General features: G+C 37.8%; 3 protein-coding genes, 1 long non-coding RNA gene, 1 other non-coding gene and 1 pseudogene across 6 annotated transcripts; 3 read left to right on the top strand and 3 right to left on the bottom strand.

Moving 5' to 3' along the window:
* The first annotated feature begins 1,085 nt into the window (after nucleotides 1–1,085).
* Nucleotides 1,086–5,846, top strand: C12H9orf57 (chromosome 12 C9orf57 homolog). Its single transcript, XM_016206664.2, has 3 exons — nucleotides 1,086–1,137; nucleotides 3,056–3,178; nucleotides 5,722–5,846. Exons 1-3 carry the CDS (start codon nucleotides 1,086–1,088, stop codon nucleotides 5,844–5,846), a joined length of 300 nt encoding a protein of 99 aa, XP_016062150.2.
* Nucleotides 5,847–32,593: 26,747 nt separating this feature from the next.
* On the bottom strand, nucleotides 32,594–34,276 carry LOC107532328 (uncharacterized). The gene is made up of 2 exons (XR_001602721.2): nucleotides 33,292–34,276; nucleotides 32,594–33,182 (listed from the first exon to the last, which is right to left on the bottom strand). It is a non-coding gene; the product is annotated as an uncharacterized LOC107532328 (long non-coding RNA).
* Nucleotides 34,277–42,239: 7,963 nt separating this feature from the next.
* On the bottom strand, nucleotides 42,240–91,942 carry C12H9orf85 (chromosome 12 C9orf85 homolog). Its single transcript, XM_016206673.2, has 4 exons — nucleotides 91,786–91,942; nucleotides 62,599–62,705; nucleotides 46,583–46,696; nucleotides 42,240–46,099 (listed from the first exon to the last, which is right to left on the bottom strand). The coding sequence occupies exons 1-4, from the start codon at nucleotides 91,885–91,887 to the stop codon at nucleotides 45,946–45,948; spliced, it is 477 nt and encodes a 158-aa protein (XP_016062159.1). The 5' UTR covers nucleotides 91,888–91,942; the 3' UTR covers nucleotides 42,240–45,945.
* On the bottom strand, nucleotides 60,635–60,744 carry LOC148091820 (U6 spliceosomal RNA). The gene has a single exon (XR_015715471.1). It is a non-coding gene; the product is annotated as a U6 spliceosomal RNA (small nuclear RNA).
* A 731-nt stretch (nucleotides 91,943–92,673) lies between the features above and the next one.
* ABHD17B (abhydrolase domain containing 17B, depalmitoylase) lies at nucleotides 92,674–129,522 on the top strand. Of its 2 annotated transcripts, XM_016206671.2 has the most exons (5): nucleotides 92,674–92,991; nucleotides 120,243–120,317; nucleotides 121,879–122,348; nucleotides 125,458–125,637; nucleotides 128,000–129,522. In XM_016206671.2, the coding sequence occupies exons 3-5, from the start codon at nucleotides 121,882–121,884 to the stop codon at nucleotides 128,217–128,219; spliced, it is 867 nt and encodes a 288-aa protein (XP_016062157.1). In that variant the 5' UTR covers nucleotides 92,674–92,991; nucleotides 120,243–120,317; nucleotides 121,879–121,881; the 3' UTR covers nucleotides 128,220–129,522. The 2 variants fall into 2 exon arrangements, with proteins under 2 accessions (XP_016062157.1, XP_016062158.1); XM_016206672.2 differs by lacking the exon at nucleotides 120,243–120,317.
* On the top strand, nucleotides 107,840–110,108 carry LOC107532326 (small ribosomal subunit protein eS8 pseudogene; annotated as a pseudogene).
* Nucleotides 129,523–144,179: the final 14,657 nt, after the last annotated feature.

Below are 144,179 nucleotides of genomic sequence, written 5' to 3'. Positions count from 1 at the left end.
TGTTTCTATGTCACTGAATCTATTTTGTTCATCAGTTTATTATGTTCTTTAGATTCCGCATATAAGTGAGATCATGTGATGATTGTCTTTCTCTCCCTGGCTTATTTCACTTAGCGTAATACTCTCCAGGTCCTTCCATACTGTCCCAAAGGGTACAAGATTCTTCTTCTTTACAGCTGCGTAGTATTCCAAGATGTAAATGTGCCACAGCTTTTTTATCCACTCATCTACTGAGGGGCACTTGGGCTGTTTCCAGATCTTAGCTATTGTAAATTGCACTGCTGTGAACGTAGGGGTGCATGTATTCTTTCTGATTAGTGTTTCAAGATTCTTAGGATATATTCCTGGAAGTGGGATCAATGGGTCAAAAGGCAGTTGCATTTTTAATTTCTTGAAAAAACTCCATACTGTTTTCCACAGTGGCTGCACCAGTCTGCATTTCCACCAGCAGTGTACCAGGGTTTCCAGAAGCATTAGTTTATAAAGAAGCATAAATAAATATTTTCCTTTGGGCTAATAGTTAAAAGGATTTTTACCATGATATCAATCTAGAAACATCATCTATCTCACTTCATATTTTTGCATTAAATAATTGCCATTCAGGAAAACAAGGGAGGGAATGATGCTTGATAATGAGAAGACACTTAAACTTAAAATGTTCTTTGGAATGAGGAGAGGTTTCATGGTGCATTTTTAAAAATATATCTTTATTGATTTCAGAGAGAGGAAAGGAGAGAGAGAGATAAAAACATCAATGATGAGAGAGTCGTCATTGGTTGGCTGCCTCCCGCACGCCCCCTACTGGGGATCAAGCCCGCAACCCGGGCATGTGCCCTGACCGGGAATCGAACCACGATCTCCTGGATCCTAGGTCGATGCTCAACCGCTGAGCAGGTACATTATTTTTCTTCCTTCACAGAATAAATTTATTTATACTTTATTAATGAAATAAATGAAACTTAGCCAGTCATTTCCCTTTTTTATAATAGCTAAAATAAATATGTAACTTCATTATTTCCCCAGGAAAGATTTAACGGCAGGACTTATCTTTCCTCCCATCTTCTTTTCCATCTAGAAAACTAAGAATGAGAAGGATTGCCTTCAGTGGTGTTTTTGTCTTATTCTGCCTCTTAGGTGGTAAGTCATTAAGGAAGCATAAATCAAAGCAAGGGAAAATTATCTAAGAAATTGCAGAATTACAATATAAGTGGTGTGTATCTTAACCAAGGTAACTAAGGTGCTTCCAACAAGGCCCGAGTAAGCACTTATATAATATAATATGAGCTAACAAGTAAAATTATAAAATAGAATAGCATACTTCAGAATTAATCATGTAAAGAAATTATTTATTTTACATATAAATCTAAAGCATTAAATTTAATTGTTAAATCAAAATATATCGTGTGCTAAAAACCAATAATACATTTTAAGACAAAAAGAGACTAACAGGAAGTGAATGGGATTTGAGAACATAGGTATCAATATTCAGGCAATGAAAAAATTACAATCAGCACAAAGGCCTGCAAGTTAAGGCATCTTCTTGGGTCAAAGTAAAGAATGTGAGAGGCGAGGTTTGAAGGAGAAGGTTGTGGATATCGGGTGTGGAATCAGAGAAAGGAGGGGCCACCTGAGAGGGAGAGAAAGAAGACAGGGACGTCAGAAGGCGCCGTAGCTCCTGTGACCTGGTGTGGTTACTAAGAACAAGGGTTTGGGATTCCAACTGACCTTTTTAAACTGTCTCTGCCACTCGGGCAAACTGCTTAAAATCTTGAGGCATCCGTTTTCTTTTATGTGAAATGTGGCAACTACAACACCTGCTGGAAAGGTTTATTATGGGAAATAATTAGACTAATGCATGTAAATGGCTTATCAATCGGCATAAGTTTAGTTCCTAAAAGGTATTTGTTGATTGATGCTTGATTATGGATTGAAAGTTTGTCTGTCATGCTTAGTGAGAAAACCAATGTGAAGTTTCCAAAATGTCTTTAGTTGAGGTTGACACTGGGTAGAAGAGTCCAGAGGTTAATTAGCCTCATCAGCCAGACTCTTCTATTAAAACCAATCTCTTCTAACCCCAACATGACATATAAATGGCATTGCACAAAATGTCTAGTACACTCTTCTTTGAAGTTATCAAGGGATAGGAGTGACATGGCAATGGTCTTCATATATTAAGAAACGGGAACTACAAACACTAAGACAAATTTCCGCTGAATTTCAGAAGAATCTTTTAATAATCTGAACTGGTTTTAATTGTGATGAGCTCTCCATCACTTGCCAAGACTGCCTGCAGGAGTTGTCATAACAGAGATTCCTGAATTCAGTAGAACCAGTGGTTCTCAAAGCCTGGTCCTGATATCTATATCTAAATCACATGACTTCTGCTGTTCCTGCAAGTCTAAAATACAGATTCCCAGGCCCCACCTCCTCTGGGGCCAAGGGCTTTCCTCTGGGAATCTGTGCTTATTTTAACTGCTTAAGTAAATCTAATTCAAAGTCAAATTTGGAAACAGATCTTCTAGATGATATTTTCCATCCTTTTGGAAATGAAAATGTTGACCACGCTTAAGAATTTCAGGGCTATTTCTACATAACCAAAATGAATAACATTTTTTAACCACTGCATTTGAGAATGGAAGATAATCGATATATAAACATGAATCAAGCAATAAATATTCACAGAGAACTTACCATGTATAATGTGCTGCTTTAGACATTGGAAGGAAGGTCTCATAGTGGCTATATGGCTCAAATTAATTTTCCTGGCTAAATAACTTTGAATGAACTTAATTAGGCACTGAGGAACTGAATAGATTTTAACCAACTAAGTTATTTAGACCACCTGGCCTCATTTTTAATTAGTATCAGCTCAGAGTACTTCCAATTCATGGGTGTAACATATGTAAAATCAAAATTTTAAAATATTGCTTACTTTTTAAAGTTGAAAATCACTGCTTTATTTTTGGATCTCTCTTTCTCCCCCCACCCCCTTTTCCCCCCTCTCTCTGGTCTTCGTCTCTATTTTCCCCGTGTATTTTCTTTCCTGTGTTTGGAGATGTTGGAGGTCTGGTTTGCAGGTCATGCAACCTTTCAATCCCCTTCCATGGATGTCTTTTAGACTTTGGAACCTGCACAGCAAAACCTGATCAGTACTGTTTTAAAGAGGTCCACAGTAAACGTAAGTCTTGACACCTAAAAAAACCCCACTTATTTAAAATGAGCACATTCGCTGAGCATTTACCTGAATTATATTACACCAAGGAAACAATACAATGATATAAGCTGGATCTTGTCACTATCCCCATTTTTTAAACATGAGAAATCTGAGAAATAGATTTAAAAATTTGCACAATGTTACACAGCTAATGAATGTTGGAGCCACGATTCAAATGCAAGTACTTTGACTTCTGAGTGCACATCCTCAGTGAATCTATACACTGCTCGCTCACATCACCCCATCCTCACAAACAATTAACCCGTAATTTGCTGGCCCTTCTAAGCACAGCGCTATGCAACTGCGCAGGCTGCAGGCCCAGGAAGCCAGCCTCGTCTGTGTACAGTACAGAGCTAAAGGTAAAAACCCAAATGGAGAAAACGTTAGAAGAAACTACTGGAGAACATATTTTAAGCTTGAAAGAGAGGAGGCTTCCTTAACATCCAAAAGACAAAAGTACACAAAATGGTAGATAAATTTGAATATATCAATATTTAAAATTGAAAAGGTAAGGAATAAACTGGATGAAAGTATTTGAGATATAAGTAACAGAAAATAATATTACTATCTAACCAGAATAAAGAAGTTCAAAAAAAATTTTTTTTTAAATACCAACAATCAGGAAAAAAAAAAATTATTTAACTTGTTAAGGGAAATTTAAAGGCAATTTTCCAAGGGGGGAATATAAGCGACCTGACCTGAAAACATAAAAATCTGCACAACTCATCAGTGAATAGCAAAGAAATGCAAGTTACAGAAATAATATCTTTCTTTATGAGACTGGTAAAAATTATAAAAGTTTTATAATATCAAGTTGTAGTGACAGTGTGGGGAAATAGGAACTCATACATTTCCAATGACAGTTTAGATTGGTTTAACATTTCAGGTAACCTCCTTAAAATTTTAAATGAGCACAAACTTGTTTTTATTTCTTGTTATCTACTTCAGAGAAATAGTTACACGTAACACCAAAAGGCATGTATTAAGGTTATCACTGCAAATTTATATTTAATAGTAAAGTAATGGGAATAACCTACATGTCTGCCTATAGGTGTTATTAAAACTATGACACATCCACACCATGAAATACTAGGCAACACTTAGATTGAACTAGATCCCTTTGTTAACACAGGAAAATCTCTAAAACATTGTTGAGAAGGATAAAAGTCGCAAAACAGTATGTATAGTAGGCCACTTATGAATAGACATCTCCACAAAGCAAAACTAAATCTCTCCATGGAATTGGGGAAAAAGAATAAAAATTAGAAGAGATCAAAGTTGGGAGAAAGGAATAGAGTTTGGGGGTCATATCTGCTGGAGTTTGGGGATTAAGAAGATTTCTTGAGGATTTCTCAACCTGTCCAGCCGAGGTCCCTTCTCTGCACTCCGAGTTCCCTGTGACTGGCACCTTTGCCAGTCAGGGCCCCTTCCTCTTGAGGGAGAAAGGTGCCCAGGCTCCCTGGAGCCCCCTCCCTTCCTGAGTGTGGACAAACAGTCATCTCGTAAGCTTGACCTCAAAACAAGTCTTAAAGGACTCTGTACGTAAGAACCTGGAGGCTTTCATAGCACAATATTGATAACAGTTCTGAGTGGGTCAAGGACCTAATGATTACAACGTTGTGAGGTTTCCTAACTTGGAAATGTTGCCATGTCACAACGATGTGAAACAAATAGAGCTGGCATTCACCCTTTGGACGGTTTTACCAATAGGGTTTCTCATCTTTGATACTGTTGACACTGGCAGGATAATTCTTTGATATGCAGGGCTCTCTTGTGTATTGTAGGGAGCGTATTTAGCACACCCTGGCCTCTGCCCACTACATGCCAGTAACATCTTCAAGCTGAAACGACAAAACTACCTCTGTCCTGTGGGTGGGGGAGCAAAACCACCCCTAGTTGAGAGGCTACTGTTTGCTCAAGTTTCCAACCATCGCACCTTCTGCCGTCTTTGGTGGAATTGCCCTTCTGCGTTCTCTCATCTGAAACGGGGTGCTAAGGTACAGGATACTACTGACACTTACTTGGCACTTTTGTGTATTTTTCACATTTTTTTGCAGTGAGCATGCATTACTTCTATAATAAGGGGGAAATTAAGTGAGGTCAAGGACACACCTCATTTTTGGGATACATATATCGAAATGATCCTTCTGAAGATTCAGGCCTTTGAGTAATGCATGACCTGGGTTAAACTGGGGGATGACATGAGGAAGCTTCCAAACAGCTAACAATTCAACAATTCTACACAGTCGATGGCAATTGCATGGCTTTTATCTTCTAAGTTTGAAAGCTATTCTGTTTTACAGTTTCAATGCTTTCGAATTGCAATGTACCCAACTAGAATGCTTTTAGGTGGGAGTTCTTAAAGGCAAGATGACTGTATTGTGATAAACCTCGGTTTTTGCTTTGTGTTTGTTATTGTTGTGTGTGTGTTCTTCATCTGTTTTCTGAGGTCAGGTGGGTTGTACCTCGTAAGAAATTCTCTGCCTCTGCCTCTTTGTTTCCCTCAGGTGGAATTCGCTGGTTTTCAGTTAAAAGCTGCTCAGAGTCCAAATTGGATTGCTTCAAGAGAATTGTGAAAAATTATGAAGTTATTTCTACTCACTGCTGCCGTCGTCCGTTGTGCAATTTCTGAGCCAGCGGCCCTTCTCCACTGGCTGATGGGTCAATCTCAGAGTCTGACCTGGTCATCACAAGACGACAGCTACCATCCATCAGCCCTCTGCGAAGAACCTCAGACCTTTGCAGGTTGTAGGGAGTTATGGTCTGAAACCAATTTTGTCTTTCGAGGTGCCCAGCTTCTTCCCCCACCAACTCCAACTAGTCTCAGAAACATCCTTTCCAACACCATCTCTCTCCTCCCCTCTTTTTGCTTAATTCTCTTTCCGAAGAATTTAGGACTACAAAGAATTAAAAACGTGAGTGATTCCCTGAGTCAAATTATGTACATCGTCTCTAGTTTACTAATTCTCCTAATTATTTCCATAGTCCGTAATATAGTTACAAGTGAACTGCGTAGCAAGATACCAAATGACCTGGGAATGTTCATTTGGTTTCCAAAGGAAATTGCCTTGCTCTTTGGGGGAATTTATGGTATGGAAGGAACTGATTTAACAAATACCGTAGGAAAAATAAGTCATAAATCAGCAAACTAGGCCTGAGAGAACTATGACCCCAAATGGCAGGGGGCTCAAGCAGGTGCAAAATCTGATACTTATTTCTCCCATTTGCATCAGGATTTGTCCAAATTCTGGATTTCCATACCTTAGCCACGCCTAAATTCGCTGGCTTGTCTAATTTCTGCAGATTAAGCAATTCCTCTTGAGCAGGAGGATAGGTTCCCATCCACAAGGAATTAAAAAAAATTTTAACCGCACTTCACATTTTTAACATATTCAGTTATTCCTATTCAATACCCTACTTATGTAACTTCGAAATTGTTGTCTTTTAAATTTTAAAGTTGTTTTTTTCTGTATTTTTAGAAGCTTGAGAAATTCACATGGTAAATAATCAATCTCAATAAAACCTTCTGCTGGCCTTTGCTCAGAACCTCAGATTCTCACACACGGAGGGCCCCCAAGGAAACGAGACATTTTCCCCCACACTCATTTCAACTATATTTCTTAGACCATTTTTCTGAACTCACTTAAAAAAAAAAAAAAGCCTCTTCATCTTGAGATGTAAATGCATTTACCATTATTTTGTCACTTTCTGCATCAGCCACATCGGTAAACTGTGGTTATCCCAAATCTGGGAACTTCATGGGGAGTTTAGTTTTATTTTTATTGTTTTTTAAATGTACCCTTATTTACCAATATAGTGGGGATCAGATGATGAGTCACTGACTCCATGAGCTTCCCAAACTTAATTTGCAATCCCAGGGACATAAGGAGAGATTTAGGAAGCGGGTGCTCGTTTTTTCCCTTCACCTGCTTCCCCTCACAGAGGAGATGGAAAGGACTGGATCACAAGGTCTCAGGGCTCCCTTCAGATCCTGACGTTTTATGACTCCGCGTTGACTAACACCTCTTTGCGGTTGTTTCCTTACATTTAAGAATAAGACTTGGTGCTGCCTACAGCCCATTACATAGGCCCTGGCTGTTGTGATTAATGCCCCACCCGGCTCTGTGCGATGCCGGCGGGTGCAGGAGAAGAGCCAGCCCCAGCGGGCCCGCCCGGAGCAGGTGTGTGCAGCCAGTGTCACACAGAAGTCGCCATGGGAACAAGAGGCGACGTTTGCATCCTTGCTGTAGTAGGCTGGCTGATGCCCTCCCCCTCCAAAGATGTTCGTGTTCTAATTCCTGGAAACTGCAGACACGTTGCTTTACGAGGGATTTTGCAGATGTGTTTAAGTTCAGGATTTTGAGATGAGATTTTCCTGAATTACCCCAGTGGGCCCAATGTGACCATAAGAGTCTTTATAAGAGGGAAGCAGGAGGGTCAACGGGAAGATGCTAAGCGATCGGTTTTGTAGGTGGGGGGAAAGGCTTCACAAGCCAAGGAATCTGGAAAACCCCCAGAAGCTGGAAGAGTCAAGGAAATGGGGTCTCCCCTGGAGCCTCTAGGAAAAACACAGCCCTGCAGGCACATTTTAGACTTGTGGCATCCAGCATGTGACATAATAGATCTGTGGGTTTTTAATTTAGGTATAATTGACATGTAGCATTATATGAGTTTCACATGTCTGACATGACTATTTGGTATTTGTATATATTATGAAATGATTACCACAGCAAGTCTAGGTAACATCCATCGCTATATATAGTTACAACAAAAATTTGCTTTCTTAGGCAGACGGGGGTGAAGAGGGGGAATGGGGGACATCTGTAATACTGTCAAAGATAAAAATGTATATATTTTTAAAATTGCTTTCTTTTAACATGGCGATTTGCTCTTGTAGGCATGGGAAACAAATACACTTGATCATTCCGGGGAGGGGACAGTGAGGCATTTCCTCTGTCTCCAAGGTGGACACACCCAGCACTTGGTTTACATGGGATCTGATTTCAAGAGAGGCACCTCAGTGCCTCATATTGTCTTCTTTTCCTTGTAACAATTTCTCAGTCATAATTTCCCTAGAAATACACAAATGGTCTACAGACCTGCGATCACATCTTATTAGTTTACACCTCCCACGCAAGCCCCTATCCATTTAAAATGTCTCTGGCTAACAAGTTTATTCTTTCCCTGTCCCTCACGCCCAAAGACAAAGTGATACCTGACATATCTAAAAGGCATCAGACTGAAGGGCTCATGGATCTGGGGACCTGCCTTGATCCTCTGAATACCAGGTTGGCTTCCTTGTTGATTAATTTTTTTCTTTTCTGCAACTGAAATAGAATCCTCAGTGGTTCATGCCCCTTAATTCATTTAAAAGACAAGTCTTTGCAATCAATAAGTGGGGGCATCTGGAGGATGTGGCAGGGAAAAGACTGAAATGATTCTATTAGCAAAGGAGGGTTGGAACATTTTGCCTGCTAGCACTCAGTGATGAGGTTTCCTGAAGTCGCAGAGAGCACACATTTTATAATTGCTGCGGCCCTTGCTGCTTTCCCCACTCTACGGACGGACCAGGAGGCTAAGCCCCGCAGCTGATAGATGGTGGACTGGGAACTGCTGGTGACATACCACGTGATCTCTACTCCACCACAAATGCCAGCCCTTTGGAGAACCACGTGGGTGGGCAAGGAGCTGCGGGTGGTGCCACCCTGACTCTTGTGAGCCTGGCAAGGACTTTGGGAAGAAAGAAATATTCAGTTAGATAATGATGGAGAAAAGTCTGGAGCCCTGAATGCTACAGATCACATTGGCAGGAAACCATCTTTAATTTTATTTTCTGCACTGAAGAATTTCATGTGCTAATAACTTTATGACTAAAACTGCAGGCCAACGTACTATGTTGGAGACATGGTAAAATACCCGCCTCTTTGCCGGGATCTGAGGCCATCTCAGTACTGTCTGTCCAGGGTAGTTCACATTTTCTCTCCCTGTAGCTGACCCATATGGCTGCAAATCCTGCAAGTGAAAGCATTAGAGGTGGCTGTACCTGCTGGTGGATACATTTCCCTTGTCTTGCATATTTCCTTGATCTCTGTAGATCACTGCTGGTGAGTAATCCCTCTTTAGGCTAAACCTCAAATCTTGATGGCTGCAATCTATCCTTCCCATAACTTACTAGTGTGAGTATATTTTCTACTCTCTCATCCGCACACATACTGAATAAAGTTAATAGATCTGCCATCAGAAATTATTGTGTAGAATGGAACTTCCAGGCAGAGCTGTAACTAGCAATTTTGGTGCCAGGGCAAGCATGAAACATGCCCTCAAATTAACTTTGTAATTCATGTCTTGGCTCACGTATGGCTGTTATTGATGATACTTACCATCTGGTAGCTTCCTATTTTAACTAACTATTCTTGCTAACTAAGCGTTAAGCTTAGTGATACTATGCACATGTGCTGTTGAATTAATTGCACAATTATTTAAAAAGCTGGCACACTGTGAATTTCAGAGACCTGGGGCAAAAGCGTAATGGCCAGGCCCAGACACGGCTCTGATTATGGAGAGGAAAGAGAGAGAAAGGAGTCGTCGATGACAGTAGACATTTGAAGCACATTGAACCCATTAATTCAAATCTTTATTGAGCAATTCTCACATGTCAGGGATAGAGGAGGTGATGCGGGTACAATAGTGAATAATTTATGGTGCAAGGGAAGCCTAAACAATCATTTTATATTCTCTCTCTTGGTTCTGGGGCTGACCAGGCTCCACTAGGTAGTTCTCGCTTGAGGTTTCTCATGGAATTAGAGTCAGAGGCTAGCTGGGGCTGAAGTCACCCATTAACAGGGCTAGCTGGGGGCTGGAACAGGGCGGGCGAGGGGGCTCGTCCAGCATCTCTGTGTCTGCGTGACCGTCCCACGTGGTGTCTCTAACTTGGCAGCTTCACGGTAGCCTGACTTCTTACATGGCAGCTCCGGGTCCAGGGAGAGAAGACAGAGACGAGGCCAGACAGGAACTATCCTGACTTTTATTACTTATCTTCAAAAGTCACACATGTCACTCCCACTGGACTATGAGTTGAGGCGGTCACAGAGGCCCACACAGGTTCATGGGGAGAGCGTAGAGACGCCACCTCTTTTTTAAAATTTGATTTTAGAGAGAAAGGAAGGGGAGAGGGAAAGAGAGACACATCGATGTGAGAGAAAAACATCAGCCGGTTGCCTCCAGTCGGGGATCCAACCCAAAACCTGGGCGTGTGCCCTGGCCGGGAGTCAGATTCCGTGTGCAGGGCCGCACTCCAGCCGACCGAGCCACGCTGGCAACACCACCTCTTGACGGGGAAGTACTAAGTTCCTGGAAAAAGATGAGACCCAAAATGGAGTTGAGGACATTTTTATAAAATACAGTCTACCACAGGGTCCATGAATTTCACCAGCCTGTCAAGTGGGTCCATCGTGTAAAAAATAAAAATAAAAATAAAGAAGCCCCTTCCAGAACCTTTCATAACTGAAGTTCACTCACATTACGTGCCTCACCCTGACATGCTAGCCCCCACTTCTGCATCCTGCCTTGCGGTCGCATCCAGCCTGGTCCCTAGTTTCTCTGTTCATCTTCTAGTTTGACTTCATTGCTCTGAAAGGACCCTTTTGAAGGACCCCCACCTCCAGAACACACACACATAAGCAAGCGCTCCTCTGGATTTCATTTTCCTGGTAGAAATCTGTCAGAACCTAAGTGATGCTGTTTGAAACTCACCAGCGACATCCTGTTCTCTGCCTGTTGGATTACATTTGCCTGAACAATTGGTGCTCCCGGGAGAACGCCGCTACCAAAGCCACGTGCCGTGGGCGCTCGGGCCCAGGGGAGCCTCGCCTGTGACCTGGGCCTCCTGGCCGCGCTGCCCTGAGTGCCTCTGCCATCTGGTGGCCACAAGTGGTAACTGCACTCTGCGGTCTAACCCAATGGCTGCCCTTGCGCGGCCCTTTGCTGGGCCCATGGAGCCAGGATGCTCTACTTAGTTATTCCCTCTTGAGGTCCCAGGGTCCTGCACCAAATGATGCAGAAGCAACAGCCTTGAGTTACTAAAACGTATGCCAAGTGGTCTCTGTGGCAAGTCAAGGAATCAAAACCTATGCCTGTGGAGGTGGTTTGACATCTGATAGAAAAAAAAGTAAAAAATATAAGATGATCAAAAAAAAAGAGGGAAAGTAATTCTTGGGGTATAGTAAATCCAGTTGACCCAGTGGATTTAAAAAACAAGTTTAAAAAACAAAGGAGACTCTTGTATGCATTGTTGGTAACATCTGGATTCTATCCTAGATGCACAACTAACCAGCTGTGGGCAAGTTACTTAACTTCTCTGGTTCTTGGTGTTCTCATAAACACGTTGTGATTATAATATTTACCCTGTGCAGTTGTTCTGAAAAGCAAATAGAATACCTTATGGAAAACACCTAAGCCAGTGACTAACAAGCAGGAAGTTCTCAGTCATTGGCTGCTTTAATTAATGTTACTATAGAGATGGTTCAAAATGTCAGAATCCTTTAAAATATAAGATAAACTCTATTTCACCCATGTGCTTCTGGGAAGAGCAATGCTAGACATTTAGAGGGGTGTAGATATGCAAGGGAACCTGAAGGAAAAGCTGGGACTGGGACTTTTTTATTTTATTTACATAAGCCCTTTAAAATCCACTTAAGCTTTTTTTTTTTTTTTAATATATCTTTATTGATTTCAGAGAGAGGAAGGGAGAGGGAGAGAGAGACAGAAACATCAATGATGAGAGAGTCATTGATCGGCTGCAGCCCGCAACCGGGGCATGTGCCTTGACCGGGAATCGAACCCCGATCACCCGGATCCTAGGTCGACGCTCAGCTGCTGAGCCACGCCCGGCAGGGCTCCACTTAGGCTTTTTAAAGGCTCTTCCACTGTCCTGTTTCTTATCTTCTAAAGGACGAACAAGAGGGAGGTCTGGGTGGGTGGAGGGGGGCAAAAAGGAAGGAGGAATGGATGAAATCGGTAATATTGTCAACAATAAAAATAAAGTATAATTTTAAAAAAAGAACCAGAGCAAATGAGTCCAAATGGTTTGCCGGTAATTATGCTTAAACCAAAAATACCTCAAGGGAATTTATGTATCTTCTTTATGTTTTTCATATCAAAAGCATATCTGCCCTCAAACAGAATAAATTCCCAGATATAAATTGACATATGATCTGAATTGCCGCCTCCAAGGTGGAAGAGGCCTGGTGTAATCAATCTGCCGCCGAGCAGCTGGCCGATGCCCTCCACTGAGGCTTCAGTGTCATTCCCCGATACTAACCTGTTGGACATCCCACAGCAGCAGCAGCCAGTAGCCAGCAGGTCATCCTTGCCGAGAGGCAGTTCATTCTGTTGGTCAAATGCAGTCTCCACCCCTGCCAGTATGGCTGCTCTACTTACAGGCCCATTGCTTAAGCGTTGGATGGACAGGGAAAGGAGCTGCTCACTGTGGGCTGGGCATCGTCATTGTCACTGAATCATAAGGAGCTGCCACAATCCTGTGCGATGAAGAATGGTCATCAGAATCGGGCCCAAGCAAGTCCAGAGGGCGGAGCCAGTGCCCCTTCCCCGGTTCATGTGCATGGCCTCACAGCAGCTCCCAGATGAGCCAATGGTGGAACTCTGGGCCTGGTCACAGGCGGGCTTGGTCAGTACACAGTGGGAAAATAAACTGGACAGTTGTCACATTATAGCCATTCACTATTGACCGTTAAGGACAGAGTGAAGGGAAATTCTTTCAGTGGACAAAGCTGCACCCAGTACACTTGGTAGTTCACTTTGTAGGGGAGGAAAAGTGGCCAGAAACAGACTCAGGGCAGAGGAAAATGGTGTGGTTGGTTGGTCCGGGGCATGAAATCAGCAAGACTGGAAGATTAGAGACATGAGTGCATCGAAGTAGGCATAGTATGAGAGAGCATCCATTCCAGAGGAGACGCCCAGTAACCAGGCGCACAGGATGGCTTACCGAGTGAATATCAGCCGTTAGCATTTATAAATGGACCATATAAAGGCTGCAAGACGTCGAAATGATCAAGGCTCTTGGAGACTATTTTATTTCAGAGATCAGGAGAGTCAACATAGCCTTGGTCCTAGTCGGTGAATGTGCATTGTTTTTTCCACATTAATGTGAACCCTTGATTTTCTTTACTTACAGAATTGGAGGTGGAGAGCCTTCTCGAGACCAATAGCCATATACCAAGGGCCAGATCTGTAACACAAGATACCCCATATAGTGCAGCAGCTATAAATGAAACCTATAGTGCACTTTTATTGCAACAGTCCAACTGGTTTTTGCAAAGGTCACACAGTTGAATTAAACAGGGACATAATGAAGACCCTTTAAGATTTCGAGCTCAGACCCTGTGTCTATATGGGCAGGGCCCACACAGAACCTTCCGCAGTGAAAAGTTCTTTTAGGGGAAGAACTGTATGAACATGTGTTGCATACACTTGCTGGTGAGCTGCAGAAGCCTACCTCCTGGGGCCCACCCTCCCCTTCAGGTGATGGGCTTTGGGTCTAAGAACTACTTAGAATATGTGCAACTTAAATAGCATATCCATGCTCTCGCTCTTGTCATCAACCTCACTTAAAACTCAGCTAGTGCCCAGAGAGCAATGCTGGACTTGGGAGTGTAAAGATCCACATTTCAGGCTCTGCTCAGCCCGTGCTGGGTGAACTTTGGATCCACCACATAACTTCTCTGTACCTCCCTTTCTCTGTAACTATTAATTTCTTCACTATCTGCTGAGGGGATTAAATGATAAGTTGTACACCTGTAAGTCAAATTGGGTCACACCGGTTTGCTAGCCCTCCTTTGACCTTAGAATAAAAATCTAAACTCCGTATCCTGACCTTTGCCAGGCAGACCTCACCCCTCCCTTCCCCTCCCTCTGCTCTAAGTACATCGGCTTCTATTATTCAAACACACAGCGCGTACTCATAGCTCAGCAATTTTGTCCTTGTGGTTTACCTGCCTGTAAAGTTCTTCCTCCACATCTTTTTTTTTTTAAATTCTATTTTTGTTTGAAATATTACAGATGTCCCTTTTTCTCCCCCATGACCCGTTCCACCCCTTCTCTTCCCCCTCCCCAGTCCCTCTCCCCACCACTGTCTGTGTCCTTGGGTTGTGTATATATGCATATAAATTCTTTGGTTACTCTCTCCCCCTCCACCCACCCTTCTCCACCCCTCTGACATTCCTCACTCTGATCTATGCTTCCATGTCATTCAATCTATTCTGTTCATCAGTTTATTAAGTTCTTTAGATTCCACGTATAAGCCAGATCATATGATGTTTGTCTTTCGCTGCCTGGCTTATTTCTCTTAGCATAATATTTTCCAGGTCCATCCATACTGTCCCAAAGGGTACGAGATTCTTCTTCTTTACAGCTGCGTAGTATTCCACGGTGTAAATGTCCCACAGCTTTTTTATCCACTCACCTACTGATGGGCACTTGGGCTGTTTCCAGATCTTAGCTATTGTAAACTGTGCTGCTATGAACATCGGGGCGCATATATCCTTTCTGATGAATGTTTCAGGATTCTTAGGGTACATTCCTAGGAGTGGAACTTCCTCCACATCTTTTCAAGACTGGTCTGTCTGTCTCTTTGTTCAAATATTTGTGCTCCAGGAGGCGCCCCTCACCTGCCTATCTAAGCGACACGGCCCCAGTTGCTCTCTGTCACCTCTTTTCTCATTGCATTCGCCATCATCTGAAATGATTTTATTCACTTATTCCTTTAACAGGGCTAGGACTGTGTCTGTTTGGTTGGCCGCTCTCCCCTCTGTCTAGACAGCGCCTGGCCTGTGGGAGGTGCTCCTTGGGCATTTGTATAAGCGGATGTGGACACGCCCCAGGGGAATGTAAGGACCGGGTGTCTGGAGGCTGTGTTGCAGCTTTTGGCTGTAGCCTCTCTGCTAGAGCTGTGGCCAGGGGAGGACGCGCGCTGCAGGTCCCCAAGGCCTTCTTCCTCAGAGATGCTCTGAAAGAAGCATCACTTTAGACAAAAGAAGATAAGCAGCAGGAGGTAGGGAAATCCGTTTGAAGAGAGGTGCTATGAGCCCCAAACAAGGGAGGGAGCTCCCCCTAGCACCTATATAAAGGCAGCCATCACTCAAGAGGGAACTGAGGCCCAGGAGAGGCCATCCGGAGGACATCAAGCGTGTGGTCAAAGAGGAAGGAACAAGAAGGCATCACAAAGGCATGGTTTCTTTCAATGTCATTTCATTATAACATTGATAAGCAAAAAACAATCGATTCCCAGCCAGGGCCACTGTCTATGTGGAGTTGGTGTGTTCTCCCCAGTCTGCCTGGGGTTCCTCTGGGTACTCCAGTTTCCCCCACACCCCAAAGATAAGCACATGAGGGGAGCATGCTTAGACTGTCCCAGTCCGAGTGTGCACTGTAGGTATGAGTGTGCCCTGCCCAGGAAGGGCACCCTGGCCAGGGTGGGTTCCCCCAGTATGTCCTGAGTTGCCAGGAGAGGTTCCAGCTGCCCAGGCCCAGAACTGGAATAAGAGGGTTGGAAAAGAATTATCTCCCCTGTTTTTCTTAATCTCTCTTAAATGTATATATAGCACACATTTATTTCAATGTTTAATATCAGAAGTGTTTCAAGTCTTTGTTTAGAAGTTTGGTGATGTTTTTGTGACCAGAAATATGTCATAGGAACTTAACTCATCTATATCAATTTGTGCCTGTGGCAAAATTGGTTTTGCTATATGTCATCTTGCTTAAAACAGCAGTTTCCAGGAATCTATCCACAACGCCAAGTGAGGACTTACTGTACATTGTATCCTGTCATTGTAATTGGAGCATTAGTGAGAATGTGGTTTGATTTTTATAAAATTACTCTGACAAGGCAACAAAGTCAGGAGACATCTGGCAGGCAGAACCCAGCTGGTATGATGCCTTTGAAAAGAAGGTCCTTCCTGCATTGTTACATACTTACCCGAGTTTTAGAAATTGGTGTTGATGATATCATTTAATGATGGTGCTTGCTTATGCCCCACACTCAGCTACAAATTTGATTCATTTTCAGGTACTGAGAATACTGTGACTATTGAGAGCAGCAATAGAATCTGCTTTCAACTCAGACCTTCTTATGCAGGATAATTGACTATGTGCTTTCCTTCAAGTTCTGGGCCAGTCACAACCTGGTGTTGGTTCCCACTCTTACAGAACCTATGACTGGCAAACTTGACCCAGGGTCAATTCCGCTTAGCGGTTTATGGTTGCTGGTTCCTCCTCCAGTTTTCCTAACCTCAGGGCCTTTGCACTTCCTTCCCTTTGCTTGGACCAGGCTCTTCCCAAATCTTCATATGCCCACTCCTTCTAATCATCCAGGGCTTGGCCCAAATGTTATCTCCTCAAAAAGGCTCTTCCACTGGGAAGTAAATTCCCTAACAATGAGGATCTTCCCTGTTATTCAGCCTCAATATCCTCTCATCACTAGAGCAATGTCTGCCCCATAGTAGGTGCTCAATAAATAATGATTTATTCATTGAAATGTACAGGAGTCTAGGTTTTTTGCTGGTCTGTTTAGAATCATTTTTCTCCATCACCAAGGCCTCCAATATCTATATACTTTGCCAGTGATCTATTTAGATTCAAGTTAAGAGCGTTGACTTTGGAGTTAAGCAGACCTGGGCTTTAATCTTGGCTTTGACTACAGCTATATGGCCAATTTAAGAATTAACATAGTAATGTATGTAAAAGGCTTTGTACAAGGCTTGAGACGTGTAATAAGAACTCAATCAATATAACCCATTAATATTACAGATTAATGTTATTGTTATTATTCGTGCTAATTTTATCTTGGATGCACTCTGTCCTGGGGACAGTGCGACTTGGTAACGCGCTCGCCCGCTGCTGGCTCTGCCTGATCGAGGGCACACTCCGTACTCTACAGCTCACCGGCCGGGGTCACTGAGTGAATCTGAAGGGTGGGTGGGATTCTGAGAGGCTAGCGATGGGTGTGGGAGGACGTTTTACGTTGAAAGGAACCGCATGAAGGACAGTTAGGGAGTTCCATGGACAGCTACTAACTAGTTCCTCACAACTAGGCTGCCAGTTAGACTCGCCCATTTACTCACTCGGAAACCATTCTCCAGTCACCGGCTGTTAACCAGGCGCTGCACAAATGCTGGGGAGAAAAAGGAATAGAACGTGGTCCCTGTCCTCAAGGAGCTCAGCCTGGCGAGGGGACACAACTGTAAACTGACGCCTCGTGAGAGCTCCCGTTGTAGCAGGAGTTACACGAGCATGGAAAAGAGAAACAACATTTTTCCCACGTGGGGGAGAAGTGAGGGTGGGCCTGAGGGCAGGACCGGCCGCTGCAGGGGCACTGGGGACAGGGCTGTTCAATGGAGAGGCAGTGAAGGGTTTAGAAGAAGGGGGTGGTGCGAAGACCAGAAAGGGGAAAAGTGAGCAGAACACTCATTTGAGAATTCACCCATGTTTACTCATCTTGAGAGCCTGGACTGTTAGAAAGAGAACAGCAGTATCCTTTAATTACAGCAATCCAGAGCCTCTCTGTGTGGGAAGGGACAGGTCCCCCCTGGATTCAGCTCCTTTGTCATGGTGTCTGTGACCACGTGGCCACCAGAGGACGCTGTTCCCCTTCAATTCTCAAGGTCAAAGAGCAGTTCTCCACAGAGAGCCAGCCCCAGGATTTCCTGGAAAGCTGGTCAACACGCGCTGGCCCTCACCCCCAAGTTCCCGAGGTGGGACCCAATAATCTGCATGGCTAATGAGTTCCCAGGCCCGCGCCGATGCCGCTGGTCCCAGAACCGCGCGTCCAGAACCACTGGTCATAAGAGCCTGGAAAAGCACAGGTGGAGCAAGACCAGAACCTTGCAAGGAGGCTTTACTAAAGGCTCAGGAGGAAAACAATCTACAAAAAACAAACAAACTAACAAAAACAGAGCTGGACAGCCAGATCCCGTGGCTTACATCTCGGGGCCCTGAGTGCAGAGGCCTCTGGGCTCCTGCTTCCCGCCTGAGGTCGGCTCCGTCTTCCCCAGCCCCTTTCTCCAGGGCAGATGCACATGCCCTGCAGAGAGTTAGAGGTTTCACCCCACGGCTAGGCAGGGACAAAACCAATAAGAACAGCGCACAGATAAGCCAGTAAGTACAACAGCAAAACTGTATACTCCGAATGCGTGAGCACACATAAAATAGCTTGAACTCTTCATTTCCTTAACAGAAGAGTGTCTTTAAAATTTTTTTTTTAAAGGTATACAAGGTCTACTGTAGAACCCTTTTTAAAATTTTGTTTTGTTTTATTTTATTATTGATTTTAGAGAGAGAGGAAGGGAGAGGGGGAGAGAGAGAAACATCGATGTGAGAGAGAAACGTCCATCAGCTGCTTCCCACACACGCCCCGACCAGGGATGGAACCCAAAACCTGGGTATGGACCCTGACTGGGAACCGAACCTGGGACCTCTTGGTGCACCAGACAACACTCAACCCACTGAGCCACACCGATCAGAACACAGTAGTGTCTTATTCATTCTGTAGTTCTCTCCAATCCCTAGAGCAGAGCTTTGTCCCAGGTGTGTAGCTAATAAATATGTGAAGTGAACTGAGATATGGCTTATAATCCTATCTCTTTAAGCATAGAAGCACAATTTACTTAACCAGTGTTACTCACTTGTTCTTATCCAGCTATATTTATCCAAAGGTCTTTGAATCATTTATTATTTTTAACATTGCCAGAGCTTTCCAGATAGTATACAGGCTCAACAAATGATTTATTGTTCCCTATCTCTATAGTGTGCCTTCCTTGGATCACTGTCTTAGAAACCTATGTTTAATTACTAGTCTTGAATTTATTTCAGTGTCCTGGCTTGTCATGGCTATGGGTTCCCTTTGAAGAAAAATATACATAAAAGTTCCCCCTTAAAGCCAATCAATGACTAGTTACCCTTCAATGCCGTCTATGATCCTCTTGGGAACTAAAATTAAACTTCCCCACTATCTTTCCTTCTTATCTGTGTGTGTTTGTGTGTGTGTGTGTGTGTGTTTAAATGCCTTCCATGTTGCAATCACCTATTTTTATTTATTTATTTTTAATTTAAAAAATTTTTTCCATTACAGTTGATATTCAATATCATATTAGTTTCAGGTGTACAGCATAGTGGTTAGACATTTTTTTATCTATTTTTTTTGTAATTGTGCGCCCCTTACAGATAGAGGACTGGGAAAGTTTCTTCATGTTTTCTTACACAAAAATATTTCCAAAGACCTAAGAGTCTTCAAAACATAGACTAAGGCAGGAGTAGGAGGGAATGAGGAGTGAGAGATGACCACAGCATTTACACCCCCATTAAAGCTTCTCTGCGGGCATCATTGGGTCCAAATAAAGGGCAGAATAAAGAATGGAAGAGTAACTGACGGCTGCAGATGAACCTCCACCAGCGGTAGCCATAGGCACAGCAGTGCTCTTCCCTCCCTGGTCGTGTCATGTCTCAGGCTAGATTCTTTTACATGGATGCTAGCAAGAATAAAGGCATCACCTGGGGAAAGGACTTGCTGATGGAGTATTTGGAGAATCCCTAGAATACATTCCTGGGACAAAAATGATCTTCATTAGCACTGAGAAGAGTGCAGAAAGGGCAGACTTGATAGCTTATCTCAAAAAAGCTACTAATGAGTAATAGTTGGCCACTGCCTTATTTATGACAAAACAGAAATGTCTCGTGACTTTTTAATGTGTACCATATTTAAATTGATTTCTGTTCCAGAATTCAGATCATGAATGGCTGAAAGAACATTTTAGTTTTTTTAATATATTTTTTTTCTTATTGAATTTATTGGGGTTACATTAGCCAATAAAATTATATAGGTTGCAAGTGTGCAATTCTACAGTACATCATCTGCACATTGTATTGTGTGCTCACCACAGAGTACAGAACATTTCTTTTCAGCAGTCCTGATTTAAACAAGATTGGCTTGTGGTTAAATGAATGATCAGCTTTTTGAACTTTTGTTATTGGTGGGGAGTTGTCCCCATCTGTGGGCTTCTTGAGGTGCCACAGGAACAAGAATATCCTGAGGCCCCCACAAGAGGATGAGGTATTGTGGAAAACTTTATTGATGAGGCAACATTAAGGGAGTTTCCCTCCCCCTGGGTCCCATTTCCCTCTGTTCCGCCACGGAAAAATTCCCATTTTGTCTTTAGTAGGGTTCAGATCAAAGTGAGTGCCCAGAGTTTCCACTCCGTGTTAAATCACAGTCCAGTCCAGTATCTGGCTAGTTCAGATGGTGTTCCCAGCTGTAGTCTATTGCATGTGGGGTCCACATCGTGGGCTAGTGTGGGCCATAGAACAAGCGAGTACAAGGAAACAGGAGCAAAACAAAGGAATTCTTTGCCTCTGGGGATTGTGTGTTCCCAAGTTTTCCCAGGTTTGCATTGGGAAACTTTCCTACTCCATGATCTTTGTTCCCAGATTAGACCGACAGGCAGGCATCTTCCCCACGTCACCTCATCTTCACTGCGCATGCATCCATTTCCCTTTTGTTGGACCCCTTCCCCCAGTGATTTGCATGGAATGGACTGGTGGTTCCCTGAGGAGTGTAAAGTTGCAGCTTCCTGGTGAAGCTGCCCAGATGACCATGCCTATAATGTTTGGCTTTCCCTTTGTTTCTTCCCTATTATTAATATTAATAACTAGTTAGTTATGACAGTAACACTTTGATGGTAACTTCAGTTCAGCAAGTGCTATCAGTTTTCCCCTTCTAAAAACATGATAGGACTTGATTTGTAATGTTCAGCTTTTCACAGAGAGGGCGAATACCATCTCGAAACCTGTAGGAGATTCGTTTCACATTTAGATTTGTATAACTGGTTATATTAATATGTTTAAGTACTGAGGAAATCCCTTCACTGTCTCTTAGAACAGCAAGGCTCACTTGTGTTCATTAGCTTCTTAAAAGGCAAGGGCTGAAGAAAAGCTGGCAGTATCCATTTTATCTTTTTGGTTCTAACTATGCCAATTTAATTAAAATTCCCTGTATCTAAATGGTAATCTTTTACTTAATAAAAGGCATTTTAGTGTTGTGTAGGTACAATATCAAATAAAGAATATTTAACCACTTCTCACCTTTTATAGATGATCTATAAGGACAGATGCTTTTCAAATTCAGCATGACAAGATATAGTAGCAAACTTTCCTTGTGAATTCTTTAAGTCAGACTAAGTTATAATTCAGGATTGTCTCAAACAGCTATTAAAAACACAAATGTAGAATTACTGTATATGTATGATTGGTAATGGTGCCAACTCACTAGAAGGATTAAAGTAGAGAACAGACCATCAGCACAAAATTATGTGATCATAAGCCTTAAGATAATTAAAAACAAAACCACAGATTAAAAAAAAAACAAAACAAAAGACATAGAGACAGAGATGCAGAGACTCTTCTAGAAGAATTAATCACTCTTCCTACCAAGCTACACACACTCCCAAAACCACGTCAGGAGTCCCTCAACCTGGAAGTCCAAGCCTCCACAGGCTGAGTCACTACCCAAGCCCTAAATAAACTGCTTGACCTAGTTCTGGGGAGGATTGCTTTTAGCCTTAGTCACTAATGGATTAGTCCTTTATACTTTCAGTGGCCACCCGTCTTATCCGCCCAAGGTAATTAATGGACAAAAGTCATTTTTCTGACATTAAATTAGTGACATCAACTTCATGTAGCCATGTTTGTGTTTAGAAAACCATTCAGAGGCTGAATAAAATACAACCAGGCCTCGGGAATCTCATCCAGATTCAAACAATTGAAACAAGGCCAAGTTAGAAAAGCAAAAACAAAGAAAAGAAAATGTGGCAGCTGTAGGCCAACCGTCAGCCAAAAGTTAATCTTTTCTGAAAGAATAACACCTTGGTGAGCAAGTGTCATGCCTGCAGATCTTTGTGGAACAGAGGGATTTTAAAACCTTTAAAGTGATGATTTATGGGTAAAGGCAAATGGTTTGTCACATTTGATCCCCAGTGAGGGAAACAGATTTCATTTTACACATGAGGAAAATGAGGTTCACAGAAGGAAAGTGGTACAACAGTGATCACACAGCAAGTATCGGGAAGTAGAACCCAGTCCTCCTAACTCATGGGCTAGTGTTCTTAAAAGCATGCATGGGCCAAATGTTGGCAATCAACACATATATCTCTTAAAGTCAATACTATTAAAAATCCCACACAAGCCCTGGCCAGGTACTCAGTGGGTTAGAGCGTCATCCCAATATGCCAAGGTTGCGAGTTTGATCCCCCATCAGGGCACATACAAGAAGCAACCAATGAATGCATAAATAAGTGGAACAACAAATTGATGTTTCTCTCTCTCCCCCCGTCTAAAAAAAAAAAAAAATCAATTAAAAAAAAAGTTTGCCTTTAAAAAAAAATTCCAAAGTTATGCCTAAATTTACTGTTACTCATAGAAAACAGTCTTATTATATATATATTTTAAAAAGTCAAGGTTATTTGTGTTTTTCCCCTACAAAGACAATAATATGTAAAGTTGAGAGAAAAATGACAGTCAAGAATAAGATGCTTGGTTGAAAAACAAGGCATGTTCTTTATCCTTTAATTTCCTCTCAACCTCCCTTCATAGAACATTTTGTCATACAACAAGAATAGCCGGACTTTTGTTGAAAACTTCAAGTAGAAAAAAATAGAGGCCCAAAGCAAATACACTAAAAGGAACCCAGAATACACAAGTATAGTGTACAAAGCAGAATAATACATTTTATTAAACTGTCACTGCTTTCAGTGAGATAAGAGCAGATATTTCACCCATAAAAAACCAAACAAGGTGCTATGAAAAAATAAATCAAAAATTCTTTAAAAAGTTCTTGGCCTTGGCCAGGTAGCTCAATCAGATAGAGCATTGTCCCAATAAACTAAGGTTGCAGGTTTGATCCCCAGTCAGGGCATATAAAAAATCAACCAATGAATGCATAACTAAGTGGAACAGCAAATCAATGTTTCCCTGTCTGTCTCTCTCTCATGCTATCCCTTCCTCTCTCTAAAATCAATCAATAAAAACATTGTTTTAAAGTTGTTGCAAACTCAGAGTATGACCAACAAAATTAAAAACTTAGTAGAAGTGTTGGAGTATAAGAATTAAGTAAATCTTTCAGAATGTAGAACTCTAAAAGATAAAGAGATAGAAATAAGAAACAAAAGACAATAGACTAAGAAGAGAAATCAAAGATACCTATCAAGTGACTAATAGCAGTTGCAGGAAAAAAAAAATAGTAGTTCCAATAAAATGGGAAGAGTAAAATTATCAAAGACTAATATTTTGAAAATCCAAATACAACAACATAAGCCTCCAACTTGAAAAGAGCTCACCAAATGCCTGATTTAAATAAATAAAAAAGATCTACATCCCAGCATATCAGAATAAAATTTTGGAGGAACAAAGTAAAAATGCTAACCACTTTCAGAGAGGGGAGAAACAAAAGGATGGAAAATCAAAGAACATTGAATTCTCAACAGCAACACTGAAAGGTGTTAGGACAATTACTTCAAAATATTTTAGGAACCATGCCTGCCAAATCTTGTATCAAATTACAAATCACATGTGTGAAGGTAGAATAAAGATATTTATAGATAAGCAAGGGCTCAAAAACTTTACCTCACATGCCCCTTTTTTAAAGAAGCCACTGTAGAGTGTGCTTCAGCAAAATCAAGGAGTTATAATGACAACAGCAAACTAGGCAGAAAACGGGGACTACAAAAGGAAGTCACAGGACTGAGCGGCTGGAGACCATCACTTCACAATAGACCAGAGGACAAAGGACAGTAACCATCAACCTAGACCCTCAACTCAGTAAAACTCTTTTCCTTCTTGGAAAAACAAAGGCTAAGATTGTTTACCACCAAAGACTCTCACTAGAGAAATGTTGAAAGACATTCCTGAAAGTGGAAAATGATCACAGAAGAGGAAAAAGGGGGAGGTGATAAAAAGAAAATGGGCTAACATGCTGGTAAATATAAACAAATAGAGGCCAACTGTATAAATCAGTAATAATGAAGTCTAATTTGGGGAGAAAGACAAAAGAAGATAGGCTTAAAACTCTGATAAAAATAGTGGGTAAGACAAATTCCAAGGTCCTGAATTTAAGGATAAGAGTGGAGATATTGATTAACTTTGACTTTGTTAAGTATGTATATTAAGATTTTGAGGGTTAAAAGGAAATAATTAAACCTTCATACTGTCTTGAACTAAGCACTATAATTAAGAGTAATCCAACAGCCTTAGTCAGAAAGAAAGCTCTTTCTTATCAAAGAGTTTCAGCTAATACATGTAAAAGGAATAAAGAATTAGAAAGTCACCATTTTATAGCTCTTAACAGAAAAAAAGGTTTTCCAATGAATGCTAAAGTTAACATGTGAAAACTGATGGGGAACAGAATATTCGTAAAGTGACAAGGTATCACTCCACAGGTTACTTCTGAGTCACAAGGGGAAAACCAAACATGACAACGAAGGCATCAGACTTACCCCATCTGAACCCAGTGATAAATATCCACATCACTATTAAATGGAATGAGACATTATGTGCTTCCTGACTGATGTAATGGGAAATAAACAACATTGTCTACGATGCATTCTTGCCAAAAATATTTAATCTGAATATAATCAAGACTTTAGCTCTCTCTTCTCGCTTATAGAAAATGCAGGGGCTAAAGGAACCAGTTAAACAATACTATGAGGAAGCAATCAGACAAATCCAGAAATGGGGACATTCTACAAGATAATGAACTCGTCTTTTTAACCAAACAACATCATAAAAAGAAAAGCTGTGTGTGGGGGGGGAGAAGTGAGGGGAGTAGCCTACATTCAAAGAAGTGTAAGAGACATAAAAACATAATGACCAGCCATGGCCAGATAGCTCAGTTGGTTAGAGACTCATCCCAATACACCAAGGTTGTGGGTTCGATCCCTGGTGAGGGCACTTACAAAAAGCATATAAAAGTTGTATCTATCTCAGTCAAAAACACACACACCAGCATTGTGCTTAATGGGGAAACATTAGAAGCATTGCCACTATAATCAGTAAGAGACAAGTAAATGCTCATTATTACTACTTTCATTGGACATTGTAGCAGAGGTATTACTAACACATTTGGAGAATAACAACATATAAAAGTTAGAAAGAATGGGTATAACATTCACTAGTTGTAAATAACATGTTTTCTATACTAGATAATCAAAGGAATCAACTGAAAAATACTATAAATAAAAATAGAATTCTGCAAACTAGTATAGTATGAAAACATATACACAATAGTTTTCACTTAAATAATCAACAATATGGTAGATATGATTGACTAAAATCCCCAATTATAACATAAGCCTAACAAGAAATATGTGAGGTCTGTACGCATAATATTTTAAAACATAATTGACAGGCAGAAAGGAGGACTTGAGTTACGTGCAAGGACATACAATGTTCATGAATAAGAAGACAAGATGACAACATCAAAATATATTAATTTCCTCCCACATAAACTTATAAATTTAATGTGACCTCTGTACAAACCAAGATGGCTTTTTGTTTGTTTTTGGTGTTTGTTTGCTTGTTTAGAACTAGACTAATAAATCTAAAGTCAATATTAAGAATGATGGAAACACTTTAAAAAGGAAGAGCAGTACTCGGGGACTAATCCTATGGGATATTAAAACGTACCAAAAACCTCAATGATTAAAACAGTATGATGGACAGACCAGTGGAACAGAACAGAAAGTTCATAAGTAGATCTAAATTCATGGCAGGTTTTTACTGCAGTAAGTGATACAGCTCATCTGTGGGGGGAAATGCTTACTCATCAAATAATGTAGAATAAATGGTTAAAATCAGGGGGGAAAAATAAGATGGAAACATACCTTACACCTTACTTCAAGAAAATTCCAACTAGATCAAAGATTTAAAAGATGAAGGCATACAAGTTCTAAAAAGAAAACATAAAGAAATTCTTTTAAAACTTCAAATCATGAAAACCTTACTATGTTTAGTAGCCATTTAAAAAAATGGTTAATTGCTAAATTCCACTACATAAAAAAAAGCAAAGAAAGCTTCTACGTGTGGGGGGAAATCACAAATAAAGCCAAAATGAAATGACACCCAGGAAAAATCTTTACAATTAATATCACAGAAAAAGAGCTAATCTCCCTAATATGTAAAAGAGCTCCTAGAAATCAAAGAAACACCAATAAACTGGTAGAAGAAAAGGGCAAAGAATGAACAAACTGTTCACAGAAAAGGAAGCACAAGTGACTAAAGTTATTAAGAGCTGTTTAACCTCACTCATAATGAAATAATTTAAATTAAAGCTATCCTGAGATACCATTTCTCCTCTATTAGATGGGCAAAAATGCCAAAGAGTAACAAACGCATCCTGTTGGCAAGGCTATGGGAAGAGGGACACTTTACTTAGATTGCTGGTAGGACTTTAAATGGACTCAACCCCAGTGGAGAGCCCCTTATCACTATCAAAATTGCTAATGCAGATTCCTTTAATGTAGCAATTCCATTTCTGGGAATCTATCCTGGATCTATAAGTGCACACTTTTAAAATGGCATATGTATGCAGAGTTACTCATTGTATTATTGTGACAGCAAAAGATTGGACCCAAACATCAATACTAGGGGACTGGTTAGATACATATAATGATAGTTATGATGCAAATAACTGCTTATAATGGAAGACTATGCAGCTGCAAAAATCAATGAGGAATTATTCTTGAAGCAATTTGAAAATATCTCTAAGATATGGTGACTGGGGGAGGGCATTTTGCAGAGCAGTGTGTATGTTACCTTGTATTTGTAAAAGGGAAAAATAAGAATCTACCTTTGCAGCAAAAAGAAAAAAACCTCTAGAAGAATACTATACTGAATATTCTAGATTTTCAGAATATTTTTCAGCTCCAGCTTTCAACCTTCCCCCTTACTCTTCCCCCATACAGCAGGCTGAATGGTATGCTTTACGAGTGCCCTCTTATTGCAGGTTGGATTTAGCAAATGGGAGGTAAAGCAGGAATCTGGAGGGCAGGAGTGTTATAGGTGGTATTTCTTTTCCAGCCACATCTATGGGTGGGCTGCACTCTCCTAAAACTCTCTAGTTCCAGTAACTGTTCCCTCCCTTTGCACCCTGAGCCCTAGCAACGTTTCCCCCACCATTCTGCTTTTGTGATCTTTGGCATGCTTAGTTGGTTTTCCTGGATCATGAACAAAACTTTGTAAATAGTCCCTCCATTAAAATTGTCCTTTAGCTACCCCGCTTGAGCTTGTCCTCTATTTCATGCTGGGTTCTTGACTGACATGGATATTGAGCTGATGGATTTTAGGGATAAAATGCAAAGGTTTTCATTGTACACTGCTTTATATGTTTTGATTTCTGATGCATGTGAGTTTACTGTATATTTTAAATTGTTAATATATGCTTGTTTTAACTTTAAAAAAAATAATTATAGATTCACAGCAACTTGCAAAAATAGTACAGACAGGCCTCCTGTAGCTTTCATTCAGTCTTCCCAATGGTTACATCTTATGTAACTATAATCCAATATCAAAATCAGGAAACTGGCATTGGTACAATGTGGGTGCATGGTTCTATGCCATTTTATCACGTTGTAGACTCATGTAACCCCACAGCATTCAGGATAAAAAATTATCCCAACACCACAAAGATCTCCCTTGTGCTACTTCTTTATAGTCATACCCACCCTCCCACCCCCAACATCCCTAACCCTTGGCAATTATTAATCTGTTTTCCATCTCTATAATTTTGTCTTTTTGAGACTGCCATATCAATGGAATTATACAGTATTGTGGCTTTTTAAAAGTGACTTGTTTTCACTTAGCGCAGTGCCCTTGGATTTATCTAAGCTGTATCAATAGTTTGTTCCTTTTCATTACTGAGTAGTATTTTGTGGTATCAGTGTCACAGTTTGTTTAGTCATTCACTTATCAAGGGCATGTTGATTAGAGTTTGAGGCTATTACTAATGAAGCTTCTATGAACATTACTGTACAGATTGTTGCGTGGACATAAATTGTCATTTCTCTGGGATAAATGCTCAAGAGTGTGACTAAAAGTCATATGTTAAGTGTGTGTTTAGTATTTTAAGAAACTGCCAAAGGATTTTCTAGAGAGGCTGTATCATTAGACTGTCCCACCAGAGATGCAAATGCCGTCCCTCTCCTTGCCAGCATTTGGTATTGTCACTGCTTTTTATTTCAGCTGTTACAATAGGTATAGTGATATCAGAGTGTGGTTTTCATTTGCATTTCGCCAATGGCTAGTGATGCTGAATGTCTTTTCATGTTTTTATTTGCAATCCCTGTATCTCCTTCAGTGAAATGTCTCTTCACGTCCTTTGCCCATTTTCTAATTGGATTGCTTGAACATATACTCATAGAAAGTCTATGGATTTACTTTGGAAATACAAGTTTCTTTTGGAAGCGTGAAGGACCTAGAGCAAGGCTACTTGATGGTATTATGGATATTTAGATGTAGGTGCAGGAGATAGAATAACAGTGTCAAGATATGAACATAAAAAGCAAGAAGAAAGGAAAAAGGAGGAGGGGAGAGAGGAGAAGTGGCTAGAATAAGAAAGGGAGACAGAAGAGAGGAAATAGAGAGTGCAGGGGCAGACAGAGGACATAGTGCAGGGGCAGAGAGAGATGGGAGCAGGCAAAACAGAAAGAATGGGGAAGGGGAGAAGATACATAGTGGTTCCAAGGAGAATGGACTATGCCAAGGCTAAGTACACACTAGGAACAAGGGCCTTGACCGGGGCCTAGGAGATATCTCCAGGATGAAGGAGCAGGGGGGAGATCAAGGCTTGTCCATAGAGATGTTTTTGGTATTTTAAAATCGAATTGAAGCCTGCAGAGTGGTGAAGACATTGACTTCCTTTAAACTAAATCTAAGCTGGCTGCTAGGGTGGAGTTGAAAAAGAATTGGAATCAAGGGATATGGTCATTGATCCCAGTTCTACCAGAGACCTCTGACAAGCTCTTTCATCTGCAGACTGGGAAATCAAATCATCTGTCTCTCCTATCTCTTGGGGGTGTTATGTCTTATAAGGCACTTACTAGAAAACACTTATCTATAAGGAGTTCTACAGGTAAAAATTGTGATTGCTAATATTATTATGACTTTGCGCTCTTTGCATTAGAGTTAAGTTCAAATGCTCTGAAAATGATGCTGTAATCTCTGTAAGTGAACAGACCCCAGGGAACGCGGTGGGGCAAAGGAAACATGAGAGAGGCGAGAGTTAATGGTACAGGAGGATGTGACCCAGCACAGCCTTTGGTGAGAACCACCTTTCAACTCTTGCTTCCTGTCATGGCACTAAGAGGAAACATGGATCATCCAGCAGGTGGTGAAATGGGAAATTCCTGAGGTGGTTTCCCATAGTCACCCTCTCTTCCCAGTCCAATTAGACACCAGTTCAAAGACCCGCTCCTCTTCCAAAAGCCACCACCTGATCAAAGTTCTGATCACTTCATACCAAAGCTTCTGCAACAGCCTCCAACTCAGCAAAGCACCAGTATTTCCCCTAAACAAGCTTTTCTTGATTTCGCCATCTCAGTCAATGACATACTTAGGCTTTTGGTTTAACCTTTTCAGTTTCCAAATTTTGAAGTTGTTCCTGAATCCTCCCTACATGCCTGCCCAGGGCCACATTATGATTTTTGTGGACTTTTGCCTTTGTGGGCCCCTTCCTCCATTAAAACAATTTTTTTCTATCATCTATCTATATCTATCTATCTATCATCTATCTATCTATCATCTATCTATCTATCTATCTATCTATCTATCTATCTATCATCTATCATCTATCTATCTATCTATCATCATCTATCTATCATCTATCTATCATCATCTATATCTATCTATCTATCTATCTATCATCTATCTATCTATCTATCTATCTATCTATCTATCATCTATCTATATCATCTATCTATCTATCTATCTATCTATCTATCTATCTATCTATCATCTATCTATCTATCTATCTATCTATCTATCTATCTATCATCTATCTATATCATCTATCTATCTATCTATCTATCTATCTATCTATCTATCTATCTATCTATCATCTATCATCTATCTAATCTATCATCTATCTGTCACAACTGCATGGTCATACAGGTGACTATAATCCACACTGGACTTATTTTATATATTCATTGACTTTTTTCATTTTGAGAAAATTTAAAAATCAAACGTTTCTGTGGGCTCCTGAATGTACCATAAGATCCTAGGCACTGTGAATCCTGCCTAATGAGTCAGTCAGTCCTGCTATTCACTGAGATCCACAGTCTATGGGACCAAACCTTAGCTTTCTATCCTGGACTTCAGGGCCTCCATAAATCTGACTGCTTTCTAAGTCCAAAGTTCTGCCCATAGGGAAGATTCCCTTTTACCATGGTCATTCAGGACCACCCTTGATGCCAGCATATTGGAAGCTCCTTCAGTAAACCAGGCCCACACTCCTCCATCAAGAGGCCATAGAAATCTTCTCATGAAGACATGTGGATGAGGCGAGGTGAGCAGTGAAACAGGGAACCTGGCAATGTAAGAGGCTGAGCCACCTGCTTGGAAGTTCACTGGACTCTTGGATCTGCATGAGACTGACCACACATAACCTGTTTCCATTTATAATGGAATGTGGCTGCACATACGCAGTTCTATGGTTCAGTGGAGATGCCCATTCATGTCTGGGAGTTTTGGGCCACACAGATAGATGCTAGCCCATGGTCAGGCTTTCAGGCTCTACCAGGCCACAGGAGCAAGCCAGAGCTGCTTTCAAATCGTCATAATTGCCAGCAGGTCATGAGCCTCCTTCTAGAGATTGCCAGAGGTTCCATAAGACATTCTGTTGGTCACAGACACTTGGGGTATCACTGGGTCTGTTGGGTTCTGAGGCTCAAGTGGCAGGGCAACTTGCACCACAGCCTGCACCTGCTTCAGAACACTTCCTTGTTCTGGATCACACTCAAAACTGCCAGCTTCACAGCCTGCCAGGTAGACGGGTTGGAACAGCAGCATGCTCAAATGTGGCAAATGTTGCCTCCAAAATTCCAAGAGATCCAACAGACGCTGTGCCTTTTTGTGGTGGTCCATGCAAGGTGCAGCCACTCGCTTCTCACTTTAGAGACATGTCTCCAGCCGCTGCACCCCTCAAAACATCACACATGTGGCAGGTCCTTGCACTTTCATGGACTTTATCTCCCACTTTCTGGCATAAATGGAACTTACTGAGGCATCTAGAATACTCGCCCCTCCTGTTCCTCAGTTCCAATTAGCATGATGTCATCTTTGTAGTGGATTAGACTGGTCTAAGCAGACTATCAAGGTGATCGAAGTCTCTTTAGACTCTTTTGTAACAGAGTTCTCATGGCCAAGGACATATCAGTAAAGGTGTATTGTTGCCCTTCCTTGATAAGGCAATCTGCTTCAAAATGCTTCTGACTTTTATTAATGATAAAGATTTTTTTTAAAAAGCATTTGCCAGATCCACAGCTGTGAATGGACACATAGGGCTGTACTGATTTTTTCAGTAATGATACTGCATCCCGGTCATGGTTATGATGGGCATCACCATCTGTTTAACTTTTCAGTAATATATAATCATCTCCACAACCCATCTGACTTTTACACTAGTCAGACAAGCAAGTCAAACGGGGACGTGAAAGAATCACACCACTGCCTCTTTCGAGCGCTTGGTGGCGACACCAACCTCTGCAGTTGCCCTGGGGATGGGGAATCGCTTCTGGCTTCCTATCTTGAGGGGGCAGTTGTGCAGTTCCAGAGTTTTCACTTGACCCTTTTTATAATAGTAATCACAATGTCATCTGCTCTGTGACTACAGGGGATGCTGCCAATCTTCCAAAGCTGCCACGCAGGCTTTCTGATTATCCACTTACGATTTGGAAACTCAGTTTCATTTCTCCTTTATCCTTTGTACACTCTCTAGGACTGTCAAAGGAAGCCAGGTGGCTCCATGATCTATACAATCATTATTAGCACCATAATGTCAATGCCACAGGTAATGCCTTGCCCTCTTTCTGTGCTTCATCTTGTGCCCACACAGTAACGATATTTCTGAATAATCATGGCACTGCCATATACCAGAGATGATGTGTCCTCTCTCACACTGGCAAATACCTTATCTTTAGGATCTTCAAATAGATGGGTAACCCAAATCCAGAATCCCATCCTGAGTATCTATTTCCTTGGGCAATGTATGATAGCAATTTTTATGTCAGTCAAGTTCCCAGAAAGAAACAGAGGACACACTAAAATTGGTTCATTTAAAGAGAGTTTTTATTTTATTTATAGTATGTCTTTATCGATTTCAGAGAGAGGAAGGGAGAGGGGAGAGGGAGAAACATCAATGATGAGAGGGTCATTGATCGGCTGCCTCCCGCACCCCCCCATACTGGGGATCGAGCCTGAAACCCGGGCATGTGCCCTGACTGGGAATCAAACCGCGATCTCCTGGATCCTAGGTCGACGCTCAACCGCTGAGCTACGCCAGGTGGGCTAAAGAGAGTTTTCAAAAGCAACTGTTTACAAGGATGTGAGTGGGGTTTAGGGGATCCTGAAGCTAGGAACAGCATGGCACCGTTACCACCCCTAGACCTGAAAGAGCAATGAAAACATCCTTCTGGAACGGGAAGACAGAGACCTCTGTGTGTAGAGAACCAGACCGTCTCTGTACTTTCTTCCAGCCTGCCCCTGGTAACCCCACAGGAAGGGAGCCAGGGGCATAACCTGCACTCTTCTTTGGGGAAGTCCCATCGAATGAATCCAGTTGGAAGCCAAAGGGCAAGGACATCCATGAATGTGACTTGTAAGGTCAGCCTCCCAGGGTGCAACAGGATGGAAAGTGAATCTAGGGACAAACAGAATATATCTTGTGATTTTTAAAAATTAACTTTTGTGTGTTTATGTCCAGTCCCCTCAAGTAAATTATAAACCCTTTGGGGCAGAGACTGTCTCACCTTTCCATGGATCCTTCCATAGCACCGGGGATAGTTCATCATGAGTAAATGAATGAAAGTACTTCAGTGTTCAAAGCTATGCCATTACCTGTCCACAGACCAAATTACAAAGCATGATAAAAAAAATATATATCTAAAGAAATAATCTGCCCTATGTATTCCTCCCAATTTTAACAGAAGGACATCAAAGTGATTGGAACATAATGGGACAGAGCACAGCAGTTCAAAATGACTGGATCAGGTAAAACTGACAGCATTTACCACACTCCCAGCAGAACAATGATTTCGACTCTCCTTGAGTGATTTCATAGGTCCAGCCCCTGCTTTTGATTAGCAGGGCTTACGATGGAATCAGATCGCCCAGGCTGTGGCTTTAGAGTGATAGCTGAGTAATGGATGTAATTTCCCATCCCTGTAGGATAAGGGTCCCTTTCCAACGGGTGTTTGTGCATTCTGCTAAGTGACTTTGATTTTCATTTCCTCAACACATTTTTCTTCCCTGAATGCCCTTCTAATATGCCTTGTTTTTTTGACAATCCTTGGCTTAGTACAATTTGCAAGGATTTGTTTCTCTCTGCTACAGATCTATTCTTATCTCGCCTTGATTTGTTAGGATGCATTTAACCTCCTATCACTGACAAGAGGGGCCGTGAGGTCTTTTTCTGCAGATAATAAAAAACAGGCAGTTTCACTTCTTAGATTCTATTACAAGATTTGGAGAATAAGAGGCAGCAGAGGGTTGCTGGAAGAGAATTAATCACTCAAGTGTACTGCTGCAGAGTGTGCGCCCTGGACACATATAAACATTCAAGACCAACAAGGGCTTTACATACAGACCATGCCATTACCTTCTCAGCTTGGGGCCACATAGATTGATATATACATTTTAACTTAATATCAACATAAAATCAAAGTGCTATGTTCAACTCTGGTGACCACAGATGGCACAAATAAAACAACCTACTGTCTGGCCAGTGTTGCTCAGTGGTTGAGCATTGATCCATCACCAAGAGGTCACTGGTTTGATTCCTGGCTAGGGCACATGCCGGGTTTTGGGCTGAATTGCCAGTAGGGGGCGTACAGGAGGCAGCTGATTGATGTTTCTCTCTCATCGATGTTTCTATCTTTCTCTCCCTTCCTCTCTCTCTAAAACTCAATAAAGACATATTTTTTTAAAAATCTACTGAATGATAATGGGCTGGTGGGTCAATTACTCCCCCTGAGAATTATATTTCAATTTTTGTAAGCTTTTAATATTGAGAAATAACATACAAATGTAAAGTTCACAAATCTTAAGAGTACAGCTCAATATACAGATGTGTACAGTGTATATGTATGTATATGTCCATGTGTATATGTGTGTATGTAACTATCACTAGATCAGGAAGCAGGACATTTCCAGTACTCTAGAAGGTTCCTCCATGCTCTTTTAGTTATTACCAACCTATCCCAAGGGTAACCACTATTCTGACCTCTATCAACATAGATTAATTTTGTCTGACTTTTTAAAATATACATATATTTTTTAGTGATTTCAGAGAGAGGAAGGGAGAGAAGAAAGAAAGAAAGAAAGAAAGAGAGAGAGAGAGAGAGAGAGAGAGAAAGAAAGGAAGGAGAGGAAGGAGAGGAAGGAGAGGGGAGGGGAGGGAGGGGGGGGAGGGGAGGGGAGGGAAGGGAGGGAGGGGGGGAGGGAGGGAGGGAGGAAGGAAGAAAAGAAAGAAAGAAAGAAAGAAAGAAAGAAAGAAAGAAAGAAAGAAAGAAAGAAAGAAAGAAAGAAAGAAAGAAAGAAAGAAAGAAAGAAAGAAAGAAAGAAAGAAAGAAGGAAGGAAGGAAGGAAGGAAGGAAGGAAGGAGAGAGAGAGAGAGAGAGAGAGAGAGAAAGAAAGAAAGAAAGAAAGAAAGAAAGAAAGAAAGAAAGAAAGAAAGAAAGAAAGAAAGAAAGAAAGAAAGAAAGAAAGAAAGAAAGAAAGAAAGAAAGAAACATTGATAGAGAGAGACATCAGCTGGTTGCCTCCTACACGTATCCGACCTGGGTCTGTGCCCTGACTGGAAATGGAACCTGCCACCTTCTGGTGTGCGGGACAATGGGACAATGCTCCAACTAACAGAGCCACACTGACAGGGCTAGTTTTGCCTGTTTTTGATTTTCATTTAAATGGAATCATACATTATTTCTATTTTGTGTCCGGCTGTTGCTTTTAGTTGGTTTGGGTGACTTGTTTTTGCTCGTCATGAAGTTGTGAGGTTCAGCATTGCTGCTGTGTGCCACACTAATTTATTTCTATCACTCAGGAGTATTCTATTGTATGTATGTACCACAATTTATTTATTCATTCTATCATTGAGGGCCATTTAATTCCTTTTAATAAAATTGAACAAGTTGCAAGTGAATATTTAACAAATTGTTCTCAGATATAAATCATGAATAACATATCAGAAGTGAAAAAATAGTTTCCTTCTCTGCACATCCAGTAGCAAAGTTTTGAAAATGCTTTTCCTTCTCCATTATAGCAACACCTAGTGGTCTAACAAGCCTGCAGGTCTGGATGGGAGCAATGACATTTGGAAACAGTGAGCTCAGACAGGATCTAGATGTCCGCTAGAACCACACGACAATGTCTGGGCCCCACCAGAAATCATTTAAATCAGAACCTTTGGCAGGTAGAGCCTAAGACTGGTAGGATATAAAAGCTGCCTACATGATTTTACCTTTCAGCCAAAGCCGAGAACTAATCTAGACTAATGTTTCTCAGATTTTCGCCAAATGTCAGACCCCATGGAGGGCTTGTTCAACCAGATTGCTGGGCTACACGGCGGAGTGTGTTTCAGTAGGTCAGGGACGAGGCCCAAGAATTCCCATTTCTTTGATTGTTTGATTGACTGATTTTAGGGGGGGGGGAGATACAGAGGAGAGGAACATCGATTTGTTGTTCCATTCATTGGTTGTTTCTTGTATGTGCACTGACTAGGGATGAAACCCTCAACATTGGCTTGTGGGGACGATGCCTAACCAGCTGAGCTATCCAGCCAGGGCAAGAATTTGCATTTGTAACAAGTTCCCAGGTAATGCTGATGCTGATAGTCCAGGGACCACAGGACAAGAACCACTGATCTAGACCAACTCTGTTATTTTAAACAAGGAAAACCTGCAGGCCCGGCAGGACAGAGTGATTTTCTGGAGTCATAGACCCAGTTAGTGAAAAAGTTATAATTAGAACGAAGCCTCACAATCACTTTCCCTTTCATCTGAAACAAAACTGGATCTCTCTGATTATTATGTCATCTGAAGCTTTGCTAAAAGAGAGACCACTAACACACACACACACACACACACGCACGCACGCACATGCACATACACGGTATTTAAGGGGTAGGTGAGGGTAACTCTTTTCTCTAAACCTATTTGCAAAAACCTAAGCATCCTGAGGAAGTGAGAAGATCATGTACACTAGGACCAGGATTTGAAGGGGGAGACAGGAGGGATGGGAAAGGCAGGCGATGAGGTTCCTTTGGGCAGCATGAACTCAGACCCCTGCTCAGGAAAGGGTGTACCTGCCTTCCAGCACCCCTCTCAGACCTCCTCTCCTTCAGCTACCTGCCAAAGGCTGAGCTGCTGCCAACCAAATGGGCCACATGGTCACAAGTCACCCATTCAGGAGGCCGATTGTTTCTTCCACATCTCTTTCACAGCACAAAATTTAGCCTGTTCTGCTGTATTTCCCTAGGGCTTCTAAATCTCACCCACATTTGCCCCTTACAATAGAATGTTTCCAAGCAAGGCCAGCTTGTCCCTGCAGTTATGGCCCAAGCCTGAGATTTGGATGACTTTGTGCCCAAGCATCTCTAGTGCCTGTGAGCCCATCCTCCTAGCTGTGCCAAGCACTGTTATGACAATGCACTTGGGCACTGACCCGCTGAGCCATCTGACCTGCCTTAGTGACACCCTGAACTACCTGCTATCAACACGGTTGAAGAGCTTTGCCTGTGGGGCCAGAGGATCTGTATTTTAAATACACAACGCAAGGGACTCCAGTGGAACCCAGGTCTGGGGACCAAGCGGAAAACTTCATTTATTTATTTTTAATATTTTTAACTCAGGATTCCCATTCTACCAAATGGGAAGAGAGAAGAGAGAGAAGAAACTACATTGGCCACAGACTTCAGGTGCAGGACATTTGCATATGAGACATAAAAACTGTTTTCTATGGAAAATAACTGATACTGACTCACTTTAAAATAAGAACATGGTAAAGACTTAAAGACTCTCTGATGCGGAGCAAAAAGCATCCAGTCCAGAGTGAACAAAAGAACTTAGGGGGAAAACACACCAAAAAGAGGATCTACAATTGATCAAAATGATTCTCCCAATGATAGTGGTTATATCACCATTTTCTTAGGAAGAACCAGGGGTTGATATGAGAATCCATATTATGACTTTGATCATTTGTTATAAAAACAGCTTTCACACTGAAGTAGTAGGTCCACTTAGTCTTCTGTTTCCTACATGAAGTCCCTACTTGAACCACCCCCCCAACCACATTTATTTATTTACACACACACACATATACACATGTACTCAATTATTGGGATCCCACTTTGACTTAAAGGTAATGAAGTCACCTCTTCAAATTCTCAGGGGGGGGTGCTCTCTTCCCCTCCCCAGAGTCATACTGGACATGTCCACAGTACTCCCACCACAGAAGGAAACACATTTCCTCACTTAAAATTTCACACTCACTTACTCTTGAGGCAATGTGTTGGACTACATGCTCTCTACATGTCTTCCAATTCTAAAAATCTGTTCAAACAAAACTGCACACACATGGTTGCTCTAAAAACTTCATAAGTGATGAAGCAGGTAGCTGGGAGGGGCCGTGGATAGCTGTCAGGCTTCGGGCTCCAAGCCTCCATGACTACCAGAGGGATTATTACGTCTCCACACTGTTAATTTCTTAATGTGAAGGATGATATTTTTAAATTGAGAAATATTTATCATATAATATTATATTCATATAAATAAAGCAAACCGCAGGCTAGCAAAAAATATTTCTAAGTTATAGAAATAACATATAAAGGATTTGTGTGTAGAATAAACATAAAGAACTCAGAACTCAATAATAAAACATTACAATTTTTTAAAAAGGCAAAATATCTGAATAGACATTTCACTAAAGATATACCATTAGCTGATAATCACATGAAAAGATGCTGAGTCACCACATTAGTCACTAGGGACATGTAAATTAAAACCACAATGAGACTGGACACCCACCAAAATGGCAATAATCAAAATGGATTGACAATTACAAGAGTTGGGGGAGGATTCCCTCTCCTCAATGTGGAAGCCTCACACACCGATGGTAGGATTGTAAAATTGTGCAGCCACTTTGGAAAACAGTTTGGTAGTCTCCTAAAAATTAAACATAAATATACCATATGATCCAGCCCCCTAACTCCTAGGTATATACACCCATAGAAATGAAAGCATGTCCACACAGACTTCATCTGCAAATGTTCACAACAGCATTACTCATAAGAGCCACAATGTAGAAACAAATAAAATTTGAGTAGGTAAACTTAGTATGTATGTCCACACAATGGAATACTATTCAGCAATGAAAAGAAAACAAAAAGAATAATTAATGAACTGCTGATACATGTTACAACATGGATATATTTCAAAAATGATACGTTGAGTGAAAGAAGCCAGACTTAATGACTATATATTTTATGATTTAATTTATATGAAAGGTTCATAAAAGCAATTTTATAGACAAAGATTAGGTGCTTGGGCTGGGAGTAGGAATGGAGACTGACTAAAACTGAGCATGATAGATCTTTTAAGGTGATGGGAATGTACTAAAACTGGATTGTGGTGATAATTGCACAACTCTGTAAATTTACCAAATTATAAAAATATACCTCAGCATTTAAAAATTATAGAGACAGAATTATCACTACACTGTGGAAATAGCTTTTACAGAATTTTACAGAATTTATAGCACAATGAAGGCTGATACTTTTATTAGCGATTCCCAACCATCCCCGGGCTGAGATCCTTTTTTAACAGAAAAACAGTCACAATCTTGCATATATGAATTGAACCTTTAGTATAAATTGAGGAAATACATCATTTCAAGAATACTGTGAACTCTGTAATAATTTTAATCCAATTTCCATTTAACTAATCACATCTACTGCATATAAAAATGGTAGATAAATATGCAAGACAAATTGCTTATTCAATCTGCTGACGATGCTTAGGGCACATGTGGATTCGTGAGCTTTTTGCAAACAAAGCAGAACCTGAGTTGAAACTCTCTCAAAATCTTTTTGCCTGCTAAAGCAACACTGAACAAAAAAAGCAAAATTACTACCTTAAGTTCAATTCCATGGTGTTTTTTGTCAACTCTGCAGTCAGTTTACAGCTGGGAAAAACATGATTGACTGTCGGACACAGGAATATCCCCTGTGTGGGCAAATCGTACTTGACAAGTGGATCCTAGAAAAAGGGGAGGTCGTATGGCTGAAACAATAAATACAGAAAAGTAGACTGGTCGGATGCTTGGCCAAACACGTAATGGAGCTGTTTTGTGAATTCCTGTTTTGTCTCCAATCTATCCCTTAGGGTCCATTTCAGTTAAAACCAGTTGCGTCTTCACGATTCGAAAGTGCAAACCTTATAGTAAATGTTCGTGGCCAGGCAGACAATGTGGCCCCACGTGGCTTCCTTCCCCTGGGGTTTTCATTTTCTGTAGGATATCCTCTCAACTTTACAAACAGTGGCACAGCATCATTAAGTATTTCCAGAACGACCAATTGAGGACTTCCCACATATAAATCAATCACTTAATAGGATCTGAAATGCACTATTCCCATTGCCAAGAAATGGATTCTGAAATTGTTTCCAAATGACTTATAAGAAATACTTGTTTGTTTCGGTAAGTCTTGTTTTTGTCACTGGCCACTGACAGCCACTCACGCTGCACCTGCCTTGTTCAGCTGACAGCTTCAAGTGTTGCGAAGGCGAGAAACATAGGAGACATCTATTTTGAAACAGTGTATAACTGTTCAGTTGAATTTCCAAATAGTATGTTCAGTATGCTTTTGGGTAAAGTATAAAAAAAACACTATTCTCCCAGTGTTTCCAGATATTCTGGACACTCTTTAGTGTATTAATTATTTGTCTAGGCTAAGAATTGGACCTACTGCTTTTAATTTAGAGTACATCACCAGAAAACATACTGTGAGTACTATTTAAAAGTGTAAGTAGTTGAAAAGTCAGTTTACCTAATGTTTCCTGTCTTGGTGAACATGCTGTAATATCCTCTGCCAAGGGACGTCAGTTTTGTCCAGTAGGAGACCATCTTTCCTAACTGCAGCCGGTCCTGGCAACCTCCCCAGGGCCAATTCATTTCCTACACCAGTCATTCAGGCTGTTCCCCATGTTATCGTAATTTTTCTTCATAATGGTAAAAGAAAAAACCTCTTGCAGATTAAAGAAAATAAATACCATGAATGGAGCACCTAATATGGGCCAGGAGCTGTACAGATACCGTATTTAATACAGCAATCTTATACCGTAGAGATCACTGTCCTCACTTTGCAGATGTGTAAGGTACACACAAGGTAACCTCACATAGGTACGGAAATCGAGCCGGGGTCATCCACCAGTAAGAAGCAGGGTTAGGGTTCAAACACATGTGCCTCCTACACCCCTAGAGCGCCTCTATCTCCTACTCTTCCTGAAGTTAAGGTTTATGTTGCCTTTTCTAAAGGCATGAATTTGGCAACAGTATACTATTAATTTTTTAAATTATTATAATTACTTTTTAACTCAGGTAAAATTTACATAAATTGAACAAATCCTAACTGTTAAATTTTATATTTCTAGACATCTGTGTAATCATCACCTAGATCAAGATACGGGCAATTCCAGCATTCTGGGTTCCTTCATGCCCCTTCCCGGTCAGTCCACACCCCCAAAGGAAACTGCTATTCTGCTGTCCATCACCATAAATTGGTTTTCATTATTTTTGAACTTTGTATGAATGAGATCATAAAGTATTTAATCTCTTGTATGTGGATTCTTTTGCTCATCATGTCCGTGAGGCTCACCAATGGACAGTGTATAAAATGGAAAAGTTCATTTTCCATTGCTTCAAAATAAAAAAGTTAATTTATATATTTCAAGTTGTTTCTAGAAGTTTCAGAAACTTGTTTTTTTAAATATATCTTTAGTGATTTCAGAGAGAAGAATGGAGAGGGCGAGGGAGAGAGAGAAACGTCAATGATGAGTTATTGATCGGCTGCCTCCTGCACGCCCCCTACTGGGGATCGAGCCCGTAACCCGGGCATGTGCCCTGCTGGGGAATCTAAGTGCAATCTCCTGGATCCTAGGTTGACGCTCAACCATTGAGCCACGCTGGCCAGACTCAGAAACTTCTAAATCAAATTTTGGTGAAATATTTTATCATCAAACTTCTGTTATATCAGTCAACTCTTAACACTCAGGACAATTTGTATTTTTATATCTAATATATTTTTAAAACCTTCCACATTAATACCAAATACCAACATGTTTTATGGTAAAGCAAATTATTTCCTTTAAAAGAAAACATATTTTTAAGATTATGGAAAAAAAATTTAAAGATAATATAAAACAAAAGTGAAACTTCATGTGTAATTTTATGTAGTGATATCTTTTGAAAGCCTGGTACTTTAATTCCTTAAAAAGTCTTACAGATGAGATTTGGGGATTCATAACTTTTTCCATATGTATAATTACTGACAAAATTGTGGGATTCCTTTGTATACAGCTGAGTAAGTAATCCCAACATATTCCCCTGACTTCATAAGGCTTGACAGTAAAAATTGTGGGAAATGGTCTTGCAACATTCATTACCAACAAATCTGAACATAATGAGTGACAAAGATCTATGCCACAAGTTATACAGAGGATACCTATAATCTTTTTATTTTAAAATTGTAGCTTTTGAATTGGGCAACAATTCAGTACAGGACTAATGTTACAAGGGAAGGAAAAGGCCTAGAAAGAAAGGCATAAAGAAGAAACAGAGGTGTGCACGAGTTAAAGATGTTAAAAATTTCACTTAAGGGGAAAAAAGTTCAGGAGCATAAAACATTTGTAATTTTGCATACATGTGGTTGAATTCATAAAGGCTTTAGAGCCACGAAAACTTGCTTTGAATCTCAGATTTATTATTTATTATCTTTTTTGTTTGGCAAGTTATTAAGCTTTAGTTTAGTCACCTGAAAAATGGAGAATACTTAGAACACTGCTGTTCACCTTACATGAATATATATATATACACACACACACACAGATATATATCAATAAAAAGCAAAAAAAAGTGAACAAGGATTTCAAAATATCTATAATTAATGTGAATAGAGAAAGAGATGGATAAGATAGGTAACATGGAATATTTTAACAGAATTAAAATCTATTAAAAAAGAATCAAATGGACATTTTAGAACTGCAAAATTCAGTGTCTGAAGTTAAGAATTTATTAGATAGGTTTAAAAGCAGACTGAACATGTTAATCCTATTATCTGGGAGATAGAATTCAAAGTGCAAAGAAAGGCCAATAGAAAATATATGAATTGAAGCACAGAAGAAAAAAAAAGAATGGAAAAAGAAAGCAGAACACGAGAAAGACTTGGTATAGAGTCAGGGAGTTCCAATAGTAAATGTAATTGGAGTGCTAGAAGGAGAGGCCAGAATAAGAAAAAGTCGTATTTGAAGAAATAATGGCCAACAGTTTTCCAAGTCTGTTTAAGGATGCTGACCAACAGACTGGAGGAGCTCAGAAAACCTCAGGTGGCATAAATAAATTCACACCGTAGAAATCAGTTAAATGCATGAAAACCAAAGATAAAAAAAAAAATCATCTTAAATGCGATCTTACCTCTTAGGACTCTCCAACTTAATCCCTCTCCCCTTTGCTGTTCCTTGAACACACCTGGCACAGTCTTGCTTTAGAGGCCTTGTAGTGGCTGCTCCCTTGGCCTGGAACACTATTCCCCAATATGTCTCTCCAGGCACCTTATTTAAAAACCATAGCCTTCCCACCCCACCCTTGCCCTTAGGCTTCCAATCACACCACCATGCCTTATTTTTTTCTCATAGAACTTTTCACCTTCTAATATATAATTTACTTACTATGTTTACTGCTTATTGTCTGTCTTAACCCACTGAAAGGTTATCTCTGAAAGGATAGGTATCTTTGTTTTGTTGACTCCCCAAGTATCTTGAACAGTGCTTTGCACATGTAAGTGCTCAAAGATTATTTGTTGAATGTTAACTATTATATTATTACCATTATTATTCCAAGCCTTCTTAATCACCAAATAACTTGTTTATGTCATGTCCTCCATATAATATAGCTTTATTTACCTTTAGAAACGTTTTTGACATGTGACCCAGTGGGTACTATAGGGCAGTAATTAAATAAAAAGCAGACTTTGGAATCAGATAGCATGGATCTGCAAGTAGCAGGATTCCATATATATATATTATGCATGCGTGTGTGTGTGTGTGTATCTATATGAAAGTCTTCTTTTGCAAAATATAGGCAAACAACCAAATTGATGTTCATTATTAATTTATACAGACAAACACACTCATAGTAGCAATAATATCAATTGTGTAGTGCTCTTACAGGTTCTAAGTACTTTACATATTAATGCATTTGATCCTTCTATCAACCTCATGGAAACCAAGGCACAGAAAGATTAATTTGTGTCAAGTCCTACAGCTACTAAGTGACCGAGCCATGATTCAGGTCCATGCTGGGTTTCAATGAAAACAACAACAAAAAACTTTTCAGATTAGAAAGGATAATTCCTAAATAAATAAAAAATGAACTAAATAGTCCTACCTGGCATGGCTCAGTTGGTTGGGCATCGTCCAGTGACCAAAGGATTGCCCGTTCGATTTGGGTCAGGGCACGTGCCCAGGTTGTGGGCTCAATCCCCAGTAGGGGGCATGCAGCAGGCAGCCGCACTCACATCGATATTTCTCTTTCTCTTTCCCTCTTCCTCTCTCTAAAAATCAATAAAAATATATTTTTTAAATGATCTAAATATAACAATTAAATTTAAGTCTGTTAAAAGAAAGAAAAACCTTTCTTAGCACTAAAGAATGAAATGCAGATATTAGTAGATGTCACTAGGTGATGCTGTTTGTTAAATTTCCCTCCTGGCAATCTGAGGAATTATTATTTATTCAGATGGGAAAGAATTTATTCTAGGCCTCATAATAATTTGGTTGTCTCTTTAGACACAAAAGTTACATAGTCCAGGAGATAAACTGATATGCAAACAAGTAAGCAACACAAATTGGAAAAGAAACTTTTGGTAAGATTGCAAACTTAGAGTATTGAGACTTCCACCTAATGAACATGGTATCTCTCTCTCCACTTATTTTTCTCTATTTTTGCCTTCATTTTCTTTAATGTCTTGATAATATTTTATATTTTGCCGACAGAGTTCTTGAGCATTTAAAAAAATTATTTCTGGTTAACGTATTTTTTATGCCACTGTAATGTTATCTGTGTATTTACTTTTTTATGTTGAAGTTTAAAAAAAATTTTTTTTGCTATTGATTGATTTTTAGAGAGAGAGAGAAACATCAATTTGTTCTTCCACTTACTTCTGCATTCATTGGTTGCTTCTTGTATGTGCCCTGACTGGGGACTGAACCCACAACCTTGGCGTATCTAACCAATTGAGCTATCCAGCCAGGGTCTACGCCGAAATATTTTAAATTGACATTATAACTTAAATACTAAATATTTGTAATTATTTTATTAAACTATCCATATATATTTTATGCCGTTTTCTTTTCTTTTTTTAAATATATCTTTATTGATTTCAGAGAGAGGAAAGGAGAGAGAGAGATAGAAACATCAATGATGAGAGAGTCATTGGGGATCGAGCCCACAACCCAGGCATGTGCCCTGACCGGGAATCGAACCCCGATCGCCTGGATCCTAGGTAGACACTCAACCGCTGAGCCATGCCCGGCCGGGCTATGCAGTTTTCTGTATGTTTATTTCACAAAAGAAAAAAGGTTGGAAATGTGATGATGTATATAAAAATAATTTTTTAAAAACTGCTATATACTTGTTAAACATTATTATTAAAAAAATTAACTTTTTGCTTTATAAAGCAGCCAAACATTAAGTAAGGGGGCTTTTGTTAATGTGGGTCATTTACTTGAGATAAATTTATCAAAAGGTACATACTGAGGATCAATTTTTGAGACTAGCAATAATGTCACCTGATTTTTTCCATGAGATATTTCTTACAAAACCATCAATTCTGAATCTTGTTTACTTTGATATTAGGTAGTATATTCTAAATAATTCCCATGAACTGCATTATGATACCTCAATGCTCATTTTGGCCAATATTCTAGCATATGCTACTTAAAAATTTACTGTAAGAAAACTCTGTATAAATTTTATAATTGTTCAAATATACACAATTTATATTCTCTATGTAAAAATGTTGTCATTTTCTATAGGTTATTTCAAATTCTTTATAGGATTTCACAGAATTTTTTTGTAAAACCCTCAAAGTCAAAAGTTGTTCAGAATTTCATGTTTTCACACTGACTTTTAATATATTAATCTATTTGATTGCCCTCTTCTTCTGAGTCATCTAAATCAATATCAAAATCTAAATCATCATTTTCTTCTTCTTTTCTTCTGAGGCTTCTTCTACAGTTGGAATGTGGGTTATTTTCAGTGTTTTCTGTCTTTTCTGTCTCTTTATTAAACCTAAAGATGGAAGGAAAAATTTCTCTTTATTTCTCAGGCTTTCACTATTTAACTGTGTAGACTGAAAAGAACTTTACACTACATTTCCTGATTAACAGAAGCCTAATGAAATAAGTATAAAGAAAAAGATCCTTAAAGACTAATTTAAGATCCAATGAATTATAATAGTGTTGTCAATAAAATAGGCTCAAAGAAATTTAACACATGATGTCCATTAAAAAAAAGTAGTAACATAATAAGGAACTTTTTTGTAATGAATAATGAATATGAACCTCATGGATAAATATTTTAATTTCCTAAAATTATAAAGTTTCACTTTTATTGAAATGATAAATTAAGACTTTTTCCTGTTATGTAGAAAAAGTCTGCATTAGTGTGATATACTGTAACTTAAGACTCACAGAGCTAATGAATGTTTCCTTAAATAAAATTCACTTATCAATTATTGAAAGAGTAAAGTCCAAACATAAAAGAAATACTCACGGAGTAACAATGTCTTCTTTCTTTCCACATTTTGCACAAACTTCGAGTTCACAGGCACATGGTCTACACATTATGTGGTAAGAGTCCTTTACTGTCTTTTGTAAACATTTAACACTAAAAGTGGAAAATGAAATCAAACATTAGTATTTTTACTAATTACCTAGGATTTATTTGATAAAATGAGGAAGTACACCTAAACGCATATACAAAAAGCCTAAAAAACTCCTAGATTTCAATCTCAGATATTTATCTTATGTAACTTTACATTAAATAAAGCATTTAACAGTTTACAGATGTATTTGAGATTTATCTACTTTCTTAAAGCCTTAAAAAAAAAAAGTTAGCTGCAAATAGTAACAGTCTTACTTCTTCCTTTCCAACTTGGATGCCCTTTATTTCTCTGGCCAGGATTTCCAATACTATGTTGAATAAAGGTGGTAACAGTGGGTATCTTAGAGGAAAAGCTTTTAGCCTTCCACTGTTGGAATATGATGTTGGCTGTGCCTTCTCATATATGGCATTGAAGTGCTTTCCCTCTTTAACCACTTTGTTGAGAATTTTTATCATAAATGGATGTCAGACTTTATCAAATGCTTTTTCTGCATCTATTAAGATAATCATATGATTTTTATTTTTCATTCTGTTAATGCGGTGTATTAGATTGATTGATCTGTAGATGATAAACTATCCTTGAAATAAATCCCACTTGATTATGGTATAGGATCCTTTTAATGTACTGTTGAATTTGGTTTGCTAATATTTTGTTGAAGATTTCTGCATTTATATTAATCAGGAATACTGGACTGTAATTTTCTTTTCTCGTGGCATTCCTGTCTAGTTCTAGCATCAGTAATGCAGGCCTTGTAAAATGGGTTTGGGAGTGTTTCCTCCTCTTCTATTTTATGGAAGAGTCAAGAAAGGTTGGTATTAATTTTCTTTGAATGTTTGGCAGAATTCACCAGTAAAGCTCTCTGATCCTGCACTTTTGCTTGCTGGGAGTTTTTGATGACTGATTCAATCCCCTTACTAGTAATCAATCTATACAGACTTTCTTTTTCTTAATCATTCAACTTGGTAGGTTTTATGTTTCTAGGAATTTATCCATTTCTTCTAGGCTGTCAAATTTGTTGGTGTAATGTTCATAGTAGTCTCTTGTAATTCTTTATGTTTCTGTGGTATCAGCTATAACATTCTCTTTCATTTCTGATTTTATTTATTTGAGTCCTCTTTTAGCTAAAGACCTGTCAATTCTGTTTTTGTTTTAACTAACCAGGCTTATTGATATTTTCTATTGTCTTTTTAGTTTCTATTTCATTTATTTTCACTCTGATCTATGTTAATTCCTTCTTTCTAATAACTTCGTACTTTTCTTCTTCTTTCTCTGATTCCTTGAGGTGTAAAGTTAGGTTGTTTGTTTCTTGATGTAAGCAGTTATTGCTGTGAACTTCTCTCTTAGAACAGTTTTTGTTGCATCCCAGTGTTTTGGTATATTTCCATTTTCATTTGTCTTGGGGTATTTTTTTTTTTTTATTTCTCTCAGATTTCTTCTTTGACCCATTGGTTCTTCAGTAGCATGTTGCCTATTCTCCACAAATTATTCTAGTTTTCTTCTTGTAACTGATTTCTAGTTTCATGCCACTGTGATTGCAAAAGATGCTTGATACAATTTTAATCTTAAATTTTTACCACTTGTTTTGAGGACTAACATATGACTTATCCTGGGCAATAATCCATGTGCGCTTGAGAATAATGTATACTCTGTTGCTTTAGGATAGAATGTTCTATATATATCTGTATAATATTGTTAAAATGCCTATTATACCTAGAGCAATATACAGATTCAATGCAATCCCTATCAAAATCTCGATGACATTTTTCACAAAAATAAAACAAACAATCCTAAAATTTGTATGCAACCACAAAAGACCTCACATAGCCAGAGCAATATTGAGGCATCATTCTCCCTGATTTCAATGCATAAATAAGTGGAACAACAAATCTGTTTCTCTTTCTCTCTGTCTCTCTTCCCCACCCCTTTCCTCTCTCTCTAAAATTTAATTTAAAAAAAGAAGTTAAAAAAAAAAGAATGTAAAAAGAACACCCCAATGAATGGAAGTAAACATTTGCAAGTCGTATCTGATAAGGGACTTATATCTTGAATATATAAAGAACTCATAATTCACTAATAAAAAGATATAACTCAATTAAAAATAAGCAAAACATCTACATTGACATTTCCCAAAAAAGATACATAAATGGCAAATAAGCATATGAAAAGATGCTCAGCATCATTAGCCACCAGGGAAATATAAATCAAAACCACAATGAGATACCACCTCACATCCACTAGGATGATTACCATCAGAAAGAAGGGCAATAACAAGTGTTAGTAAGAATGTGGAGTAATTGGAATTCCTGTATTGCTCCTGGGAAATAAAAAGGTGAGGTCATTTTTGAAAATAATTCGGCAGTTCCTCAAAAGCTTAAATATAGAATTATCAAATAACCCAGGAATCCCACTTTTAAATATACCCAAGAACTGAAAATCTATTTGCACACAAAAAACTTGTTCACAAAATGTTCATAGCAGCATTATTTGTAATAACCAAAAAAAGTAGAAACAATCCAAATGTTCATCAATTGATGAATGGGTAAATAAGATGTACAGCTATACAATGGAATATTATTTAGTAATAAAAAAGAATTAAGTACAGATAAATATTACAGTGTGCTTGAAAAAATTATGCTAAGTGGAAAAAGTCAGTCACAAAGACTACATATTATATGATTTTGTTTAAATCAAATGTCCAAAATGAGTAAATCTACAGAGACAAAAGGCAAGGGGTGGGGAGCTGTCTGGGGGAAAAATAGAGATTGGTTGCTATGAGTATGGGTTTCTTTCTGAGATAACAAAAATGTTCAAAAACTGATTCTTGTGATTGTTGCACAGCTCTATGATACACTAAAAGCCACTGAATTGTACCCTTCAAATGGATGAACTATACAGTACATGGATTAAATCTTAATAAAGCTGTTTTTAAAAAGTCAAATGGAAATGTTAGAATTAAGAAAAACATGGAATGAATGATGTAAGATATAAGAAACCCTCTTTAAACATAAATATATTGATAGTTAAGTAGAACAAGAAAAAAATGCAAACACTAACCAAGAGAAAGTATATTAACATGACAAAAAAGAGGTCACTTTTCCAAAAACACACAATATCCTGAATGTTTATGCACCCAATAACAGGCTGTTAAAACAAATGAGGGAAAACTATTGAATAAAAAGAGAAATAGACAAATTCACAGTTACATCTAGGGACTTCAACACCTCCCTCTGTAACTACTGGACAAATAGACAAAAAATAAAAATAAAAAATCAGTAAAGATATAGAACATCTGGTTGACAGAAGACTATGAACCAAATTGACATTTATAGAACCCTCCACCCAGCAAGAGCAATATGTTTTTTTTAAGTACACATGAAACATTCTCCAAGATAGATCATAAAACCAACTTCAATAAATTAAAAAAAACACACAGAAAACACAGAAAAAAACTATCTGAAAACTTATATGAAGTATGTTCTCTTACCACAGTGAAATTAACTAGAAACCAGTTACAGAAAAATATCTGGAAAGTGCCCAAATACCTATAAATGAAACAGGACACTTCTAAAGAATCTACAGGTCAAATAGGAAGTCACAGAAAAATTAGGAAATATTTTGATTGAATGACAATGAAAACATCATCAAAATTTGTAGAATGAAGCTAAAAAAGTTCTTAGGAAATACATATAATTACATGTTTATATTAAACAAGAAAAACTATCTAAACTTCCACCTTAAGAAAATAGAAAAAAGACAAATAAATTAAACTCAAAGCAAACAAAAGGAAGAAATACTGATATGAATAGAAAACAATGAAACTGAAAACAGAAAAATGGGAAAAAATCAATAACACCAAAACCAGGTTCATTGAAAAGATTTATATAATTCATAAACACATAACCAGACTGATCAGGACAAAAAAAAGGGAGAAAACAAATTACCAATGTCAGAAATTGAAGAGGAGGCAGCACTACAGATCCAACAAATATTTAAAGACTAATAATAAAATTTTACTGACAACTCTATGCCCATAAATCCAACACCATCATTGAAATGGACAAATTTGGGAAAGAGACATTATTAAAACTTGTTAAGAAGAAATACTTAATCTAAAAATCCTCTATCCCTTACAGAAAAATTTAATCGTCGTTAAAAACTCTCCAACAAATAAAACTCCAGACCCAAATGGCTTCACTGATGAATTCTACCAAACATTTAAGAAATAATACTAATTTTACACAGATCCTTTCCAAAAACAACATAGGAAAAACAGTTCCCAACTCATTTGCTGAGGCCCTAATAGCAAGACAAAACAAAAAGAAATTACAGACTAGTATTTCTAATAAACATATATGTAGAAATCTATGGCAAAATGTTAGCAAATCAAATCTAGCAACATATAAAAATTATATATATCATGACCAACTGGGGTTTACCCAAGGGCATGCAAGACTAATTCAATATTAATATCAATAAATGTAACTCACCAAATCAATGTTCTAAGGAAGAAAAACCATATGATAATCTCAATAGATGCAGAAAAAGCATCTGACAAAATTTAACATCCATTCATAATAAAAAGCCTCAGCAAACTATGAATTGAAGCAAACTTCTTCAACCTGATAAAAAGCATCTACAAAGAACCTACAACCAATATTGTACTTACTGGTAAAAGACTAAATATCTTCCCCATAAAATCAGGAACAGGGCAAGAGTTATCTGTCCTCATCACTCCTAGGCAGCACAACAAGGTAAAATGAAATAAAAGTGATAAAGATTGGAAAGCAAGAAATAAAACTCTCTTCATATAGAAAATCCCAAAGAACCGATTTTTAAAAGTATTAAAAATAAAAGTAAGTTTATTAAAGTAACAATATATAGTCAGTAAACAAAAATAAACTATCTCTATATTGTAGCAATGACCAATGATTTTCTGTAAAAATTGACAAGCTGATTCTAAAAGTTATAAGAAAAAAAGCAAAAGAAACTATAATAGCCAAAACAACTTTAAAAAAGAAAAATAAGGTTGGAAGATTCTCCTGGCTGGATTTCAAGACTTACCATAAAGCCAAAGTAATCAAGATAGTGTGGTATTGGTGAAAGGATAGACACACAGATCCATGAAAGAATGGAATCCAAAAATAAACCCATACATATGTCAATTGATTTCCAACACAGTACAAAGGGAATTCAATGACAAAAGGGTGGTTTTTTCAATAAATGAGGCTGGAACAATTGGAGAGCCATTGCATTAATAGGAAATGAATTATAAACCCAAAAATAAAAGCAGAAAATATCAGCAAAACACATATCTGATAAAATATTTATACTCAGAATATAAAAAACTTTCCAAACTCAATGATAAGTAAACAAAACAACTCAATAAATACATGAGCTAATGAACACAAAGAACTTCCCTGAAGAAGAAACAGGGATACAAAACGGGCACATGAAAAGATGCTTAGCATCACTGGTCATTAAAGATATGCAAATTTAAATCACAATGAGATAGAGTTTATGGCTAAAATATCGGAAATTCCCATAAACTGCATGTGAGAATGCAAATGGTACAGAAAAATTTGACAGTTTCTTATAACATACCCTTAACATACAATACAACCCAGCAATCTCACTGCTAGGTATCTACCCAAGAAAAATGAAAACATATGTTCACACAAACCTATACATAAATGTTTATGGCAGTGTAATTCATAACCACCCAAAACTAGCAAAACCTAAATGTAAATGTCCATCAACTGGTGAATGGATAAACAATTGGAGGTCCAATCAGTGGAAAAATAAGTTTGGATTAGGAAAATGTTCAGTGTTTTGTTTTGTTTTTTAATTTTTTTAAGTTTTAAAATAATTTTAAAGAAAGTCTATTTTGGTTAGGTACATCTGAGGCTTCAAGAAAATTAGAATGTTTTTTCACACCAGGGATTCCTGGGGTAAACCAATCCTTAAGTATTCAAATTGCTAATTCAGGGATAAAACTAATTATAAAACTGTCAATGTTAAAATTTACATGTAAAGTAGGCTTAAAAATGGGATCTCCTATTTTGGAATCTAAAGTCAAAAGACCACAGGTTCTACATTCTCTAGCTCAACTGATCCCCCAAACAGGGACTCTAAACACTGGCTCAAGCACCTGCATAGCTTATTAAAATGCAGATTAATGGCTATACCCATTATTTACATAATCAGAATCTTGTCAATGGGTTCTAAGAATCTGCCATTAAACAAATTCTTCAAGACATTCTTGTGCACACTACACTTGAAAATCCTTGACCAGATCAAAGTAATGCTTACTCGATCTGGGGGCTTTCCAGTGCTCCCACTGCTGGTTGAGACTATAATAGCCAATTTGGAGAAAAGAAGGAATTCTATTGCTGAAAGCAAGGTAATTCTCTCTTCAAATTTAAATTCATTCTGAAAACCGGTTAGGTTATATTAGGTTAGTACTTGTGTGAATATAAATATACCTATTTATAATGAGGTACACACATATTTTTTAAATGACATGTTTCCTCTTTATAAATGTAAGATACGTTTGTGAAAATGTAGACTATATGAATTTGTAGGTGGTTACAACTTTCCAGTTTCTGTCACAGAGGTGGTGTGCTTTCTCTTTTAAAACTCTTAATCCATGCTTTACATCCTTGCTGGGAGTAGAGTGAGAGAACGTCTGAAAGTAATTGAGTCCCTGGATTTTTTTTTTTTTTTTTTTTTTTTTACCACAATACTACATTTGCCTAGCCATAGGGTTTTGATCTTAAGCATTAAATGGTATAGATATTATTTTAATGACAGGACATATGAATTCCAAGTTGTCATAAAACTTGTGAAATACAATGAAATATCTTTAAAATAAATGTAAATTATTTAATCACTCCTGAGTGGTTTTGTTCATATAAAAAACATAGTAAGGAAAAACTTGAAAATCACCTAAATGTAAATTTTACCTAATTTCCCTTAAAAAATTGCTATAATTTGAAAATTTTATAAGTACACTGTTAAGAGAACTTTAGATGTTTTAAAAAAACACAAAATGGCACTGATTTGGAAACAGAATACCTAGATTCTAGCCCAGCTTTGACATGTCCTTGTTATATAATCTTTGAAAGTCACTTTAACTTCTTTGAGACTCATTCTTATAATTATACTAAAAGTGCTGGCATGTTAGGCATGATTAAAGACAGTGGCACCTGCATAAAATCAGTTAAAAAACAAAAATAAAAATGCATATACTTAAAAAAAAATCCTCATCCAAGAACATTTTTAAAAATTGATCTTAGAGAGGCAGAGAAACATCTATGTGAGAGAGAAACATTGATCAGTTGTGCCCCAACCGGCGATGGGACCCACAACCCCCCCCCCCTTTTTTTTTTTGGTGTAAGGGCAATGCTCCAACCAACTGAGCCACCTGGCCAGGACAAAAATCCATATATTTTTTAATGACATGTTTGTGATATTAACATGTTTTATATTGTAAAATAAAACATATTAACATTTGGAAGATATGCATATTTCAGTGAACTAATTTTTTCCAAATGAGCCAATCAATGTATGATGTTACAAAATCACCCATAAGAGAAAGATCTATTCAAAGCACAAGACAGAGAAATTCAGTGTAACAGACTATAGTGTTCACTGATGTAGTTTCAGATTTTACTCTGTAGGAAATTGCCACTTGTTGAGATTTGGTAGTATCAAAGATGAATTTCTATAATTATTAAGAAACAGTTATTAAAATTTACTTTCTTTTTCCTTCTGAAACTGAGGGTCCTTATAACTTTGATTAAATTCTCTCTCTCGATCTCTCTCCCTGTCTCTCTTTCCCTCTCCTTCTCCCTCAAAGACCTAGATTTTCCTCATAATCAGCAACCCCACAGGCTGCAGAAGACAGTAGTAGCAACTAATGGTCACAAGGTCTGGACCTCTAGCAGGCTAAAGATAACATCTTAACCTAAGTTGTGTTTCAGCTCCAGATCCCAAAGGTAGAAGGACCACCTGGCTACTTTCCCCTGAAACCAGACAGAAGCACACCTGAACAGACCTCAGAGCTGTCCTCAAGACCAGAAGTAATTACCCTTACCTCACCTCCAATCAGTCAGCTCCCAGCATGACCCAAACCTCTAACCCAGGGTGTCTTGTTGTTTTGTCCTATATATTATCTGTAACCTACCTGCCATTGGGGAGTTCAGACTTTTGAGTATTAGGTCCTATTTTCCTGGGTGGTGCAATTCATCAATAAAACAGCCAATATTTCTCCACCACAATTCTGGGTGTTTAGTGTTTGGTTCTGCTAGTGTGGGGTGGACAAACTCTTTCTGTTCAATAACACTTCTACTGGCCAGAAACTAAAGGAATTTGTAAAAATGTTAAACAATGCCACTTGTCTCACTAATATTTTTTATTTTAAAAGTTATTTTTTGCATTGTCCATGGACAGAGACAATAGGGTGGTGAAGGCCTGGGGCAGAGAGGGAACCAGGTAGAGGGGAACAATGCGGGGAAAAGAGGGAGCATCTATAATACTCTCAACAATAAAGATTTAAATTTAAAAAAAAATAATAATAAAATAAATAAGTAAAAGTTATTTTCATAGAAAAGTTATTAACAGTTAACGGGCATGTTATTTATACTCATATTATTTATTAAATAATTATTTTCAAATAAGTCTGATTTCATATCTAATATAAATACCAATAGGCATCCATATAAACCTATATAAACCAAGCTCTCTGGGGTCCTCAGTTATTTTTAAGAGTATAAAATGGTCCTGAGAACAAAAGTTTGAGAATCAGTGATATACGCAATAAATACCAACAGGGAAAGAATTCATCTTAGATTTCTAGCACTTACTAGAAGTAAAAGGCTTATTTTACTCTGCCACAACTGCCTTCATTTCCTGGTTATATTATTACACTTTAACCTTTATCATAATTAAGCTCCACTTTGTATACTCTCACATACGTGATGACTAAGTGCTTTCGTAAACAGTGAGCTGTGTTACTCCACCCCTGGTGTGCAAATAATAGAAACTTAACATTGACAGGGTTCCACAACACATTTCCTCCAACAGCACTAAGTAATCTGTGCTAACAGAAAAATTCTGAAACTATGCTAAGGAGTTACATCATATGCTACTTATAAATGCTTTTAAGAAAACAATAACCCCAAATTCCAGGAACTCTGAGTAGAAGAAGTGACAATTCAGTTTCCTGTGTCCCTAAATGACATGTTTGAAAATAACTAGAAAGACCAGGCCAACTTTTCCTTTCTTTTTTAATATGTATTTTTATTAATTTTAAAAGAGAGAGGAAGGGAGGGGGAGAGAAATATAGATGTGAGAGAGAAACATCGATCAGTTGCCTCCCACATGCACCCAGACCAGGGACAGAACCCACAATCCAGGGCAGGACCAACTTTTCTTGCTGCAGTAGATTTGATTAGAATAATTCTTAAAAGTATATAATAATTCACCTCTGACCAAAAGAAGTTTAGAAAAAAAGTGAAAATCAAAACCATTACACTTTAGGTCAGGCAATTTTAAATCAAACCTTGCTGTATCAATTAATATTAATGTCAAAAACTAGGCTTCATACACAGGTGAGCAATTGATGACAGTAATGAAAACGCCACTTTTACCTTTAAATAACATATTCAAAGAAGATAGAAAATCATCTTTTTGACAGACAACATTGATTAATGTTCATGGATCAAGATTATATAACAAGAGGAAAGAAAAACCAAGAAGAGCAAATGAATGAAGAAACGACCATTTAGGTGGAACTCCCGAAAAGCCATAGAGACAGCTTAAGATGAACTGCACTGTCTATACAGAAAGCAGGGGGTTCTTGACTATTTTCCCAGTCATTCTCTAGTGCCTTCCTCAAAGTGTTGTCTGCAAACATTGTTTATAGCAAGTGCTCTTCTACCTTTAATTTATGACTTTCTTTAAAAAAAAAAAAATGCTTTTAGCCCTAGCCGGTTTGGCTCAGTGGTTAGAGCTTTGGCCTGCGGACTGAAGGGTCCCAGGTTCAATTCCGGGGCACGTACTTTGGTTGCAGGCTTGATCCCCAGCCCTGGTCAGGGCTTACGCAGATCTTTCTCTCTCTCTCTCTTTCTCCCTTCCACACTCTCTGAAAAGCAATGGAAAAAATATCCTCGGGTGAGGGTTAAAAAAAAAATTTTAGAGCCTGGCCAGCATGGCTCAGTGGTTGAGCATCAACTTAGGAACCAGGGGGGTCACGGTTCTATTCCCGGTCAGGGCAGATGCGGGGGGTGGGGGGGGGTTGCAGGCTCAATCCCCAGTCGGGAGCGTGCAGAAGGCAGCCAATCAATGACACTCTCTCATCACTGATGTTTCTATATCTCTATCCCTCTCCCTTCCTCTCTCTGAAATCAGTAAAAACATACTTTAAAAAAAAATGATTTTAGAGAGAGAACAGGGGAGAAAGAAAGCGGAATAGGGAGAGAGAGAGAGGGAGGGAGGGAGAGGGAGAGAAAGGTTGGTTTTTGTTGTTCCATTTATTTACGCATTCATTGGTTGGTTCTTGTATGTGCCCTGACCAGGATCAAACCTGAAACCTGGGTATACTGGGAGGATGCTCTAACCAACGGAGAAACCCAGAGTCCAGTGCCAAAGAATGAGTGCAAGGGACTGCCATGAATATAACCACAAGCTGGTGAATATATCTAGTACTCTCTGTGAATTTGCTTTCTTTGAAAAATGAGTGCAGTGGTCCTCTTTATTAAGCAGAATTTTCAGAGTATAAGCTTCTTTCCTTTAAAAATAAGGGGTTAACAAATGCTGGCAAGGATGTGGAGAAATTGGAACCCTGTTCACTGTGGGTAGGATTGTAAAATGGTGCAATCACTATGGAAAAGTTTGGAGAGTCCTCAAAAACTTAAAAATAGAACTACTGTATGATTCAGCAAGTCTTGAGATATTTGCACAATGTTCATAGCAGTGTTCACAATAGCCAACAGGTGAAAGCAACCCAAACGTCCATCAGTGGATGAATGGATAAACAAAATGTGGTGTATGCACACACACTGGAATATTATTCATCCTTAAAAAGGAAGGGAATGTCACATGCTATACCATGGATGAGTCTTTAAGACATTATGCTTAGTGAAATAAACCAGTCACAAAAGGACAAATACTGTATGATTTCATTTATATGAGGCATTTAAAGAAGTTAAATTCATAGCAATAGAAAGTAGAATGGTGGTTACCAAGAGCTGGCAGTAGTGGACAAAGGAATTGTTGTTTAATGGGTATAGAGTTTCAAATTTTCGAGATGCAAGTTGATTATACTTAACATTACTAAACTATCTACACTTTAGTGATTGAGATGATTAAGATGGTAAGTTTTATGTTTTATGATTTTTACCAGCACCACAAAAATAGATAAATAGATAACTTTAAAAAAAGAACAGGGCTAGTCTAGACAAGATTATCTTGAAGGACTGTGTTTGGCTAATTTGGCTAGAAAAAAACCTTTGTAGTAAAGAGGGAGCGAGCATACTGTTAGAGAGGTAAGGCATGGGGTGGCATGACCTGTTTAGCAACATCTCATCCCCCTCTATCTCATCTAATTTTCTCCCAAATAGTATTATTTTTTTGTGTATTCACAAAACACTCTCACCCTCAATGCCCACACTATAGTAGATATATAGTAGACATATAAAAACAGAACAACTCTGGGGACAAAGCTCCCCTCCTGCTGCTAGAAACCCAACTCTTCCCCATAGGAATCCTTAAAACATTTATGTGCAACACGCCTTTTAAAAACATTAATTTATTCAAACTCCAGACCAATGGTGGTATTTGAGTAGAAGTAAGATAGAAGAGCATTTATTTAATGCAATGAAGTATGAAGAGACAAGGGATGCCTCCGGCAGTCAATGGGAATAAAAACTAAGAGGCAATAAATTTTAAAATTATTAGAAAGGGCTCAATACCTGGATGTGAGGACCAGGTCCTCAGGGAGAGTGCCTTTGTTTAATGAAAGGCAGTGTGTTAGGCATAAAGAACCCACATGTTAGGAAACCTGTAGGCCAGACATCCCTAGAGCAATGTTGGTTCCAAGGCATGTTACTGCACCAGTTCTTTCCTTCTTCACCTGGATTATTTTTAGGATGAAATCCACTTTCAATTACATTCTTCTTGTGGCATTTAAGGTCTGGGCTCCCTTCCCCCCATTCAGGAAAGTTATGTTTTGGCCTGTTGTACTTAATGAACTCCTCGGCAAGCTTTTGTTTTATTCAAGAATTCTATAGCTGAAAAGTCTGAAAAACAATGACCTAAGATATTGAAGGGACCAAAGTTTTGCCACCCTGAAGCTGCCTTGATTTTAAACTGTTTATTAAAAAACAAAAGACTAATAAACTGTTTATTAAAAATCAAAAGTCTTTTCTGATCCTTCCCCTTTCCTGCCCAAGAGATTCGGATAGAAACTTGCTTTGGGAAGGGAGCCTTGGCTTAATCACCTTAAAAGTTTTCACCCTAGCATTAGTCAAGAAGAGTCCAGGCTTGTTAGCAGGATACCAGCCCTGCTTGCCCCCACTCCACCCCCACCCCCAGCCTCACGCCCCCACCCCCCACCCACCTCCTGTGTCCCATTGTTTCTGAGTTGCCTAGCAAGAATATTCCTGCCACTTACATTCTGCTCTCCCTCAACTACCTGTAAATTGCCCATTCTCACATCTGAAATATAAGACCGCATCCCATCCCCCCTTTTCTCCTTCGTCCAAAAATGTCTTATATACTCAATGTTGCCTCATTGTCTTCGGAATTTTCATGACAATGTGAATTCTCCATGTGCATGAATTAAAAACTTGATTTTCTCCTGTTAATCTGTCCCTGTTAATTTTATTATTAGCCCAGACTAGAAAAATCTAGAAGTTGAAAAGAGGAGTATTAATATTTTTTTAGCCCCCACAACATATATGATGTTTCAGTGGCTTGACTCTGAATATCCACTGATTTTGTACAAGGCAGAGTTTCTCAACCAAGACACTGATGACATGTTGGGTTGGAAAGTCTTTGTTTGAGGGCTGTCCTGCACATTATAGGATGTTTAGCAGCATCCCTGGCCTCTACTCACTATATGCCAGTAGCATCCCTCCCAGATCCTCTCTAATCATGACAATCAAAAATGTCTCCAGACATTCCCAAATGTCCCTGGTGGCAAAATTCACTTTTCTGTTGAGAACTACTGATATAGAGGACTTAGAGGTCCAATTCTGAACTCAGACCCCAACCTGTTTTGGGCCTATTGCTGTTTTATTCCAGCTTCTCCTTTCTCTTCTACTACTATGGCCATGTTAAACATTAGCTAACACTGTATTATTGGTGGATTTTTCTTTTATGGGTAGGAAGAAAAATAAGCAGGCTAGAGATTCTAACACAAGTTTGGGTATTTGCCTACCATACTTCTAAATTAATAGGAGAAAAGGATTGCTTAGCTACCTGAAATACAAGGATTTCAGTACCTGAGTGTAAAGTCTATTTCTCTAGATGCATGTATTTTTTTAAAGGCAGTATATAAATAAGAATAAATCCTAACAAAGGAAAAATTTAATTTGTAAGTGATTAGCTTGAACAAAGCATTTAAATTTTCTAAACAAGTTGTGCTACAGTGAGGGTCTAAAAATATATAAATACTTTTCTTCCCATTTTCTAAGTTCTTCTGGCTGGGCTAATAACCAAATTAACAGAGACAGATAACAGTAGAAAATAAAGTTTAATTCATGCACATGGGGAATTCACATAGAAATGATAAAGCCATAAAATTCCAAAGACAGCGAGGCAACATTTGGTAATTTGGTATATAAGACATTTTTGGACAAAGGAGAAAGGGGGAAGGGGATAACAGATTATTTATTTATTTATTTATTTATTTATTTATTTATTTATTTATTTATATTTTAAATATGGAACGCTTCATGAGTATGCATGTCATCCTTGGGCAGGGGCCATGCTTATCTTCTCTGTATTGTTCCAATTTTAGTATACGTCATGCTGAAGTGAGCATGATAACAGGTTATTTAGATTTCAGAAGTGAGAATGGACGATTGACAGGTAGTTGAGGAAGACAAAACATACATGGCAGGAAAATCCATGCTAGGTGACTCAGAAACAATGGGACACAGCGGGTATTTAGCTAATAGGCACCTGCCTAAAGTTCTCTCGTTTACCATATTTAATTCAAATTGGGCTAAGGGGAACATCATAAGATCTCCTTCCTGAAGATGGTTTCTCTGCCTGAAAATATTCAGAAAGCTACAAATCTTATAAAAGGCCTGTTAACTAAAACTACATGTTTTATTAGCACAACCAGCATCTAATTTCAATGGCAGAGAACACAATTAACTCATCCATGGAAATCTAGCATTGGATAAAAACAGTTGCCAAATTTCCTTACTGCTAATTTGGGCCAGTGAGCATAAAACTCATCAGATTTGTTTCAAAGTGTTTTGTTTGGGCAGGAAATGCTAAAGAACAAACACACACAAAAAAGACTTAAAATAGTAGAGAGAAATGTGTCTATTTAAACGGGGGTCAACTATAGCTATAATAAATAGTAAAAATTAAATAACTAAAGTTAATCTATCCTTCCTCGAGGCTTTTACCTTTCAATATTGGGGGGGAAAAAAGCATTGTAGGCAAAATAAATTGCCCAAAATAAAAAATTCAAAACTGTTAAATATTCTCCAGAAAACAAATTACACTATAGCTTGATTTATAGGTTGGCAAAGGTCTGATATAATTTTTCAATAAAAATAAACAGCAAAAGTTATATCAAATTTATTTTTTAGACTAGCCATCCAAACTTTTTTTTTAATATATCTTTATTGATTTCAGAGAGGAAGAGAGGGAGAGAGACAGACAGAAACATCAATGATGAGAGAGTCATTGATCGGCTGCAGCCCGCAACCCGGGCATGTGCCCCGACTGGGAACCGAACCCCGATCGCCTGGATCCCAGGTCGACGCTCAACCTCTGAGCCACGCCCAGCTGGGCTAGCCATCCAAACTTTAAGTAAAATTTCTCCAGTGAAGGAAGAGAGAATAGATCTAAGGAAGTTGCCACTACTCAAAAGCTAAAAGGAAAATAAACCGACAATGAACAATTGTGTTCTAAATAGCTACAAAATAGACTGCCAAATTAAAACACATAATGTAAAAACACTCACATATATTAATGCAAACTTTTATATTTTAAATTATCACTTTTCTTTTAGGCAGCAATTACCCTCCAATGTGGCCTTTAATTCAGCTGAGCTAAAGGATATAAGGGAGCAGCACGAGGATGTAAAGAAGGTTGATAAAACAGAATTCCAGGATTATAGGAAAAGCTTGAGGGACAGAGGGGTAGAAAACAAAGTCCAGAATCTTTTTATTTAAACCCGAATATTCAAAGGAAAGAAATGATAAGTTATCAATCAAAGGAATGAAATTATAAGTTATCAATCTAGCAATTTATTTATGACACTCCAGCTAAAGTCATTTCAGTAATCTTCAAGGGTTGCATTAAAAAGTCAGACTCATTTTAAGACCCCCTTGGTAAAGGTGATCCATAGCAAACATTGTTACCTCATCAGTGGGAGGTATAAAACAAATATTCTCTTCTCTGCCCTAAGCTACCTTTTATGAACAGAGTCTATAGAAATAGTGCATTATTTATTTATGGAAGACTGGGGCAGAGAATGCTCAATCCACTTTTTCAATCTATTTTCCTTCACAAAGCAGGACTCAGCATGTAAAATAAATTCTATGTGGGAAAATGATATTTTTTCTCTATTTACCTTAATATTTGAATATAATTCTGAAAACTGGGGAATGAAATAATAAAATATATAATAGTAAAGTAATTAAGAAACTTAACTCACCATTTTTTAGGCTTTGACAATGGTTTGTATTTGCTGTATTTTACACGCCATTCAAGAACTTCTTTACAGCGCTGACATACTCCATCATGAAGTTTTGTATTAATTTTCTAAAAAAACAACAGAAAAACAAATTGAGAACTTCATCAGTGAGCCAGCATTGCAAACCCCATGAAAAAGGTACACAAGAAATCTAAGTTTTTTTAAACTAGTAACCTACCTTTAATCTGTGTTAACATTTTGTGATATGTATTTTTATGTACATGACTCAATTGGGTTCTTTACAAAAGCAAGAATTCTTAACTGATGTAGCTCAGAATCATCTAGGAAACTTTTTAACCTGCTCGCAGGAGTATTTTGAGAAAGTCGTCACCATTGGTTCTGATGTGTACATATGTTAAAACTCAATCTGCACAGTTAAGGTATGTATGTGCATTTTACTGTAAGTCAATAAAAATGTAATAATAAAGAAGAAAATCTAATTCATTTTTTATATTACTCTTTTGACAATTCAAACCTTACCACTGAGAAATGAGAAATCAGACTTAGAGAAATTAGATAGTCCTAAATTGTCAGTCAGTAGGGGAGAGCAGAGACTACGAAACTTGAGAAAGAAATGCCAGGGAGAAGCAGTTGCAAGCAAGAAGGCATTTAATTATTCAGTTTAATCCTTTTGTATTCTCAAGTAAAGAAAAATATTTTAGAAAAGTTACCTTCCTAATTTGGTTTCTTTAAGACATGTACATATCTGTGGTGGGAAAAGGGCTTTAGGAGGGGAAAACCCATTTTTATTATAATTTTCTTTTCCAAATGTGTTGGGAATTAAGGAGGATGGAAGTTTTTAAATGTGTCATGTGTTCTCCACAACAGTTTTATGTTTTATAACATCCTCATCTGAGGCAGGACCCAGATTATACATTTTCACGAAGTACTCTGAGAATTCTCTAACTTGCAGAGGAGCCTTCGTCTCTGCCTATTGTTGGAATAAGAGTAGAGAACTTTGAAGTTTTCTTTGCTTTTGTTTCCTGTTTTTATTTCTCAAGAGGAAAAAGAAAAGCATCACAAAAAAAGCAGATTCTTTGGGAGGTTACTTTTATTTGATACTGAGTTAAAAGTACAAAGTTCAGTGATCATCTGAAACAAAACTTTCGAAGTACTTGTTGTTCTTCAAAGTTCTAAACAAGAAAGCAAAATAATTTGACAAAACATTTATTCAAAGAGAAAATATTTCTCAAGGGTATTTTCAAACGCCGTAAGTTAAGCTGTGAATATACTGTGTTTGAATTTAACTTCGTGGTGAAAAACATAACTCTGTTACTTATGAATTGTGTATGAGTGAGTATTGCTTTCTTCCTGACCTACATGCAGAGCCCCTGAGAAAATAAATTCTGCATGTCATTATACTCCTTCTTACTGTGCTCTGCTAATTACTGCCCGAAAGAAGGAAATCTGTGCTTGATATCAAACTCCTTCTTATCAACCTTGATACTTAGTTATCGCCTACAAGGCCTGCTAAGAAATACCCAGAACAAAAGTTCACATTTCATCATTTGCTCTCACTGCCTTCTGTTGCCTACAGTATCTTACTAAAAGCATTAATTATATTTTCATGACTCCAGCAACGGGGGCAAGCTAATGACTTGACTATGATTACATGAATATGATATAAACTTTCTAATTAGAATACGCTTAGAATGCAGAGCGTTTCCTTACCTGCAGTGATTATATATAATGCTCTGCTTGTTAACTAGGAAGCATTATTTGGTTTCTTGTTTGTTTCTGTATCCAATTTCTGACCAGTTCATCTTGATTTACAAAGCTGCGCATAGTTCTGAAACTGGTTTCTTTAGGTGGATTGACAGTAGAACAAAACAGGTCTTTGTGGGAACTTGTCCTGTGAGTGATGTGTGAAGCAGTATAAATGGAGATGCTGTACAGAGCTCACATGACTAACAGGCACTGCTACAAAATTAAACTTGGTTTTCATGTGCTAAGAAATGAATGGACGTAAAAATGAGAATGGTACTTCCTCGTAAAAATAGTTGCAGAAAGAGAGAGAGCTGTACACCTTGTTGACTGTATTTTGGCAAACTAGAAAAAGTGAATTCCAGAGTTGTGAGCAATGAAAGCTAACTCTTAGTTCTAGAAATCATTCTGCCTGGGGCAAAGAACAAGGCAATGCTACCGTACTCACACCTATGATGTTTACAGCTAACCCTGTTAGGGCAATTAATTTTAGCATATCCCTCATGGTAGAAGATCCTGTGGAAATGGATTTTCAAAAGCAGTTAGAATTTGAATTTTCCTTGAGAATTTCATTTTTTAAACCTTTTTTTTTTTTAATTAATGAAGGGAGTAAATATGCCATTGTTTTACTCTTAGCATTTCTGAAAGAATTATGATGTACAAAAAATCCTAATGAAAGATTATATTAGTTACTCTTGAATGACATTCAAATTCCTTTCCCTCCACAACAGTATTATCCTTCTGTTAAAGGGTACTTTATATTAAGATTATTAAGGTTAAGATTTAAGCATGCCCAAATATAAAATCGAAACTTAGTTTTCTAAGTACAAAAGCCTTGAAAGATCATTTAATTTAACAAGCTACTTTCCAGATCTTTAAAGACAAAGATCTTCAGTGGAAGATTCTACTGAACTTAGGACTCTTAATTAAAGAAGAAAACCTTATTTATCAAGTGAATATTTGTTTTTAAAAAGTTAGAATAAACTTAAGGTGGATCAAAAGGCACTCCTACTTAACATAATATACATAAAGTCTTAAAAATGTCTTAGCCATCAATAATTCATACAGCATATTTTATAGTAAATGTTATCCCTGCTTTAAATATTCTGCTGTCAGATAGTGCACCTTCGGTAATATAATATTTGATGCTGAAAAATATTTTATAAAATCTAAAGTATCCTTTAACAGAGGATGAAACTATTGTGGGGGGAAAGGAATTTGAATACTATTAAAGAATACTATAATCTTTCATTAGGATGTTTTGGTACATCATAATTCTTTCAGAAATGCTAAAAGCAAACAATGGCATATTTTACTTCATTAATTGAAAAAAAAGGTTTAAAAAAATGAAATTCTAAGGAAAATGCCAATTCTAACTGCTGTTGAAAATCCATTTGCATGGAATCTCCTGCATTAAATTTCCCCACAAAATACAGTATTTTATATTTTATTTAATTGTATTTAAATATATATAATTTAAATTTTCCTAGTATCAGTCCCTTAGTCTAAATTCCGTTAGAGGATAAAAGATCTCGGAATTTGGGAGCAAGAACTTACCTAACTATCTCTGAGGTTGTGACTTTTATATCATAAGCTACATTGCTTTAAATCCTTTTGATATGGCTAGCACATTGTTGGGCATAAAATATCTTATAAAATAAATACAAGCAGAAAAACAGAGGAGGGAATCAGATTGCCGGTGGGCGTGGGGTGGGAATGAGCGTAGGCAGGGAAAATTAGCAGCAGTCAGGAGTGCTGCTGGGAGGTGCACTTGCTACAGATGAACCACAAGTGAGGTTTGAACTTTCTAGCAGCCAGTAAAGCACAAGCTTCGCTCCTACCTAATTCAGTGTCTCTATCATGCCAAAATTCGGTTTCTCAGAAACAGCACAACTAATCTTGTTATTGAAACCCAAAGTTTCATCTTTCCCCAAAAACCAGCCACCATAGCAAACAGTAAGAAATGGTATGAAAAACACCTTACAATACAAAGCATTTCACAGAGCTGTTTTGTCCTCCAGTTCTCAAAGTAAATGTTATATAATGCCAAACACAATGTGGTAAAAAAAGGTTATTTTCAGGCATGCAAGGTAGGTACAGCTGCCTGATATTCACAGGATCCATAGCAATGCACTCCACATCATAAGGACATTGTCAATAAATAGTACTCAACTGAGTCTAACAGCATTCTCCTCTATTATGAAAATTTTCAAACATGCAGGAAAGTTAAAACAATAATACTAGTGCATAGCCATATATACACTGTCTAGAGACAACTATTAGCATTTTATCTCTTTGCTTTTTATGTATGTGTAAATTTAAAATCAGTTGCAGATATCAAGACACTTCACCTTGATACTGCTGTAATGAACCTAGTTATTAATAACAGGAAAGGAGCAAAGGGGGAAGCCAGCCATTATAGACATGTCATTTAGGCAGCTTCACCAGGAAGCTAAAGCTTTACACTCCCCAGGGAGCCACTGGCTATTCCCCAAAAATCACTGGGTGAAGGGACTGGGTAGGGAGGAGAACAGACACATGCCCAATAAAGTTGGGGTGACATAGGGAAGGTGCTTACTGTCAGCCAAACCTGGAAACAGGCTATTGGCCAGAATGGGTGTGGCCACTGCAAGTGCAGGAAGATTTGGGATACTTAAGTCCCTAAACAAAGAAACTCACTCTCTTGTGCTCTTGGTTCCTCTTATGCTTTTGAGACTCTCACTGCTCGGGGCATGCTCTCCAGTATTCACCCACTCACACAAGGGACTAATGAACTACTAGCCTGATGCTGAACCGGACCCAGTTCCAACATGGAAAGAAAACTCTGGACACTGGCTTTGCTTCTAGCTCATTTATTCTATAATTGGACTAAGGGAAATGGGACTTTAGAAACCCAGGAATGTAATTTCACAGAAATAAAGTTTTCTACCACATCTCATCCTCCTGTGGGGGCCTCCAGAAATACTCATTCCAGCAGTACCTCAAGAACCCCACTCCCACTAGCAACAGAGAAAGACCACCTGTGCTCTTCTCTAGTAACAACCTCTTAGAATCACATATATCCTAGAAGTATTTTACCCTACTTAACCACAATACTGTTACCGCACCTCAGAAAAATGAAAAATAACTCGTGTTATTGAATGTACTCAGTCTACATTGACATTTCCTCAACTGCCCCGCCTTGCCCCCCCTAATTAGTATTCAAGTACTGTTTGTTATCTCTTGATCAAGAAGGGTCTATTACACTGTTTTTGAAAATACCAGGCAAGTTGTCTTCAAAAATATGTCAAATTCTGGCTCTGTCTGATTGTTTTCTAATGGTGTAATTTTACTCATCACTTTATCTCCTATATTTCTGTAAAGTGGAATTTAGGCTTAAAGTCTTGATTAGATCCAGGTTTAATACTGTTCATAATAGTTCATACATGCTGCTGCTATACGTAATAGTTCATATTACTCTAAGTCATGAGGCATAAACTGTCCCATTCTTGCCTAGTCAGCAATGATAAATCTCATTGATCACTTGGTTAAAGTGGTGACTGCACAGATCTCTTCAAATTATAAAGATTAACAATTACCTATGGGGTGATTTCAATATACTATTCCACAATAACTTTTCACTTGATGGTTATAGCATCCATTCAATATCCTTTGCCTGAATAAATCATTTTAAAAGTTAACTTTATCATTCTTTCTAAATTAATTACATTTTTTAAGAGGTTGCCAGCTAAAGTCAGTTTTGAGGTATAATCTCTATATAGTAAAACTGTATGGTTCTATGAATCTGACAACCAAAATACAGAACACTTCCATCACTCCAAGAAGTTCCCTTATGCCCGTTTGTGGTTAATCCCTGGCAGCACATTTTTAATCTGTTCCTATAATTTTGCCTTTCACAAATATCATGTAAACAGAATGATAATGTGTATAACTATTTGAGGAGCTCATTCTTTTTTTTATTGGTGAATGGTATTCAATTGCATGAATGTGCTATAATGTTTACTCACTCACCATTTGAAGGACACTGAATTATTTCTAGTTTGGGATGCTAATAAATATTTGCATACGAGAACTGATATCTTAACAATATTGTGTGAATAGATGTTTATTTCCCTTGGGCTAATATATAAAAATGGTATTGTCAGGTTATAGGATGATATTATGCTTAATTTTATAAGAAACTAGTAAGTTTTTCAACATGGCTATACCATTTTCCTTTCCCACTAGCCATGTATGAAGATCATTTTTCTACATCTTTTCCAGTGCTTGAAACTGTAAAATTTTTTATTTTAGCCATTCAAATGTGTGTGTAGTGTTATCTCATTAGGGTTTTAATTTGAATCTCTCTAATAACTAATAATGTTGAACATCTTTTCATGTGCTTACTTGCCATTGTGTATTTTCTTTAGTGAAGGGTCTATTTAAATCTTCTGCCCATTTTTTAAGTTAGGCTGTCCCTTTTCTTATTACTGAATGTGAGGGCTAACTATATATTCTGGATACCAAGTCTTTATTGGTAAGTGCTTTGTACATATGATCCCCCAATCTGTATTTTTACTTTCATTACCTTAACAGTGTTTTTCTGAGAAGATCTTTTCAATTTCAATGAAAAACACATTTTCAAATAATTCTTTTCTGCACCATGCTTTTTATTTCAAATCTAAGGAGTCTTGAAAGAATCATGAAAATTATTACCTATGTTTTCTTATGGAAGTTCAGTAATTTTAGGTTTTACATTTAGTCTATGATCTATTTTGAGTTAATTTTTATACATGATGCAAAACACTGATAGGGGTTCTTTTTAAATTATATATGCATGTCCAAGTTCCAGCACCACTAAATTGCATTTGTATCTTTGTCAAAAATTAAGTATGTGTGGATCTATTTCTGAATACAATATACAGTCCAGCTGGTGTGGCTCAGTGGTTGAGCATTGCCCCATGAATCAAGAGGTCACTGGTTTGATTCCTGGTCACAGCACATGCTCAGGTTTTGGGCTGGATCCCCAGTGGGAGGCGTGTAGGAGGCAGCCAATCAATGTTTCTCTCTCATCGATGTTTCTATTTCTCTATCCCTCTCCCTTCCTCTTTTTCTAAAATCAATAAACATATATTTTTAAAAACTGAATGCAAGATAGATATTTTAATCCTCACCTGAGGATGTGCTTTTTATCGATTTTAGAGTGGAAGAAAGGGAGAGGAGAGAGGGAGAGAGGGAGAGAGGGAGAGAGGGAGAGAGGGAGAGAGGGAGAGAGGGAGAGAGGGAGAGAGGGAGAGAGGGGGAGAGGGAGAGAGGGAGGGAGAGGGAGGGAGGGGAGAGAGAGAGAGAGAGAGAGAGAGAGAGAGAGAGAGAGAGAGAGAGAGAGAGAGAGAGAGAGAGGGATGCAAGAAACATCATCAACTGGTTGCCTCCCGTATGCGCCCCGACTGGGGATCGAAACTGCAACCCAGGTATGTGCCCTGACTGGGGATCGAACCCACAACTTTTTTGTGTATGAGATGACACTACAACCAGCTGAGCCACCTGGCTGGGGCTGAACGCCATATTATATCACATTAATCTATGCATCTATTCTTTTACTGGTACCACCTCGTCTAGATTACAGTAGCTTTAAGGTTTTGAAATCAGTACTGTGCATCTTCCAACTCTGTTCTTTTTCAAAATTGTTTTAGCTATTCTAATTCCTTTGCTTTTCCATTTACATTTTGGAATCAGTTTATTGATTTCAACAACAACAAAAGCCCGCTAAGCCTATAATTTGATTACACTGAAGCTATAAATAAGTTTGGGGGATAACTGACATCTTAACAATATTGACTATTCTAATCCACGAACACTGCATTCCTAGGATAAACCCCATTTGTTTCTGATATATTGTCTTTTTTACTTATTAGTGAATATAATGTTGATTTTTGTGTCTGACTCCAATGAGGAATATTGGTCTGTAGTTGTTTTGGCTTTTTGCCTTATAATGTCTTTGTCTGGTTTTGGTTTCTAGCTCAGTTGCTAAAGAAATTCATGTGCATGAATTAAAATGACTTAAAAAAGAAATAAAGATTTTATATATCTTAGAAGAACACTAGAATATTAAAAATCTCATAGAGTAAGCTCAAATCCATATTTTTAAATGTTTAAAAGTGCATTTACATGTTTAAAAGTGCTTTTTGCCACAAATTCAGGAAAAAAATATTTAGATGGAGCTCAATTTCATATCGCTATAGTTAGGCTTTTGTGTGATCATATTTACAGAACAGGTTTAGAAATCAAGTTTATACGTGGATAAATACGAACGGGGTAGAGAGGATAGAGTTCAAACTTCACATAGAAATCTCTTTAGTATTCTGCCCAGAAGTCTGTAAACTTTGTTCATCTTCATACCACTTGGTTTTGCAACTAGTGCCTCCCTTTAAAACTTTTTTTCCTATTGTGTATTAACAATGGTATATTATATTGCATGATTTTTCTCATATTTATTACTTTTATAGAGAAAAAAATAACTTTACTGATCAATTTTATAGACTTAATGTTTACATATAAATGTTTACATTACAGAAATTTTATAAAAATACAGATAAAAAAATGACATCTCATCACTGAGATTCTATACTTTCTAGCACTTCAACCGCATATATTTACAGAAATTTGCATTTTTCCTGTACATGTTGCTTTACAACTTGTTTTATCCTTAATTTTTTTCATACTAATGTAATACTTTTAAAGCATATTTTTAGTGGCTGCATTATATTTTCTCAGACTAACAGTGTAATTTACTCAACCCAATCCCTATTATTTGACTGTTTGGTGGTTTCCAATTTCCAACTGAACATATATTTTTAAAATGTATTATGTTATAAGCATCAGAAAACTTCTAATAAACCTGCAAATTCTCACTACATTATATTTGCACATAAAAAGTTTTGGTCCCATTTCAACAAGGTAGTAAAAATAACAGGAATGTATCAGAAGCAAAAACTCACAGTAAAGAACAATTGTCCCTTTCTAAAATCAATTATTTGGATATTGAAAGAGCAATTATTTCTTAATATTGTCTACAAAAATTTGCTTTGCTTTTTTATCCAGGCAGTTACAATTTTTAAAATAGAAGACATTGCCATTTTCCTTTTCAAAAAGGAAATTTAAAAATATTATTGCTATAATCAACTTAATATCACATTTACTATAGATAGAACACCACTACTATATAATCCAGAATATCAATACTGAGTTCCATTCACTTAAAACTTTCAAACTTACAAACTCTTTATTTAATGTGATACAAAGTAATAGCTTAAATATCTATTACCTACTTATACAAGAAATACCTTATTTGGATAAGTTACTAAGCCTTACTATTTTTATGTATTTTATTATTTCACAAAAAGAGCTAGTCATATAAATAGCTCAGAAATACTTCTGGAGTTCTACTAGTAAAATTGGTTTTATTGTCATTTAAGGGAAAATATAAGAGCAAAGTTACTATAGGCTTATTTCTTTTTTAGGAAACTACATCTGTTCAATGTAGCTAATTAGAGATGAGCTATCAATATTTATAAGATTTTTTTTTTACAAAAAATTCAGCCCAATTCTCCATTAAGCAAAATATTATCCTAGTTTTTAAAAATATTTGACATATACATACATACATCAAATACATACATTTCTGAGTTACCAATATTTGATTTTTTTACTATATAAAATTTTAATTAAAAGACAGCTAAGGCATTAAGAATGAAATATATTTCTACTATAAGCTAAAATAATTTTCTCCCTTGAAGTTTAGTACATCTTCCTCCCACTCCATATTCATAAGTCCATAAAACACCAATACAATATCAAACTGAGAGAAAGGAAAATATATACTAAAAATACTCAAAATGTTCCTCTTGGTCAATATACTCACAACATAAGCTTTTTCTAGGCAAGAAATAATATTTCGTTCCCTCTCCCACTTTTTTTGTTATTGCTGGAATTTTTAACAAGCAACATCTGTGAAAATAAACAATTGCATTTTCATCCAAAGACTGAATATAAAATGAGTTCTGGTCATCCCAAACAGAGAACTATTCTCTCAATAAGGGGGTAGAGCTATTGTCAGTTGCAATTATACAGAGAGGGTTTATGTAGAATCTACCCAAAGTACCTACTGATTTATTTCCGCAGCCAAGCAAACTACCCAGATTTTCACTGGCAAACTTTATGCAAAACGAACACTTAAATGGAGCCACACCTGCCTATGAGCAGTATTTTCTTCTGGCAGTAGGGAAATCTATTAAGAAAGCAAATTCTTTTTTCCAAAATACTCTATTTCACTCATATACTTTTAACAAAAAAATTAAAATAAGTTGGTGTTGTGTATTTTAACAAGCAAATATTTCTATAGGATTCTAATAACCAAAACACTGCACTGATAATCACATCTTTAAAGATGTGGACAGCCTGACCAGTGTGATTCAGTTGGTTGGAGCATCGTCCCATGCACTGGAAGGTTGCAGGTTTGACTGGGGCACTCACAGCAATCTCTCCTCTCTCTCTCTCTCTCTCTCTCTCTCTGTCTCTCTCCACAGCTCTCTCTCTGTTTCTTCCTCCCTCTCAAGTAAATAAATGAATAAATAAATAAACAAACAAACATAAATAAAAGATGTGGACAGCTGAAAACAAAGAACACTCTGGTATAAAGATTTTTAATTCTCTCTATTTTGTTCTAAAAGGTACAATTCAAAAGGACATATTATGAATGTTAAAATACATTTTTATAGAAGAACCCACAATGTAATGCTAAAAACATATTATAAGCAGAATATGGAAGGAATAATCTCCTGACAAGGGAAATTTTGCCTTTCAACAATAAAAACATGGCAGCTTAGTGTTTTAAGATAATGTACTTTCAATTATCTTTGAGTCATCTTCATTATTAACTATAGGACCTTTTTTTATTTTAAATATGTTTTTATTGATTTTAGAGAGAGAGGAAGGGAGAGGGAGAGAGAGAGAAACATTGATGAGAGAGAGAAACATTAATTGGCTGTCTCCTGCATGCCCTCTACTAGGGATCAAACTTGCAACTCAATCATGTGCCTTTGAAGGGAAATCAAACAGGTTACCTCTCAGCGCACCGGACTATGTTCAACCAACTGAGCCACGCAGGCCAGGGCATTATAAGGCATTTTTAGTAAATAAGTAGCCCAAGTACAACTTCTCTAACTGGAAATAAACAGTGCTACTGTCAGAACAGTTCTATGGGAAGTAAGCCTTTTCCACTTCAGAATTCTCCTGTAAATGACCAAAATATTAATGGTCCTATCAAGGAATATCTTTGTCTTTCCTGAGAAAAGACTCACTTACAAAGTAGGATTGTAAACCCTATTCCATTTGATCCTTCTCAAGAGCCTTTGTTAACACTTCTTCCTCTGTTTGCCCTTAAAAATATCCATTTCCCAATACTTAATCAACTCACTCACTCAATCTCTGTCTCTTCAACCTAGGTGCCTGTTCAGTACGCCTTTCTGTTCACACTACTTTTACTCTTGGTCAGCCGAACCTGTACCTATAATCTCAGCAATGAACTCAATGCAACAATAAGGATGGACCTAGAGGATATTGTGCTGAGTGAAATAAGTCAGACAAAGGCAAATGCCATATGATTTCACTTATATGTGGAAACTAAAAAACAAAATAAATGAACAAGCAGACCAGAAACAGACTCATAGATACAGAGAACATTTTGAGGGTTGCCAGATGGAAGGGAGATGGGGGGGAATGGGTGAAATATAAATTGGTAGTAACAGAATAGTCATGGGGATGTAAAATATAGGATAGGGAATATAATCAATAATAATAGCTATGTATGGTGCCAAATGGATACCAGATTTATTGGGGTGATCACTTTGTAAGTTATGTAAATTCCTAAACACTGGGCCATACACCTGAAACTAATATAACACTGTACATCAAATGTAAAATAAAAATTATTTTTTTAAAATGTTTATGTGATAGGTAGCTATCAAGATGTTTATAGAGCGCTGCATGTTGGTTAACTGCAAATTTGGGCGCCAATTTCAAATCACACCTCAATGTTGAGTAACTTCTCTGTGCCTGCTGCCTCATACAGAAAGCAAGAATATCTATCTTATAGTTATGTTTTCCTTGGCAAATTGTATGTATCCAATAAATGTTGACTATTGCTTAAAAAATTTTACATAGTACCTTCTGTTTAAAAATTAACATTCACAGTTAATTTTATCAGTTCCTCACAACTACCTGGGGGGATAATATTATTCCTTTTTTACAGATGAAAAGACAAATCCAGACAGGTTTAATAGTCTGCCTATGATTACACATTACAAAGAAACACAACCAGGGCTCAAGGCCATGCCTTCTGACTCCAAATCCCATTATTCGGCCCCATTAATCCATATGGCCTCAATAACTAAATCTCAGTCTGATTTCTAGTTTCATTATTAAGAGCATCAATTCTTTGGAAAAATCAGACTATTTATATGCTAATTTAAGCTTTCCCAAAATTTTATATCAAAAGACATCACCCCAAAATGTAACTCCCCCTAGTTTCTTACTCTGTACTTCCCTTAGTTCAAACATGGCACACAGAGTATAGAAACTATCTGTTTTCTACTCTCACTTCCTCATGGTCAAGGAAAGTGGAATTTGTATCAGCAGTTTCTGGCCTTTATTCGTTTTCCTGGAATTTAAGCCAAATCTAAACACATGGAAAGCTGGAAAGTTATTTCTTTGCTCTTTCCTTTTTAACCCTGCCTTAGTTATGAGATCAAATGTCAGACTAAATCTCAATTACCTAGGGAACCTAAAATTAGAAACATGCTGGGAACTCTGGGTAGTTTCTAGAACAGTGATTCTCAACCTTTGTTTTTGCCTCCACTGTTTACATTCCCATGTTATTCTTATTAAATATAGAAAATAGTATATATCTTAGTTAACAGGAGAGTAAAACGCACTTTGGGAAAGGTCAGGGAGGGGAGATCATAATACATTGTCTCCCAACAGAGGATTTCTATATCAAAACTAAAGGAGATAGAGATAAATAATGTGCTTCTATCTTCTCAAGAGATCTTCTACTACACTTCTTTAACTCCCTGCTTGGTTGTTTACAATTCCTGATCAATGTTCTTTTGCTTACTCATATCCTTGAGTGATTTCACATACCTGGGACATGTCTGTACTTTGGCCAGGTATCTAGATAAAAGCATGTATAAGAAAGAGTTGTCTATTCAGTTTATTAAAAAAACGGTCTTTTTGGTTTTAATTATAAAAATGAAACAAACCAAATAATTTTTACATAAAATACTACTATCATAAACCTATAAACCACATGCCTAATCCTTTGTAAAAATTTTCTCTGCTGCTATTCTTAGAACATTCCTGTGGCTAGGGGCAGGCATAATTATCTTCATTTTCCAGATGAGAAACCTGAGGCTCAGAGAATTAAGAGATTTCCTTGAGGTCACACAATTAATCAGGAGCAGCAGAGGCAGGACCCATAAAAAGATGCCTTTCAGTTTAGGGTATTCTATTACAGTGAGAAGTAGAAAGTATTTTCCTACAGTTTTCAAGGTTTTTTAAATAGTAAAAGAAAAAAATTGCTCACACTTTTGCAGAGTACACATTTTAATTTGTACTGTGTTTTAACTTAAATTCTAACACTGGTATATTATTTTGCAAAGAGGGCCAAAGCTGCCAGCTTTTTCCTTAGGTAGCCTTGCAGTATTATCTATTATTTGTTTTAAAAGCACAAGACAAGCCTGGCTGGGCATGGCTCAGCGCTTGAGCATCGACCTAGGATCAAGGTTTGATTCCCGGTCAGGGCACATGCCCATATTGCGGGCTCCATCCCCAGTCGGGGGTGTGCAGGAGGCAGCTGATCAATGACTCGCTCATCATTGATGCTTCTTTCTCCCTCTCCCTCTCCCTTCCTCTCTCTGAAATCAATAAAGATATATTTAAAAATAATATTAATTAAATAAAAGTACAAGACAAAATTCAAGTTAGAAAAATTTGTTTAGGAAAGAAAAACTGTTTGCTAAGCAATGTTCCAAAGGAGGAGGGTTTACTTTTCTACCATGTTCCTCACAGATTTTTCAGCACACTCAGACCTAAACAATAAAGGGTGACTAAGTGGTAAGCCACATACGCTAACCATGTATAATTCAACTGGAATGCAGAAAGCTCAAGAAGCAATTGTGTAGTGTCATGAGGCAACACACGTTTTTATTAGCACTCATTAAAAGTTAGTCACATTTTGAGACCTTGTCCGACTGGAATGGTATGCCCCAAGTTAGTGATCTTAAAAGAGACAAACTACTGACTGGCCATTGTTTCAAAATGTTAAACAAAAAACAATAATAATGCTCATTTCCTCCTAAGAGCATATTTAGTAATTTATGGATTTAACTCTTTCTAGCATAATAATTGGTAATGTCCACAAACCAAATGATTTCACTTTTTCAAATAAATCAATACTGTAAGTCATTTGCATGAGGGCAGGAATATAAGAATTACCATACTGAAGCTAGTTAACTTTTTCAAAGATAGTTGCCTTGTGTTGGTCATATTAATATGTCATACGAATAACCTATGTATGCTGACAACTGATTCAGGAGCCAAGTCACATCAGGAAAAATTAGGCTTGTGTCATGACTCATTTCATTTAGAGCTCAGTATTCACATGTGACTTCCTTAACTTCGATTGACAGCACTTCCGCATTCTTAAAAGGAAAACAGAGATGTTTGACGACAACATTAAAAAGCTAAGGGATAAAATTAAGGTATACTCTGAATAACAAATGCAAATCATCTATAACAAAATGCTACTACACTTTATAGATTTTTTTTAAAATATGACTTTGGCCCAGCCAGGCGTGGCTCAGTGGTTGAGCATCGACCTAGGATCCAGGAGATCGGGGTTCGATTCCCGGTCAGGGCACATGACTGGTTGCAGGCTCGATCCATGTCAGGGGCGTGCAGGAGGCAGCCGATCCATGACTCTCTCATCATGGATGTTTCTATCTCTCTCTATCCCTCTCCTTTCCTCTCTCTGAAATCAATAAAGATATATTTAATAAATAAATAAATAAATAAATAAATAAATAAATAAAATATGACTTTGTCCTACAATACTTCTTTCTTTGTTCTCACATCATCCCTGTGTGGAAGAAAGAAAGTGGTATTGTTATTTATTTTTATTCTAATTTGTACAGCTGATGTAACTTACCCATGGTTATATAGAGAGTGAGTCAGTATAGCCACACCAGGAATCTGAAGAGTCTACTCCTCATGTTGCCCTGACTCCAAACTTAGGACTCCTTCCAACATGTCAAACTATAAAATGTGTCGCAGGTTAGAATTAAATTCAGCACATATCATGGCTATGTCTCTGCTGTCTACAGGAACAATTCGAAAAAGTATGAGTTAGCATGTACTCAGCATTACAGTAGGCATCTCAAGAATTCAGAAGATTTATATGCTTAAAATCTAGTTGGAGAGATGAAAGTAATGGTCATGAAGTAATAAGGGTCATGGAGAGCAAGCAAAATTTGCTAGAGTTTAAATGGTGTTTAAAATAACAAATTAGCTGACTGGCTTTTTCAAACTAGGCTATCAGAAGTATTTGGATTGAGGGGGAGTCACCACAGATCCAGGGCTGAATGTCAGCCTTACAGATTCAAAAACTATCCTTTCATTCAGCCCCCACCCGATGGGACAAAGTGAGGGAGTCACGTATCTCTACTACTTATGGCAAATTTGCAAAGGTGTCACAGAATGGGAAAGGCTTTTTATGTTTTCAAAGACCATTGCTGTAGGTCCTCAAAAGGTTTCAGATCAAAGTCTAAAGTGATACACAAGTTTAATTTAGAACAACAGTAACTCATCTTCCTTCATACATTCCTGGTACCTATTCTAGTCACATATTAAAACTAGAAATTGGGTTCACCCACAAACAGAAGCAGGAGAGATTATATGTGAATATTCACACAGGCCACTATGTTTCAGCCTTTCCTGAAATGTATATGACTTGATAATGGACAGAGACTAAGGTGATTTATATAACCACTTCTACAGAGAGGAGAAATTCCATGTTTTTAATGCTAGACATATTAGTATTGCAGTTCAACTTTTTACTTTACTAACTGAACTACAATTACATTAATTCAGCTATTTTAAATCAAAGCCCTTTTTTTTATTATAAGGTCTTGATAAAATTACTAATTTGCTCACTGTTCCTTCTTGTACACTGGCCTTATCCCTCCAGCTAGACTATCAACAGCATGAGGACTAGAATGGGGTCTTATTTTCATCTCCGTGTTGCCTACCACAGATGCTGAGCAAATAACAGGCACTTGGACTTTAAAACTTTGATGATGATACTGATTTTTCTTCTCTATGGCTTCTCCAGCACCCAAACAAGACAGGTTCTTTAGCTTCCTTTTATTTTTAATTCCCACATTTGATTGAAATCTGGAATTGTGGGTATAGATTTTTTCCTCCAAAAAATTTACCTCTTCTATTTGATAACTCACAGATAGCCGCAGCATTAATTTTTACCGCCATGTTATCAATGGTTATTTAAACTCAGATTTACTAAGTTCTTTGTTCACCACTGTTTCTTCTACCACTTATCTTCCTACATTTGAGGGTACATTCCTAAACACAGGGGTGGGCTCAGCAGATTTACAGTTGTGAGTATGCAAAACAGAGTTAATAAAGTTAGTGTAATAATCATAACCTGCATGTCTTTTTCCCTACTTTTGCCCATGCTGTAGATACATATTTTTTGAATAAACTTTTAGTCTGGATGATTCTTTTGCCCTGATATCTGAGCCATAGCTTAACTCTATCAAGAACTCTAAATTAAAAATACTTCCTTTACAGCTTTGGAAACCTTGCCCTGTTTTTTACAAGTAGCAGACAAGTCAGATGTCTACAGCACTATAGTTGCTTTATGGTTAACCTCTTTTTTCCTTCTCTGGGAGGAATTTCTATCATTGGAGTTCAAAAATATCACCACATGTCTAGAGCCCTTCTATTTGAAGGCCTAAGATTTTCTTCAACTTTGTGAAATTGGGCTTTTCTCCACTTTTCATCATTTCTTTTGCAACCTTCTGCCTTCTGGAATTCCTTTAGACTTTCCTAACTCAATCTTCCATATCTCAAATTTCATTTCATCATTTATCACTTTGGCCTTTTAGACTAGGCTTTAGACTAATCTATTGGCTTGATCTCCCAAATTACTAATTTAGTCTTTATTCTTATCCTTACTGCTATTCAGCCATCCTATTAATATGTTTATTTTACATTTCTACAACCACTGTTGGAGTTTTTAAGAAATGCCACAGATTTTTTTTCCACCCCAACAGTAGTCTATCCTTGTTTTATGGACATTGAGAGCTTTTTTGAATCACTAAAGATGGATACCAGTTAAACTTTTTTTTTCAAGTTTTCTTCTGTAGCTTATATTAATTATCTCTGGTTAAATGGGCATGGGAGGTAGGGTTTCCAGTCAACCACACATCTCATGGTTTTGGTATTCCTAAAAAGTGTAGTGCTTCTTAGTAGTCTGCTAATATTTATAAATGAGAGCCTAGATCTGCACTATCCAATACGGTAGCCACTGTCCACATGTGCCTATTTAAATTGAAATAAATTAAATAAAATTAAAATTCAGTTCCGCCCGGCTGGGTGTGGCTCAGCGGTTGAGCATTGACCTAGGATCCAGGCGATCGGGGTTCAATTCCTGGTCAGGGCACATGCTGGGTTGTGGGCTGCAGCCGATCAATGACTCTCATCATTGATGTTTCCGTCTCTCTCTCCCCCTCTCCCTTCCTCTCTCTGAAATCAATAAAGATATATTAAGGAAAAAAAAAAAAAATGCAGTTCCTTAGTCGCATGGGCCACATTTCAAACGCTCAGTTAGCACATGTGGCTAGTGGCTACCATACTAGATAGTAAAATTCTTCTGGATAGTACTGGTGTAGAATAAGCAGTATTAAATATAGAATGAATTACTAAAGCAGAATTGAGAATTGCTACTGCTCTGGAAATGAATTCAAATATTAATTATATAATCCTTGCCTCTGGTTGAAAGGATAAAAATTAACAGTTTGACAGCTTTTGCTTTAGCAGGCACAGGAAGCCTGTTGCTTCCAAGTATAAGAGGTTCCTTGTTAAACTCTGAGACCAACAATGATCTGGAATATTGCTCTGCATTTGTCGTTAATGGCATTTCCCCACTTTAGAGGTTATTCTTCTGACTTTATCTTGAGGGAAACTGTTACATAACTGTTGGAGTGGTACAGATCTTGTTAATTCTGATATTGGCATTATTCTAGAGTTTTACTGAAAAAATCTTGACTTCCAGCTGTATTGTATTACAGATTCATAAACTGTTTCGTTGCATCAGTCTAATCCTATTTTATATCTTCAGTTTACTTAATATTCTTTTCTGCTTTTTCAATTTTCTAATATTATAGTTTTTTTTTTTTCTTCTGTCATTTTGCTGAAATTTGGGGAAACAGGAAGATAATGCATGTTTTCAGTCCACCATTTTAAATTAGAATCCTTAGTAACATTTAATTTATTTTTCTTACTAAGTAGCTAAAAGAAGGCCTTAATAAAAGTATCCCTAGAGAAGCCTTAAGATTTGAGTTAATTGCCACTGTAAACCAGGGATTTTTTTATTTAAATTTACTAGGGAATAGCTGACCTTGAAGTCATGATATGAAGGTGAGAGAACTGTCCATGGTTCAATAATAAAGAGTTTAAATTAAAGCAATAGCATCACATACGTAACAGCAACAGTAATATTTTAATATAGATAATAGTTTATGCCACATGACTATTTTAACTTTATTAAAAACTAGATCTAGCATCATGTCTTATAAGCTTTCAAATTTATAGGAAACACAATATCAAATTACTATTATGTCTTATGATAAAGGCTAATGATGGTATATAGAACATTCACATATACAAATATACACTATGATGTCAAATATATATTCAAATTGATGACTTCGGTGACATAAGTAATTTCAAAACAAACAAGTCAGCCGCCTGCTAAGACAAGGGTGAGCATTTAGTAACATATAAATCTTCACAGAACAAAAAAACATTTAAAATAATCCCTAGCTTAGCTTGGTATTTCATATCCATGATGTTGTAAATGGCCTACATCATCGAATGACCTTCAAAACCAGATCTGATTAAAGTTACCACAGAATTTAACTGCTAACCGAATAAATTCACTGGAAATTTTTATACATACATAGCTCCATCACCAACATGAATACATCCTTGTTAATGGCATATGGCTCTGCCAAAGCAAAAACAAACAAAAAGGAAGACAAAACAAAACAAAGAAACCAAAAAGCAAAAACAAAAATACAACTTAGTTCCAAATTACCCAATATGAATAATTACATTACTTTAGACTGTAAACCCAACTTTTCCAACTAGAAATAAACTTGATAAAATATCCAAGAAAATGTCCACTATAAAGTTCTAAAAATGTCACTCAACCTCATGAATAAGCAGATAAAGTGGAAGACAATTAGGACTGAGGTTGAAATAATCAGGCCCAAAGCTACGGGGAAATTCAAATTTACTCATGATATTTTTCAAAGCCAAAAGTCCTACAGGTACCAAATTAATCACTGCTGGGAAATCAAATCATAAAAATTTCTTTTAGCCAAAGCAGTATTACATGAAGCATTAGGATGCTTATCCACATCCACTAACAACATTTCTGAAAAGAGAAACTAATCACCTGGTACCTGTATCTCTCTCACCTTTGCCCTCAAAAGCCATGACTTTAAGATTATTTAAAAATACTTCATATTCATCATGATAATGGTTACATTTGAGGAGGAGAGTGGTAATGACTAGGAGAGGCCAGTGACATTCTCTTGATCTGGGTATTGCTTACATGACTGTGTCCACTTTGTGAAAATCATTGAACTCTTATGATTTTTGCACCTCTCTATATGCTTATAGTTATACTTCAACAAAAGTTTATTAAATGAAAATGATTCATATTTACCTTTTTTCTACTTTTTTGAAGTAGTTACTAATCTAAGATTCCTGAATGAAGGATTCATATCATTTCAGTGCTTGGGACTCAATAAAGATAGGTGAATTTACATAGATCAGTAATCCATTGTACAATAGCAATAAGAACTACTTGATTTTCACTTCTTCATCCCACAGGACAGAACAGTTGCTACGGGTGCATATTTTACTCCATGAGTAGTTCAAAAATGCTTGAGTCCCTGTCTTCTAAGAGATAGATGCTATTTGTGTATGTATGTGTAAGAGAGAAAAGCTAAGACATCTAGACTAATAACTAATAAGACATGCACCATATGTGTGGGGAGGGCAATAAGTGCCACAGGGAAGAAGAGACATTCCAACAGGATTCATCAAGGAAGTCACTAACTGAGGGAGTAGCCTGTGAGCATGATGAACAGCTTAGTGAGGAAGAAGGAATGGAGTAGCTTTTACAGAATGCCTAATGCCAGGTACCATGTGAGCATTTTCATAAACCTTACTGACTCTCACAATAGAGCTAAACCCACTAAGACCCTTGATAGCTTAAGAAACTCATGGAAGATCATACAGCCAGTAAAGAGTAGAGAATTTGACCTAAATCTTTTGATTCCAAGATCAATGTCTTTCTACCACACCATGTTGCCAGTGTCTTAAACAAGAGCTTGATACCTTTGGCCAAAAATCCAAAAACATCTGAAATCTGACAACTGACAAGGAATTTTCCTAACCAATGCATACACTTTAAAATATTTTTATTTTTCAAACTAACCTGACCAAAACCAAAATAAAACAGACTACATCTACTTATAAGAATGATGGGCTAAATTGACAGTACTGGAATTTATTTATTTTTTTAATCTCAAAGAGAGGGAGGAAGAGAGGGAGAAACAGAGAGAGAGATGTGAGAGAGAAACATCAATCAATCAACTGCCTTCCACATGTGCCCCTGCCTGGGTCTGTGCCCTGACCAGGAATCGAACCACCACCTTCTGGTGTACTGGATGATGCTCCAACCAACTGAGCCACACCAGCTAGGGCTGACTACTGAATTTTAATTCAAAGCTTGAGATCAATCCATTTGGTTATCCTTTTTTGGCAAAATGGTCTTAGTCAACCACAATCTTCTAACCAGGCAGCCTATCACCTAAGAGAGGCTTTCAGTCTTATGCCTTTGTAATCACATAATGTAATATGTTCATTTTGGAAACAAGAATAAATACCTATTTCTAATCTTGTTTTGGAAAAAAGCCTTCATCAACTCTTAGCCTTTTTTGCCCTCCCTTGTACTACCTTTGTCACAGCATTTAATATACAGTTATAATTATTTACTTACTTTATTCAATCACCAACTACTTACATAATATCTCTTATGTACCAACTCCTGATCTAGGTTTTGAGAATGTAAAGAAAATCTTTGGCTTCACAGAAATAATATTCTATGGTGGGCTATAAATAAGACAAATAAGTAAACAATATGCCAAAAAGTAATGAGGTTATGAAAATTAAAATAACGTAACAACTCATAGTTTTGATAAACTGAAACACAGTATGTAAGAAAAAGACCAAGAATCAGGGTGATTCTTATTTGGTTTGAGAAACTGAGTAAATGGTGGAGCTCTTTAAAGAACTGGAGAAAACTAGAAGAAAGATTTGAGAGAGAGAAATGAAGAGTTCTTTCTTTTCCATGTTAAGCCTAAGATGCCTTTTGAATATTCAAGAATATAGGTCAAGTAGGTAGTTAAACAACTCTGCAGCTCAGGAGTGAGGTTGACCTGGAGTTCTAGATCTCAAAGGTATCAGTGTAAAGATGGTATTTAAGATCATGGACTGAGCTGAATGAAAAAATTATTTCAGGAGACTGTTTGAGAGGCAAATGCTGCTGAGCAATTGAATGAGATGAGGACTGAGCATTATTAACTAAGGATTTGGAAATCAATAACAGAGATCAATAACTTTGACAAGAGTGGTTTTGGCGAAATGGTGGGTATAAAACTATCTGGATAGAGACAGAAGCAATGAAAGGTAAAGAAGTAGGGAACCAGGAACTTTTCTATAAAGAGGAAGAAAGAAATAGGGTGGAGCCACAAAAACATGGATTCCATCTAAGGAGAGTTTTTTAAGAAACTGAAATAACCCATTAGAGATGGAAGGATTGATGATGCAAGAGAACACAGACAACAACTTAGAAGCCTTAAGCCTTTAAGTCTTTTAGGCAGGGTGGGGAACGTCCGGTCTGTCAGCCAGAAATCATTTGGTCTGGCCCGGCCAAGGCCTCACCAAAGAGAAGCAGTTCCAGCCATCACATTAGGTGTGAGTTAATTAAATGTTTGACCGAATATATCAGGCTAATTTTTAAGTTGATAATTTTGTATGGCCCAAGAATGATGTTATATATATCCAAGTGGCCCTTGGCAGAAAAAAAACAGGTTCCCCATCCTTGCTTTAGGGAAACAGCTCAGGGGTTCAAGTGGAGGGACTCGTTTCAGGGAGAAACAGGCCTTTCATCCACTTTAATAGAAAGGCAGCATATATGGGTACAGATACAGGTAATTTGGTAGATGTGATGATGGAACAACAGAAAGCAGGATCTAAGCAAGGTTAGAATTCTGCCAGGCAAGTACCACAGAGGGCAAGAAGAATAAGGGAGCTGAAATATATACAAAAGAACAGTTGTATTAATGGAACGTAGACTCCAAGCTAGATAAAGAGGGGGAAAAGGGCATGAATGAGGTACAGAGAAAAGTGGAAGGGTTAATTTCCAAAAAATTTCCTTTCTGCTTAAGTTGGCAACTAAGAAATCCTAATGATAATTACCTTCATGTAGAAAGCTTTGCATGTATCAGACAAGTTCAGAAAAGGAATGTTTAATTTACTCAATACATTTAAGTGCTATTTGGCCTTGAGTGATAAGGAAAATCTCAGAAAGGAATCTTACACATTAGCTATTACTTTATAACCTTCTCATTTCATTTCTTCCTTTCACAAAAGTCAGTGGTGAGAAAAAAAAGACAATTGAGGATGGAGTGAGCTGGCATGAGGGTTGTTCTGAGGACAGCAGGATTCTCTGACACCTGCCTATGACCTCAAAATAACACTTGTGCAGATGTAGAGAGTCCTCTGGCTTAAAGTAACAAATGCCATAGCAGCTTGTGACTCTCAGCCCTGAGGTTCTTTGTCCAACTGCACCACTCCCTACTAGTGTTTCTCTAAATGGAAAATAAACAATTTTGGGGAGAGTTAATACAAATTATGACTTTCTATCTCTCTCAGGTGAACTAATTTACCTAGATGAAAAATTTGGATAATACTCTAACAGTGTAGTATTTAACTTTATGTGGAAACAAATGTTGACAATTATAAAATTTCATAACCCACCACTGAGTATAGTACCATTCCTTAGCACAGGTCAAATCAAGACAAATTAGTTTTGCTTGTCATTTATTGTATAGTAAATGGAATGTCTAAAATACATGGTTGAGGTAAAATTTAAAATACTGCGAATCACCTAGGGATCTTTTCAAATGCAGATTCTATTTTAGTGGATATAGGACAAAGACTGAGATTCCACATTTTAAATAAGTTCCCACATGATACTGATTTTTACTGGTACATGTACCTTCCACACGCTGAGTAGCAAGAATAAAGAGAAATGCTAGCTGAGACTGGAACTCAGTTCTGACTTATTCCATCCTGTTAAACCAAACATATGATAATAGGTAAGGAGGAAGAACATGTGACTGAATTTGCTGGGGGGAAAAATGACCTCATTTTGAATCACCTTTTTGCAGATCATGAGTAGCAAATAAACTTTATGGTGCTTTTTTCCACACACAAAAATAAATAAATAAATAAATAAATAAACAAACAAATAAATAAATAAATAAATAAATGATATACGATTGAGGTAGGAAAAACAAGTATATTGTAGTAGGCCTCAACTTTAAGAAACATGCAAAACAGATGTACTGGCTTCAAATAAAAGCACCTTGAAAATGTACGTATTTGGAATATAAGAAGCATGGATGAAATTATTTTGTGTGAAAGGGAGAAGAGAAGATAAGAGGTAAATAACAGAGAATACTGTAGTTCAAAATATTCACAATAGTGGCTATTAACTAGTACTATGACTTTTATTTGGAATAATACTCTTATGTGTATCATAAGGCCCAGCACATTTGAGATTCTGTCAATTGAAAAAGTATGTTGAATTTAATAACAAGTCAATTGAGGGGGGGATACATTTAATATAAAACAATTGGTATCACATTGCTTCTCTTACGCACAAAAATACAGTATTAAAAAACAATGACAACTAAACGCATACACAAATGAGGGGTTTTTCCACCTGTCTTTTGAGATCTCCTAGCATAGACCTCACCTAAACAATGGATAGCCATGTGCTAGTCATGTAACTTTGGGCCTATCATCTACCTCTAAGTTCTAATTTCACAATATGTAAAATGGGATAATTATAGCATCATCTTATGATGCTATTTTGAAGATCAAGATAATGTATGTCAAGTGTGTATAGTGACTAACACACTTAAGTACAAAATATTAGCTATTAACAAAACTATAGCTCCAAAACTGTTTAATGTACAGCCTCAGCTTTTCCTTATCCATTTTAAGGTAGAGACATGAATTTCCCATAAATGAGTGTTTCCCCCAAAACTAGTTCAAGTTCAATAGGTATTATGTAAACCAAAGATTTCCTGCAGCCAAGCAAGTTTTGGTTTACCTAACTTTTTTAAACTGCAAAACATCTCCGTGCATTATGCTAACGTACACTATGACTCCTAAAAGTGAAATCGAGTATACAGTATTTCCAAAATAATTGGACCATGAAATTGACTCCTGTTCTATGGAGAAGATCATGTGATCATGGGGCTCTAACATTTCAGGAATGCTAGTAAAAACAATGCTGACAACACATACAAAACAAATAACATCCTTCAGAAGATGATATATGTTCTTCCCATTTAGTTAAATTATTTAGTTAAATGCTATCCGTCCTTCGGATCTCAGGAAAGCCTTTTTGACCCCTGAAACTTAACCAAGTCTTCCTGTTACTCTCAGGGTTTCCTTAGACTTTTCCTTCACAGCCCTTACTGCCATTTACATTAACATACTTAAAAGATTATTTGCCTGTCACCTTGCCCACCAAACTGTAGGCTTCAATTAAAGCCATGCCCATATATAATGCTCAACTCTATACCCCTAGGTAGATAAACAATGTTTGACAACAGATGTGGAACAAATATGCGAATACAAATTTCACTGCAGCTTTATCTGTCATAGTGAAAAACTATCGATAGGAAAGTAAGTTACTCCACACTTACATTATAGAATATTATATAGCCATTAAAAAGAATGAGCTTAATCTCTATGTTCTGACATACCCACTTTACTAAATGAGAAAGAAAAAAATGAATCTTATTACATAAAGGGTTGGGCAAAAGTAGGTTCCCAGTTGTGAGTACATGAAACGGCTTATTTTTGTATTATTATCTATTAATTATTGCATTATTTTCCATACAAACAACTGTAAACCTACTTTTGCCCACCCCTGTATGTACTATATTTTACACAGATGTCTAAAAACATACATATCTAATCGTTAACAGTGACTGTACCTGAAGAGAAATAGGGCTGGGGAAGAATACTTTCACTTTTATACTTCATTCATTTCTCTATTATTTCAATATCCTTCAACAAGTATGCATTTCTTTTCTAAATTTTTTTAGGCTTAGATCAACCGCAAGTCCACTAATTATATCATATGTTTTATGTTTGGTTCATATTTGTATCACTATTTCTTAAAATACTTTTGCAATGAACCCCATGGCAATCTTGAGAGAAAATTAAGAGATAGTATTAATCCCATATTGTAGGTTGAAAGCTATAGGTAAACTACCTAACATCACACAGCAAGATAAATGTAGAAATTGGGACTAAAAGGTGGCTCTTTTTTCTTAATCCAGTGTTCTCATCACATAGCACTTTCCAGTAAGTCACCATGCTGTCTTAACCCTTTGCGGTCGTATTAAATTTGGACATGGGTGTCGTACTGGTCGGAATAAATTTCCATTGAAAGAGCAGTGATACATAACATGCAAGATTATGAAGGATAAACAAGGTTTATGAACTGATACATGAATAAATAGAGTTAAGATTCGTACGGTTCCTTGCTGTGGTGGCTGAGAGTAGACAAACGACTGCAAAGGATTAATGATATCTACATTTTAGTACAAATGACTAGAAGAGATTTAATCCTATTTCTACCTCTTCAAATAATCTCTTTTAAATAACCTCAGTAAAGGGGACATTTAAAAATCCTGGTGCACACTCCTCACTATTAGGCAACTCCCTTATATTAAGCTAAAACCTAACCCTGTTAGTTTGACCCTTGGTTCAATTTTGGTCACTTAGAATGTCACAGAACAAGTTTCTCTACTCTCCCAGAAAATATTCCAAGTATATAAAGACAGCTATCACTACTGTCCTTTTGGGAATAGGTGCTTTACCTATATAAATTTCCCAATAAAACATCTGTCATTATCCATCTTCCAACTTCAGTGAAGTCCTGACAAACTGCTTGGCAGAGATGGAGAACTAATGCAGGACTCCTATAAAATCCTGAGGTACAAGTAGTCAGTTGTTGCCACAATCCTTTAAAGAGAGTTACACAGAGAATCATGCACGTCCTAGCACTCCTTTGTCAGATGTCACTGAATCAAACAGCTTTCTAAAGTAAAGCATAGAAATGAAGACAGGGTCAGGTGCTTCTGACAAAATTTTGGCTTCGGACAGTGGTATCTAGCTGGCTCAAGAATTTGCTATAGCCCTAGCTGGTTTGCTCAGTGGTCGGAGCGTCGGCCCTCGACCTTAAGGGTCCCAGGTTTGACTTCGGGCAAGGGCATGTGCCTCGGTTGCAGGCTTGATCCCACACGCTCTGGCTGCATGTGGGAGGCAGCCAATCAGTGTCTCTCTCACATCAATGTTTCTCTCTCTCTCTCTCCCCCCCTCCCTCCCACCTTCTCTGTAAAGCAATGGGAAAAATATCCTCAGGTGAGGATTAAAAAAAGAAAGAGCCCAGCCGGGCATGGCTCAGCGGCTGAGCGTCGACCTAAGATCCAGGCGACCACCGTTCGATTCCCGGTCAGGGCACATGCCCTGGTTGTGGGCTCAATCAGTGACTCTTTCATCATTGATGTTTCTCTCTCTCTCTCCCTCTCCTTTCTTCTCTCTGAAATCAATAAAGATATTTAAAAAAAAAAAAAAGAATTTGCTATAAATGCAGCCAATTATTAGTCCTCCATTAGACAGCTGAACAATCAACCTAATGATCTTTCCTCAGTAAAATATTTCTTGTTGTTTTTGTCAGTACCTCCAATAACAAAACACCTGGTGTTTCTACCAATGGACAAAGGAGGCTTCCTCACAACTTATTTTAAATTTTTAAATATTTTCATTGATTTTCAGAAAGAGAGGGAGAGCAAGAGAAACATCAATAGGCTGCCTCCTCCACACCCCCAACCGGGGATCTAGCCCACAACCCGGGCATGTGCCCTGATCAGGAATCAAACCAGCAACCTTCTGGTTGGTGCAAGGGAAGACACACAACCAAATGAGCCACTCCAGCCAGGAGGCTTACTCACAATTTAAAAAAAGCAAAGGAAAGAATAATAAAAGTGATAAACAAAATAAAACTTAATGACTTAACTTGAGACACATGAAAAGATTTAAGACCATAATGACATGGCTATTAGATAACACCAAGATAATGGACAATGAAAAGTACAAGAAGTCTACAAAGAACTACTAGCACAAGAAGTAGAACCTCAAGAAGTCTTGTATTTATAGGTACAAGAAATAGAGTAAGGTACACTGTAGCTAAATATTTATTAAAACTGCTTTTTCTCATCTGATGAAAAAAATCATAATTAATTGCTTATGCCAAAACTTACAGTAAGAATACAGAACCAGACAGACAGACATCTATTGGGAATAGCACAGCTTTTTATTCAGGTTTACTTAATGATAACAGACACAAACTTGAGAAAGTCTTCCCAAATGTTGCTGCAGTTTTTTATCTGAATCTGAACCTAAGGGAAAGAAGAGGTCCCCTCAGCATCTAATTGAAAATATCCCTCTTTACTCTTCTTTACTGAACTGTTTTTCCCGGCATCAGAATTTATTATAATTCATAACTATATATCTTTGTGCTTGCTTATTGTCCAATGGCCCAGGAAACTATAAGCTCCTTCAAGGCAAAGTCAACACTTTTTAACATTGTATGCACTTGAGCACAGGGCCTTGCACATGAAATGTGCTCATTAAAATTTGTAGAATTAGTGAAGACAGAAAGAGGAGAGAAAAAGAGGCCCACAAGTTGCCATAATCAGTTTGCTTTTAACATTAAGTTGAATGTTGAAAAATTAATGTTGAGAAATTATCACTTGTTGGACACTTATGATCCAGACCTTTTATATATATCATTTAATTTAGCCTCACAACAATCCTGCCAGGTTTCTCATTTGAAACTAAAGTAAGGCTCAAAGAAAAGAAATATTAAATAATTCACTTAAGCCACACACCTAGTAAATTTGAACTCCAGATTATGTGACTATCATAATCTTGATGGTGGCCCCCAAGATGCCCTTGTGTTCAATTATCTCCTCTCCATACAGCTATGGAGAAGTTGGAGGGGGAGACACCTACAGCAAATTTGTAGTTTTATACAACCCGAAACTTGTGGCTATGCAGATAGTCTGAATTTTCTTCCAGCTTACAGAAATCCTACTAAAGAAGTAAATGAGTTATAAAAAGCAAAACAATCATTTTTACATTAATCAAACATCTGATCCTCAAAACAATCTTTACAAAAGAGACATACACCCATTATGTTGGTGAGGGCACTGGGGCCAAGAGCGCTTAATCTTTCACATCCTCCCTACAAACATATGGACCTGAGGTTTTCCAAAAAGAAATAGTTGCTACATAAAGTTGGCACAAAATGTTAGAGACACTCATGCCATAATCCTCGTTTTCCTACTGTAAATATGTGATCCAGATGGAAGCGTTCAACAACTCAATTTACCCATCTGCATTTCAAGTTTGATGGGGGACCCATTCTCTCTTCGTGCAATTAGTTAAGTGTTGACTGCCAAATACATTTACGAGCAGACAACACATCCAGGTCAAAGAAAGGGTGTGGGAATATCACGCTACAAAGGGTTGCACTGCAGCCAAAACTAACTCTGGGCTGCGGTCCACACTCACCCTTGCCAGCTCCTCTCAATTCCTCTTTCCCCTCCACTGAACCATTCCTTCCCGGAGTCAGCTTTAGCGCAACAAGCAGGTTCCTACCTTGGTCTGAACACTCTTATCAAACTTGTCATTTTTGAAGCTAAACGTATTTTGATGCCTCTGCGGCCTGGAACGGGCCACGTTCCCTCTCTGGGAACTCATCGCCGAAATCACAACCTCCACGCGCCGGGACGAGGAAGACGCAGGACAGACCAAGACGCCAGAAACCGCCTCGGCGAGCAGATGCCTCGGTCACTGACCCGGAAGGAACTGTCTAGCTTTTTCCGCCCCGCCCCCGCCAGCCCACGTGACTCCGAGCGGAGGTCAAAGGCCACCCTCGGTGCCTCCGCAACTTCAAGGTTCTTCCACGCGGCGTAGACTCAATCCCTCGGCTCAACTTCTGTCCCAAACTCCGCCAAGAAACCCCGCTTTCTTCGAAGCGAGAATTCCCCTATTGGTCCGAACGTGGCAGTCTGTCAAGGCGAAGGGGCGGGGAGTTTTTATTTCTATTGGCCCTCCTTTTCCGCAATCCCCGCCTCCTGCCGACTCAGCTCAGCCTCTCCTGGCGCCCGACTCCACTGGGAGGCTTGTGATTGGTGAAAGTCGGGCTAAACTGGGCTGCGTCCCTCCTCCTGCCTGCTAGCAGGCTGGAGCCCCGGGCAGCTTTGGCATCTTGATCCAGTCAGTGACCAACTCCTGGCTTCGGAAATCTGCTGCTGGTCCCCCTCGCGTCCCTTCCAGCCTCCCTCCCGCCACGAGGGCGAGCCCAGCGGCTGGTCGGCTGAAAGGGAGCGAGAAAAGAGGACTCAAGAGAAGAAACACCTGGCTGGGTCTGGGTGGTGTCTGCAGTGCCAGAAAGGGCGGCGGTGCTGGTGGAGCTGGTGGCGGCGGCGGCGGCAGCAGCTGCGACCACGGCCGCTCGGGACCTGAGGCCAGAGAGCCACCGGCCGCGGCAGCTCCAGCTCCAGCGCCTCTCGCCGAGGCCGTTAGTCAGCAGAACGCAAGCCCGTGGGGAGAAGCAGGGCCAGCGCGAGGAGGCGAGTCTCGGGAGCGCGAGTGGGCCCTCTCGGGCGCTGCCGTCTTTCTTCGTCCCGTCGCCGGGGACAGCAGCCCTCGTCCCTCCTTCTCGGCCGGGCCCGCCCGCTGGTCGGGAGAGTCCGGCAGCGGCGGCATCGCGGATCGCGCCTTGTGGAGGACAGTGCGTCGGCAGAGGTCCCCTCCCAGCCCTTTCTGCCAGACACCTTGGCTGCGGCCCCTCAGGTGCAGGTGCGTGAGGCCGCGGGGGGCTGGGACACTGCGACGGGCTTGGGGAGGGGGCGCTAGGCCCGGAGCCGCAGCGCGGGCGGGACGAGACGCGGCCGGGCTGGGGGAGGGGAGCGGGAGGCGTCTTTGTTGTTGGGAGACCTGGATCCCACTCGAAGGCCGGGAAGCCCCTCCCGATTTTGGAGGGGATTCTCCAGTGATTTCGCGAAAGGGAAAGGTAGAGCAGGGTCCCTGTGGTCGGCGAGGCTGGGGGAATCTGGGGACGTGGGAGAGACTGACTGACGGATTGGGAAAGGTCTTCGGTCCCCTCCTTGCCGAGAATGGTCTCGTTTCACTTCCTTTGCTTTTCTCCCTGTGGACCGGAGGATGAGGTCAGGTTCACTGTGAGATTCGCGGTGCCTGAAAGCTTTCTCCCGAATGCCCTCGTGTGTCAGCCTCGATCTGAGACCGACTCTGCCGGGTGCTTAGCGATTTGGGTATTCCGGTCGGGCCGGGCCGTGGGGTTCTTCTTCTCTAGGTGGGTGAACTGTGATCTTCCCTACTTTCGAACTCTGGGGGAGACCGGTCAGGAATTTTGAATCGGAAAATTGGAGCTTATGTTTGGGTGTTTCTTTTTAATCCTGAAACGAAAGTTGTTTTAAGTTAGATTGTATTGCTGTGAAGGGCTTTGGTAAAGAGAGTTTAACCCAGCTTCTTGTTTAAAAAAATGTTCGTGGTGATCCATGGTGAAATTTCTGGCAGTGCGGGAGGTTGGTGGTGGTGTTTTTTTTAATGATGCTTTGATGTATGTCAGTGTGAGGTGGATTTGTTAAGCAAAAGGATGAATAACGGAATACAGAGAGGGTGACCTTTAAATTTTCGCTGTTTTTGACAAGGTGTTACTGTTTAATACTTTCTGTAATATGTAATACTTGATCCGCAACATGATTCATTGATTTTTTTTTTTAAGGCTCCAATTAATAAAATGAATTTTGGATATCTGGTGTCAGCAAATGTCTGAAACTACCTAATGGGTCTGAGTAAAAGTCAGGCACGTGTTGTAAATAGCATTCATCTGTTTACATTCACAGGGAGTCTTAAAATAATAAACTTTTCTCCATAAAGTGTTTGTCTCTTCATATGTTTATAGCATAAACTCACTTGGGTGATATATCTGATATCTAATAATTACCAATGTTTTGATAATTATCATAATTGGCAGTGTTCTAATTTGGTACTGTGGGACTCTCTGCTTGTTGGTAAATTTCTATTTTGGGAGTGAGGATGGTGGGTTGCTTGAAGAACAGTGGAGATAACCGTGTTTCCACTAATAAAAAATATAAAATCCCTGTTGTTTAATAATTGCTATATTTTTTTAGATCCAGGAGGAAATGAATAGCACCCTCATCCATATTTTGACCTCTCTTTTCTCCTCCTCTAGTATTAATAAGGTTAATTGGCAAGGATGGGATTAGATTTTTAGCAGGCTAGGCAGTTTTTAATTTTGTCCCTTGCTGTATGGCACTATAGTAGATAAGTGGCTTGTTTTATTGAGTATTTTTGCCCATTTTGAAATGTGTATGAAATGGCATCTGACAAAGAATTTTCTGTATCCCTGTGACAAATTACCATAAAGCATCATGACAAAATAATGTTTTTGGTTGCTTAATTGACACACAAGAACTGGGCAACTGGTGTCTATTTCAAGTTCTGTCGCTGAATTGATCTACAGCTCCAGGCCAGCCACATCTGAGTCAGTTTCTTCATCTTTATGTAATATAGGGCTAATAAAATGTGCCCACCTGCTCACTTTATAGAAAGGACAGTGAGAATCAACACTCACTCTGGATGTGACATTGACTGTTTTAAAAAGAGTACTTTTTAGTACGTTTCTCTTGTTTTGGTATTATGAATTTTAATTTCTTAGTGAAGAATTAGCATAAAGGAACAGTTATAATAGGGAGGATACCTACCTCTATGCCATTTAGGAATTGATAGACTCAAAGTTTCTTCCATGTTAAGATTGGTATTATATCTTTAGAATCAGTGATGACAAGAAAAGAGAGTGACAAATCAACATGGTTAGTTTATTTACTGATAGATTTTATTTCTAATATATTCAAGAATTTGCTTACTGCTCAAAAATTACGCCTGCCTTTCCTACCCTGTGAAAAAATTTTCACATACCTTGCCCATTATGCCTCTCAAACCCAGCTTTGTGAGTTGGAATGGGATAGCGATGTCTTATACAAATGAAATAAAGCCAAGAGAACTTAATTATTTGAATTGCCTAAAGCTACACAATTTGTAAGATGCAGAATTGAGACTTGAGGCTGAGTTTTCTGACATCTAGTCCTAAATCCTTTCCTCTGGAGCAGTTTTTTTCAAACACCTGGATAGACCCAACATTTTTTGCCAGTTTAGGTGAAATTGGAAATAATATAGCAATATAAGTATTGGCAACATAGTACTATCCATTCACCTATTACCAATTTGAAGAAACAAAGTGAAGCTTCTTATTGTACTTTACATACACCTCTTAAATCCTACACCCTTTTCTCCATTCCCCACCACTGACCCAAAACTGACATGCATCCTTCCTACCCATGTTTATACTTTATTACCTACCTTTATATCCATGAACACATAGTTTTTCTTTGTTTTAAGACTATTTAAATATGATGTTTGTATCTCTAGCTTGCTTTCTTCACTCAGTTTGCCAAGATTTATCTGTGTTTATTCAGGTAGTTCTAGTTTCTTTATTTTTACTGCAGTATGGTATGTGTTCTATTATGTGACTATATCAAGTTTCTGTTGGTCATTTTAGTTGTTTCCAGTTGTTTGCTTATTAAAAAATACTGTAGGGAATATTCTTGTATATGTTTACTTAGGGCAGTGGTTCTTGACCCTATATTTCATTTTTATAGAAATGTTTTGCAACTTCCCCAATAATGTCCTAAAATGAAATTAATAATAATAAACATTCATATTTTAAAGAAAGTAATGCCCTTACTAAAATATAAGAGGTAATTTATCACAAAGTAATATATTTTGCTGTGTAAATGCTGAGACTCAACCACACTCTAAATCTTTTCTACCAAGTTTGATAGTAGAACAGTAATATCAGAATTCTGGGAGCTTGTTAGAAATCAGAAGCTCAGGCCCTACCCTACAACTTGGGTGTTGAATTTTAACAAAATTCCCAGGTGATTTGTGTGCACATTAAAGTCTAAGAAGCACTGCTAGGAGAAATAGTAGTTGTCAGCTACATTGCACCAATGGGTAGTATCACCAGGAACAGGACAGCTACTAATGCAGATTAAAACAGGTGTGTTGAATTGGCCATTCAAACACCAGTGACGGTACTGTTGGTGATAAGTAAGTTTCTGAATTAACAAACTATTTTCAGTAAAGTTTGAACAAAAATAAAATAAAAGTGCAGGCTTATCTCTTTAAACAGTGGTTGCATTCTTTAAAATCTTAGTCTATATTAAAACAACACAAATATACTTTGTGTTAAGTCCTGTTTATAAATATCTGACCTTCGTGTTCAGCAGAATGTTCAAAAGACATGGGCCATGGGGCAGCAGTATCTCTACACACCAAGAGTGCTTGGCACCCCTGGCATCTGTTCAGTAGTGCCCCCTATTCATTACAGCAACTAAATGCCAACACTGAGGAAGATTGCCCTGGGATACAAATCTAGTAGTAGATTGCTAGAACACAGGATAGATGCTGCGTCCTTAACTTTATTAGATAACTACTAGTTTTCTCTCCAAAGTGTTTGTCTCAGTAATGAATGAGGTCTGTTTTCCCACCTTCCAAATACTTCAGACTTCTTAAGTTTCTCCATTTTGAGTATGAAATGGTACCTCATTGTAGTTTTCATTTGCATCTCCCCTATTAGCCCTGTAATTGAGAACACTTTTATTTATTGTTAGCCAATCATGTTCCTTTTTTGTGCATTACTTAAACTTGTGTGTTTTTTTAATGGGATTATTTATCTTACTGATTTGTGAATGCTTTTTATATATTCTGGTAAAAATACTTGGTAGGCTTCACAAATATCTTTCTAGTCTTGAGCATGCATTTTCGCTTTAAGTATGGTGCCTTTTGATAACTAGGTGTTCTTAATTTTAATGTCAAATTTATTCTTTTATGATTGTGCTTTTTCTCTTTAAAGGAAGTCTTTTCTATCCTGAGGTTATGGATTCTGCTACAGCTTATTTTAAAATTTTTACTTTTTCACATTTAGATCTTAAATCTACATAGAACTATTTTTATGTAATGAGGTGTTTGTGAATCTAAATTTGCTTAATAAAAATGACTAACCTTTATACTGAAATTATGTCTTTTCTATGTTAATGTATTATGAATTATAATATTAGTAGATTGTATTTCATTTGTAATGTCCCTTTGCTGCAAAACTAGAATTTGGCAACTCTGTCATTTCAACTTTTCTTTTTAATTTAACTGGTTTTTGAAATCCATATGGTTTGAGAACTACTGCTTCAAAGTACTCTAATTCCTGTGTTTCATCTGTGCCTGACAATCAACCCCTAAAACATCATAGAAAGTGAGCTGGCACTTAAGTACTGATCTTCTATCATTATCATCATTGTATCCTTCACATTGCACAGTTTATTTTACCTGTCTTTTCATCACTTTTTATTGTGGCTGGAGGTTTTTTATATGATACATATGACCCTAATTTTTTAAACATAATTTCACAGTAAATTTAAATACTATTTTAATGTTAATTTGGCTCAGATATAGGCCCTAACTTTGTGTTTTCCCAAGAATTAAAAAAGCAAGAATGGTTAACAAGTTCTTGCATACAGGTAAAGATGAAAAGTGGGAAAGGAAAAAATGGCCCAGTCTACTGTGAATTAATCACTATTCTAGGTTTGGGTGGATAATTTATGTAAACAAAGGAAGCAAAATTTCCTAACTTCGTAGAGCTTACCGCCTATCAGAGGACCATACGCAATATGCACAATAAATAAATAAAATATATATTAGAAAGTGATAAGTACTTCTAACGTAAAAGGAGAGAAGGGTTCAAGGGAATTATTACATAGGGTGGTTAGGGTAGGTCTCATTGAGAAAGGGAGAATGAGCTGAGATGTGCAGTGAGGCCATGTGCTATAATGAAGAAGACAGCAAAATCTTGGAAGAGTGGACAGAATGTAGTCTTTAAGTTAAACCTGTGTTCCTGGCTCTCCCACTTAAGTTGTGTGAACTTGGACAAATTAATTAACTTAACAACCTGAAGCCTTGATTTCCTCTTATGTAAAAGGATGATAAGCTGAGAAAAGTATTATTAAGATAAAGGAGATGATAAGCAAAAGCATCTACCTCCTACCCCCACCTAGTTCTCATGTAGTACTCTATATTTTCATAGCATTTATCGATGTGTATAATAATCTGTCTTGAGTCATAAATTTTATCCCACCCATTCAGAAATATTAATGAGAAGAACCAGTCAGTGTGGTAATGTATTTCATTAACATAGTCATTTGTAAACTACCTTTACTTCTGTTTTTATTTGAAAATCATCTCATGCAGATTTACTGAGAAAATGTTTTTTATTTATAGAGTATCTTTATGCTAGAGCTCCACACTGTATTATTATAGGCATTAGCTCATTAATCACCATACACCATCTTTATGATGGAGGCAGCCGATATGTATCTTCTTGCACTTGAAGAAATTGAAGCTGCTAAGTGGCATAAAGTGACACAGAAAGTCAAGGAGAATTTGGATCAAATCTGGTTACATTTGACTATATTTTCACTATGTTCCCCTTCTTTTTCTTCCTGCGGTTTTGCTAAAATTGACTCTAAATTATAAAAGCAAAACTATGTGGCTTATATTGTTAGATCATGACCTTTGGAAAATCATTAGGACACAAACAACATTTTAGTTATGACTTTATTTTCAGTTTTCCTTCATAAAGTTTCTTACAGTGCCTAAGGAGATATTAGAATTGGCAATAAAGTTAAGAGGTCTTTACCACTGAAAATACATAGTGCTGAAGAAATTCTTTTCATTATGGCTGTCTTTGAGTATTTAACTAAGATTTATTTTTAGGATGTAGTCACACAGGGTTAAGAAAATAAATATATGCTAAATGTAGGTCAGGATGAATAAGAAAGGGGTTGAAATAACCTCATTTACTTGGTGTAGGCAATTGTCCATTCCAGTCACAACAAACCTGAAGTAAAGCCAGTGTCTCCCAGAATAAAAGTAGAAGACATCATTAGTTTACCAATTTCAATAAACTTGTTTGGTTTCTGAATTTAGAAGATTGATCTTAAATGCGTTTTGAAAATTAAAATCAATTGAAATAATTCCTGTAATACTTTTCCCAGAAATGCCATCCACAGACCATGACCTAGATATTTTGTTTCTGATTAGTATCCTGCTTGGTGTACTCATAATTTTTTACTCCCTAGCTTTATCATCCCCATTCCCAAATGTAAAAATTATTCTCCGCACATCAATTACAAGCAAGAAAGTAATGCTGATCGGTTACTTAATTTGACAAGCCCATCTCTGAAACACAACAGGTTACATTTTGTTCAGTTTTTTAACAGACCTCAGTGTCACTTTTATTGATAAAGATTTAGGGCAGTAAAGTTAATAGGAGTGAACACTTGTTAAATTTTACATTAAGAATATTCTGATACAATCCCCAAGGGTAAAATGGCTTTCAATTTTTTTGTTAGAATCCATAAGAAAACATTTTAGTTTGTGAACTAATACATGCATAGGCACACAGAAGAGATTATGTAGAGGATCAACATGAGCATGGTTCAGATCTTTTTTTTTTTTTTTTACCCCTGGAGAAAGAAAGAAAACTTAAACAGAGGGTTTTTAAAAAACAGCAAAGATTGTTTCACTTATTTGTAGAAAGTTAGGGAGGATTTTACCAACAGAGATGGGAACAATATGCAAAGGCATAGAAGTGAGAAAGAATGTTTCTCTTATTGAGCAACAGTATGTTTAGTAGAGTGAATGAATCGGGAAGTGCTCAGAAAAAGGGTAGAGACCAGAAACAGAGAGGGTGAAGAAAACATGTATGGCATGCTAAAAAAAAAAAAAATTAGATTTATTCAAGAGGGCTTATAAATGTCATTGAAAGATTTTAAACAGGAAAGTGACATCACCTGACAGCAGTGTTGTATGGATTAAAGGAGTATGAAACAGATATTAGTGAGTGATTTTATAACATTAAATGAAAAATGGCTGGGCTAAAATGTGGCTGAGGGGATAGAGAGATACATAGGAGATAGGCCTTGGTTGAATTAGAGGGAAGGGAATACTAAGGGAGATTTTCAGGGTCTATAACCTTAAAGGTCTGTGCTAGAGATTTAAGTTTTTAGATTTAGGCATCTTTATTGTATAAGTAGTAGTTAAAACCATAGGTGTGATTGAGATAAAAAGACCAGAAGACAAAAGATGACCAAAGTAGTAAGCCTTAGGTTAGGCAAAAGATAAGACAAAAGACTGCCAGTCTTTTTGTGTGTGTTTTTTAAAATAATTATAAATAAGTAAAACCTTTGGAGAGGTCACTAGAAAATGGAATATTGGAAGTTAGTTTCAAGAAGGAAGGAAAAGACAAATAGTGTTTAATACCACAAAATGATCTTGTAAATTGAGACTGAGACATACCCAGTGCATTTTGAAATTATAAGTCATTCATCAGTAATCCTAAATGGGTTAACAATTTGATCATAGGCGTTAGATCACAACTCATTTGGGGCCCAGTGGGGAATAGTGGGAAGTTTGATTCTGGAGGACACTCAGAGATAGTGGTTAGAATGTAGATATACACACTTTTTTTTTTTTTGTAGTCTTTAATATATTTATAAACAGAAGAAATGAACCAGTAGAGCAGGAGAGGCTAACAATGCATGAAAGCTAAGAGAAGATAACTGATTAGGTACTGTCTCTTAAGATACAGGCATTGGAACCCCCAGAATATGTGTTGGAGGCGTGATACTTCTTGAGAATGAAAAGGCAATCAAGATTTGATTAATATTCGTTGATTTATAGGTTCCAGAAAGAGATTATCAAATGCATGCGTGATTGTTCCCAAAAAAAAGAACAAACTAATACAATATTGTATATCACCTGTAATTTAAAAAAAAAAAAAAAAACACCTTTCTCTGGCTGGGTAGCTCAGTTTGTTAGAGCAGCCTCCCAATACACCAAGCTTGTGGGTTCAATCCCCAGTCAAGACACATTCAAGAATCCATACAACAGTTCATCTTTAATCGATACGTGGGTTTCTACCAGAGTGAATCCATGTTATTCTCTTCAAATCTGAAGTTCTGCCTCTGCCTATAATGGCACTGGAAAGTAATGAGAGTAATACAGAAAAAAAATCAATGTTTAGGGGCTTATAGCCACCATTGTTGCCAACCTTCTCCTTCCCTAAGTCCTGAAGGCTATAGGGGTGGTTAGCATGGCATTCACTAATATCCTCCAATGTTGATGCTAACAGTGGAAATGGAAAGAACTTGTTTTCTTGGCATCTGAGTATTACACGCACTGAGTGGTCTTTTAGGTTTGAGTTACGGTATGGCTCCATCATCTGAGGTCTTCAGCAGCTACAGTTGGTGAACCTGACTAGATGGCAAGGCAAGACACTTTTTAAAACAATACTGCTATTGCAGTATTGTTAGGGCATTATCACTTCTCACTTAAGGGTAGTATGGTGAACTTGGGACTACAGGAACAAATCACTCATTTATTTTAAATGCCCAAATCATTTAAAAATAAATGCTTCAAGGATACACATTTCATCCCAAAAGAAACTCTCAGTCAAACAAGAGAATATTCAGTTTCGCCAATACAAAACTTAAATTATCTCTTCAAAATAATTCATGAAGCCCTGGCCAGTTTGGCTCAGTGGTTAGAACGTCCTCCAGAGGACTGAAGAGTCCTGGGTTGATTCCAACCAAGGGAACGTACCTTGGTGGCAGGCTCCTCCCCAGTCAGAGCGTGAGCAGGAGGCAACCAATCCACGTGCCTCTCACGTGGATGTCTCTCTCTCTCTCTCTCTCTCTCTCTCTCTCTCCCTCTCCCTTCTCCCCCCCCCACTCCCTCTGAAAAAGCAATGGAAAAAATATCCTCCAGTGAGGATTTAAAAAAAAAAAAAAATTCATGAATACTAGTCTGTCTAAAACGGCCTCACAAATTACTCAGATGGGAAGTGTTTCAACCTTTTTTTTTTTCTTTTTCGCCACCATCCAAATAACCCTTTAAAAACAGAATTTTCCAGCCAGGTGAGCGTGGCTCAGTGGTTGAGTGTCCACCCATGAACTCATGGTTAGATTCCCAGTCAGGACACATGCCTGAGTTGTGGGCTCAATCTCCGGGGGGGGCAGGAGGCAGCCTATCTGTGATTCTCATCATTGATGTTTCTCTCCCTTCCTCTCTCTGAAATTAAAAGACAAAACAAAAAAACAGGCTTGTCAAAGGGCACTCATGATATAATTTAATACATAAAAATATAGTGTTACAGCTTTATAATCAGGAGATTGATTTGCTGTGTTGCAGTTAATTGGCATTACCCAGATAAAACTTACCTCCATTTAGTAAATTGTAACTATTCTCAACTTAATGGTCTGTATATTGCTTCTCGGGGATTATACAGGGTGTCAAAAATAGGTATACAATTTTGAGTATTAGAAGCACAGAGTTTATTCTTATTATTTGTTAATTATTGTATTATTTTCCATACAAACAACTGTAAACCTACTTTTGCCCACCTGGTAAGTATATCAGAAGGTGTGTTTTTTTAACGCATGGAGTACAATGTAAATAGAACCACAATTTGTTAGTTATCATGGTTTCCAGAAAGATTCGAGCCATAAATTGCATACATTAGTGTTGTTGATTTGGCTCACAACAAAACCTATTTTGGTTACATTTAGCATTATCTCAGTTTATATGCTGTCAGGTCTTTAGGTATAACTACAGGTTTTTATTTTCTTTACTCTTTTCTCTTACATTTAATTAGAAGATTATTTTTGATCAGCTGCTACCTGTATAACTGCTGAAGAAAACACACATGGTCACTGACCTAACAGTAAAGCCATTAGGCATTAATCAAGTAAGCCCATAGGTGAATACATGACAGGCATCACAATTTACAACTATACTAAAAGAAAAGAACTGGGTACTATGAGAAAGGATAACCTAGTTTAGATTTGAAGCTCACAAAATCTCTGAAAAACTGGCATTTGAGGCTGGAATAGTGAGAAGTCAGGTAGAGAAAGAGCAAAGCATATACATGCAGCCCCTGATATGGAAACAGCTTTCAAGAAACTGAAAGATGGTGAGGGAGACAGCTAGTGTGGTGAAAGGGGAAGTTGGGAGAGGTAAGCAAAGGCCAGATCATGCAAGGCCTTTAAGGAGCAGTGGAAAAGTTTGACTTTATTACAAGTACAGAAGAAAGCCATCAAGGAGTTCTTAAACATGAGATCACCTTGTAGTCTACACAGAAAAGAAACTGTAGATTAGGAGCATGTCTGAATGGAAGAAATTGACACCTATTCCCAAATATTTTTTATTTGCTTACACATTTTGGGTTACTCCTGTTGTCTTGTTCTGCATCACCCTTTTGTTTTTAAAAGCTGGGAACTACTATGAAGTGGTAGAAAATGTAACCTCAGTAAATGAAGAAAATTACATATGTGTTCATCTACAATTAAAGATGACAAATTGAATGACTTCCCAATTTAACTCTCTGTTTTTGTATTTAGACTTTAAGAAGTTAAGGTCAGTGAAAACTGCCTACGACTTTATACTGTTTTGACTTGTTCTTAGTAGTGCTCCCACAGGTTTTACTTATTTTCTTTAGAAATTCCCTTTTTTAGATTCTATTTTTAATAGAGTGTACAATAAGATTTATCTTTCTGTAGAGGCACGGAGAGCAGGAGAACCATATCTAGTTGTATAAAGAAAGATAATGTGAATATAGGATAAGGGGTCCAAAAAATTGTGGTGGATTATAGAAAAGAGGAAGGATTTAGTATAATAAAATATTCTTGCTGGAGAAAGCTCTAGATACTATAGTTCAGTTTTCTCACATTGTAATTGCGGCAGTTAAGGGCTTAAGAACTCGTTTTAGATAGAATTGTAACCAGAACCTGCGTTTCCTACACTAGTGCTATTTCTACTATTCGAAAGTTAAAAATTGTATGCAATGCCAAAAACATTAGATGAGTTTACTATTTCATGCTTAATGTGGTATGTAGGATAATATTTGATGACCCAATTGATGACATGTGGAAGGATGACCTTTAATGCTTGCTTTCTTCTCATCCCAAACAAATATTTACACCGGAGATGCACTGGACATGTAGACTGCCAAAAACCAGCTATCACACTCTCCTCAAAGCAGGTGTCAAGGACTTGCCTTAACCGGTCTTACAACCTGTTTGCCTGCCCTCCACCCTTCCTTCTCCAGTTGTTGTACAGCATCAGTATACTGTTCTCTCTGTTTCACCTAAAATACTTCCTTGTTAGACCTGCTGTAGAAATTGTCTCTAAAAGAGAACATGAGAATCTACCCAAAAAATTTTAATGATTCTACAATATTTACTTTTTTGCTACTTGTGTCTTTAAAAGAAGAATATAAGACCAATTTTAATTAACTGAAATATCCAGTAGATCAGCAATATTTTTATTTTGCATAGAAGAAAGTTACATATGTTACCAAATAGGAGAAAATTACTTTTAAGTGTAATCAAGTATTGATATTTAACTAAAGGATGTGGTTTATACATTTTGCAATATAGATGATCATCATTCGTTTATTAATTTTTCTCACAAAGTCTTTCCTAATTATTGATACCTACTTTCGTCTGATTTCTGAAGCTTAAAATCTACCCCCTCCTTTACATAACACTTAATTTTTCATAAAATGAAAAGACCCTCCAGAGAATTAATTTATTAATTATTCATTCATTGTAATACATTTAAAATAATGTGTACCCATTTACAAAAAGCTCATGAATTTAGAATTAAAAGAGACTTTAACATAAACATTAGGTCAGTTACCTTATGAAGAAACAGAATCATCAGTTAAGTGATTTACCCAGGGTCTTCAAGAATTAAAACTGACTCAAACCTGTTAAATATGTTGTTTTTATTTTCTTAGGCATTTATGCTTTCTTTGGAATAATTATTCTAGTTCTTGTTATGCACTCATGCAAAAGTAAAATTTCAGTGTTTTAAGAAACCTTGGGAAAACGCTGGTTTGTTGAGTCCAGGAAAGGAATTAAGCACAACTGACAGTGACTAGTGTTTGTTACACATTTTCTAAGAGTGCATAGTGGTATTTCTTCAAAACTTAACTTGCAGATAAGTATAACGAAAGGGAGGCAACTGGCAACCAGAGGAAAAGGAAGTGGTGGAGGTGACCATTTATGTAGATAGTCAGACTTAATAGACAAACTAGCCATGTTACAATCTATGTAAAGAGAGGTAATGATCCCTTGTTAGGGAAAATTATATTGATGCTGCGTAAATGCCATAATTCCTTCTGTATCCCTGCCAAAAAGGTTTAGCCCGGCCATGTGGCTCAGCCGGTGAGCACTGACCGATGACCCAGGAGGTCTCAGTTCAATTCCTGGTCAGGACACATGCCCAGGTTGTGGGCTCGATCCCCAGTGTGGGGCGTGCAGGAGGCAGCCAGTCAATGGCTCTCTCATCATTGATGTTTCTGTCTCTCTCTCCCCCTCTCCCTTCTTCTTTCTGAAATTAATAAATCAGCCTTTAAAAAAAAATATGGAGAAGGGATTGATAGATGCGAGGAATATTACTTACATGCTGCTTATGCAGTTCTGTGGTTTTGTTGTCCCAATGGTTGATAATATTCCTCTTTCAAAATAATATCTATAGAAATAGTTGAAATTGTGGTCTGATCCATTCTGAAGACATTTGTGTGTGTTTTTCTTGTATGTTTAAACAGATTTATATCTGTTCCACTTATCTGTACTGGATACATTAAATGAGAGTGAGACAGGCCAGTAAGCCAGGACAAGTGTAATACGGAAACTGAAACAGATAGTAATTAAACAGCAGTTTGCAGCCATGTAATAAATTCTATCTTCCCTAAACCAGGGACACTTAGGAGTAAATGGTTTGCACTTCTCTCCAACCAGAGGGTAAATAGCTTAAATCATCCTACTCGGGGAGAATAGATAGAAATCCAATTCGTGCCATTTGCCAACCACACCCAAGGACAAATAAAGTTAAGAGAATTATCTTCATTGGTACATCAGCATAAAGCTGATGAATATTCAATTTTGATCCTCCCCTAAGACCTGCCCTAAACACCCAGCCTTTAAAACCCCTCAGAAAAAAGGTCCAGCACTGGCTTGCCCTCCCAGGACATGCCTGTGCTTCTCCCCAGCATCTCCTAAACGCTAAGGGACCCCATGAGGCTTGCAACTAAGGCAGCAATGGGCAGTGCCAATTCATCCCTAGCAAATCCCCTGAACCAGTCCCCAAGGCCCCCTTTTCTTAGTGAACCAAAGCACCCCAGCCTAGGCTCATTTCCCCAGCCCTTCCTTGTTTCATTGTCTCCAGCTTTAATAACATCTTCTAAAATTCACCTGGACTTGTGTTGTGAAATTTTTCCTGCACGAAGTCAAGAACCCTTAAGTCTTTATTGAAGGAAGACTACAGATACTGGGGAATTTTCATCTGTGGACATAATGAGATGCTGGATTTTTGGTAAGGCTGCCAGCTTTTCCTAGTAGAAGACATGTAAAAAATATACTGAGATTATCATAATAATGTCAACTGAAGAAACAGGAGATATACATATTTCTCTTCTCCCAAAACATATATATACCCCTTCCTCAGGACATGGGACTATCCCTCTCCCCAGTCACTTTTTAAAAGGCAAATGTCAAGACTAAAAAGAAAAACAGAATAAATAAATATGCAGAAAATTGATCAAGTTCATGTACATGTTTCTGGTGGTGGAAAAAGGGTCCATTTTCTGAGCTGAAGAAGCTGAATTAGGTTAGGAATACACACTTTAACAGCTGATAGCTCAATTGGTGTTTCTTTTTAGATTTAACCCATTGGAATTATAATTATTCAAAGTGTATATACATCTTTGGGGAACACCCTGTATATATCTTCTAGCAGCCTTGGAGCTGATTATATGCAAAACGTCTTAGAAATAAGGCTTATTAAAATGTTCACTAGTAGGTTCCCAGGAGGAAGGAGGGGGTGAAAAAAACGATACCTTTTAGGTGTCTCATAGGAGACACATGAATTTATAACTAGAAAGAATTTTAAATGCCAGGGTATTTTTTTAAACTCATGATGCCTTGACTGAGTTCCCTGGAACCTCCACCGGGTAGGTGATAGTGCAACAGATATAATCCTTAATGCCCAGGTCAAGGCATATCTCCAGGCCAGGAATAAGTCTGCTACCAGAATTGTAACCTGGATTGTGTACAATGCCAAAAGGGAAAAAAGAAATTGAAAATCGGAGTACAAAGTATAAATTCCTGTCTAGAGCCTAGAATAGTAATTATGTAGAAGTACACTTGGGATAGAATGAGCATTACAGAATCAGGTGTAGGTAGGTTAAGACCCAGGTTGATTCCTTTTGTGACAGAAATGCTTCAGTGCAACATTGGAGATATTCATCTTAACCACAAATCAGGTGCAAAATGGAAGCATTCTTTTATCTTTCAAATACCTCTGAAGAAATTAAGATACTGCAGCTGTTCTAGATTGGGTATGTGATAAGATTTGAGAATCATAAAATGGATACGTAACAAATCTTAACTCAAGAACATCCGTATATATATATATATATGTATATATATATACACACACACATACACATACACGGAGGGTTTCTAGGGCACTAATATTAACTGTTTTGGATCCTTTGCATGTGGTTTCAGGGGCCACAGAACCACACATCCCCTTAGTAGTGCTATTGCTATCTAAGTAAGATAATTTTCAGGTTTGACCCCAAGCTGGTAGCACATTAACTGATTTTACATGGAAATTATTAGGTAGTACCTACCTCAGAACCATCCAGATAAGGATTTGTCTGTTGTCAAGTCTGAGAGCAATACTACTGCATTGTTATCTTGATACCTTACTATTTTGGGGGTAGAGGATGTTAGTAAGAAACAACTAATTATTAAAACATTAACAAGGTGGCAAGTGAAGGGCATGATACATTTTTCAAATTGCTCAGACTTTGCAAAGGAAGGTAATGTAGCACTTCTCTACTTCACAGATCTTTATTGGCTTATAACCTTCACCCATCCCTAGATTTAGTCAAAGTTGATATAAGAGGACAGTAGGAACAGCAACAAGCAGAATTCCTAAATTGTCACTGATTCTCCGAGCTGCAAATTCTCCACACTGATATTCTACAAAAGGCAGAAGAATCTTGAGAGTAGGTATAAAAAAAGATCATTCAACCCTGAGAGACAGTATATATATACCCATTTGGCCAGGACATAGGCCTTAGACATTAAGTACTCCGTCTACTCAGTTCTTGAGGGGTTATAACTTCTTGGCTTCCAGATCTAAGAACATCTCACTGATGGCAACCACTGAAACTCATAAATAAATATACTGTTGACGTGGTGGGAGATGGAGGATAAGACTTCCAAGCAATGGGATTGATTATTTCTACTGAGCCTCACCACTAAAAGATAGTAAGGAAGTAGTATAAATACATCATGCTGCTCAAAGTGCCTCTCAGACCTTTAGGGCAGATTTCCTAAGGAACATCCTTATGCATTTTATCTACCTACTACCCATCAGTAATGGTAGCTTGTTGGATAGTGAGTTTTAGTCTCACTGTGAATGTTTTCATTGCAAGTTCTACAGAGCTTCCCAGTCAGGAGTTTATCATGTCCATGCCTCCTAACAATTCCAAGAGAAACTATTCTTAGGGATGTGAAAAGCCTAGAAATGAAACAAAAAAAGGGGGATGGACTTGGATGAAGCCATCCTGGGTTATTTCCTGCTTAGAATTGAGGCATTTCAGGTGGCCTGTCCTGTTTAAATGGCCTGTCACCCTGAAGTACAAGCAGAATTATGATCTTGCCTACTTGCCAGTAAGCCCAATAAGCATTTATTTAACTTCAGATCTTTTCAGTTATAGGCCACCCTAGGGTCCCCAGTGGACCTAGTGGCTCTCAGACTAGTAACTAATCTCCCCTCTAACAAGGTATCCTAGACAGCCAGCTTGCCTGGCTTTGTTCAGTGCCCTCGATGCATCGTTCTCTTTTTCCCTCTATCCAAGTAGAAGTTTTAGTGTAGAGGTCAGGTAGATGATTTTTGTGCTAAGGACAGGGCCGAGGGTGATTTGAAAGTGAAATAAAACGTAACCAAAGCCCTCCAGATTAAAGGGGAGCTCTTTCCAGTCGGCGCCGAGCTATGGGCATCTCTCGGGACAACTGGCACAAGCGCCGCAAAACTGGGGGCAAGAGAAAGCCCTACCACAAGAAGCGAAAATATGAGCTGGGACGCCCTGCTGCCAACACTAAGATTGGACCCCGCCGCATGCACACAGTTCAAGTGTGGGGAGGCAACAAGAAGTACCGAGCCTTGAGGTTGGATGTGGGCAACTTCTCCTGGGGCTCAGAGTGTTGCACGTGCAAAATGAGGATTATTGATGTTGTCTACAACGCATCCAACAACGAACTGGTCCGCACTAAGACCCTAGTAAAGAACTGCATTGTGCTCATTGACAACACACCATATTGACAGTGGTACGAGTCCCACTATGCACTGCCCCTGGGCCGCAAGAAGGGGGCCAAGCTGACTCCTGAGGAGGAAGAGATTTTAAACAAAAAACGATCAAAGAAAATTCAGAAGAAATATGATGAAAGGAAAAAGAATGCCAAAATCAGCAGTCTTCTAGAGGAGCAGTTCCAGCAGGGTAAGCTTCTTGCACGCATCGCTTCAAGACCAGGCCAGTGTGGCCGAGCAGATGGCTATGTGCTTGAGGGCAAGGAGCTGGAGTTCTATCTGAGGAAAATCAAGGCCCGGAAAGGCAAATAAATCCTCTTTCCTTCTCTCCTAGCTCATGTAATAAAGGTGTTTAATCTGGAAAAAAAAAAAAAGATTAAAGGGGAAATTTAGGCATAAAGCAGCTGGACAGAAACTAGAAATTCAGATAGAAGGTAACAGAACAAAACCCAGAAAGACTAGGTTAGAGTAAGAGGGTTCATAAAGAAGGGTGAAATGTAAAATCCTGAAATACTCCCTGAGATACAGCCACAGTAGCCATAAGTACCTTTATATCCTCAGGTGGGAAAGAAGTTGTTCAAGGGCTCTAAGCTGTCTCATACTCCAAGTTGGTTTCTATACCACCACCAACACTCCCATCCCCATGCCCATGCTAATAGGGAGCCTGCCAAGCTTTCACAGAAACTAGTCATTAAAGGCCAGATTTAAAGCTTGGAGGTAGAATTCTGTTACTAATAATGGCAGCTCTTATTCTTGCAACAAACAACCTCTCAGTTTGAATTTTAGATTTGTGTTATGTCTTATTTCACTAAATTTTCAAAGCATCCCTGAGAGAAGGGTAGTAGTCCAATTATACTTTATTGCAGGGACAGACTCTTCATTTGCCCTCCAGTAGTTTACACTGAAGGTTAAATCTATAAACTCCAAAAGTCTACTGTATATCAGGCATTGTTCATTTAAGATTCATTATATTAGTTTTTGTGCAGTAGGCACTGTTGTTTTGTGAAGTTATCCACTTCTGACCTCATTGGAACAGCTATTACTAGAGAAGTGTTTTTATTTTATTTCATTTATTTATTTATTAAATATATCTTTATTGGTTTCAGAGAGAGGAAGGGAGAGGGAGAAAGAGAAACATCAGTGATGAGAGTCTTCATTGATCAGCTGCCTCCTGCATGTCCCCAACTGGGGATCGAGCCCACAACCCCAGCATGTACCCTGACTGGAAATCGAACCTCAATCTTCTGGATCCTAGGTTAATGCTCAACCGCCGATCCAAGCCTGGCTGGCTGTAGAGAAGTGTTTTTAAAAAGCGTTAAAATTGAGAGAAAGAAGAGCAAGAAACAACGGAGAAAACAGAATCTTTAGGGGGAAAAATGTGGTAGTAAATTAATTATTGACTGTAAGATGATGTAACTAATTTTTCTTTAGCATAGAGAGAGAACACTCCCCATCTAAATTTTATTAGGTTAGCATAACCTTAATACAAAAACCTGACAAGAAGAGTATGAAAGGGGACAATTAAAGACCATTCTCACCCATGAATGTAAAAAAATCTTGTGCAAATATTAGCAAAATGAGTCTAGCAATGTATGAAAAAGTATACATTATCATCAAATTAGGATTATTCCAAGAATGCCAAGTGGGTTTTGTGGAATTTATCCCATTAAAACTCCTAGGAAAAGGGGAAACTTTCTTAATCTCTAAAGGGTAGCCATAAAAATTCTATAGGAAAAGTTATACTTAAAAAGAATATTACTGTCATTGTTTCACCATTGAAGACCAGGAGCTTATTCGACAGTGTACTGGAATCCCAGCCAGTGCAGTAAGTCAAGAAACAGTAATGAGAGAATAAGAATTTACAAACTTGTATATTAATCAGCACACCAAAATATATTGCATATGTATACATCAGCAAACAATTAGAAAATAGGATTTTAAAAAAGATATAAGTAAATAGAGATACATTGTTCAGGAATACTAACACTCAAAGATTTCAGTTCTTCCCCAATTGATTTCTAGATTCAGTGCCGCTCATCAACATCCCGTCAGAGTATCACTTAAAATTATTAAGGTATCAAAGTTAATCCAAATGACAGATCCCCATAGGGTAGTTGTGTAGGTGTTACTGCAAACTGATACTACCTCTGAGAGCAGTTTGTAGTCTGTTTCCGGTACATTTTATGAAATAGAATTTTTATAGTATTGGAAGCTTTTATATCCAAAGACTTGCTAGAATCCTTACACATTTAAAGACCACTGAAATATATCACTTTCTTCCATGTAACGAGTAAAATTTGCCTTTTTAAAGTGATTTCAGAATTTCAGAAGAGAACCACAAAGCTGTGAATTTATAGATACCAGTCCAGGTTTTACTTTTTTTTTCTTTTGCCATCTGGTGGTGGCCAAGACCATTTCCTTCCTCTTTCCCCAGATACATATTTTCACATTCTGAACAACTACCTCACCCTTATTTTTTCATTCAATCTTTGATTTTTTTAAAAATTTTATTTGTTTTTGTTGCTGTTGTTTTGGCATATGTGGGAAGTTCTTTTATCCTTATTTTTCTTTCTCCATTGGACTCATTACATTCTCTCTTGTTCATACTGGAGCAAAACATGTGCATCTTCATTGCCCTGCTTTAATCTGACTCAGTGAGTAAAAGCATGGGCTCTGAACCCAAACTGAAGCCTGGCTTCACTGTTTACTAGCATTATGATCTTAGGAAATTTAAACTTTGTTTTCTCATCTGTAAATTGGATAGGGGTCCAGGGGAATAATGGTATCTAACAGGGTTGTTATGAGGATTAAAAAAGGTTAATATTTATGAAGTTTTTACAATAAGATCTAGCTATATAAGTATATTTAAATAAACACTAGTCTGGCTTTCATAACCTAGCAAAATTTCAAACCTGCAAATTTAGATTCTTCAGTATCAAAAGTTAGTGCTAATACTATTTGATTTGTTTTGTTTTACAAACTTCATCTCAGCTAACATTGGCTTTTAAGTGTTGACATCCCGCTTACAAAAGAGGATATAGCTCCCCACTGCCACTGTTCCACACCGTTCCCATTCCTCCAACTTCCCATGTCAGTATCTTTGGATCTTTCTTTCAGGATTCCTGAGAGAAGTTTCTTTCAATATAAACCTCTGGTCTTCTGAGTTAGGGAGAATGTCTAGGGAACTGAATTCCAAAATATACTTTTAACCAGTCCTTATTTTTGCCCAGTGAGGAGATTTATATTTTATTTTGTAACCTCCTATGTAGTTTGAAAATTTTTTTAAATTTTTATTTATTGATTTTGAGAGAGAGACTTGTTCCACTTATTTATGCATTTGTTGATTGATTCTTGTATGTGCCCTGACCAGGGATGGAACCAGCAGCTACAGTGTATCAGGAAGATGCTCTAACCAACTGAGCTACCCTACCAAGGCCTGGTTTGAAATTTTTTAAACTTGTCTTGCAATACTTTTATAATTGCAGTGTTATATTTTTAACATATCAAATCTTTAAAATGCAGCTTGTTTAATAATTATTTGAGTGTAGTAGTATTATCTACATTTACATTTGTCTTTTGACTGGCTCCAGTTTATTTTACAGCAATTTTAATTGCCTGAGAACAAAAGCTTTGCTGTTGTTTGGTAGTTTTTATTTTATTGGAACAGCTTATTTTATTTACTACTTGGTAAGGAATGGCTGAATGGATAATTGTTCAAATGCAGTGTTAACTGTAAATAGTTTCATAACCTTGTTTATAACTCTTAGAAAGTCAAACCAGAATACCAGAAATATAAGCCCTGTTTTGGGGCGGGGAAAATTCATCATTTATAATCATCAGTAATCCTTAAATTTCCCAAAATTTATGGTTACTTTGATTAGATTGTATCAGGGATTTTCAACTCATGACGCACAAACTAATTACTAAAGTTCTGCAGCACACCACAAAATATATTTTTTCCAATATGACAAAAAATAGGTATAATTTTGATTCATTCACACCAGTTGGCTATTGTTGTGTTGGCTATTGTCTTCTTTTTTTTGGTATTTGACAATCTAAGGTGAAAGAGGTGTTTGCCCCTGACTAAATAGTCAGTTGTTGCATGTTTTAAAAATTCTTGTGGCATCCCAGTGTGGATTATACTGTGCTATAGACAGGTTCTGCATCCATGGATTCAATCAACCAGGGATTGAAAATATTCCCCCAAAAATGTTACGTTGTTGCTGACATGCACTGTGTAGTTAGGACTACATGGTTGCATCTGTACTGAACATGTATTGACTTACCCCCTTATTATTATTTCCTAAACAATATAATATAACGACTAGTTACATGGCATTTATATTGTATTAGGTATTACAAGTAATCTAGTGATAATTTAAAGTATATAGAGTTTGTGCATAAGTTATATGCAAATATGGTACCATTTTATATAAGAGACTTGAGCATCTTTGGTATCCTTTGGAGTCCTGGAACCAATCCCCCTCAGATACGAAGGGATGATTGGTATGGAATTGGTATGGATTGGTATGTGGTGTGGAATGTATTGAATAAGTATTCACCTGAAAAGCATCCCAGAAACAGATTTACTTACAAATGAGGAGGGAATAATGTGTATCTGTGAAATGTTACCAATGTACTATGACATCTCTTCCGTGAATTTATTTTTTTAAAAAACATATCTTTATTGATTTCAGAGAAAGGAAGAGAGCAGGAGAGAGAGGGTTGAAACATCAATGATGAGAGAGTCGTCATTGACCGGCTGTCTCCTGCACGCCCCCAACTGGGGATAGAGCCCACAATCCAGGCATGTACCCTGACCAGGAATCGAACCGCGATCTCCTGGATCCTAGGACGATGCTCAACTGCTGAGCCTCGTCCAGCCAGGCTCTTCTGTGAACTTTGGGGATAAGCATGTGTTGAAAAATCTTTCCATAGAGGTGCCAAAAACTGATGGGGAAGGGGGAGGCATGTGTCCATGTTTTAGTTTATGCTCTGCAACATGTAGAGGTATGGCTTTGAATACTGAGCTGATTACACTTTCCAGGCACCAAATCCTTGATGGGAATCTATGGTATTAGTATATGCAAAAATTAACAACCTGTCCTTCTGCTTAATCTGGAAGACTTGATTCACTTGTTAGGGCATTGGTTGAGCGGATCATCAGGATTATTAAGTATTTAGAATACTGTATGGGCTATGTTCAGAAATTAGTTGGCTAATAGTCTCAATCAAATGTTTTTATATTTTCTTATGGTTTACTTGCAACTCTAGCTTACAGAGAACCTTTCAAAAATATGATTCTTTTGACTATGCATTAAAATGTATAGATAGCCTAATTGATTTGAATTGCTCATTTTTAATAAAATGGCTTTTAGATTAGAATTGGGTTAGCTATTGTGATATTTTTGTCAAGATAACATTCTTCTGAAACAGTATAGTGTAGGTACCTCATTTATTTATTTTTAATTTTTATTTTTTTAATATGTCTTTTATTGATTTCAGAGAGAGGAAGGGAGAAGGAGAGAGAAAGAGAAACATCAATGATGAGAGAGTCATTGATGGGCTGCCTCCTGCATGCCCCTGACTGGGGATCGAGCCCGCAACCCGGGCATATGCCCTGACGGGGAATTGAACCTGGATTTCCTGGACCCTAGGTTGATGTTCAACCGCTGAGCCACGCCTGGACAGGCTAGGTATCTCTTTTAGTTCTGTGTGGTTTATAGTGTTCAACAGGAAGATCTATAAAAATTGCCTACATGTACTTTTATGGGAAGGCTTCAGCATTTCAAGCTAATATGGATATGGAACATGTAAGCTCTAGTCCTAAATTGTCTTGGTTTGAAAGATCTAGTTCAGCACTGCCTAATAGGGCTTTCTGCAATGATTGAAATGTTCTTTCTGCACTGTGCAATTTGGTATCCACTAGTCATATGTGGCTAGGTGACTGAGGAACTGAATATATAATTTTGATTAAATTTAAATAGCCATATGTAGTTAGTGGCTCCTGTATTAGACAGTGTAGTGAGTGTTAAGGAACTGAGGGAAAACATAAGTATAGAAATGGCTACATTGACCTATGTAGGACTTACATTTTTAAGTTTTTATTCTCATGTAGTGCAGATAGTGTGGCCTATGTCTTCAGAGTTGAATTTTCTTAGCAAAGTCACTTAGTTATGTTCTCTGATCTCTCAGGCAGTGGAGTGCCTCTGCTGCTGATCCCTATAATAATGGTCTAAAAGAGGAAAGAAACACAGCCTACCGCAAAGAGACCAAAGATTTTCACAAGCTATATTTCTGTGTAACACATACACAACAAATAAGGTAGAAAATGTGTTAAAACAACATTAAACACATAGTTTCTGAGTTACACTCAGTAGAATTCTTGATCATTATAAATGTTTTGGATGTTCCATCTTCACTGAAAAAGCATATTATCAAACTTTCTATAAGATGAATATTCAGCTTCTCTGTATACACTAAACTCTGTAATGTATATGGCTCTCTAAAGACCATAACATTTATGGTTCCTACTTATCACTGTACTTGGGTAAAGGCTGCTACAGATTACATACTGGATCTTAGGGTGGCCGTGCCTAACTTGCTTGGTACTCTCAAAGGATACTAAAGTTAATTTAATTTTCCTTTTTTTGGTGCTTGCTTTAGGCTACTGAGCTGTTATATAATTGACCACCTTTGAATGGTAGTATGGTGATTTCTTTGGGATCAGCCTATTGGGATATGTTGGGCTCCTGGCCCCCTTGTGCAGAACTGACCTAAAATCTGATTTCTTTTTCATAGTTGAATATGTATCTTCTCTTCTGTCACTTCTGACTTTAGTCCATTCTGATCTTTGCTATCTCTTGCTGTTAATAATCAAACATCCACTTCATTTTTCCATTTCTGGTGTAAGGCTCTGCTATAAATCTAATTATTTATTTATTTTTAAATCCTTACCCAAGGATTTGTTTGGTTCTAGAGAAAGAGGAAGGCAGAAGCGGACAGAGAAACATCAGCTGGTTGCCTCATGCATGCACCCCAACTGGGGATTGAACCCATGACTCTTCAGTGCACGGAACAACACTCTAACAACTGAGCACACCAGCCAGGGCTATAAGTCTAATTTTATTTTTTCTGGTTTCTTCTGTCAGTTTACCTTAATTTTTATAACCAAAAGGAAGCATTAAAAGTGGGTTTTTAATTCTTTTTCCCCCCCTTTTTGTTTATTTAATTTTTTTCTTTTTAGTTTTTCTTTGTCCTTTGTGGTTTTTTTTTTAATGGTAGCAAATGGACCTGTCTTTACATTTTGTTCAGTCTTCCCATTTTTAATTATTTTTTGTCTTTAAATGCCCAGAGATTTGTTTTTAAGAAAATAAATTCTGGAAAATGTTGCTGAATCATTTGGAACCTCTAGAAGCCTGATTTCTAAATAAATGGGCCTATAACTAACTGGAAGTAGTTGCAGATTCTCTAGGTAAATGATAAATTCTGACATTCTACAGAACAATATACAAAATTATTTCTCCAGATTTATTCATAAATGAAGTCAAATTCAAAATAATTTAACTGGACTTTAGAATACAGTTATTAACATGAAATCTCTAGTATGTCACAATTTAAGTGATTTTTCATATACTACCTATACTCCAAATTGGATGGAGCATAGTTGTCACAAGATACAAGCATTTTAAAATTTTTTTCTCTAAAACCTTCTTTAAAAGACTGTTGAACCCTAAAAGAATCAGTTGTCCTTTGTAGATGTAGTAATATGAGTCAATCTACATTACCAAGAAACTATTAAAAAGGAGATCGAAGGGAGATTTTTTTCAGTAAATTGTTATTACCTCAGGAATTGACAAGAGTCATTTCAGTAATTTTTTCTGTCAGAAGAGAGGAAGGAGATAACTGTAGGTTATTCTATTTGGGGACATTTCTTTTTTAACACTATTCTTCCTGTTTTGCTGAGAAAGAACTCAGATGTTCGTCTTTTTTCTTTTGTCATTGAGTAGGGAAAGTTACCAGGAGAAGCAGGTTCTTAAATTAATTCACACAGTTTTAGGAAATTCCTCCTGCTATAAGTGAAGTAACTCTGAGTCTCCTGCCAAAAGGAAAACCTTAATTTTCACAATGGGCCATCTGTTTAGCATTGAATTGACCTTTCATTTTGTGAACTGACTTTGAGAGAGGCAAGATTTCTTCCTCCCTGGAAGACTGTCCTATTCTGAGCTTCCTAACGCTGCACAAGCACCAAGTGATTGTAGTGCCTAGCAGTTCTTTTTCCCACATACACCTACCCCTAAACTTACGTTCATAGCTTTTTATTTGACTGCTTCTACTTTATCCCCATACAAGAAACTTAAGCAGCTGTCACAAAACATATTTGCTTTCTTTGTTAACATGTATTTGGTAAACTTTTTTCTTTTCTGGGGGCTTCTTAGATGCAGAGAGTTTAATTAATCTTATTAATTTACTAACTCATTCACTTAAAAAATATTGGAAACCCTGTTATGTGTCAGATACTCTACTTGGCATTAGGTGTCTGGTGGTATGCCAGCAGATAAGATTTTATCCCCCTGGAACATTATCATCATCAATGAATATGGGTCCTGCTCTTGTTCTACTTGATTTTTATTTTTTTCCCTTCATCTTCCTTTCTCTTTTCCCCCTCCATAAACATCCACTCAGATATGCATGTCCTTAGATATTTGTTCTTGAAGATATATCACATTTATGTGTTTGTGGTTTTTATTTTATCCTCATTAAAATGATATCTTATTATGATGTAAAATTCTAAATTCAACATTTATTTCTTTCTTCCTTTAATACTGTCCCTCCGATGTTTCTGGTTTCTAGTGTTGCTATTAAAAAGTCAGCTATTCATTGGATTCTTGTTCCTTTGTAATCAATCTGCTCTTAAGTATCTGTTTGGCAGTGAACTATTTCAATCTGAATTTACTTTAATTCTGAGAAATTCTTAGATTATCGTATCTTTATTTTCTCCCGTTTTCCTGTGGCTTCTGTAAGTATTGGCAATGGTGTTCCTATGTCTGTGCTCAGATTTTCTTTTCTATTTTTCATTTCTTCATCCTCCTCCCCCTGAACAATACCGTATTTGGGAATTCCTTAGCCTGATCTTTCAGCCTACTGATGCATTCAAGAGTTATCAATTCTCATACCCACCTAATCAGTTTAATTTTTTATTTCAGATGCTGAATTTTTTTTAGATCAGGGATTCCAGTTGGATGGAGTTTTCTTTGACACTCTTTTTCACTTCATCCTTAAGTAGTTCTCTCTCTCTTTCTCTTAGGCTTGTTATAACTTATTTTAAATCCTTGTTTGGCCCAAAAAGTCTGTTAAGTCATTCAATTTGTTGTCTGTCCTTTATGGTTTTGTGTGCTCTGAGATATCTATCACTTTCCTCCTACAATTATTCACTGTCTCATCAAGATTTTGTTGCCGAACCCAGCCAACGTGGCTCAGAGGTTGAGCATCGACTTATGATCCAGGCGATGGAGGTTTGGTTCCCGATCAGGGCACGTGCCCGGGTTGCAGACTCAATCTCCAGTAAGGGGCGTGCGGGAGGCAGCCGGTCAATGATTCTCTCTTATCATTTATGTTTCTATCTCTCTCTCCCTCTCCCTTTCTCTCTCTGAAATCAATAAAAACATATTAATTTGTTGCCGAGGAATGACTAATAAATGGCAGTTTTATTCAGATGATTTTTATATAAAATAAATTGGACTTAAAATTATCAAAATTTAACAAGATATTTTAATGATTCTTAAGGTTTTTTATTAAGAATAAAATGTTGCTGCTCTATACCAGGCCTATCATGAGGAAGGTGCTAATTTGCAAGTTTTTGTTACCAAGTGGACACCAGTTATCTGGGTTTGAGGCAGTGATGGGAATTTCTTCTGCCGCCCTGAAGAAGGTCAGATTGTCTTTTCATTAAACTAGACCCTACCTAGCACTGCAGCCTTTCTCCTGTGTGCTGCTCACCTTTGGTGTTCATCCCCATAAGCATCTCTGAAGCATTATATATGTTCAGTCAGCCAGTTTTACTTCAAAATTACTTTATTATAGTATATAAAAATCTTCATGTTCAGGAGGTAAATTATAGGAACATAGTCTAGCTATCTACAGTTTCCTTACAATCAAGCTTTTAATAGGCTGTTGTGCAATAGCAGTCGATGGCATGTAAGATATTGGGGGCAAGAAATAACATAGCTTTGCTATATTGTACCTTCTACCTGAACTTTTTTCCGGGCCATCCACTTATCTGGAACTGACCCTTTGAACTCCCTTTCCTCCCATTTTCTTCACCAGGTCCTTTACCCTCCTGACCAAAATAATAAATTTGTAGCCAAATTCTGTAGTCCACATTGCTAATTTATCACACATTCTTTGCCTGCCAAGCCCAGGGCATGCCCTCCTCCGAGTCCTTTTTAGCACAACCCTTCAGGGAGTTTGGCACTAGAGATGATACCTAGTTGTCATTTTTGTTCTAGCTCTCTTGTTCCAGTCGGACTAAGACATTAACATATTCAGGCTGTATTTGCTTTGAAGGCTGAAAAGGAATAAAGGTAAAATAACAAGTAACAAGTAAAATTGTTTCCCAGTACCCAGTAGACACTTCTCTGCCCTTTCTTACTCATGTTTTTAAAGCCTTTTATGTCATTCCAACCCTTGTTTCTATCTGTGCTGTTTCTTCTGCTTCTTTCTGCCTAATTAGTTCATGGTAGGAAATAAACACATTTGTATTGAGCAGTACAGATTAGATTTTAATTCAGAAGTAAGTGAAAAGGACGTTCTTTTCTTTCCAAATATTTTCGCCTCTTTAGTCACCCCTGAGATAATTTCTTCTCATTTTTGGTATAATGATGTACATTTTTTCCTATCCTTGTATTTAGTGAAAATTAGGTACCACCAAACCTGTGGAAGGTGTTTATTTTGAATGCCTTCTTCCTTGAACTAAGCAAAGGTCTGTTACTGCTAGAAGAAGATAGGAATTTGAGAAAGGACAACATAGAAGGAAATGCTGGTAGGGCAAACAAGTACAGTATTTATTTTTGTTCCTGAGTTGATATGAGGTGGATATTTATAAAATAAAAAAGACATAGGAGAAAGTGGACCATTCCTAAGTCAGTCAACTATCTGGCCATTGCTTTATTATGTGCCTAAACTGTATCATTGTACTTGTTCTTCACAACCACTCTGTTCAGTGTAGGCAATTGGCCTTACTTAGGAACACAATGAGAGTCAAAAAGGTAAATAATTTTCCCAAAGGCACACAACTAGTAAATGGTAGAGTTGGGATTCCACCCCCCTCTCTCTGGCTACAAACCTTTATGTTCCTTCCCATCTAACCATTTAGGAAATTTTACTTTTACCAGATTTTACCTTTTTTCCATAATGCACTTTGTAGTATAGCCTTTTTAATATGGGCAATGATTACACACAAGCATACATTTTAATGTTTTGTAGGTTATTTGGGCCTCTGGCACTATGGCTAAAATGATAAGGTTATGGTATAAGTAGTGTTCTGAGCCCTCGACAGTATAGCTCAGTGATATAGCACAGTGATTGAGCCAGGTGTCAAATCATGACTCTACCACTGCCTCTCACCTTGTGAGAGACCAACATACAGGGTTGTTTTGAGGATTAAACATGGAATATGCATAGAACACTTAGCACAATGCCTGACAAATAGTAATGCTTCATAACTGCTATTATATATTTACTATATCATGTTAAGTCCCTGCCTTCTCCATGAGATTCTGAGAATTTTCACAGAAATTATAAACTGTACCTCCTATGTTGTTACTTGCAGAGAAATAACAAACATTACTTCTACTCTTCTATTACTTTTCATATTTTGGGTAATTATTTTAAAATATAATAACTACTATTTGAAATATATATATATCTAGTATTTGAGTCCCTCTCCTGATCAGGAATATTTGCCTCATCCAGGATTTACAGTATTTTTAGATAGATCCCCAAAATCTGTTTTGGTTGAAGATATTTGAAATAATAGTAGTAGACAATGACCACTGGTGTCTTTGTTTTAACCTTCTATTGTATGAGAATGCAGAATCCACAATTCAGTGATTAAAACATTTGCTATCTTCTTTTCTTTTTCAGAAGATGAATAACCTTTCATTTAGTGAGCTATGTTGCCTCTTCTGCTGTCCACCTTGTCCAGGGAAAATTGCTTCAAAATTAGCATTTTTGCCACCTGATCCAACTTACACTCTAATGTGTGATGAAAGTGGAAGCCGCTGGACTTTACACCTATCAGAACGAGCTGACTGGCAGTACTCTTCTAGAGAAAAAGATGCTATTGAGTGTTTCATGACTAGAACCAGTAAAGGCAACAGAATTGCCTGCATGTTTGTGCGTTGCTCACCCAATGCCAAATACACCTTACTCTTCTCACATGGAAATGCTGTTGATCTTGGTCAGATGAGCAGCTTTTACATAGGACTGGGATCACGGATTAACTGTAATATATTCTCATATGATTATTCTGGATATGGTGCAAGTTCTGGGAAACCAACGGAGAAGAACCTCTATGCAGACATAGAAGCTGCTTGGCTTGCTCTTAGGACAAGGTAAATGGTGATTGGGAATTATTTTCCATACTTAGGATGAATAACTAAAATTGTCTTATAGTAGAATAAAATAAAAGCTTTTTTATAACACATCTTGAAGTTGAAGTACTAAATAGAGATTATATTTACCAATATATATCTATGAAGAGTTAAAATTAGGTTGTAATTGAACTTATTAGAGTGTGATATAACAGTGTTTTTTTCAGAATTGCAGCATTTCATGTGAATGAGAGAAAATAGTGACTTAGCTAATTACTCATTGACTTGACCTGTCATTAACAGTGTGAGAGGCTGCATTGTTTTTGTCAAAATCCTAAGACAGGATTTGCATTATTTTATGTAATTATCTCCTAGAGGTGTGACTTAAAGATATCATAATGGAACTATTTTTAAAGTATTCATTCTGTAAAACTGAGATTTTACTTTCATTCTGGACTCAAAATTTGGAGAGGCTCTCAAGTAGGAAAAAAAAGTAATGCTATGATAAATCATTTAAATAAATTACCTTACTATGACAGTTATTCTTTGATTATAACAATACATTGTTGGGGGGACTAGAAATTGCATTAGTCTTTTCTAGTCACCAAGATACTTACACTTTAAAAAAAAAAAAAATACAATTTTGTAGACTTCAGTGTATTTTCCCATCATTTAACATACAATAAATCGATATCTTAGTATAAAGTATTCTTCCTATTATACATTGATCAGTTGCCTGACTTCCACCATAGTTTAGATCAAAGCTAAAGGACATAAAGAAAACTTACAGAACATATATGCATAACCCATAACACAGACAACAGTGTGGTGATGGCCAGAGGGAAGAGGTGGTTGGGGACTGGATCAAGGTGGGCAGTGAGATGGGGTGGAAATAGGGGTATCTGTAATAGGATCAACAATGAAAATGAAGTTTGAAAAAAAAGAACTAGAGAGATGGGGGGGAGAAAGAAAGAAAAAGAAAACTTACCATTTCTAATTTAATGCTTAAATCTGAATGATTTCAGTTAGTTAAGAACCACTTTGGTTTTGTTGGTAAGCATAACCTTTTTCAGAAAAAGTCTTTTGAATCATTTACCCCCTCCAAGATATGTAATAAAACTCAACTCTCACAGCAAAGTTCTATATAAAGGGGATTCTTAAATCAATTTAAATGATATGAAAACATATCTGATGAATAAGAAAAAATAGATGACAAATAATATAAAGTAGTAGGGAAGGAGTTCAGGGTTGGGTGGAAGGACAGAATGTAAAAAATGTATAAATTTAGAAACCACCTTAAATGGCAAAATCTGCCTCTGGTATACTGATATCAGTTCCCTCAACCTACAAACGAAGAAACAAAAATGAGTTCCCACTTTTAGCATGGCTGATGCTGAAAGTGGGCACTCAGCCAGTTGAATGTAGTATAGTAACTGTCAGGAAAGTATGATAATACACATTTTTAATAACAGATTTGTTGAGATATAATTCATATACCATGATTCACTATTTTAAAGTATAACTTCAGTGAACTGGTATGGTTCTTAAGGATGCTAACTTAAAGCAGAGAGCCTTTATTGTTAGTACTGGACTGGGAGTCAGGGTACCTGGGTTCAAATTATAGGTCTGTCACTAATGTACTCTGACTTTGAACATCTGCTGAGTAAGCAGCTGAACCAGATTAGATGTCCTTTCTAATTTCTAGTATTCTGAAATTGTGTTATTGCTTTGAGTCCTCTGATGTGAAATTGGCAGCTACCTCTGCTGCTCTGGAGCCTTGCCCATTGCTAACTTTAGCCTAAAACCCATAGTTGCTACCAACAATGCTGCTACTCAGCTAACAGCAACTGTGCGGCCTTAAAAGTTATGCTGATGCTGCAAATGTTCATTTTCCCAATTTTTTCATTCCTATAAAGTATGCACAGCTAGGTCCGTTGTAAAGAAAACTTTTCTGAGTCAGAGAAGTTTAGAGTCAGAAAAGTTTAGAGTCAGTCTGAAGTAGATGGAGCCCAGTCTCTGGGACATATCCAAATGCTTGAGTAGGACTGAATGGAAGAAACTGTGGGAAGGTATGTCATTATCTGGATAGTTCAAATAGGCCTGTGCCCATAGAAAGGGCCATAGGGAGCCACACAGGGCTTGTCTTGTTCTTTCCTGGTGAATGCTCAAATAATTTAGAAAGCTCTATTACCTTTTCAAAAGATGAGAAGCTGTTGATCAAATGGCCCTTAGCATCCAGAAGTGACTACTGTCAGACTTCTAAAGTGGAAAGGAATATTTGTTGTCACTCTAACCCTTAACCCCACGTTCATTAACTTCTGTAGCATCTTACTTACACTTGCAGTAGTTTACAGTTGGGACAATTATACTATAGACAAGTAACAGTGGCTGGAACATGGTGTATATATATATATATATACCCAATATTACTGAGTTCATTGAGCTCACATATTTAAATATGAACCATTTTTAAAGGGAATAAAGCAACACTCTTTAAGATTTTAGCATGAAATCTGTTCATAATTAACTGAATCATAGGTCATTAGAATTGTCATTCATCTGTCTATTTTTTCAATCACTAATCCATTTCTTTGGTAAGTAAAGGCAGATTTCAAGAAATGTAGCAATTTAATCTTGGCTAAAACAATACTTACATTCATTTCATATGTAACTATGTCGCATTTTCATCACTATGACCAACTTCAAAAAGGAAAATGCTCCACTTTTGATGTCTAGGGAAATAAAGAACTTTTTTAACATTTAATGGAAGATAAACACTATCTATTACATATAAATCATTAAAATATTAGTGATAATATGTTCCAAATTTAGTCAACAGGATACTATATCGAATTACATAAATGGTTTAATAAATCCATTTTTAATATTGAAATTTTAAAAAGACCTCAGCAGTTTTTCCAAAAAATGAAATTAAAACATGAAGTTAAGAAAATAGATTTTACTCTAACATTAAATATGATAGTGAGGACTAAGAAACTTAAATTTTAAATATAAATTTGTTGACATTGTCTAAGTCATTCGGTTATGAGATTAAATCCTTAGGGATGATTGACCATTTTCATACCAGTCCAACTCTTTTTTTTCTTTTTTTAACTTCTGAACTTTGTAGATACGGCATTCGCCCTGAAAATGTGATTATATATGGCCAGAGTATAGGGACAGTACCATCTGTGGATCTTGCTGCTCGGTACGAGAGTGCTGCTGTTATTCTTCATTCTCCTTTGACCTCAGGAATGCGAGTTGCTTTTCCTGATACCAAGAAGACCTACTGTTTTGATGCATTCCCAAAGTAAGTAGTAATATTCAAAACACTTGAGTTTCGGGGAATTTTATTCCATCACTTACAGTATTCATGATACAACTCAGCTATGAGCTTCTATTTTACATATATTACAGAAATTCTGAAAAAATTAACTTACGAAGCAGGTGGTAGCAGGACATCAGGAAGCTGAAATGTTTGAGCAGTAGTGATCCAGGTGCAAAGTACTGAGGGCCTTTTAACCAGACAGTAGCATTAGTATTAGAGACAAGAATTAATTTGGGAAATGAAATTGATAGAACTAAATGTCAGGCTGGATATAGGATGCTAAACAGAAGAACTTGAATGTAATTCTCAGGTTTCTGACTTAAACTGCTAATGGATGGTGGTACCATTCAGTGAGACACAAAACTGCAGGAAAGGAGCAAGTAGAGGGAAAATGAGACATGCATGCATAAAAATGAGTGAATGATATCCAGTGGTATCTATCTGATTGACAAAGTAGTGAATTGCAAAAAAGTTGAGTTTTAAATGAACTAGGATAAGTATTGCTGCCACAAAGTCTGCAAACATAAGGTGTTAGACAAATTCGAAAGAAGGGCTACTTCTACTGCTTCTTAACCCAGGATGGTAGTTCCACCAACTCAAGAAGTGAGAAGCTGGCAAATTTAAGTTTTATTTTCTCTGCCTAATTGGCAACAATACAGAGGATTTTTTTGTGAATGATAGGTAGGCCAAAGGCAAAGTCATTACTTGGTTCTTTATAAGAACAGCAAGGGTCATTTCAAAAACATTTTTTTCATCACTAGCCAGTAAGGAGCCACTTTTGTAGGGAAGCTTATGGGTACATATGACCTTATCACCAGAGCAGGCTATGGGAGGGAGATTTTGATTTTTACTTTTATTTTGGGTTTGTTTTTGTTTTAGATAACAGTAGGTTGGAAGGTATGTGCATTATATTGCTTCGTGTCTAGCGGAATGATAGAGATGATAGGAAGGTACTTGATGTAATGCTAATATGCTGTAAAACTTATATCTCTGTTTAGCTCCCTCTTTCATTATTGCACCAACAGAGAGGACAGCACTAACAGCTGTTAGAGAAAGATTATCCATTTCTTTTTATTTTTTGTTCTAATTCCTTTACTATTGAGCATTTGACAGCAAATAATATACCCAAACATTCTTTCCTTACTAAATGCAGCCTTGAATAATTTCATTGATGATATTTGTACTTTTCATGATTCTGTCTTCATTTTATGGTTAGTGCCCTCTCTCTCTCTCTCTCAGGATTTTTTAAGAGTTGTTTGTAAGATTTCTTCTCTGTGTAATTTATGTCTCCTTGAGCTACCTTTTAAATTCTCATTGTTTTGATCTCTGTCTTATGTTAAAGTGTGCTCCTCTGATGTCTGATAATTCTTGGTTTTCTACTCATAGTAAGACAAGAGGGAATAAAGTGCTGATCTGAAGCAGGTGATTAAGACTTGTTGACTGAGCTTCACTATAGAGTGATGTAGTTAAGCCAGTTAGTTGGGGATCCCCACCCCAACCCCCCCTGTCAATATTTATATATCTGCCCTCTTAAAGTGAGTACAGTCTCCAAAGAAAACTTTCTAAAATTCCCCCTTAGTGGATGAAGTCCTAGATGCCAGCTTTCTGCAAGCCCAGTGGGGAGAAAGGGTTCACAGCAGCCAGTATGTATGTGCTCGCTTGGCCTCTGATACCTCTGCCCTAAACTGTTTCTGGCAATCCCTTAGTCCACAAACTCTCCAGTTTGGGGTGGAGTGCAGTTACCCTCCTGCAAAAAGTAGGGGAAAGACGCTGGCAGGGAAGGATCTAAACTATTTCTTTGAACAAATTGTAAATATTTCAGTGACCCACCTTCATACCCTTTCATTTCCTAGGTGTAAATTGGATTGGTTCTTCCTTCACTGTCTATCCTCGTTTTCTCCTGTCTGCCTTTCAGCTAGATTTTTTTGATGTTTTATTACATTTGTTCTATTTTTGTGAGTTAACACCCTAAAACAAACAAACAAAAAAACATACCACCATATATAAGTGCAGAAAGGTATGTAATGGTCCTTAGTTTCTTCCTCTCTTTGCAATCTCAGTTTCTCTGTGCAAAACATCACCATTGTATAAAGGTACAGTAGGGTGACGGTAACTATTGAGTGATTCCCTCAAAACAGAAGTGAATGAAGTTAACGTTCTCAGATACTCTGAAGGTAGAAATATGTAAAGGTAAATTTTGAATCATTTGAAATCCAAGAGGCATCCATCCCTTCTGAGTAGATTCTGATGTTTGAATTATCTCTCTGATATAGCACAAGAAAATTTGTTTTACATTCCTCTTCATAGTTAATTCATTGACTGTCCCCCTCCTTTTTCCCTACAGCATTGACAAAATCTCTAAGATAACCTCTCCAGTATTAATAATTCATGGGACTGAAGATGAAGTCATTGACTTTTCACATGGCCTCGCATTGTTTGAGCGTTGCCAAAGACCTGTGGAGCCTCTGTGGGTTGAAGGGGCAGGTCACAATGATGTGGAACTTTATGGACAGTACCTTGAAAGGTTGAAACAGTTTGTGTCACAGGAACTGGTAAACTTGTAAAATATTCTGTAAATTTGCGTACCGGATTTTCTTTTGCTGAACTGCACTCTTTGGTAAATAATATAAAACCTGAAGGTTTTGTTTGCAAATCATGTCAGTTGCCTTCATAAATGTACAGGTAATGATTTGTTAACAGACTTAATGAAGGTTTTAATTACCAGAACTATAACTGGAAATAACAGTATCATGCAGTCAAGCTGTGTAATTTATATTTTTTCTGTGAATTTTTTTTTAACATCAAGATGAGTACTGTATGAAATTTTAATTCTATAAAATCAAATGCTGTAAAAGTATTGCCAAATGCTTTTGCATATGAGAAACAAATTTATAAATATTTTTAAAACATCTCAATGTACTAAATCTTATCCTGGTATACAAATGTACTATTCTTTCAATAAAAGCTGTATATCTAAAACAATTCAAGTACTCAACAGAATACTAAGGAAACACACATTCACTAGAGATAACCTAAACCCTGTTGTACAGGGATAGAGGTGTAAACAATTATTCTATTGTAAAATACATTGAATTTTCTGTATTCCCTGGTTATCATACATTTTCTCCTTTAAAAAAAATAAAAAAATGATATGTCTTAATTTTTATGCCATCTGTTAATTTACCAGCTAGTTACCTTGTAAATGAGAAGTCATGATAGCACTGAATTTTAACTAGTTCTGATTTATAAGTTTGGTACTGTGAGGCAACTACTTAAAATTTTTATTTTAGTTATTTAAAAGGCATTTAGAGCTTCCAGAATGACTTTTGTATGCAATGTTTTAAATTTTGGCTAATCTTGTAAAGTTGCAGTACTCTTCCATATAAAACAACCTGAAAATCCATTGGATGTTCTTCAAGACCACAAACAGACTGGCTTTGGTCCCTTTTCACTTTGGCTATTTTTAACAATAGACCTACTGTTTTGGAGATTTCATGGATTCACTCCTGATACAGGAGATAAGAAAACATTTAATTCATAACTTTTATATTAACCAATGTAGTAAAAAAATAAAGCTCACACATAAAAACTAAGTTGCCTTTCCTTGAATGAATCATTCCTGAATAAAAAAAGAAAGAAAAATAAAAATTAAATTAATGGTATGTAGTCTAATTTGTAAATGAATGCTATTGAAATAATATACACTGTGGATATATTTTAAGGCCTTATGTAGTTTTAATTGTTCTGCTTGTTCTGTGGTTATGTCTAAGACTATAGTATATGATTCTCTTCAAAGTATATCAAGTATTGTGAATGCTTTGGTTCAGATGTGTCAAATTAACAGTAAAACAACAAATATACCACTCACCTGTGCTTCTTTGCCTTCTTCCAAGCTCTCCACCTATAAAAAAGTTACCATTCATCTTAATAGGACATAGTTCTATAGTTTTGTAAATTTTATCACTTCTTTCCTTTAGAAAGGTTTTTCTTTTTCAAGATTGTCTTGGAGCCTATACAGTTCCTTCTTTGTACAACATACGCTGCAGAGTTTAGTTGAGTGTTGTCTTTGGTTAATTATATATTCATTGAACAAATATTTATTGCATATTTAAATGCTGGAAAACCCTATGCCAGTTAAAGATAGACATTGGCCATGTCCTCATACACTTCGCTGTATTAGCTGAGGAGACTTACCTCATTGACAAGTAGTACTATTTGGATAAGGGCTGAAGGAGATTAGTAGGATATTATAATAAGTAAAAGGTACTTCTGGGAGGGGAGGGTGCAGAGGAGAGCAAGGAAGAGTCCCATGAAGTAGTTTATGAATTGAGCTTTGAAAAATTACTAAGAAGTTACTAAACTTCCATGGTCCAGATGAAGCATTCCTGGCTGAGGGAAACTGTATGTGGAAGCCTAGAAGAAGAATGGTGTATCTGAAATTAAGAAGAGCCCTGGCCTGTTTGGCTCAGTGGTTAGAGCGTCAGCCCTTGGAATGAAGGGTCGCAGGTTCAATTCCGGGTAAAGGGCACTTAACCTTGGTTGCAGATTCAATCCCCAGCCCTGGTCGAGGTGGGTGTTGAAGGCAACCAATCAGTGTCTCTCATATTGACGTTTCTCTCTCTTTCCCTCTCCCTAAAAATCCATGGAAAAAATATTCTTAGGTGAGAATTAAAAAAAAAAAAGATTGGCCAGAGGTCAAATGGAATGGATGGCATGAGGCTGGCAAGCTAGTTAGGGGCACAATCATATGTGGTATTATGGATCCTGAACACTGTCCTAGAAACAATGGAAAGGCATTAATAGAAATATGAAACTGCATTTTTCAAGAGTTTGCAGACAAAATATGGAGATTTTAGCTTAACTAGAAATAACATGGAAACCAACTGTTTAGACACTGATGTAATTTTAGGATGCAGAAAAATTCATCAGAAAATCTTATAAAGTGCTGGTTAATCCATATCTGCAATATTAACTTCATTTCAGGATTCAGTGAAAGGATATTCACAAATCAGAACAAATCCTGGTCTGTTTGACCAAGTTAGGAAGAATCCTGTAAACAAAAACTAACTAAAGGATTACGTGACTAAGAAATGACAGGTGTCTTCAAATATTTGCGAAGCACGTACAATTCTTTTTGACACAGAGTAGAACAAAGAAAATTGCAGCTTACAGCTCAGTGTAAAAAATAACTTTATGGATATTTGTCCATCAAGGTGAAATAATTGTCCCCTACGTGTTAATGAGTATCTTACTACTAGAGCAGAAGCTGAATGACATCTGTCACAATGCTACAAAAGAAATTCCAGGTTTAAATGAGAAATTGAATTAGGTGGACCCTGTGTCAGGTCCCTTTAAGGTTCTATAGTCCATTTAGATTTCTTCTGCCTACTCAGAACTTTGCTTGCCCCGTGGCATCTAGAACACAGTATGATGTAGAAGAATTGAATTGGCAATCAGGCGTGGGCTCTCTCCTCAACTGACACGAATTAGCTCTGTAACCTTGGCAAGTTACTTTCCTGGGTCACTGGTGCCCTCACGATCAATGAAGAGATGGACCTGATTGATTAATGGCCTTATGTTTCTAATGTGATAGTAAAATCTCTCAGCCCCACTCATATGTAATGATTCATACAATTTTTTAACCTTGGCTGCAGTAGTCCCAGATAACTTATTTTGATACTTGGCTCTTGCGCATACCAACGTGGTAAAATTTGGATGTTAACAGTAGTCCTGGAAAAATGTTCAGCAGCCTACATAACTCCTGCCATATCTTACAAGTACAAAAAAGCAGAATAAGAACAATACATTGATTTTCTCATCTTGCCACTCTCAGACTTCAAACTTAAATTTACCAGTTCTAAATCCCACCTAAGAATATGTAGCAGTGTCATTTTTTCTCTTTGTGATTTCTATGCATATATAGGTGTTGCTAGCTTGAAAACTTGATAAATGAAAATTTTTAAAATTGTAAACTAACATCGTTTGTCACATAATAGGCTGGTCCTAGTGCGTTTAGACAAAAACTTGAGAACAACTCTTCAAGAACAGGTATGGAAGCCAGATAAACTCATAAGTTAAAACTTTGTAGATAGGATATAGCCTAATCCCTTCATTTTACAGGTGAGGAAACAAACCCAAAGAAGAAAAGTGACTTTTCCAAGGTCGAACAACCTAGTCAGAGGTGGTCCTACCTCATCCTCACCCAATTTATCTGGACTGACAGGCCAGTGATCCTTTTGAACTATAGTACAGCATAAGCTTATTTGCTCTTTCATTAAACATAATTTTATTTAAATGTCTCTTCAGTTACGCCTTACTCTTCATTGAAGAGAGTAGATTGGTAGGTTGTGCCTTTCACATTTCTCAAATTAATGAATTGTATATTTAAGTAACACTAATTCATTTTACTAGGCTCAGTAATAGCTCTGGTTGTGTTAAAACCTAGTGAAGATGGTAACTAATCAAATCAAGTATTTACTTCAACAGCACATTTACTACAAAGTATATAACATGCCGAGAATAAGCCATTACATTGAATAAAGTATCAGAAGTTAATACTAATTGGTGATGGATGGGCTTTTAGCTAATTGCTTTGGTTTAAAACAGGCAATATAGTAAAAAACAAAGATAGCATGTTGCATTCTAATGATGTGCACCCCAAATATCCTGTGACCAAAAAGGGACCTATTTATATATTTGGATTGTTTTGAGTTAAATTTGCAGAATGGAGAGAGAAGTCGTTTGTCTAGTACATCTCGAAATGGATTGTGCCTCTGACTGAATAGTTGAATAAGTAATGCTAAGGAAGGAAGCAAATATCTGTAGCCTGGAAATGACCCACTTGACATTACAGTTTTAAAAAATGAAACAAAACAGGAAGTAAAGCATAGTCTTTATAAATAGTGAGCTAAAAGCTGTTAAGCTGGTTTTTTCATTAGAAGCCAAATAGACTTGAAAATATTTACACCCTTTATTTCCTCTTGTAGGCCATGTACTGAACTCGCAAAAGACAATTATAACATCTATAAAAAGTTTTAGTAGTATGCTTTAAGAAATGAAATCTTTATATTAGAAAAATGAGAAGTGCTATTTTAAATATGATTATGTATCTGCTGATAAAATGTAAAGTTCAACTATTGAACTAAGTTAACTCAGAGTTGATTATTTCTATGATTACTGCCTAAGGCAGCATACTAAAAGGTAAGAAGGGGAGCAGGTAGGTCAACATTTTTAAATGTACCCCTGTTTTCCAAATTACCTGCAAACTATAGTGGATTCTTAGACTTTAAATCAAAACTTCTAATTAGCATTTTACATTATATTACATTACAACCAATCTTATTCAGATGATACTTATGTTTGTATTTAAACAATTTCAAATTATGTAAATACAAGTTTAAAACTTTGGTCAAGTCAGACCATTTATATTATTTCGCCAAAGGTCAAGATTTTAGTGTTTGGTGTTTTTTGTTTTCTGGTACTTTCTAGTTTGTTTTTGAGTGTAGAATTCTAGGCTCCAAGCCTCCTAGGTCCACCACTATAAAGTAGAATGGGCAGGTGGGAGAGAGACAAGAAAATACATATCCCTGAATACATGTGATGCTATCAAGAATGACACCTAAATTTGCTAAAGTATCTAATGTAATACCAAGTGAAAAAATACATGTAAGTAGTTACACCTCCATAAAATAAAATGTGAATGCCTATGGAGTAAAACCAGAAGGCAATAAATACAATGAAAATGTATTTTGTCGAAGTAGAATTATGGGTTGAGTTTTTCCTTAGAAAATTATGTTGCTGTTATTTTTTATGATTACATAAGGTGAAAAACCTATTTTTTTAAGTCCAGGCCTCTGAAATTATAGGACCCCACTATAGACCAAGAAGTAACTCAAACATATTTTTAGCCTGGCTATCAGAGCAACATAGTATTTGGGTGATGTTGAGTTTTTTGTTTAGGGTTTTGTTTTGTTTTGGTAGGGCATATAACAAATTGTATAATATCTAAAACTCTCATTTAGTACCAAGTCTAATGAAAATATTTTCTAAGCAGTACCTACATATTACATCTATTAATGTTACAACCCCCGCAGTGCATTGTTATAACTGTTAGTTTACCATCTGTAGTCATTTCTTCAGCTCAATACAGCTTTGCCCACATTCACCTCATTTGCGCTGTTGTTGGCAAATATATTACACATATATTACATTTCTATATGTATAGGTCCAACAATATAGTAGGTACATATTGTTTTATAAAAATGCTTTTTAAATCTGACCCCCTGCTCAGTCCAAAATAATTCCCATATAACTTTTTCTGTTGTTGTTAATCCTCACTTGAGGATATTTTTTCATTGATTTTTTTTAGAGAGTGGAAGGGAGGGAGAGAGAAACATCAATTGGTTGCCTCTCACACACACCCGGACCTGAGCCATCAAATCTGCAACCGAGGAATGTGCTCTTGACTGCGAATCAGGCCCATGACTCTGGTGGGTGGGCCAACATTCTAACCACTGAGCAACACGGGGTCTGTATAACTTTTGACTCCCCAAATCTGAACTACAGTCAGCCCTTCACATCCACAGATTCAACCACGGTTTGGAATCTGCAGTTGGGAATTTGAAGATACTGTTTTCTATCCATGGTTGGTTGAATCTGCAGGTGCAAAACCTAGGATATGAGGGGCTGGCTGGCTGTATTTACTGGGGGTGGGGTGGGAATCTGCGTTTAAGTGGAAATGGGCAGTTCAAATCTCTGTTGTTCAAGGCTCAACTGTCTGTCTACCCTTCCCTTGGTAACTGAAAGCTTCCTGACAACAGAATTCATACTGTAGGAGCAGAAAATATTCCAAAGAGGTAAGACTTAATTTTTGTTCATTTCAAAGTTTTAAGTCAATAGAATAGCTTCATAATATGAAGCTGTGACTTTACATTTTTCTCTTTGTATTTTTAAATTATTATGTTAGAGGGGGGAAAAATAGCAAAACTAACCGTACAGGGAAGAATGGAAGTAGGTAGTTTTTGGAAACTTAGACATACTAATTGATCTCTTGGAGCCATAGTATTATTATCAGTTAAAGGGGGATGTTGATAATATCCATTCTGTTGACCTCAGATATTAAGCAATTCAGTGCTCCCAACTTTACAGATGAGTAAATGGTGATTCATAGTGGTAAGGTATTGACCCAAGGTTACAGTCAGAGTTAAGGCAACAACTCTGTTCACATGTGGCTCAAAGGTGTAGCAATCTAAGTAGAAAGAGCATGCAGTTACAGAATTGGTTTTTTGTTTCTTGTTCTCTGGGAAACTTTGGACACGTTACTTACGTAATATGAGTGTTTTCCATCTTTATACTTCACCTAATAAATAACTTACAGAGTTGTTGGGAAGATAAAAATGAAAAACTGATTGCAGTGATGTGCTAGTAAATGGTTAAAATCAGCTCTTGAAGCTGATGGAAGAGCCATGATTTGTAGCATTTAATGATTTCCTTAAGATACCTATTTCTCCTGCTATCAATTTCAAGCTTCCAACAGTTAAAAACAAGGCTGGCAAGATTCCTGAAAATTTAACAATTGCTTCTCACAAGCCCATATGAGCTGGCACAGGCTGGCTCTAGCGCACCACAGAATGGAAATACTTGGCATGTAGCAAGTACTCAATAAACCTTAGTTGCCCTCTAATCCTCACAAGGCACAGGGTCTTTCCACCATGCCATGTAACTATTGCTTGATGAACACAGTCTCTTTGAACTCCCCAAGAGATGAGAGTCATTGTTGTAATAATCTATGTAAATAAAGTGAACTCTCTTATGTGAAGAAGCCCGCGTAGGGCCTTTGGGGGGTATATCTGAAATGATCTTTCTGCAGTACGGGATGTGTGAAGTGGCTAGAATTCACCTTGCAGAATCCTTGTGATTTCCCAAAGAGATAGGTTGACATTGTCTAGAACAGATAAAACTGAGATAAAGTCCAAGCCTGTGGAGACCATAAAACAGAAAAGAAATGGTGATTTCAAATATGAAATTTGGAAGGAAGATGATTTGAACTACAATTGAGCTCTTTTTCACACGGAGCAGCTCTATATAACATTCCAGGATGAGTAGAAATGACATTTATTTACTGTTTCTTAATGGTTTCCCTGAACAATTCCAGATAGAGCCCCTGCCCTGTTTGTTTGCCTGCTTGCTTGAAAGGTGCACTATGGACTTCCATTGCAAGCCAAGGAGTAACTGATACAGACTTGCCCTCCCTCTGTAAACAACTAGGAAACTGCACAACGTATATGAAACAACTGTTTTCAGATATTGGGACCACAGTATGTTTAAGACTGTGATCCCTAAGAAAAGAAGAACAATTGAAGTGAGCCCTGCAATTTTCCTGGCTTGCTGCCTGGAAGTAGGGTTGCCAGGTTAAATCTAGGATGTCTGGTTAAGTTTGAATCTCAGATACATAATGATTTTTTAAATTATAATTATGTATAGAAATGCAATATTGGATTTTTATTCGTTAAACCCTGCAACCCTACCTGGAGGCAATTTTTATACTGCAACAAAGGGAGAGGAAACTAAATGTTGCAAACTAATTTCACTAGGATGGGGCTGAGGTGGCTAGAATTTGCAGGGCAGGATACTGTAGGGAAACAAGGTGCAAAGTGAAAGAACTCCAGAAATTCATACAAAGGCCCCCTTGATTCCTTGGTTGAATATTACTCTATGTGTGCATAGGGTGAAATTCCTAGAAGGTCAGGTAAAGGAAAAAGACTAAAGAGTTCACACAGGATTTGGAGACATTTGAACTCCGTCTATCCAGGTCAGAGAATCTTCTTTGACTATTTGGGGCCATCAGAGGAGATCTGAGAAGGGTCACCTATTAGCAGTAGGGCTTTATTGGCCCTAGAATAAAGGCCAAACAACCCACTGCAACAAAGCTTTAAACCAAGCCTCAGAAGAATCAAAGTGCCCAGCCATGTGGCTCAGTGGTTGAGTGTGGACCCATGAACCAGGAGGTCACGGTTCTATTCCCAGTCAGGGCACATGACCCAGTTGTGGGCTTGATCCCCAGTAGGGGGCGTGCAGGAGGCAGCCGATCAATGATTCTCTCTCATCATTGATGTTTGTATCTCTCCTCCCATCCTCTCTCTGAAATCAATAAAAACATTTTTTTTTAAAAAAGAAGAAAGCGATCTACAAGTAAATTAGCTGCCCGCCAAAACAAATTTCACTGCTTTTTAAAGAGGGCAACAAAATTTCAACACTCAACAATATATTTGTAATATCCATCCAATTTAAAATGACTACACATGCAAAAAAGTAGTAAATTCTGGTCTATAACCAGGAGAAAAATCATAGACAAACCAAAAATGACTGAAGTGATAGAATCAGCTAACAAGGAGTATAAAACATTTGTTGTATGTTCAAGGATTTAAAGAAAAATATAAAATGAAGAAAATTAAAACTATAAAGATATAAATTGGGCAGCCAATTTCCCTTCATAATGCCACTTCGCATAAGGCTGATGTGTGTCGTGAGCACATACCACCTAATGTTACATGAAAGCAAGAAAAAAACTGATTCATTTGTTGCAGGACAGCATAGAAAAAGTGGAGGTATGCCCTCTCCGAAAGAATTCATTCTCAGAGTTCACAAGAAAATAGCCAACTCTTGACTGTAAAACATGCGAAAAAATGCAGATCTGAAAAAATAGGCTCTTGTCCAAAACCGTTTCCTCCACTTTAGAGATGAAGTCAAGAGGCTTCAGAACCTAGTTTACATCATAACTAGAGAGGGGGTAGGAAGGAACGGGCTTGTACCCAGGATGTTACAGATGAGCTCTTACGTGTTACCTGCAAGTGTGCTGATATGGTTCTGTACTTGGATTATTCAGCTATTTCAAATGCATGTTAAGAAGGATTCATTTATGCTTTTTAATCGGGGAAAAACACACATTTTTGTGGCTTAAGACACTTAATTTGTATCTAGGAAGTTTGGCTTAGCTTCTGTGTTATTCTCTATAGTTTTCTTTTCACATTTCCCTTTAAACACATGCAAAGCCATACGTTTCATCTTTAATCTCTCAGTTTTACCCTTTGTCTCTTCCTTTCTCCCCTCTTTTTACCTTCATTTGAATCCCATTAAAAATTTTCTCTTAAGTCAACTATAGGTAATTTTACCATGCTGTTACATCATTCTAACTTGAAAAATAAATATTAACAGTAACCACCAAGTAAAGATAAATAATTATGGTGAAAAGGGAAATCTCTTCTATCAGGAAATAACTGATGGACTTGTCCTTTCATCATGAGGTTCAGCAAGGTCCAGCTTATTCTGATACAACTGTGATGGTCTAGAGAGGCTAGGCAGGTATTTATTTAAATCACTGAATTCTGCTCCCCTCCCGCCCAAAAAAGTGGTTCTAAGAAGCATGTGGTAGGCACAGTGCCAAGAGAATACATTTTCTCCTATTGCCAAACTTCAACTGTGTTGGTCAATAAAGTAAGAGGGCATTCAAGGACAGCCCCTTTCCACTGTCGTGTCCAATATGACATTAGATTACATCCTATTTGTAATGCCAACAATTAGCCACGTCCAAGCCTTAGCATTTAAAAACACTTCAAAGAGTGAAGATATTCTGAAGAAGATGCCAAAAAACAAAATCAAATTGAAGTCAAAGTATTTGCCACAGACCTGAGCAGAGTCAAGTGGCACTGCCCTGAGGGGGACTAAAAGCTGTCCCAGATTAACCTCCCGTGAGCAAGAGGAGGAACCAGCTGGACCAACGCTGCCGAGAGGCTTTTGCTTCCACCCTGAGGATTACAGCCTGTTCTCCAAATTCTTGTGATCAAGTTCTTGTGTTTTTGAAATTCTTGGGACCAGAACGGGTAGAGGAGATACGGAAGGCAAACTGATTTGGATGTGATAAGAGTGAAAAGAGAAAAACGAACAGAGGAGGAGGGGGGGGAAGAGAAGAAACACGCAGGAGAGGGGCCAGTTTTCATTCTTGGAGGAGGGAAGGGGCACGGTTGAGAGGTTCGTGCTCAGACGATTTTTGGTTGGGCCATGAGGGCTGGCTGGGAAGGGAGAGGGGAGGTTTCACAACATACGTACGGAGACTTATTTAGAGTTTCTCACTGTTCATCCAGCTGGTTGACAGGCTCTAGGCCCTGGCTGGGTGGCTCAGTGGGCTGGAGTATCATCCCGGTCACCAAAATGCTGCGGGTTAGACCCCAGGGCAGGGCACACGCCCAGGTCGCGGGTTCAATCCCCATCAGGGCGCGTGCGGGAGGCAACCAATCGATGCTTCTCTCTCACATCTATGTTTCTCAATCTCTCTCTTAAAAAAAAAATCAATAAAAATATATTCTTAGATTAAAAGGATAAAAAAAGAAAGGAGACATGAAGTATATCGTCATGTTCTGTACAATTTATGTGAAACAGCTTCGACGCAGTTGTCACTTGAATAATGTATGACCCTCTTTGCCACTCTTAAAATAAGTCCATTTCTGTACATATCCTCAGGTGAAAATGAAAAAAAAAAAAGTATTTAGAAGAATTCCGGGCCCTGCCGGGCATGGCTCAGCGGTTGAGCGCCGACCCAGGATCCAGGCGATTGGGGTTCGATTCCCGGTCAGGGCACATGCCCGGGTTGCGGGCTCGGTCCCCAGTCTGGGGCGCGCAGGAGGCAGCCGATCAGTGATTCTCTCATCATTGATGTTTCTCTATCTCTCTCCCTCTCCTTTCCTCTCTGAAATCAATAAAGATATATTTTAAAAAAAAGAAGAAGAAGTATTCCGAGTACTAAAGAGAAGATCACAAAATGAGAAGTGATTTCTAATGGTTTGGGAGGAAAAAATTAAAGAGCATCATCCAAAGACTCCAAAATACCCAAAGCTCTGATTACCAAGAATATATTAAAACTGATAATAGACTCAATTTGCCCCATACAACAAATGGCATATCCATATTCTCCCAAAATCCTGAGTCTCCTCAAGGCCAGGGACCATTCATGCACCTGGTACATAGTAGATACAAATGTTTGTTAAAATGAGGGAACATAATCGAGAAGTACAGTCTCTAAAGCTATTAACATTGCATAAAACATAGCTTTGGGGTAAGGATACTTGTTCTGGAACAATAAATATCTTTATTTAGAGTCTATGTCATTTAACAAACAACTTTAGTTCGATTAAAATAAAATCAGGTGATATTTTTCCCCCCATAAATTCATAGCAAAGAATTCAGAATGAGATGGAGTTTATTGCTTTGTGAGCTACTGAAGTGGCTGGTCGACAGGATATCAGATTTGTGTCCTTTGCGTCAGTAAGTAGCCACTAGTTAGGAGGGATCTAGCACAAACCTTAATCTTCTAGATCTCTTTGTTCTTCCTGTTGGGTTCCTGTGAGGACTAAAGGAAATAATGATTGAATACAGATTATTATTAACCAACAAGGATCTTTTTTTGTGTCATTTGTATGAGAATATTAGCTCTAGTATATGTAATACTCATTGAAAGATAAATATTCAAACAACTTGTCAGAGGGATCTTATCCTTTCGGGTCATTTGATTCTAGAAACTGGCAAAGAGGATGGTATTACTTCCAGATGGAATTAATAATATATGTGGTTATCGTATTTAGTTAAAAAAAAATACAAAACCAAACCACAATTTTGAGTGGTATTTTCTCTCGAATGTTAAATTTAAACAATTTTAAATAGGAAATACATTAAATTAGTAACAATGAATTAAATAAATAACAATGAATTTATTTTTAAATGCTTGCATCCTGATTTTACTCTTAGTCTGCTTAAGAGGATGGACTAGTGGCTTATGAAAACCAGACTCTCCTCCAAAATCATCCCCAAACCACTTCAGTGGTTCACCTGTTAAATGAATTATATTACTGTGTGTTTGCTTAGCAGATGCACTCTTCTCTAAACTAAGCCACCAGTGCTCAAGTTTTTATTTTTCATGTGCTATGCCTAATGCTATGACAAGGATGCTATAAAGCAATGTTCCCAACCTTTCCTCCCTCCCTCCCTCCCTCCCTCCCTCCCTCCCTCCCTCCCTCCCTCCCTCCCTCCCTCCCTCCCTCCCTCCCTCCCTCCCTCCCTCCCTCCCTCCCTCCTTTCCTTCCTCTTTTCTTTTCAATGTGAATCGCCTGACTGTGTAGTTGACTTCTGTTTTAGGGCTCCTTCCAAAACAAGGATCAGTACTAGATTCTCCTTTTTTAGGATTCACTCAGTTTCTTAAATCTGTAAGTTTGTCTTTTGCCAAATTTATTTCTGTGAATACTTTTTCACCCCTGCACTTTTCCTCCTCTCCTCTGGGACTCTGAGGACACAAATATGGTCTCTTCTGTTATAGTCCCACAGGTCACTGAGGTCCTGCTCCTTTTTGCGGGGCTTTTTCCATTCTGTTTTCTTTCTGTTGTTCAGATTGGGTAATTTCTGTTGCTCTCCAAGTTCATTGATATGTTCTTCTGGTCTCTCCATTCTATTAATCCAGTTGAGGGTTTTTTTTTGTTTTTTTGATTATGGCATTTTTCAGTTCTAAAATTCTTATTTGGTTCTTTATAGTTTCTATTTGTTTGCTGAGGTTTTTCATTTTTTAAATTTGTTTCAACTGTGTTTGAAATTCCATGTTGAAGCATTTTGTTTTTTATGATGGCTGCTTCAAAATCCTTGTTAGAGAATTCCAGCATCTACATAATCTTAGTATTAGTATCTGTTCATTGTCTCTTCTCAAGTTGAGATTTTCCTGGTTCCTGATATGAGTGATTTTCAGTTGTATCTTGGACATTTTTTGCTATTCTGTTATGAGATTCTGAATCACATTGAAATGTTCTGCTTTAGCACCATACCAGTGGAGGAAGGTGGTGATGTCTAGTTACATTACTGTCACATGTGTGGACACCCAGAATACCCCCTTGGTCTCCATTGAGCCCTGGGAAGCAGAAGGGCATCACATTCTTGCTGGGGGGTGGGAGTTCAGGCTCCCCACCAGGCCTCTGCTGACACTACTCGGGGCTGGGAAGCCGAGTTTCTGCTGGAATGGGGTAAAAGTCCCAGCCCCCCACTCAGCCCCCTCCCATACCACCTGGGCAGGGAGGGGTGCCTCATTACCACCGGGTGGGGCTGAAGTGCTGGCTCCCAGGATGGTCTTTACTGACAACCTGGGACAGAGGGTGGGGTGCTCCCATTACTGCCAGGTGGGGATAGGAACCCTGACACCCCCAGGAGGGAGGGAAGAGGAGTGCCTTGGTATAGCTGGGCAAGGGCATAGATCTAGGCTCTCCATTCACAGTTTTTTCTTGGTATTTGGCTGGAGTAGAGCAGCTGTTCTCTAAAAGTTCTCTCTTTTGCTAGGCTACTCCTCTCCTTGTCCTCTGGTTAGAGTGAGTTGACTTTTCTTGGGGCTTTTTTTGGTCTGTTGGCTTTTCCAGGCTGCCTGCTTCTCCAGCACCCAGTCTGGGCTATACAAGGCAAGAAGAAGACCCATGTCACCACGTGCCTCCTTGAGTCTGAGAGCCCTCACAGGCCTGCCTTCTTCTCTCTACCTCTTAGAGCCTTCCTATATTTGTTGTATATACAGGGGTGGGCAAAAGTAGGTTTACACTTGTGAGTACATGAAACAGAGTTTATTCTTATATTATTATTTATTTATTATTGTATTAGTTATTATTATTAACCTTTTCCCACTTCTGTATGATGTCCAAGGCCTTGCACTTAGCCAAGGAACAGTGCACTTAGTCTATTCCATCTTGTCCTGGAGCTGGGAACTCAGTATCAGGTTTCTGTGTTTCTGCTCTCACTGCCATGGCACCATACACAGTGGTTCCAGGAGGAAAGATGGACATTCCAGACCATATACTTTTTATTGCTAACACATATCACCCTTAAGTTCCAGTCCGTCTAGGTGGATATAAAGGGTTTTAGCTCCACACCCAACACAAGTTTCCCCTCCCAGTGTCAGTGCAGCTGGTGGCAAAAAGGACAGCTCTGGGGCTAGAAATCTAAATGTCCCAGGTGTTGGTTGTTTGCTTCTGCTTTGGGAAGTATGACCCCACCAGCCGAGTTTCTTCAGGAGACACACCTGCCAAGACAGGATCTCTGCTCTCTATCAGGAAGGCTCCACCTGCTTTTAGGGCATGTGAGAGCTTAACTATCTCTTAAGGATAACTTCTGAATTGAGGTAAGAGAAGGAACCATCATGTTTATCTATTTCAGATGCACTCTCTAACAACCAGCATGAGCACTCCAAGCCTTGAAATCCTTGCTGTTGGCACACATTTCCAACAGCAATTGGGGCTGCCACTTAAGGACGTGCCGTTTGTGCATTACACAAAGGCACCCAGCCAATGGGACAGAGGGAGCTGAGCTGCAGCCCGGGCTCCGCTTGCCAAACCCTGTACCCATGGGGCTGCATCACCCAGAGGGAGTGCCTCTTTCAAATTTGCACAAAGGCTCCCTATAAGCAATCAGCTGGGCTCCGAGCCTAACAATAGCAGCATTGCAGCATCTCAAAAGAAATGGTCTCTTGTATTCCATAAATCCATTATACTTGAATATTCAATTGATACTCATACATAATTTATGTCATCACTTCAAAATAATTTCTTTTCAGAGATTCAGGCCTATTACAATGAGCTCCAGATCATCCGAGGTAGGACACATTGTAAATTTCTGCCTGGGTCTCAAATTGGCTTGTAAAAGGGATTTTTCATTATCTCCCTAGGACTGCACCTTTCCATTAGTGAAGGTTAATTATCAGATGGTGGGCAGAGAAGATAGGCTTCCTGATGTGCACAATCCCCTGTCCCTTAGCTGGGAACAAAACCCTCCTCACTCCCCCACTGGTCTGTGACACATCAGAATGTCCATCCAAGGCCATTGAAAATCCCTGCTGTAATCACTGATTATATCTAGATCCTGAAGGTCGAAACAGGTAACTAAAGAGCAGGGAGAAGAGACCCATTTACTTGCCTACTTATTTTTTTATTTTATTTTAATTAATTAATTAACTTATTTATCTTCACTGGAGGATATTTTTTTCCATTTCTTTTCAGAGAGAGTGGAAGGAAGTGGAAGGGAGAGAGAGAGAAACATCGTTGTGACACATCCATTGGTTGCCTCCTGCAAGAGCCTCACCCGAGGCCAGGGATGGAGCCTGCAACACAGGTGCATGCCCTTGGCTGGAATCAAACTTGGGACCCTTCAGCCCAGGGGCCGATGCTCTAACCACTGAGCCAAACCGGCTAAGGCCATCACTTGTCTACTTAGCCAGTTAGTGCCCATTTAGTGGATATATCTCTTCTCAGAATAAGAGTTTTAAATTTCTTGGACTAGGCCCACACCAAGGTTGTGGCTTTGATCCCTGGTAGGGACAAATACAGAAATCAACCAATGAACGCATAGATGAGTGGAGTAGTAGATCACTCTCTCTCTCCAATCAATCAACCAACCAATCAATCAATCAATCAGTCAAGATTAGGTACTGCACACACACACAAATTTAAAAATAAAAAAAT

The sequence above is a fragment of the Miniopterus natalensis genome, chromosome 12 (assembly GCF_054644295.1).
Source record: "Miniopterus natalensis isolate mMinNat1 chromosome 12, mMinNat1.hap1, whole genome shotgun sequence".
In the NCBI taxonomy this organism is placed as follows: Eukaryota; Metazoa; Chordata; class Mammalia; order Chiroptera; family Miniopteridae; genus Miniopterus; species Miniopterus natalensis.
This window is presented reverse-complemented; position numbering and strand designations above follow the sequence as displayed.

Coding starts and splice junctions, on each gene's coding strand:
- C12H9orf57 (XM_016206664.2), top strand. CDS start 1,086: ATGAGAAGGATTGCCTTCAGTGGTGTTTTTGTCTTATTCTGCCTCTTA. Junction 1,138..3,055: donor CTTATTCTGCCTCTTAGGTG/GTAAGTCATTAA, acceptor CTGTGTTTGGAG/ATGTTGGAGGTCTGGTTTGC. Junction 3,179..5,721: donor TAAAGAGGTCCACAGTAAAC/GTAAGTCTTGAC, acceptor TGTTTCCCTCAG/GTGGAATTCGCTGGTTTTCA.
- C12H9orf85 (XM_016206673.2), bottom strand. CDS start 91,887: ATGAGTTCCCAGAGAGGGAACGTGGCCCGTTCCAGGCCGCAGAGGCAT. Junction 46,697..62,598: donor TTGTCAAAGCCTAAAAAATG/GTGAGTTAAGTT, acceptor TTCCACTTTTAG/TGTTAAATGTTTACAAAAGA. Junction 46,100..46,582: donor AAAGAAGACATTGTTACTCC/GTGAGTATTTCT, acceptor TTCCATCTTTAG/GTTTAATAAAGAGACAGAAA.
- ABHD17B (XM_016206672.2), top strand. CDS start 121,882: ATGAATAACCTTTCATTTAGTGAGCTATGTTGCCTCTTCTGCTGTCCA. Junction 122,349..125,457: donor TGGCTTGCTCTTAGGACAAG/GTAAATGGTGAT, acceptor TGAACTTTGTAG/ATACGGCATTCGCCCTGAAA. Junction 125,638..127,999: donor TGTTTTGATGCATTCCCAAA/GTAAGTAGTAAT, acceptor TTTTCCCTACAG/CATTGACAAAATCTCTAAGA.